A 116,003-nucleotide genomic window follows, 5' to 3' on the forward strand; every position below is an offset into this window, starting at 1 on the left:
CTTGTGGTTTCTAAGACTGTAACCCTTGATGGGAGTGGAAGCCTCATCTTTCTCCCCAAGAAGGGCCTGGCGGTTTTGAACTGCTGACCTCATGGTTAACAGGCCAGTGCATAACCACTATACCACCAGGGCTCCAGCTAAACTGGCATCCATATCACTGGGTCCTTTCTGCATTGGACATGGGAAGCCAATTGTCTTCAAACAGGAGTTGCCTTGTTTAGCCAGCAGGAGACTTATGTACACTGGTACACCAAATACCTTGGAGAGATTCAGTGGTGAGGACATGCCATGGCCTCATAAAACAACTTAGCAGTAAAGTCACCCCGAAACTTTCAGGATTCTCCCTGCTTCTCCAGTGGCCCTGCAGAGAGAGATAAGAAGGGGGGAAAGTCCCCCAAATTCAAAAGTTGAAGTCTCAATACTGCGTTTAGGGGATTTCCAAATACCAGCAGGCATGATCTACTCTACACCACACCCCACTGCAGATGTAGGTACCCACGGGGGACCAAACGGGCAGTGTTCACACCATGCCACCCCACACTGTCAGGGCTCCTGGGTGATGCACCTCAGAATAAAGGCCCAGAGATCTGTTTCTAGAAGCGCACAGTCATGAGAAGCCTACAGTGCACTGTTCTAGTCTCTACCCCACGTCCTAAGTCACTGGGGGCCACACCCAATACTGGTAGTCATTCTGAGCCACTCTTTGGGGAGTGGGGGGGGGGGAATATTCCCATTTAAGTAATATTTCCAATATTCAGAGACTTACAAAAAGGGTAATGAGATATAACACGATGAGTGGTTCTTACTTGAGAAAGGATAGTAACGTATAACATGATGTATCTGTGTGTATTTATTAAGGGCTCAGGACAAATTCAGAAAACATTGGGTTTGAAGCTTGCTTGAGCGTCCAGTTAACTAGTTATAAATATATCTTATTTTGAAATAATAAAAAAATGGGGCAAAAACACCCGGCGGGCTGGATAAATGTCCTCCCCACAGGCCATAGTTTGAGGACCGCTGGTCAATAGTCTTCGTCCGAGACATTGATCCGTGGTTCTCCTTTTTCTGTCTGGCTTTCCCCGACCTATGAGGGAACTGAAATTACTGTCCCTTGGGCCAGGGCACATTACTTCTCCAGGTGACATCTTTCCTTTAAACACGTTAACAGAGGTCTGTGATGACAGACTAGCCCAGTGCAATATGCCGTGTGAGTCCTTGACTGCGCTTCTGGGAGCGTTGGTGTGGATCCAGTCCAAATGAAATCCGTGACAATTTCATCCTTTCCTCCACTGATCACGGTGCTGCTTTGGGGTCCAGGTGTGATGACTTGGGATTTCTTGGTGGTGAGGTATAATACATACTGAGAGCTTATTGACCTTCATCAATAAGGGCTTGGACGTCCTCTTCACTTTCAGCAAGCAGGGCTATGTCATTTGTATCTCCCAGGCTGTTAATGATTATATCATTGATAACCTACACCTATGGGGGCAGGAGTACTCCCGTGGTGTCATTCTCATCTCCCATATAGGAGGCCCAGGCTCAATTTCCAGCCAGTACCCTTGATGCACGTCCATCACCGGTCTCTCCGTGGTTGTTTGCATGTTGCTAGGATGCTGAATGGTTTCAGTGGAACTTCCCGCCTAAGGCAGGAAGACTAGGAAGAAAATCTTGGAGACCTACTTCTGTAGATCACAAAAGCCTGGTCCCCTTGTACCTGAGGGGCCAGCAGGAGTCCAGAGCCAACCGAAAGGCAGGAACAACAAGAAAAGTAGCATCTGTTATAGATTACCTACAGGGTGGCTAGGAGTCAGAATTGACTCGGTGGCAGCGAGTGAGTGAGGGGCGCTATAGCATCTTTTTGTGGGATGAGTTGCAGACCACCATGTTGAAAATCAGAACCCACTGCCATCAAGTCAATGTTGACTCACAGTGACCCTATAAGACTGGTGGAAGTGCCCCTGTGAGTTTAAGAGACGAACTCTTCACAGAAATAGAAAGACCCGTCTTTCCCCTTCAGAGAAGCTGGTGGTTTCAAACTACTGACCATGCATTTAACAACCCAATGCCTGGCCATTAGATTCCCCAGGCTCTTACAGACCACCAATGTACCTGCAAATGGAGTCTCACAATAAGGTGAGTCACATGATTGTTTTGGCTTCCCAGGGCATATGAAAGTTATGTTTATACTTGCCTATGTAGTGAGCAATAGCGTACACAAAAGTTAGAGATACTTCAGGATTTCCCAGAAGGTGGCATACATGCTGCTGCAAAAATGGTATCGGTGGACCGCGATGCTCACTTGCTCAATGCAGGGTTGCCGCTGACTAACCTCCCATTTGTTAAAAAAAAAAAAAGCAATATTTGCAGAGCACAGGAAAGCAAGGCATAAGGTAATGAAGCATGCTTGTGGATGGTATGTTATATAAATAGGTTCATCTATAAACTACAATCTACATAAGTAGCTATTATTTTTATTAGCATAAATGGTCATTAGCCACGCGGGTTGCCTCTGAAATGCCAGTACTCAAAATCGGGTTGAGCTGCGTCGGCTTTTGAGAAGTGAGTTCACCAGGGAAATACATGTAAAAAGAAGCTTATAAGCGGTTAGCAGGGCCGGAGAGGAGGGAACTCGGCTGGATGGACTGACACAGCGGTTCCGTTCAACAATGGGCTCAGACAAAAGCATCATTGTGAGGATGGTGCAGGACCGAGCGGGATTTCATCCGGTTGTGCACCCGGTCACTGTGAGCTGGAATCTAACAACAACAGAAGCAAGGTGAGGAGGGACAAGGGGGAGCTTAAAGACAGCCAGAGATCAAGCTTCCTTTCCCTTCTTAGCCATTTCCAGCTTTGCACATCACTTCGGCCTCAAGTTATAGATTCATTTGAGACTTGATTCTTAGATCCAGTCGGGTGGCTATGCTTGGGCCACTAGCCACAAAGCCAGCAGTGCAAAACCACCAGCGGGCCCTCAGGAGAAAGGTGAAGCTTTCTATTGCTGTTACAGGCTCAGAAACGACAGGGGCAGTTCTCCCTGCCCTGCAGCGTCTCTGTGAGTCAGTATTGACTCCGTGGTAGCGGGTGCCTCACCATTCTGCCTTGTATACCTCCCTGTTTGACCTCAAGTTATAGATTTATTTTAGCCTTGGCTTTTATTTAATCCAGTTAAGGAAGCTTTGTTCCTGCTATATATGCCAGAGCTATGGAACAACAATTGCAGGATCATAAGCAGCCCTGGTGGTGTGGTGGTTACATGTTGGGCTGTGAGCCTCATGATCAGCAGTTCAAAACCACCAGCAGCTCCTCGGAAGATAAACTGGGCTTTCTAGTCCCATAACAGAGTTTCAGAACCCACAGGGGGTGGCCAGGAGTCAGTATGGACTTGATCGCCGTGAGTTTGGTTTGGGCTAGGAGCCCTGGTGGTGCTCACAGTTTAAGTGTGCTGTTAACTGCAAAACTGGGGGTTCAAACCCACCAGCTACTGCTTGGGAGAAGGATGAGGTTGTCTGTCTGCTCTCGTTAAGACTCACAGCCTCAGAAACCCTCTCTACCGTCACTGTGCTTTGGAATCCACTGTTGTCAGTGGAGTTCTGTTTCTTCCCCCTGTGGGACACCTAAAAGCTCTAGTGACATGTGGGTTACACATGGGACTACAACCTGCAAGATCTAACCTTCAGTCACTCCAGGGAGAAAGGCCAGGCTTTCAGCTCTCATAGAGATTTAGTCTAAAAAATCCCAAAGGGGCCATTCGATTCTGTCCTATGGGCTCACTCTCAGCTGGCATTGACATGTGGCAGTAAGTTTGGCTTTGGGTTCAAGGACATCTGGACTCCTAAGCAGACGTCTATTGAAATGGGCTAACCTTCACCAGGTGAGGCCCTGGTCACCAAGGTCATGAAGAGAGCTCAGTTACATCATGTGGGCAGGGTCCCGGTGGGAAGGCAGGGAGAAAGATGGGTTTTCTACTCTGCTACATCAGTGGTTCTCAACCTTCCTCATGTCGCGACGCTTTCTTACAGTTCCACATGTTGTGGTAACACCCCAACCATAAAATTATTTTTGTCACTATTTCATCGCTGTCATTGTGCTACTGTTATGAAAGGGTCATTCGACCCCCAAAGGGATCTAGACCCCAAAGGGGTCAAGACTCAGGTTGAGAACCACTGTTCTACAGGGTTTTCGAAACTGTAAATCTCTAGTGAATCAGAAACCCTTACCTTGAGTTTGAGGAGCAGCTGGTGTGTTTGAACCATTGACCTCTGGTTACCCCCGCCACACTGCCTAGGTCAAGCCTAAGGACGGTCAGTTGTTTCTGGTCTCACCCCTGACCGGATCATTTTGACCGCAACTTGTCCAACCTTGCCCTGCAAAGTCTCTTGGCAACTGACGGTGGGTTTGGGGCTGCTGTTTTGTTTTTGGCTGGTGTCAGAAGGTTTTTCAAATGACTTATTTCCTTATGTTGTGGTGGGAAGGGACAGATGGGACCACTCACCTGGTAGAGCTGCTTCTACTAGTACAATCCACTGACAGGCTGACAGGCTTCAAGCTGTGCTTTGCTCCCACCCTTCTTTCAGTTATCCCTTCCCTGTGAGCAGGAATGAATTCTCACTGCCCGTGTGAATTTTCACCCTGCTCTCTGCAGCTGTCCACTTGATGCCGCACACCCAGAGCCCAAATGTGATTGAGCCCATTGCAACCATAGTGACCCCTGAGTGCACAGTAGAACTGCCCCCAAGACTTCCAAGGCTGTCACCTTTATGGGATGGTGGCTTTGAAAAGGGCAGCCTGGCCGATGGAGGCCACCCACTTCACCACGGGGCCACCAGGGCTCTTTGGTCCCATAAAGACAGCTCGTAAGAGAGCACAATAGCTAAGGAAGGCATTCTTGTGATGAGAGGTCGGTAGTTCAAAACCAGCAGGCTCTCTGAAGGAGAGAGAAGGGGGTTTCTAGTCTCGTAAACAGTTACTTTAAAGCCATGGACAACGTTGCCAACATGCCTTCCTGAATGAGCAAGAGAGGGCTGCTCCTGGCAGGTTAGACGACTCCAGCTGTGTGTGTGTGCGTGTGCGTACACATGAGTGTCGCACGATGGAGAATACACACACACACACACACACACATTTGAAGAGCACCCTCAAAGAAGACATGGTAGGCAGTGGGGTGATGCGGGGGGTGGGGTGGGGGTGGGGGGTTGTGGTGTGAAGCTGCCACCATCTAGCATCCTATTCTGGGAGTCGGTGTGCCTAAGAGGGAGGGCTGGTAAACAGAGGGGCGGTTGCCAACCGTAAGCAATCGCTGCCACACTACTCACACTCTCACCCCATTGTAACTACTGCGGAGGTTACTATGAAACGGTCTCGGGAGCCGCCGCAGGGGCAGTTCTACTCTGCCGCCGTACAGGGTTGCAGCGAGTCCGAATCAACTCCCTGGAAGTGCGTGAGTTTGGAGACCGTATCATTCATTTCATCTTCAGAGGAGCCGTTCCACAAACGCCAGCGGCCCTTCTTGCCCAGGTTAAAACATGAAGTTGCAATCACGTCTCAAATCCGCCGCACCTGGGGGCGTGCGGGCGGCGCACCTTCCTCCGCTCGGTCAGCGCAGGATGCGAAGAGCCCGCTCCCGGGGAGGCGCGGGCCCCGGCGCGCAGGCAAACCTTTCCCGGGCGCACTCGGAGACCTCGCCACCCTGCGGCCGATTGTGCAAGCGCCCGGCTGCGCCGTCGCCACCGCCAGCTCCTGCCGCCGCGGAGGGCGGGGCGTCCCGGCTCACACTCGGTGAACCCGCGGCGGCCTCCCCGGGGGTTATCTCCGGGGTGGAGCCGCGCGCTCCTGCCCCGCTGCAGCGCACCAGTCACCCAAGGCGCTAATGCCCTCGTTCACCTCGCTGACTCCATCCCTTTCCACCCCGTCACCCCCCCCCTCCGCCCGTCCCGCGTCCCCGGTGGCCTGGCCAGCCCGGGCCCACTCCGCGCCCTTATTGGTCACCCCGGGCCTGCCCCGTTTCCATAAATAATGGTCCCCAGCCACCGGCACTTGGAGAGCCCGAGGAACCAAGAGCAGACCAGTAGCATCTCTGCTGTCCCCCGTGACGACTCCAGCCCCCGGCTCCAGACCAGAGCAACCAACGTGCAGACGGACTGCCGGCCAGCATCCCACCTCGCCGCTTCCAGCGCGCCGCTCCGAGTCCAGCGCGCCACAGCCCCGGTGCTACCGAGAAGCTTCCAGCATCCGAGTCCGCCTCGGTGCTCCTCAGTCGCCTGCTCCATCCCACCGGCGGGCTCTTTCCGTTTCTTCGGGCCACAATCAAAAGCCCCTCCGTCACTCCCCCCCAACCCCAATCCTGCAGGCACCTCTTTAGCACCCTCGTCTGGTCCAGCCCTCGCACCTCCCCACGTGCCCGGTCTCCCCTGACGCCATGAAGTCCCCCATCTGCAAGAGCCGCTCCCTGACCGCCTTCCTGCAGCAGTTCGGGAAGCCCCCCAGGCCCGGGACAGAGAAGGCGTGCGCGCCCCCTCGGCCGCGGGAGGTGCCCCTCTGCCCGCTGGTGGCTCACGGCGAGGCGCAGAACGCAGCAGCCCTGCCGGGCCCCACCAACTGGCCACTGCTGGGCAGCCTGCTGGAGATACTCTGGAAAGGGGGGCTCAAGAAACAGCATGACACGCTGGTAAATGCCCCGTTGCGCCCCAATTCCCTCTCCCCGCCCCTCCCTGCCCAGCCCTCCCAGCCGCCCCCCAGCTCTCCCCTTGACTGGCGGCCAGGGCGCACTGAGCGCTCCAGGGTCTGAGAGGCTGTGGTCTGGGCGGGGGCAGCCCTCCTGCGGCGCTGGGCGGAGGGGCTGACGCGGTGCCGGTCTGCCTCCCCCCAGGCACAGTACCACCAGAAGTATGGCAAGATTTTCCGCATGAAGCTGGGTTCCTTCGACTCGGTGCACCTGGGCTCGCCTAGCCTGCTGGAGGCTCTGTACCGCACGGAGAGCGCATACCCGCAGCGGCTGGAGATCAAACCCTGGAAGGCGTATCGGGACTATCGCCAGGAGGGCTACGGGCTGCTCATCCTGTGAGTCCTTGCAGTGGTGGCGTGGGGACCCGCATGGCCTTATGCACCCGGAAACAGAGGAGATGGGAAGCAGGGGGTTCCCTGGCGTCCAACCGAATAGAACTGTCCCTGTGGGTTTCCTAGTGTGTACATCGATATGGGGTCAGGAAGCGGAGAGGTTGTAGTGTTCGTACTGCCGACCTATGGCTAGCAGCCCAAAGCATAACCTACCACCCACCAGCCAAGAAAAGCCAAACTCACTGCTATCACTGGATCCCAATCCTGGGGCAGTAACTGGTTACTAGAGTGCTTCAGTAAAAAGCCCGCCCGGACCCCACCCCACGGCTGGATGCCGACCCAACCGGTAACTTCTACAGCACCGCTGCTGCCACCACCGGGGCTCCTTAGGGTACAAAGGAATAGCAAAGTCCCTCTCCTGTGTCGTGAGCAGTGCTGCCAGGGCTTCAGTGGATTGAGGGGACCCCTGTGTTCTCCAGGGTTTCTGAGCATGACCACGCCCTTCCAACAAAAGCATGCCCCAGGGGGTCAGGCTCTTGGGCGGGACAAGGTTCTGAAGACAAACCTGCCTAAACTGCTGCAAACTCCAGAACCTGGGCTCTAGAATGTGCTCTAAAGGCGGAATCAATTACTTCTGCGTTTGAAGGTGTCTTATCCAGGTGGGATGGAGGGGGCAGAGGGAAGCGGCTAATTATTCTTGAGTGTAACGGGAAAGTGGGGTGTAGGAGAGGAGCCAAGGTGGCATTTTAGAAAGAGAAAGGGCGCAGTGGGATTCTCATTCTCGGCTTTGACTCCTCAGCATTGACCAAGTTAACGTTTCTTTACCAAGAGTTGTCCTACCTAATGGCTGTGTCTTTCACATTATAAACACTGGGGTTTAAGAACAAGGATGCTTGGTGCCTCTGTGCCTGTGTGGTCAGCCATAGGCAACCCCCCCTGCCACACACACACACACACACACACACACACACACACACACCACTATGGAGTGGATTCCAACTCCTGAGACTGTCGATGTTTACCAGAGCGGACAGCCTCAGCGCTCTCCCACAGAGCCGCCTGTAGAAACCTTAGAAACCCAGTGCTTACCCGGCAACACCACCCGGATGGGGCATACGTTATAAGGGTGCTTGATGGGAACACGCTTCTTACAACTCTACAAATCTTTTTATGTGGTTATTTGGAGGCAATGAGCAAATTTCAAGGTTTGAGCTCAAAACAGAGAGGGGTTGCTGGTAAAGGCGGTGCTCCCACGCCCACTTTGGGAGCTTTGACTCACAGCCCCCAGCCTATCAGGCCCCCCTCTGCCGAGGCACCTCACCCTGAGCCCCCGGGAATGACTTAACCTTTAGGGTAAGGGAGAAGAGAGGTGCTCTTCCCTCCTCTCCCTCTTCCCTCTTCCCTCCTCCTCCTCCCCCTCCCCTTTTCCTCCTCCTTCTCTTTCTCCTCCTCCTCCTCCTCTTCCTTCTCCTGGTCCAGCCAACCCCAGTCAGTTGGCCCATTTCCAACACTGATGCCCTTGCAGAACTGGGGGGTTGGGGGCGTATATCTCTGCGGCTCCTGCAGCTTGTTCCAACCATCCTCCTGCTTCTTTCCCCAGGGAAGGCGAAGACTGGCAGCGGGTGCGGAGCGCCTTTCAAAAGAAACTAATGAAACCAGTGGAAATTATGAAGCTGGACAAGAAAATCAATGAGGTTTGCAGGCTGGGGCCAGCTAGCCAGGGTCTCTTGGGGATATCAAGGGCAGGGGGTGAGCTTATGGAACTTTGAGCGACAAGTACAACTTGTGGAGGAAAAGCGGGCAAGAGAATCCCGCCAGCATTTTCTCTCCTCTTTCCTCTTCATATCCACCCTTTCCCCACAAGCCCTTACTTCTCCCCCTTCCCTCCTTCCTCGCCCATGTTTAAGTAATACCTCAGCGAGGGCATAGATATGAACACTGACATTGGTATTCCAGTCTTGGATCGGAGCCTGCGGCTTTCACCCACTAGCTGTGTGATCCAGCTTAACCTCTCTAAGCCTCAATTTCCCAGTCTGCAAAATGGGGTTTCCAATCCCACCATCACCACCACCATCAACAAGACATAAGGTTTCCATGAAGTAATGCTTGTAAAAATTTAGGTGATGGCTTTTGACTGGGTTTTGTGGGATGAGTAGGAGTCTGCAAGCCAGAGAAGATGGAAAACGGGATGTTAGGCAGAGATTCCCCCCAGGCAGATCAAATCATGAGGGCCTGAGATGGCATGGTTTGTTCACAGACTAGTAGTACTTGTAGATGACGCTGCACAGAGAAGAGGCTTGGACACTATTTCTGGTGCCACGCCATGGGATTAGGTCCAGCATATCCCCCATAGCCCACAAGGGGAGTGGTTAAGCATCTATTAATCTGTCTTTACTCCTTCCCGCTTTGGATGTTTATTTTAAACAAGAATTATACCCAAATGGAATGATGTGGGTCAGAAGTTTGGGGGAGGGGGCACAAGTAATTACTACAAATGAATAAGGCAGCCCTAAGGCCAGCAGATCAAACCCACCAGCCTCTCCAAGAGAGAGCGATGAGGCTGTCTGCTCCTGTGCAGGTTTCAGCCTCACAAACACTTTATAGGGTGGCTACGAGTTGGAATCGACTTGATGGCAGTGGGTTCGGCTGCACTTTTTGGAGGGGTGTCAGCAAACAGAATAGTGCTTGCCTTTCCTGGAGGGGACAGTGGCCGCCATCCTGTTTCTCTGTCCCATTGCGGTCACATGAGAGGGCAGATCCAGGGTGCACAGATCTCCTGGTTGCTTTTTGTTTTTAAGAGGAGTGGAAATTCCTTAGGTTTGATCTCTGTATTTTTTAATGATAATGAATTCTAAGTACTCAAAGATATTTAAATAGGCTTTACTGTCACACCAGTTTTAGGTTGATAGAAAAACTACTCCGATTAGAGTTCCCATGTAGCCCCATCCCTCCTGCACAGTTTCTCTGCTGCAATGTCTTGCATGAATGTGTGCACCCACTCACTGTCATCGAGCCCATTCTGATGCATGGTAACCCCATCTCGGACCTCCCAGGCAGTCCGGCTTTATGGGAGCAGACAGCCTCATCTTTCTCCTGGCGAGCAATGGGTGGGTTTGGATCAATGACCTTGCAGTTCGCTGCCCAACGCTTACCCTCCAGCGCCACCAGGTCTCTTAAATATGCCTTCTGTGTGCTACATGTGTGGGCTTAGGATTCACGCACACATACCTGGGTTCAAGCCCCAGCTTGCCCACTTAGCAGCTGTGTATCAGAAGCCGAGTGAGTTAGCCTCTCTGTGCTGCCTCAGTTTACTTGTGTGTCACATAGGAATTGAGGATAATATTAGAATCAAAGAGAGTGCCCATAAAACATGTTGTACGGTGCTTCAGGCTAGACTGAAACCCAGACCCACTGCTGTCAAGTCCCTTATGATGAAATGACTATAGATGCAGTAGACCTGCCCTGACCCATAGGGCGTCCCAGCCTGTGGATTCTTATGGAAGCAGACATGGTCATCCTTCTCCCAAGGAGCTGCTGGTACATTTGAATCGCTGACTTTTCGGTTAGCAGCTCACTGCTTAACCCGCAGCACCACCAGGGCTCCCTTAGTACTAAACAAGCCTCTTTAGGCGAGGGGTGTGGCTGTCTCACCCCACTGATTTTGGAAATTGGCACCTGCAGGCTTTATGAGGCTTGTCCGGCCCAGGTAGAAAAGCCTGTCTGCTTTTAGAACTGCCCTGCCAGGAGCATCACAAGGGGTGGCTCTGCCAGAGCAAAGTTTACTTGTTCACAGGTTAGGAGGCTAGGGGTCTGAAAGCCGGGGTCAGCTCCAGGGGAAGGCTATGTCTTGTGTTGGCTCTGGGGGAGGCTCCTTGTCTCTTTTCTGTCCCTGCAGACCCCATGAGCCTCGGCCCTTTGGTGATCCCCAGGCACCCCTTAATGTCATCTCTGCTCACTTGCTGGTTTCATCTCTTTAATGTCTCAGAAGAGATTGATTTAAGACCCACCCCGCACAACTACTATATAATCCCAGATGAGATTATAACCATAGGTATGGGGTGAGGGTTTATAACTCCCCTATTCTGGAGGGATGTGGTTTAGTCTGTAACAAAGCTAGTGGCAGGCTGCATCCAGAATAGACAGCTCTTCTGCCTCTGTGTCCAACCTGCTCTGCGCAGCACCGCCAGTGAGGAGCTGTGTGCTGGCCCCAGCAGGGTCATGGCAACCCCAAGGCTAGCTGAAACATCCCTCTTAGGGGTTTCTTCCCTATTGGGATGAGAAGATACCAGTGCATTCTTTTCCATTCATTCCTGCTCGGCCCCTGCTGAGAATTCATCTCTCCATGCTAGCTCCATGCTGTGGACTCAGATGGCCCAGTTTAACAAGATCCACAGATGATTCTTAGGCTGAATCGGAATCTATAGTTTAACACGATCCTGGAAGGCTTACCCAGGAGCATAGCAAACTCCAGATTCTGATTCTCTGTCTAGCTGGGTGGATATGCAAACTTGCACCAAGGGGGTCAGGCGTGAAGGAACTGGTTTGCAGCCCTGTGGGGAAGCTGCCAGCGTCATTGGTCTATAGTGAGAGCTGACACTTAAGCTTCTGGCGACTGCAGGAAAGGCTCCGGAAAGCGCCTAGGACAGGGGATCAGGGGGTGGGGGCCTGTAAAATGCATGAGTGCCGTGACTCCCGGGGGAAATGATATTACGGGGAGGGACTAAACAACACAGCGAAACCTGAAATTAGATGACCGCGTCTTTTTTCTCTTTCTCTAATGGTTTTGAAATGCCTTTTGTGGCTGCTTGCCTTCCAGGTGTTGGCGGATTTTGTGTGTAGACTCGATGAACTCTGCGACGCACAAGGCCATGTGCCAGACTTATACAGCGAGCTGAACAAATGGTCATTCGAGAGTAAGTTGTGTTTCCAGTCTGGGCGGGGCAGGCTTCCAAGTGGTCATGCAGATTAAGCCCGGTCCTTGGAGAATGTCTCTGGGCTCAGATCCCTCACATCCAAGTCGTGATTCTTCAGCGCACTCGAGTTTTGCCTTGCACTTTGGGACGGCCACGCGGACACTAGGTCGACACCTGTTGTGGGTCAGGCACCGTACTAGGTCCAAGGGGCACAGCAGTGAATGGAACAGGTTGGTGTCCTGCCCATGGGGAGCATAGACCCCAGGCGGGTGACAGTCAACAGCTTGATGTGTTTTAATACAGACTCTTTTGAGGGGTAAGGAAAAAGAGCGTGGGAGCCCAGAAAGAGATGCTGAAGTAAGGCCAGTCCCCTTGGGCCAGGTGACTTCGGAGGGGAGGCATAGAGGAAGGGGTGGGGGGGTGGGGGTGGTGAATCTCTGGACGTGTGGCAGGCAGAGCACACGGGAAGTGTGAACAGCCAAGGCCTAAGGAGGAATGGTGTGCTTCACGACCTTAAGGGATGCTGGTGTGAGTGGTTGTTGGCAAGCAATGGAAGAGTGTGAAAAGGAGCCAAGGTCAAAAAGGACACAGATCAGGGAGGGCCTGTAGGTTCTTGTGAGAACGTGGGCTCTTCCTAGGCCTTGCTCCCTTTTGCGTCTCCATCCTCAGCCTGGTGGCCTGCCGTGAGGGGCCTGTTGCCGCAAGCTGGCTGCTGCACCTCTTTCTAGAAAAATACAGAGAAGGAAGAGTTAAGCCCATCCCTGGGCCCTCTCTACCAAGAAAGCAAGGGTTTCCTCTGAAGCCTCATTGGCTGGAACTGGGTCATGTGACACTCCACCTTACAGGGCAGGCTGGGAACTCAGGCAACAAAATGAGCAGTCCTGCAGATGCTAAACCCACCCTGTTTTACTGCCCCAGGACGGATGTCTGGCCATTCTCTGAGAGCCTGGCAGAGGGCAGAGACCAATGAGAATGGATATTGAAATGCTGATAAAAGCAAGACCGTGCGGGAGGCTCACTCACTGCATAAAGAACGGCTGCATTGGTTCCCCCGTAACACTCACTGCCGAGTCGGTGCTGACTCACAGTGACCCTCTAGGAAAGGGTAGAATTTCCCATGTGAGTTTTTGAGACTAACTCTTGATGGAAGTCCTGTCTTTCTCCCTCAGAGCAGCTGGTGGATTTGAACTTCTGACCTTGCAGTTAGCTGCCCGATTCATAACCACTATGCCACCAGGGGTCCTCTGCATTGGCCGAGCGGTGACACTTTGTGAATTCCAAATGAATGCTGCATAAATAGGAAATCGCGACCCACACATGCATGGGTCACGCTGGCCCAACCGAGTGTCTTAGGAATAGCGAGCCATCTTCATTGATGGGTCAGTTCCGATACTCCTTGATATCACTACCCCCCAGTTTGCACTGTTGGGCATGTTTTTTCCAAGCAGGTGGCTTGACTATTACAGACCCCTTAAAAAAACAGAAAACCCACCAAACTCACTGAAATGAAAGTATGGAAGTGTATAATATGTGAGCCATCTTGTCAATGAAACTATAGAGAAAAAGAACAGGTGAAAGCGTGAAACATGCCAGCTCAGCTCCCGACAGGTAGCAGGTGTGGTGGCTGTAAGGTGTGGTGGCCTGTTTCCATGGGGACTGACCCTGTGAGGGGAGTAGACCTAGCTCGCCAGCTCTTTCTCCCATGGAGCCATCTGAGGGTGGGTTTGCTCTACGACCTTTCGGCTCCCAGCACATAACTGCTCCTTCTGTACTGAAAGGTCCATATATAACTATTTTCTTCCAGCAATGACTTCCCTCCCAATCATAATTAAAGCAAGAGAAACCAGGCAGATGTAGCAGAGCCCCGAGCCAAGGATGCCTTTGCTCCATCCCCCATCCTCCAGCTCACTGAAAGAAACAAGGATGTCCTTCTCAGACCAGAGGGCATGCGTCACATCACCAGGAGGCCATTTCTACAGAGGGAGGACCAACCAGGCCCCTTCTCCCAGGCTCTTTCTCTAGGATCTTGGACACCTGTGATTTCTTTTTTTGGTGTTGTTTCTTCTCAGAAATAACCACTCTTTCAGGAGAGACAGGATTGAGCCTTTCATAGCTAGCTCATGTTGGACTCTCTGTGTGACAGTAGTGATTATTTTTAAATAACAGGTATCTGCCTTGTGTTGTATGAGAAGAGGTTTGGACTCCTTCAGAAGAATACAGAGGAAGACGCTCTGAACTTCATCATGGCCATCAAAACAGTAAGTAGTGCCTTTGGGAGGCTAGTCGTCTTGGTGGTCAACCTAGAGGGGAGGCCTGCAAAAATGATGCCATCCTGTATCCCCTCGGGTGGCATGCTCACACACACACACACACACACTCACACACACACACACGCATACAGTGTCTCCACAGCAAACTGTTAATATGAAGGTGGATTGTATAATTCAATGTGTATCTGTGCCTCTATGCCTAAATGGAAAAAAAGAATAATAAACTCATTATTCTTGCACAAGCCAGGTCAAAGTAGGAATTCAGCTCAGGGCTGGCAGGTTAGACCGTGGTTTTCAGAGTCTGAATTTTCTCAGATTAAAATTTCAGATTACATTTTTTTCAGATTAAAATTTCTGGAGATGTCAGACCCTGTGAAATTAGTATAGAAATGACTGTAGTTTAGGAATTCGTGGGAATTGATGTGTGTGTGTGTGTGTGTGTGTGTGTGTGTGTGTGTGTGTGTAGGTTAATAGTCTATTAGTATGATTTGACTTTTAGGTCATAAGGTTTTTGATGAGAGAACTCCAGTGGGAAATCATTTCCCGTCTTTCATGGACGGGGTGTGCAGGTGGGGAGTTGGCATTGCTTCCAGGAAAAGTGCAGCGAAGTTAGGAGAGGGTTGGGTGTCTGGCCATGTGGGGTGCAGAGGGCGCCGCTGCCTGGGGTGCCCCCTTGGGGGAGTGGTCTCTGGGGGAAGGGGCCCTGGAGTGAAGGCATCCATGTTCCTGGCAGATGATGAGCACATTTGGGAGGATGATGGTGACGCCGGTGGAGCTGCACAAGCGCCTCAACACCAAGGTCTGGCAGGACCACACGCAGGCCTGGGACACCATCTTCAGATCAGGTGAGAAGGGTCATGCCTCTGTCCACACCACGCCCAGCAGCCCTGCCCCCTGCCCTCAGCAGGAGGGATGGGGTGACCTTTCTGGACTGACTACTTTGGTCTAGAGAGCTGCTTTCTCCGGCCACTGGTTCCAGGGTGGGCAGTGCCTTCCCCAGGGGGTGCTGGAACGCACCAGGGGTCTGCCGAAGCAAATCCTACTCCTGACCTTGGATTCAGGGCTGGAGTACAATGCTTTCAATTGCCAGGCAGGCACTGAGTCAGGGGGTTTGTTTGTCTGAAAAGGGTGGCAGTGGGCTAAATAAGTTTGGGAACCTACGCCTTAGGCTTGGCCAACCTAACGCAGGCATTTGCGGGTGGCTCCCATGTAGAGGGAATCTAGGGGAAAGGCAGGGAGTGGCTTTCCGCCATCTTCCTTCGGTGCTCACACCTGAACATCTAACTCGCTGCCGTGGGGCTGGCACTCAGAGCCACCCTACCGGACAGGGGAGAATCGCCCCGGGGGTTTTCTGGGCCCGGAACTCTTTATTGGAGCAAAGCGTCTGGCCTTTTAGAGCCTCTGACCTCCCTTGAGGTTAGCACCCTAAAGTTCCCCCAATGACACCCGCCAGGCTCCTGGCCTCTGTGTTTTAAGCTCTTCGCTCTCGGACCGCCCTGCATCAGGGCATCATCTGGGAGCTACTTAGAGATGCAAACTTCCAGCACTGCAAACCGCTCCAGCCCCTCCCTCCAGAATTGATTGGCACTGCCCCCACCCCAAGTCATCCACTGAAGCAGAACCCTCATTTTTCACAAAAGCTCCCTGAGACCCCTGAGCGCCTCTTATGCACGTGTATATCCAGGGAGGAAATGCATCCTCTCAGAGTGAGCCTGATGGAGACCCCTCCCTCCACCCTGAGACCCAGTCTGCCTTCGCCCAGATGCCAGGGGCCCTCTGTGCACTGCGGCTGCGGGTGGGCGCTCTCAAGGCACGTAGTGAACCCACTGCCAGTAGTGTCCCTAGAGAGAGGTTCTCTTTTGGTGCTTTGCCTCCTCTTAATCCCGGCTGACACCCTCCCCGCTTCCTCTTCCAATAGTCAAGTCATGTATGGACAGACAGTTGGACACTCCGTCTGGGACGCCCCACGCGGCCTTCCTCGCCGAGGTCTATCAGCACAGCCGGCTCTCCAAGAAGGAACTGTACGCGGCCGTCACCGAGCTGCAGCTGGCGGCGGTGGAAACGGTAAGGCGAGAGGAGCCCATTTTGCTGCCTGCGCAGTGGTTTCGCCAGGCGTCCGCAGGCCAGAGCACCCCCTTTCCATGAGCATTCCCTTTGAGCATGGTCCTTGCACCTGATCATGTGGTGCTCAGAGAATTAGGGCCCTCTCCTGACACAGGGAGCCCTGGTGGCCTATTGTTGGGGTTCCAACTCCTAGCGACCTGATATCTAACAGGATGACACCTTGCACCATCCCCACAATGGTTTGAGCTCATCACTGCAGTCCCTGGGTCTCTTCCTCTTGCCCAATGTCTTCCTCTGTGTGGGGACCCACATGGTGTCCTTCTCCAGCGGCTGGTCATGCCTGACACTATGTCCGAGGTTTGTGAGCCGGACTCTCAGCATCCTTCCTCAAGGGAACCTTCTGGCATCGGGCGTTACATCTCGGACCGCTCACTGTGCAAGGTCAATGGTTGTAGGCCACGAGCTGCTCCAGGGGGGAAAATATGAGGCTTGTTGCTCCTGTGAGATTTACAGCCTTGGACTCCGCCCTGGAGCGTCACCGTGAATCGGAACTGATTTTGTGGCAGTGAGCTTGCTTGTTTGTTTGTTTGTTTGTTTGTTTTGCACTGACTGGGAGTCCTGGTGGCATTGTGGTTGAAGCATGGGCTTGCTAACCACCAAGTGGGCAGGTTGGCAGTTCAAACTCAACTGTGGCTCGACGGGAAAAAGATACAGCTGTCTGCTCCTGTAGAGATTTATCATCTCTGAAAAAACTAGGGAGTGTCCAGTTCTAGTATCCAGAGTTCTCAGTGGCTGGTTTTTGCAAACAAGATCGCCAGACCTTTCCTTCTTGGTACATGGGGTTGAACTCCTCCCTCCAACCTTTTAGTTAGCAAGCCAGCATCTACACACTACCTGGGGACCCGGAAATGCGGGCTTGGAGATGATGCGTGCCCGGAGAAGCATGGGAACAGCTGTGGGGATTCTGAGTCAGGAAAGTTGCATTCCTACAAGGATAGTTATTCTCAATTTTTAAAAAACAGGACATGTTTCAGGTGATTGCACGTTCCCACAAAGTGCCTAACCTGGTCTACTATTGACGGTGAAAATATTGAAACACTTTCTATTCTAAGCTGATGCTTGCCCCCTCCCTCGCTTAAGATTGTATGAGAGAGCATTTGGAAAAGTTTAAGGGAGCTGTTTAGTTTTAAATATCAAGAGCCCACCTCCAATGTGGTTGAAAGTCCTCCTAGCTACTTAATGTAGCCCAAACCCCAAACCCCAAGACTGATGTCAGGTTCTGCATGGATTGGACTCTCTTTGGCCTGGTTTCCATCAGAGTTCTCACTGGAGGGATGCCTACTAATATTCCCCATAAGCCTGACATTTCATACAGTTCCAAACTCCAGAAAACCACGTTCGCTGACATCGAGGTGATGCCGACTCCCAGGGACCCTGCAGGACGGGTAGAACTGCCCCTGTGGGTTTCTGAGACGTAACTGTTTACAGGAGCGGCACATCCTGTCCTTCCTTATAGACCAGCCGTTGCTTTCCTCTCTCTTTTCCAGAGTCTCTTGTTTGGAGAAAAAGTCGTAGACTAGTAAGGATCTTATTTTTTCCTCTTGCTCCAGAAAGCTGTCAAAGGGGTGGATTCATTGTAGAGCACCTTCTTGTTGGGTCTCTTAATCCCGAGAGACCCTTGTTGCTCGGGTCCTTCAGTCGGCCCGACCCATAGCGACCGCATGTACAGCAGAAGGAAACGCCGCCGGCCCTGCGCCCTCTTCACAAGGGTAGTTGTGTTTGAGCCCGTCGTGCACCCACCATGTTGGCCCACCTTGTCGAGAATCCTCCTCTCTCTTCTTGCTGTCCTTCCACTCTACCAGGCGAGAGGTCCTTCTCCAGGGACCAGTCTCTCCTGACAACCTGTCCAAAGCACCTGAGACAAAGTCTCGCCATCCCACTTCTAAGCATTCTGGCCGCACTTCTTCCAAGAGGCTCTTAGATTGATCAAGGGACAGTTTCTCGCTTCCTCCTTTTCCTCCCCCTCCATCCCTCCTTTTTTCCTTGTTCCTGACTGGGCCATGGACCCCTTGAAAGCAGTGGATTCTTAGTGTTGGTCACTGATTCATCCCCAAACCTGGAACAAGGCTTGTCATGTCGTAACCCAAACCCACTGCCCTCAAGTCCATTCTAACTCAGCAACCTTGGGGGCAGAGGAGAACTTCCCCTTTGGAGTTCTAAGAATGTCAACCTTACGGGAGCAGAAAGCCTCTCCTTTCTCCTGAGGAGCAGCTGGTGGGTTCTAACCACTTCATGTGTAGTCCACTACCCTACCGGGGCTCCTCTGCATACCATCAGTGATCCATAAATATTTGTGGAGTAGGTTAGAGAATTCAGCAACTATTGAGTGCCTACTATCTTCCAGGTATATATACATGTATAGATGTGCATGTCTATAGACACACATGAAGGTATATATGTACATATACAAGTCCCACCATGAACCAGAAATGTAGGTCCTTCCTCACCCTCGGGGAACGTGCACAATCGTGGAGAAGAGAGAAGCAGTCAGACATACAAACCACTGTGGTCATCACAGAGAGTGGGGCTGGCCCTGGAGGTGACGCAAGAGGTAGGAATGCGAATGGAAGGGAGCGTCTCCCTCTGAGGGAGGCACGATGGAGCTGACCTGGAATGAAGAGCAGCAGCCAGGTCGAGGAGAGAACACCAGCAGAGGCACGGAGCAGGACCAGGGCCAGGTGTGTTAGGAGCTGAGATGGGAGAAGCTGAGGCATTCATGAGGGCTGTGAGGGCCTTGGGAACACATCTGGTTTCTATTGCACCTGCAAGGGAGGCTCCCAGAGGGATTTAAGCAGAGGCGTGACCTGATGGCATTTATGGGTGGAGAAAGGACTGGTGGTGGCAGCAGCAGGGCAGTTACAAGATCTGCTACCTCCTCTGGGGTCAAGTCAGGACAGCTTATGCTCCTGAGGTTTCCCAGGCCACTCTCCTCTGTAGCCACTCCCACCCTCAACCCCCACGATCCTAACAGGGCCCAGAAGGTCTTCCATGGCTGTGGTGAAGGCTTCAGTTATCTGCGTTCAAGAAATGCGATTTGGTACTTGTGGTGAAGGACCCCTTGATAGAGGGAAATGTGTTTCTTTTTAAGTCCTGGCTCTTCTTGGAAGGCGCATTTGGCAAATCAGAGGCATGGAGAAGTGAATCTAATTTGTTGGCCTGTGCCCACTTCCTGTTTTGTCAATGAGACGCATGTCATCATGGTGTCCGTCCGGGGTTTATTTGCAGCCCAGGCCGCCGGCTCCCCGACACAGAGAAGCCTGCCTCTCAGGCATCTTCTTCCAACAGTAATGCGTCTCACTGGGCCTGCTCCTCCCGGGCTCTGCTGGGTGGCCTTCAGTGGCACTGTCTTTGTGTCTGCACATTGGCTACTTCCAGGGGAAGAGCTGGCTCCCACGAGCTAAAACAGGACCAAACAAACGATTGTGCTTGATGAGCAGTGAGACATAGCATCACAGAGCTACCAGAGACGCGGCCGCTTCCACCGCCTTTGCTTTCCTTTGCCCTTGGAGAGGAACATCGAGAATGCCACTGAGAAGGACATAGGTCCATTGTCCGAAATTAGGGCTGGTTCCTTGGAACCCTCAACTGGATGCTGGAATGTCTGATCCGGGCTAGTCAGCCTCCTTCTGCCAGGTTTCTTTGCATGTGGCTGGGACCCCACGTGGCGAGGAGACCTTTTGATTCTCCTGCTAATTTGGGAGGATGGGGCAAAAAGTTCTTTCTTTTAAACGTGAGTGATGCCGTTTCTGGCCCTTGGTCAACTAACTGTAAGGTCAAAGGAACGTGTTGGCCCCACTCCTTCTCGGTCCTTCTCTGCCCACTCCATTTTTTCCATCAAAATATGTTTGCATCAAACCACACATGCTTTTGCACATTTTTATTTCTCAGATGAGTGTAGGTTTCCATGCAGTTCCAAGAAATGATAGTGGTGCAGGGAGTTCCGTGTGCCCTCCCCCTGGCCCCTCCCCACCCGGCCCCAGGAGAGTATCTTGATGTTTAGAAACCAGAAGAATTCCAGATTATTTGTTGTCTCTGTTGGGGTTGTTTGTTGCCTTTGGGTCAATTGGTACCCATGGTGACCTCAGGCTCATCAGAGAACAACTGTTCCCGAGGGCCCCCACCCATTGACATCGCCCCCGTAGATGCATAAGATGCATTTATCAAACTGCACGGTCCGGAGCCAACCAATCAACATTTCAAAAGCAGATCTCTACACCAGACTTGCAAAGCATGTCTGGCTGGGTTTGAACCGCCAACCTATTGGATCATAGTCCAGTGCTCAACGGTGTGGGCCATCCAGGGATCCTCCCCAGTGGGAATATCTTGGTGACTACAGTACAGTACCAAAGTTCATGGGAAAAGGGAATGACAAGAGATGGGATTTTCTCCACCCACTTTTTGAAGGCTTTGTCATAGCGTAGCGGAGATATCGACGTTGGCAACAAGCCGCCTGTCATATCCAAATTTCACCAGTTACCCATTTATGCTCAAACCAGTGTCATTTCGAACTGTATTCTCCACGCCCCCGTGTGGCTGGTTATCTAAAAAAGACAGTTTGCTTCCCTCAAAAAATGCCTTACCCTTAATCCACCCGAGGCTGTCAATCTTCACAGGAGCAGAAAACCTCTCCTTCCTCCCAAGAAGCAGCTGGGGAGTTCTCCCAACAATAATGAGATCTGGTTTCTTCCAGGCGCGGAGAATGAGGGCCACTGGGAAAGTGTCCCATAGAGTCGCAGAGGGAGGGGCTAGCCACTTGCTTCTGCTCTGCTGAGAACTGCTTTAAGGCAGCCTTCCGGCAGAAGTGCCACTTTCCACCTGTTTGGTTTGCAGACTGCAAACAGCCTGATGTGGATGCTCTACAATTTATCCCGAAACCCCCAAGTGCAACAGAAGCTTCGTGACGAAATTCAAAGTGTGCTTCCAGAGAACCGGGCGCCCCGAGCAGAGGACTTGAAAAATATGCCGTATTTAAAAGCTTGTCTGAAAGAGTCTATGAGGTGAGAACATGTCCCCCAATGGACAGGAATCTTTTAGAAAGAAAATTGTTCCCCAGGAGACACAATGCAATGCCCCCCGACTCCCGCCGCCTCATTGGCATCTCCCTTGGTAGATGCATAAGTATTTCTCAAACTGCACAAAGGAACCGGGCAGGGGCGGAGGGAGGCGTGTTTGTTTTCCATCACTTGGAAAGTCGCTGTTAAGTAGTAATAATAAGATGGACGGACACAGTGGCTGCAGCAGGGGCTCACACATAGTAACAATCGTGATGTTGGCGCAGGACCGGGCAGTGTTGTACATTTGGTCGCTATGGGTTGGACACGGACTCGAGACCACCACTACCAACAACAGTGGGTGCGCAGGTACCAGTGCAGGGAGGAAGCCTGATGGGAGGATTTGAGACACAAGGCCAGCTAGGGGACCATCATTTTAGGTAATAAGCCAAAGAGACTTCTGTGGTTTTTAGTATCTGAAATACATTCTTCTTTGGAAATTCTCCTCACACCATCCTAAAATTAGGAAGAAATAATGGCTTTAAGCTATGAAACACTTGTTGGTGTTAGGTGGTTCTGACTCATAGCCGCCCTTTGCACAGCAGAACGGGCAGTGCCCAGCCCTGCGGCACCATCCCCACAATTGGTATTTGAGCCCAGGGTTGCAGCCCCTGTGTCCATCCTTCTCAACAAGGGCCTCCCTCATTTTCCCTGCCCTTCTACTTGACCCCAGCCTGATGCCCTTCTCCATCTCTCCTGAGAACACGTCCTTGCTTCTGCGGCGCATCCTGGCTGTGCTTCTTCCAGAGTCCGTTACTCTTTTAGCAGATGCATGGCTAGTGCAGGAAGGGAGATAATGGAGCCAGAAAGAGGCTTAGGGGCAGCCCTTTAACCTCATGAAGAGCAGATAAACAAAGAAACCCTAGAACCAGCATCAGGCTTCAGGGTAAAAGGTGAAAGGTCTAGCAGGGACAAAGGAACATCATGGTTAGCCACCCATCAGCCCTGTAGTCGCGGTCTAGGTCATGGCGTCGTGAAATTAGGTTGGCTACTAACCTGAAGCTAAGCTTTGAACCCTCCCACCTGATTCTGAGAGATGGAGGCCTGGGGATCTGCTTCCATCCAGATTCCAGCCCTGTGGGGCAGTTCTACACTGCGCCACACGGGGTCGCCATGAGTTCGGATTGTGGAGCCTTAACCAAGGCAGTAAGATAAGAAGACGGAAGCGGCAGCATGTGTTTATGAAGAGCTGCCACCAGGATCCTTGGGGGCACAAATTTAAGCAGCAAGCATGTTTTTAACCAGCGTCTGCATTCAGAGCAACATAAATGCTAGACAGTGCTCTGTGCGTCTCTTTGCATCTTTGGCCTTTTCATGTTTGTTTATCTGTTTTTAATCTTTAGGCTTACCCCGAGTGTGCCTTTCACGACTCGGACCCTTGACAAAGCAACGGTTCTGGGCGAATACGCACTCCCCAAAGGGGTAAGTACAGTTGACTCTTCTGGAAAAGTACGGAGGAGCCCCGGTGGCAGTAGCTGGCTGTGCATTGGGCTGCTTGCTAACTGCAAGGTCAACTCTTTGAACCCACTCACTGCGCCTTGGTAGAAAGAAGAGGCTATCTGCTCCCGTAAAGACCTACAGCCTTGGAAGTGACCGATGGCTGTGGGTGGGTCTGGTGGGAAGGTCTGATGAAGGTTCTAGTCATCAGATCTTCCTGTACCACCACCTTCTTCTTCTTCTTCTTCTAACTGGGAGAGCATTTACATTGGAGATAGAGATTGTAGCACCCTTAGCTATTTAGCAGTACACTGGGAATCACTGATTATGGAGACAGAGGGACTGTGTGACAGGCCTCCTGTGAGCCTGGGCATTCTCATCTGTGAAATGGGAGTGGGAAGGGCTGTGTGGTGGGAAGTGATATGGAATCTTCTTCTTGTCTGTTACTTGCCCTCCATACGCCTTGACAGCCAGCACGGTTACGAATCTGTGGGGGACTTTTGTATTTGGTAAACGTTGCCATCCGGACGCTGCCTCTGGCTCATGTGAGCGCCTGTGTGTCTGTTTGTTTCTAGACTGTGTTGATGCTGAACACCCAGGTGCTGGGGTCCAATAAAGACAATTTTGAAGACTCCAGTCAGTTTAGACCCGAGCGCTGGCTTCAAGAGGAGAAGAAGAAAATCAACCCCTTTGCCCATCTGCCCTTTGGCATTGGGAAACGGATGTGCATCGGCCGCCGATTGGCCGAACTCCAGCTGCACTTGGCTCTGTGCTGGGTAAGACCGTCTGACGCCTGCCTTTCTGTGCTGCGTCAGAAGCAGGCCAGAGGATGGAGGGGTGACTGCTTGTGTGTGCACTGTGTTCCAGATCATCCGCAAATACGACCTGGTGGCCACCGACCAGGAGCCCGTGGAAATGCTGCACCTGGGCCTCCTGGTGCCCAGCCGAGAGCTCCCCATTGCCTTCTGCCGGCGGTCAGATGCCGCAGGTGAGCTCTGGTTGTTGGCTCCCTTCTATAAGGTACAGCCAATGCCCAAGGTGTGAAGGCAATGCAGGAACCTGCCTGATGCGCCCCATGCAGTGGGTGACCTGCAGCTGTTGGTTCACTTCCCTGCTCTGTTTTTCCCACCTGCAACATGGGGACAGGAAGTAGTGCCCATCGCAGAAAGTCAGTTCAGATGCCCTCAGCTTTGCCCGGAGGCTGGACTACGGTAAAACACTGGTGGCATGGAGGTGGCCTTGTTTTGAGGTGTTTTTTGACTGACAAGTGGAGTGCTTTAGAAAATCAAGAGTTAATAGATGAAGCTCCTGCATAAACTCCGAATGAATACTTCCTTATCCACCCCCGTACCCCCACAAGTGTCTGCCATCATGAGGAAAGATGTAACCATTGGAACCCCGTCCCAAGACAGAGTGGGCTGGGTAGGGTGGCGAGGGGATCCTAGCTCTTAGGGGAGATCAAGCATGCTCTGGGTGGTGTGGCTTTTTAGAAAACCCTTGACTTGAATCGGGGAAGACGGGGAGCCTCTGTGTCATGGTGAAGCACCCCTGTTTTGGTTTCAGTCCTTATTAGCGGGAACACTCATGGCTTGGGTCACCGTGACATTGCTTTGATGTCTAACCAGGGTATGCTTTATTTTCAGAGCTTTGAGGAGAGACCGTGAACAGTGAATTTTACTTTCTCACAAGAATGATGCTCCAGCCTCTACTGCAGAATTGAACACCGACTTCAACAGCCAGGGCATCTGCGGCGCCATCGAGCATACAGGCCCACCGCCTTATGTCTCCTTTGCATGTCATCTGTAAAGATACGGGAGTTTGTTAGGAATGAATCCAGCTCAGGGAGGCAGAGTGAGTGTTGGGTCCAGGGTTCGGACGGGGTGCACTGCACAAGGCCAAAGTCACACCTCCCTTCCCATTGACCTCGAGCTGCCCAGGATCTGGCTGTCTCTCGCATCTCCCAAGACCCCAGGAGGGAGGCTGGGCATTTATCCAGCCATTGGGAAAACGGGACTGATGTCTCTGCCCCTCGCCTCTCACATTCACTCAGGGGACACTTCATTCTGAAGAGCTAGTTTACACTTCGCAAAGGGAAGCTCTCCCATGGGACACAGGGTAACACTGACCATTCATTTATGTTCAAACGCAAACTCACTGCCGTCGAGTCGATGCTGACCGGCAGCCACCCTCCGGGAGAGGGAAGAACCACCCCCGTGGATTTCTTAGACTGTAACTCTTGACAGGCGTAGAGAGCCTCGTCTTTCTCCCTCAGAATGGCTGCTGGTTTCAAACTGTTGACCTTTCCGTTAGCAGCCCACCTGATAACCCACCACTCCTCCAGCACTCCTTGTGTCACGTAAAGGCTGCCAAAACCCTTTATTTTGCCTTTCCACCCCTCTTTGCCATTGGGATTTGGATCAACAGTTTTGAAACTGGGAGGGGGGTATTGTATTTTAAGGATAACCGCTTCAGTCATGTACACACACACAGTACTTGATTTAGAATTAGTGGGTTAGTGTGATGGTCTAAAGTCTGGTCACGGCTTTAAAAATATTCAGTGTGACTTTCAGAACGCATCTTCCTGTGCCTTACTTGTTCCATCTATGGAGTTGGCTGATAGTAAGATGTGCATACCTCAGAGATGAACCTGTACACCATGTCTTAGGTGCTTTGAACTTCTTGGGAAAGTATGTGCTAAATGCAAAATTCATTGAGATTTCAAGTGATAAGATTTTCTCCAGAAGTTGTGTTTACATATGTTTTGTTTGCATGTGCCTGTACTCACAAGTTGTCTTAAAAGCATCCTGTATAATTAACTCTGTATATTGGATAAAGACTGCCACTGTGTGTCTCTGTTTTTAAATTCATTTCAGAAGGACGAGTACGATATACATTTATATCTTTATATTTTATTAAATAAGTAGATGTTGCTGAAATAGGTATATGCTTCCACCTTGCTGTGAGGATGTTTTTCGAATTCTATGTCTACATGGAGTGTCTGATTTCATTTGTCGGTCTTCTTTAACTGCTCTGGAAATAAGAATAAAAATTTTTGAATACTTGAGATAGTCCTTCTCATGATTATATTTGCTTATAACAGAATTTAATATTTTTATAAAAAACAACACAAAAACACTTTGCCTTCCTAGTTAAAATACATTTTTTCCTCATGTGGTCACTGTATAAAATCTATCCCCATCATATAAAATCTATCCTTACCGATATTTAGATTTAGATAACAGCTTTCTTGAGAGATGCTTATTTGAATCCCACAGTCACTGTCCATCTCCTTGCCACTGCAGTCCACTTCAAGTCCATCACTTGGACCTGCCTCCCCGTCGCCCTGGTTGTGATCAACATCCCTGGTCTGTCCCATCAGCAGAGACACCCACCTGATTTCTTTGGCTCACTCTTTCTTCCTCCAAACTGTTCATAGTGGCCTTTTCAAGACCCAAGCCTGGTCATCACCTCGAACCCCTACTTCTAGAACTTCCTAGAAGAGATCCAGTTCCTCTTAGAAAGTCTAACATAGACCTACTGTGAGAACCAGCCATCCCAGGCAGGTGTGTCCCCTCCAAGGCGTGAAAACAGGGACCCAACAGAAACCTGTCTACCTGTGGTCATTGAAGCACTTTTCACAGTAGCCCCAGAGTAGAAACACCCCAAGTGTCCATCATTAGATGTGTGGGTAAGTAAACATGATAGATACCTGTAGCACACGGCCTTGAAGAAGAACGGAGTCCTGAGGCATGCCACAGGGCTCTGTATGGGGTTAGCCACCTACCCACAGGCCTAAGTCACAGTGTCCCTTTTCTGAAAGCTTCTGGCCTCCAGCCACACTCACTTCTGCCAGTCGTGCCTCCTCCTTCACTCTGCCCAGGAGGGTTTGCACCTGTGCTTCTTCCGCCTGCAGACTTCCGGCTGGCACACTATTCCTTGACCTATACTCCGACTCACTACCAGAACCCAGAATATTCTCTGGTGACACATGTCCCCCAGAGACTGACTCTGGGAAGGGATTTTGCACGGGAGTGATCTCTGAAGGCCGGGCTACCAGAAGAGACCCATGCTGTGTGGGGCAGTGAGACAGGTCGGAGGAGGGGAAGGGGCCAAGCCAGCAAGACAGGCTTACAGAGAAGGTCCATCCCCAGCCTGACCCCTGGGACACTGCACCACAAATTCACCACTGTTTGTCCTCCACATGACAAGGCATGGCGTGTCACTATGTATACGATTCCAAAAGTTCATGGGGAAAATTCCATTTTTTCCCCACAGACTTTCTGGAATGCCCCCATCATGTGTTTCTTTTTTCTCCCTGAACCCCACCATCACTCTCCTCAAATACTTTCAACCACTTAATCCCCATAAGAGCCCCAGGAAGGATGTGCTGATGCTGCCCTCCTGGCCGATGAGAAAGAAGCCAAGGCTGAGAGCTTAAACAACTCTTAATTGGGCTTTACACTTGGGGAGGGGGGCGAACTATGACTCCCTGGTTGTAGAAATAATAGCCTGAGCGCCAGGGTGCCCAGTAAGGCTAGCACACTCCCCAGTACCATCTCAGGTCAGTCATGGGCACCCTTCCCCTTCCCCTTGTGGCCCAAGTTCACATTCAGAACTGGCCACCACGAGGTAAGGATGTAAGTCTCATGGCTGCGACAAGGCTCATCAAGAGCATCCGTCACTCGCTGTCCCTTCCCAGTGCCCACTCTGCCTTCCCCCAAGGCTGACTCATTCCTGCCGCTTACGCAAAGAGCAAACCCAGGGGAACCCAGTTGCTGACTAATACAAAGGGCATGAAGTCCAGTTGACTTGTGTGATGTCCAGATAATTGTTCTGAGAGCGGGAAGGAGGAGGAAAGAGAAGGGAAAGCAGGAAGGCGGAAGGTTAGATTTGAAAGAGATCAAGGGACTTCCTCGGACGTGTGCGGTAAAGATTCCACAGGTCAGCACTGCTTCTGCAGCGAATCAAAAATCACATATGGGGCCAGGACTTGTCCACAGGTGACCGAGTGGAGCTGCACTGTGGGCACCCCTCGTCCGAGTGAGGGCAGCCGGCGTGTCACTCACAGACGGGTTGAGTAGGAGAGACAGTGAGCCGTGCAGGCCATGCAAACCAGTGGCTGGCACACGGGCACCCGGGTCTTGCCTCATTTCTCACGCACTTCTCAGCGAGACTGTCTCTTGCTGTCCGTTGGGCCATTCTGGGATTGAAAATGTGCATTTCTCACACAGCATAAACCCTACAATAAAGCACCTCTTTGGGTTATGCTTAGTCAAAAGGGCAGGGAATTGCCCCCCAATAGGGGATGCTGGCCCCGGGGAAGCACGCTGCGCTCTGTGGGTGATCTTAGGGTGTAGCGTTAGCCCCTTTCAAGCCACGTAGTTGACTCCAGAATCTCAATCCCGCAATGCATTCATTCTGTGGTGAAATATCAGTGGGCGCCAGGCTGCCGTGCCTGGGATTAAGATAGACTGTAGAGTTGGTCACTGGGCCTGGCCTTTAATCCGGAGGCAACCACTTCCTGGCTGTGTGGCTTAAAAAGAGATTCTTAACCTCTCTGGACCTCAGTTATGAAACAGAGGCTAACGTAACTGGTCAAAACTAGTTGTTTGTGAGGGGTGAAATTAAAACCAACAACAACTACTAGCCATTGAGTTGATTCCGCTTCGCCAGCACCCCTAGAGGACAGAGTGGAACTGCCCCTGTGGGCTTCTATGCCCGGAGCTCTTTAGAGGACTAGAAAGCCTCTCTTGCTCTCAAAGAGTGACTCACAGTTTTGAACCACTCACCTTGCGGTTAGCAGAAAGTTGGAAATGTACCTAGCTCAGTGCTTGGCTCGGGACAGGGGCGATGTGAAACACCATTTCCATATCAAAGGTGTAAAACTGGGAGCAGCGCACTTTATTAGGACAGAATGTCCAAGGGAAGGTCCAGGGTCCAACTGGGGAAAGTAGGAGACGGGAGAAAGCTCTCGAACTGCAAGTACAACCCGTAATGCTCACTTGTCACAGGTATCTTGGGAGATATGGTGACAAGGTGAAAGTCACTCTCCCCCCAGTTAGGGTGGTGGAGCATGCTCTTGGCCATTCACAGTGGAAAATCGGGGCAGAAGTAGCGTGAAGAAACACATCACGGCCCTCCGGAGCTTCTGACACACTCTGAGTCTCCAGCTGTTCTTGCTGGTAGGTGTGGTCCAGTGTGTTCCGACTCCCTGCAGTCCTACGCAGCACAGAAGGAAGCACTGCCAGGCCCTGCCCCGTCCTCACGCTTGCACTTCTGGTTAAACACATCCATGCAGCCGCTGTGTCCATCCATCTCGTCCACTTGCTTGGGAAGGACTTGGGCCTCAACTCCCAAGCCCCGACGGTGCCTGACTCAGCCATCCTCACCCTAGCAGGACCCGCCACCACCCCTCAGTGGCAACCTGGGTCTTGTGAATCGACACAAGGAACTCATTGGATTTCAACCACAAACTGCAGCGCAGTAGCCTCTGTCAGTCTGTCAGGCTCTGGTGGCTCGTGTGTTTCCAGGAGCTGCAGGCTACGCCACCTGTGTTCCAACACCAGCAGAGGGCCCCTCGGAGGACAGGTTTCCATGGAGCTTCCAGACGGAGACGGACTTCCAGACGGAGGCAGGAAGACCTGATGATCGACTCCTGAAAACCAGCCGAGGAGGACGGTCTGACTCACCGCACGATCCTGCCCGGTGGAGAGCTGTAAGGGGAGTCCCCCTGGACCGGAAGCCTTTCAAAGAGGCCACTACCATGGACTCAAGGTCATCAGTGATGATGGGTAATTCATCCCTCATTTGTTCTTCATGGGGTCACTCTGAGACAGAGCCCACTGAATGACAGCTACAATCAACCACATTTATGTATGTATGTATGTATTTATAATCATTTCATTAGGGGCTCATACAACTCTTATCACAATCCATACATACATCAATTGTGTAAGGCACACTTGCACATTCATTGCCAGCCACATGCATTAGATGTGTCCAGGTCCTTTCCCTAAACCTTGTCCCCACTATTGCTTCCAGAGCCAGGCCAAAGCCTTAGAAGTTATTCTGTTTTTTAAAAGCTGCGCTTCTTTCGTTGTGTGCCCTCAAGTCTGTTTTTGACTCGTGGCAACACCATGCCACAAGGTCAAACTTCCCCACAAGGTCTCCTCGGCCCTCCTCGTTATAGGCTACATCGTTATTCAGGGAAGCACAGAGGCAGAACACTGGGACTCAAAGCCCAGCCGGACTCCAGAGTCCTAGTTCCTTCCCCTCTGCTCCGTAGGGCTTGGCGAATCGACCCGTGGATCCGTGCAGTCAATCCATCAGCAGGTCGAATGACATTGGTCGAAAGCCACAGCTCCATTTATGATTGAGCCGAATTTATTGAGCCTTCTCTAATCTGGACCGGACACTGACCCAAAGGACGTATCGCATCTTGCCCCTCCTGTATTGTTCTCTCAACAGAACCTCGTAAATACTGGGGGCGCTCTCCGCCGCAGTAATGCTTCCAGAGCGTGGCTGTGCTCGGGTGCAGGATCCATCAGATTTTCAGAGCGGAGGCTGTTCCTGCCCCGTTTCTTGTGCTCCCCTGAGAAGGATTCTTTCTGTGCTTGTTGGAAGGTGGGGTGGTGGTGGAAATGATTCATTGCAGCCAGCCACTGGGTCGTAGCAGAAGCAGGAAGACAGTAACAATGAGCATGCCCGTGGTCTCCTAGAGGACACGGGGCTGGTTCAGAGGGAATCGCAGAGACATCAGAATCAAGTCAATAATAGTTTGCCATTTGGGTCATCCTGTGATTCTTGAGGTGAGGTCCATCCTTTTAATAAAAGTGTGTATTGCTTAATGCTTCCGGTAGGAAAATGTGCTGAGTCTCATTCTGGGTAAGCACGGAATCAATTTGCAAGGTTCACTAGTCAACGGCCTGGTCAACAGTCCACATTAAGGTTTTTAAAGTGTGCAAGTGGCCAGAGGGCTTAAAATAGTTCATCTAACAACTAACCCTGAATGGACTTAGGATAAGCTTATCTAGCAAGTTTCTCGTGGGGACCAGAATAATAGCAACCCCTCCCTGCCGCTCCCCCCACCCCAACCAAAAGAAAATCAGAAAACAACTTCATTTGAGAAAGGGCCATTTCCACTGTATCAGTTAATGTCAAACTTCTTAGGTAATGAGCGATGGCAGGATTGGTTCCTGGTGAGGCCCCTCAGATGGGACCATATGCTATCCCCAAATTTCTAAATGACTTTGATCAGGAGATCTTGGAAACTCTCAAAGTTACACTGTTCTTGTGAAAGAAACGGGCTATAGGACCTCTTTTCCTGTTTTCAAGAAAGCTTTGCTAACCTAGAGGGGATTCATATTGAAAAGGTAATTGTAAAATTCACCCATCACACTACATAGATATGGGCAGATCAGCTACATAGTTTATTAAAAAGAAGAATTTCAAAATGGAAGCAAGCCACACATTGGTCTCAATGTGAGACCTGTTACACTGGGTCTGTCACATACCCAGGAAGCCGGCTTTGCCTGCAGAATGAGGCTGTTTGATCACAAATTTTTAAAAATATCTATTGGTGTATGTAAATATTCTTGTATCAGATTAATTCATTTACATGTATGATATAGCTCATTTAGATTTATAAATTTATTAGTATTAGTATCATTTTACACTGTATTCTCTTATGATTTAAAAAATCTAATAATTATATAGGCATATATTTTATACTTGTATATTTGTACACTTTTTCTGTACTTTTTTAAAAATCACTATATTGGGTCTCGTACAACTCATCACAATCCACACACACATCCATGGTGTCAAGCACATTAGTACATTTGTTGCCATCATCATTCTCAAAACATTTACTTTCTATTTGAGCCCTTGGTATCAGTTCCTCATTTTTCCCCTCCCTCCTTGGTCCCCCTCCCACGCAAATCCTTGATAATGTATAAATTATTGTTATTTTGTCATGTCTTACACTGTCTGACCTCTGACTTCACCCACTTTTCTGTTGTCTTTCCCCCGGGAGGGGGTTGTATGAAGATCTTTGTGATCGGTTCCCACTTTCTACCCCACCTTATCCTTACCCTCCTGGTATAACTACCCTCATTGTTGGTCCTGAGGGGTGTATATGTCCTGGATTCCCTGTCTTTCCAGTTCCTAACTGTACAAGTGTACATCCTCTGGTCTAGCCAGATTTGTAAGGTAGAATTGAGATCATGATAGTGGCCGGGAGGAAGCATTTAAGAACTAGAGGAAAGTTGTATGTTTCATCGTGCTGCATTGCACCCTGACTGGCTCCTATCCTTCCTGCGACCCTTCTGTAAGGGGATGTCCAGTTGCCTACAGATGGGCTTTGGGTCCCCACTCTGCACTCCCCATTATCCACAATATGGTTTTTTGTTCTTTGATGCCCGATACCTAATCCCATCGACACCTCATGATCACACAAGCCAGTGTGCTTCTTCCATTTGGTCTTTGTTGCTTCTCAGCTAGATGGCTGCTTGTTTATCTTCAAGCCTTTAAGACCCCAGATGCTGTATCTATTGATAGCTGGGCACCATCAGCTTTCTTGACCATATTTACTTATGTACCCACTTTGTCTTCAGCGATTGTGTTGGGAAGGTGAGCATCATGGAATCCCAGTTTAATAGAACAAAGTGTTTTTGCATAGAGGGAGTACTTGAGTAGAGGCCCAATGTTCAGCTGCTACCTTAATCCTAAACCTATAAATATATGCACATAGATCTATCTCCCCATCCTCATATATAAATATTTGCATATGTGCATGCCTGTATTTAGACCTCTATAAATGCCCTTTTTCTCCGAGTTCTTTCTTCTATTTCCTTTTACTTTCCTCCTGTCCCACTATCATGCTCAGCCTTCATTTGGATTTCAGTAATTCCTCTCGATTACATTGCTCTTGATCAAGTCCTACCAGGCCTCCTACACCCTCCTTGCCATCGATTTTGGGTCACATATTGTTCCCTTGTCTGTGGGTTTGTTAACACCCACTTCCTTTCCCCCACCTCCCCCTCTCCCATGTCCCCCCAGAACCATTGGTCCCATTGTTTACTCCTCCAGCTTGTTTATCCGGCCTATCTTATCTAGATAGACCTCCAGAGATGATAATATGCACATAAAAAAACAAGACAAAGCAAAACAACAAAACAACAACAAAAAAACAATGAGGAAAAAAAGAGAATAGCCTGTAACTAGTTCAAGGTCTGTTTGTTGATTTTTAGGCATATTTTCCGGTCGAAGGTGATGGGGTGCCATGCTCTGGCCCCAAAGTCTATTTTTGGTATTCCCTGGGGACTTCCTTGCTCTGTTCCCATTGCTGTTCTGTTGCACGCCCTTAGTGTTTTGCCTCGATGTGGTGGAGTCAGATCAGGTGCAATTCCCACCCTGTGTCTCTAGTGTTGCTTCCTGTAGGACTAGGGGTCAGTGAGGGATGTCGTGTCTCACAGTGGGGCCGGCCCTATGGTTCTCTCTGTGCATTGGCTTCTCTGAGCAGGGATATCGTCCTCAAGGCTTGGTGGGCCAGGATGTGCTCCACTTTCTCTCCCTCTTCATTTGCTCCTGTGTCCTCTGATCAGACATGTCCCTTTCCCTGAGCTGTAGCTTCAGTGCTATCCTGTGAAGTAAATTCTTCTAGGGGAAGGAAGAGCTGTCCACGTAGCTGGGATTGGGGCTGACCCCTCAGACATCTCTACTGGTTCCCTGCTTCCCGCTTAGAGCACCTGGTTAAAGTCTGGTCCCTCTTTCCCTGCAAGTCTGGTCCGTCTTTCCCTGTGTCTCAGCACCTTTTCAAAGGCCATTTTTGTCTTTTCAATAACAGATTGTTGGTTTTTTGTTTCTCTATTCATTAACATGTGCTTCCATGTTATTTCTATCATTTTATTTACTCTTATTCTTTCCATCCTTTTATTCATATTCTTTTTCCCCTCCCACTTGTACAACCTTGAAAATTAAAATTTGGAATATCACCATTCAAAAGTCACAAGTGTAATAACCATAATCTTAGTTCTAGACATTTTGGTATAAATAGGTGGAAGTAGGAAGAATAAATGAAAGATGACAAATCAACAACCAAGATGTCATCTCAGACATGGCTTTTCATCTCAAACGGTCCCCAAATAAGGTTCCCTCAGTCTCATCCCAGCAAGTGCTAACCCTGTCCAGAACCACACATGCTGCCATTGAGTCAGTCTGGTTGATAATGACTCTGTAGAACAGGGTAGAACTGCCCCACTGGGTTTCCAAGACTGCAAATCTTGGCTGGAGCAGAAAGTCTTCGCTTGCTCCCAGGGAGCAGCTGTACTTCACTCAAGACAATTTTGCTGATTCTTCTAGCCGTCTGTAGCACGTTTAATAGCTTTTTACCTACACCATCGTTCAATAACATCCACCTTTCCTTCTGTTTTCTTGTTCATTGCCCAGCTTCCCCATGTGTGGGATGCAATTGAAAACATCATGGTGTTACTCAAGTGAACCTTAGTCATCAAATGATACCTTGGCTCTTAAAAGATCATTTACAACATGTCACCAATGCACTATATCCTTGGATTTCCTGGCTGTTCTTTCCGTAGGGGTTGATTGCAGATCCAAGTAAAATGAAACCTTTGGCAACTTCGATCATTTCTTTGCTGATCATGATGTTGTTATTTTCCCAGTGGTGAAGATTTCTGTTTTCTTTATGTTGAGGTGTAATTCATGTTGAAGGTTGTAGAACTCGATCTTCATCAGTAAGTGTTTCAAAGGTTTTCCACTTTCAGGAAGCAAGGTTGTGTCATCTGCATATCACAAGTTGTTAATGAGTCTTCCTCCACCCCGATGCTTTCTTCCTCTTTTGGCAGTCCAGATTCTATGATTATTTGCCCTGCATATAGATTGAGTAAATGTGGCAAAAGGATACAACCCTGACTCACACCCTCCCTGATTTTAAACCAAACGGCATCACCTTTTTTTCTGTACAAGTGATGTCTGAGTGCAATAGAGTGTTCTGGAAGTTTTATTCCTTGCAGTGTCACCCATAATCTGTCATGATCCACACATCTGGGTGTCCTAGCATAGTCACGAAAACAGCTGAATATATTTCTGCTATTCTCTGCTTTCAGATAAGATCCACCTGATATTAGCAATAATATGCCTTATTTCATATCCCTTCCTAAATTCCAATGGAATTCCTGGCAGGTCCCTGTCAACTATTTTTGGATTATCTTATCTTCAGAAGGTTAGGAGGTAAGGAGTTCAAATGTAGGGGCCTAGCTCCAGGGGAAGGCGTTCAATCTTTCTGGTTAGTACTCCGGGATTGAGTTGGTATTCAGCTCTTGAACATCAGGAGCTGTGGTCCCACCCATTTGAGACCCAGATGGACCTGTTTCTTGTGCCCCTTCCCAGGGTTCTGCTGATCTCTGAGCTGCTCAATGGATGGTCCTTTCCATTTTTCTTGGAGGACAACTGACAATTTTTTTTTACCTGTTCCTTATTTGTACAATTACAAGAGATAGACAGCATCTTTCCTTTCAGTTATTTTTTTGGGTCCATCCTTCTAAGCTGATGGGCTTTCTGCTGCAGTAGTTGGTTAGCTCCATCGCCACAAGCTGAATCTTTTTCAACAAAAGAGTGGTGTGTTAGTCTGGGTTGACTAGAGAAACAAATTCATAGACATTCATATGTGTATAGAATGAGCTTTATATAAAGAGTACTTGTATATTACGAAAACAACTCAGCCCAGTCCAGATCATGTCCGTATGTCTGATATTGGCCATATGTCTGATACCAGTCTATAAATTCCTTTTAAGATTCACTCAACACAAGCCATGATGTCGAATGCAGGAAGATCACAGGCCAGTGGGTGGAGAGTCTGTGGATCCAGTAGTGATAGAAGCATCTTAGTGCTGGCATGAGTCTCCATGTGGATCCTCCAGCTCCAGGGCTCCGGCTCCAACAGCATAGCTCCATGTGTCTTGTCAGCAGGAAGACTAAGCAGAGAGAGTGTGTATCTGGCCTTCAGTGAACTATTTATTTCTGTTGCACCTCCAAATGTGGTCAAGCTGCGACCAGACTGACAGGCTAGACTCCACCCCTTCACAAGTTGACAGGAGTCTATGTAACTGCCACAGTGGACAGCTACATTCTTCATGAACATTCTAGGACATGCATTCTTATATTCTAGGACAGGAAACTAGTTTGGACAACAGAATGTTCCAAACCTCCAAGATCTGCTGTCATGTTCAAGCTCAATTCTTTCCTATCACATTTTAGTATAAGAGGCAAGAAGAAAACCACACAGCCCATTTAGGAGCTTGCTTAGGAGTCACATCAGCCATATATCCAAGCCCATCACTGATAAGTTCTACCTTCTACCAAATATATAAACACAATTCAGAGAAGTTCTCTCCATGTCATAAAACACATGCCCTTTCCTCCACTGTCCAATCACACACTCATCGTGTTCTTTTGAAATTTTCCCAGAAGCCCCTTTAGCATCCGCATTTCTAGCAACATCTGCTTCTGGTGCCATGATGGATTCTTTAAGATGACGGTGGAGACTTTCTCTACAGCTCTCCCCATTTCCTCCTACGGCTTCCCCGGAATCATCTCTGGCATCTTTCATTCGAACAACAACCTCTTCAAGGTAATGTAGACTTTCACAATTCCGAAAGCACAAACTCGCTTGTCATTCTGACTCATGGGAATCCTATAGGACAGGGCAGAACTGCCCCCATGGGTCTATGAAACTGATGGGTCTTAAAAGAGCTCCATGCTCCAGGCAGGTGGTCTTTCCTAACTGTGTAGTTGTTGGGTTTTAAGAAGACTTCAGGGGAAAGGTTCCGTTTGGAGTGTAAAGATGATCTCCAGGCAATAGTTTCAGGGGTTGAAGGGCTGGGTCAGAAGAATCCCTAGTGGCACAGTGATGAAGCGCTCAATTGCTAATCAAGAGGTCAATGGTTCCAACCCATCCACTGCCTTCAGGAGAAAGATGAGTCAGTCAGCCTCCTCCTGTACAGAGTAAAGCCTTGGGGATGCTATGGAGCACTTCTACTTTGTCCTTCAGGGTCACTGTTGGAAACAACTTGCCCCCCATGGGGCTTTGGGGTTGGGTTTGGTTTAGGGGTGGATCGCTCTGTTTTGAAGGATATCAAGGTAAAGTATTGAGCAGCCTCCCTGACCTCTACCCAACTAGACACCACCAAGAGCCTCTCCTGATTGTGACAACCACCAACGCCTCCAGACATCCCCAAATGTCCCTTGAAGGGTGCAGTTGCTCTCCCGCCCTAGCTCCCGTTCCCCAACCCCCCTCCCCAACCCCCAACCCACCCCACACACACTGTGTGAGTCTGGGTCCTTTAGAGAAGCAAATCCACAGGAACTCATGTATAAGAGAGAGTTTTATATAAAGGTTAACTGTGCAGCAAGAAAACATCCCAACCCAGTGCCGCCCAAGCCCATAAGTCCAACATTAACCCATATGTTCAACACCAATCCACAAAGTCCTCCTCCATCTCACAAAGCAGATGCAATGATGCCCACTGCAGAAGGAAAGCCGAGTCAGGGAATGTGTAAGCATCTCAGTGCTGGCAGGGGTCTCCACACGGCTGCTCCAGCCCCCAGGGCTGCATTGGGGTAGGTCCACGTGGCTTCTCCTTGGGGATGTCTTGCAGGAAGCGAGCCTTGCCAGCTGAAGCTCGGAACTGCTAAAGCAGCTGCACCTTGGTCCGACCATCAGAAAGCAAGAGACCCGAGAACTAGAAAGGCGAGGCTCACCAAGCCATTTATCCCTCCGCCCTTCAATTAACCCCACATGTGTTTATCAGCCAGGTTGGCACAATAGACTAACTCACACACCTATAGAGCACTCTCTTACTGAGAAGCTCTCCCTGTTGGGGCATGATTAAAGCCCACCACATTTTCAGCGTTGGACGCAAGTTCTTTGCACTGCGATGAGAATGTAAACCAGTGCACACAGTCATGCCGTGAGTGTGCGCTGGCCTCCTGGCGGTGGCTGTGTGCCAGCGGGTGGATTCCTCCTCCTGGTGACCTCACTGTCTCCCTCCAGCCTTACCTGTCCACCTTCGCCGCTGCCTACCGCGCTGGCACTCCTGAACTTTCCAAGGTATGTGGACTGCGTTGTTAACTGTCGGAGAGGGATTAGCAATGGATCAAGGCCCTGACTTGCCAGACCAGATTAGGTTGAATGAATTATGACCCACAGGAGCAGTTGCATTCATTACAACAAAGGATGCAAACAATTGACAGAATGCATTCCATGTGCCTAATGTAGATGGAATTTCCAGCGAAGCTGAGAGAATGGATAACTTCCCGTGCCAGCGTTGACATTGCTCTGGGGATCTGTTCATTACTATGGGATTTACCTTACAACCCGCTCACGGGAGCCCTATATCAGCACTCAGAAATCCAGTTGAGAAAATTGATGATTATGTTATTGCTCATGCCACTTTGTGTGGGAATTCAGTTCTAAATGATGGCTTTGGGAAATACCTTTTTGTTTGTTTTTTAAACAAGTTAGTGCATTTCTCCACCGATCCTAGGTAGTTTATGATTACCTAGGTGTTATGAAGTGTTATGAAGGGGAAAAATAAAATTTTTAAATGGGGTTTATTTTCCTGCTTTCCATTAACCCTAGGAACTCTGGTGGCCTACTGGGTTAAGCATTGAACTGCTAGCGACAAGGTCAATCATTCGACTCCACCAGCCATTTTCAGGAGAAAGACTAGGCTCTCTACGACTGTAAAACTTTAAAGTCTCACAAACCCAGAGGTTTCTACTTTGACCCCTACAATCACTATGAATCAGAACTTCCTTGATGGCAATGAGCTTGATTTGGGAATCACTAATGTTACTCATTTGACTACATACATAGAAACCCTTCAAACTCCTAGTAACTTCTGGCCCCTTGTAGAAAATTATGGCATTAAACAGGGTAACAAGAACCACATGCTCAGGCTAGATGCTGGCTTACATCAGGAGCACCATGGGGCTAGGACTCAGGCAGAATTGTCTTACCTACCTGGTCAGAAGTTAGTTCAGGCCAGGCACATGGTAGATGCTCAAAAACTCAACTTTATGAATGAGCGACCCTTCAGAATCCATTAGTTCCATTTCCTAGAAGACGCTTAAGAAATGCAATTTGGGGATGATTTGAAATCCTGCTTCTGGCCCTCCAGCAGGTTCCAGGTCGTCTTTTAACACCTTGGGATATAAATACCGCAGCCATCAGCTCATCCTCTGACTTTGTTGAGTTGGTTGCATGGTTCACCTTTGGGATGAACTGAGATGCTCCTACTGAACTGGTCCCACGCTTGGCTGACTACTCACCGGAGGATGCATGGTGTGCCTGCCAATTTCTACCAAACCCAAGGGGAATTTTTCATGACAGGCCTGGGCATCGGGCATCCTGAAGCTGCAATACCCAGACTCATGGAGACCACCAAGTTCACAGCCCCTCTAGTCTGCACGGATTCTAGGTTTGGCCTCCCAGCAGTGTTAGCCTATAACCACACTCTAAGAAACAGGCCAAGGAGTAGCTGTGTTGAATCGTAAATAGTAACGGGATCGCAGCCAAGGCAATGCCTTGTAACATACGTTGAGAATCTGTGAGTCAGCCATCGGGACTATGTTTGTTGGGAGCTTGATCTCATGTTAATCTTCTAATCAATCTGGGGGCTGGGAGTGAGGATTAGCCCTGTTTTGCCATTCGGGAAACTAATGCTTAAAGAAGTTTAAGAATGTGCCCTTGGTCACAGAGCCAGGGCTGGTCTTTGGACCCAGTTCATATATGAGACCAGAACCTGCATTCACGGTCACTGAGACTTACATCCCCAAGGAATGATGTGAAAACAAACAAACAAACACATTCATTGATACATCAATAAAACCAAGGGTTCAAGCAGAAAGAAAATGTTTTGAAAATGGTGATGGCAACCTATGTACAAATGCATTTGATACAAGCCCCCAATAAAATGATTTAGTAAGAAAAAAAATACATCAATACAGAGAGCAGACACCAGGTCCCTTAGAGGAGTTCTGGTGATGCAGTGGTTAAGTGCTCAGTGTCTATCCGAAAGGTCAGCAGTTCAAGTCCATCAACCTCCCCATGTGAGAAAGATGTGCAGACTGCTTCTGTAAAGGTTACAGTCAAGGAAACCACATGAGGCAGGCCTACGCTATCCTGTAGGGTCTCTGTGGGTCACATTGACTCACTGGCACATAGCAACAACTGCAGCAGGTTAGTTTGAGCTCATGTCCAAAGGGAACTGGATGACAAGCTGCCTCAACTTATCAGCACACCCTCCCCTTGCGCAAGCCCGCAGAGGAGATCAGAACTCAATTTCCACGGAACTGTATAGTGCCAGTCAGCACAGGCTGAGTTACTGGATAAAGCAAGGACAGTCTGTACAAACTGCAGTGTTTCACGCAGGGGCACCCCTAGTTCAACCCCAAGTGGATGGGAGGGGTGCCACCAGCTCACAGTGAGCTCACACCAGCCCACCTGAGGTAGACTTGGGTCTCTGGAGTTGGATGCTCATGGTCCCTAGTTTTCTCCGACTCTGCAGAGAACCCCCTGAAAGCATTGCTACCCAAGGTCTAGACTGCCTACAAGTTCTTTGTGACTCCCATGTTATATAAATGTCTTGTTTGTTTAGTAAGGCAAGGGGGCTTCGAAAAGTTCATGGGAAAATGGAATTAAATGATAACGAAATTTGTCCACAAATTAGGTTTATGCTGAAGGTTTACACAGGAGTTGAGGTTCTCATTCAACAACTCCTCCACAGGTTGTTCAAAGACATCGGTAGTCTTCATGGTGCAGGAGCCTTCTTGATGCTGATCATCCCATTCCACTCATCTAGTTTCCCAGCCCTCTTCCATCCTCCTTTTTATTTTAAAGTTATTGGTGACCATTTAGTGTCACATAAGTTATTTTAAAAATATAGTTTTAAGGAGCACATACGTAAGGGTCCTATTCAGTATTTTGTGAGCTAATCTATCCTTTAGTTACAAGGAAACTTCAAGGGTGAGTTGCAGTTCAAGGTTTGAAGAGCCCTCTAGTCCCAGCTGGTCCCTTTGCTCTGGTTGATTGGTTCAGTGGGTGGGTGGTTGATTCGTTGGTTGACTGATTTCAGAATTTGCGGTTCTGTTCTTCTAGATTTTTCTATCAGGGTTTATTGATTGTGGTCCTGATTAGAACAGTAGTTAGTTATATTATGTTTTGTAAATAATTGTAGTGTCTACAGAGACCATTGTTTATAGCACAATACACAATAGCATAATAATTATGGCCATTCGTTTAAATACTGAGGTAGTTAAGGTTTATTGTGCCAACCTGGCCGATAGACACATGTGGGGTTAATTGAAGGGCAGAGAGAGAAATGGCTCGGTGAGCCTCGCCTTTCTAGTTCTCGGGTCTCTTGCTTTCTGATGATCAGACCAGGGTGCAGCTGCCTTAGCAGTTCCCTGCTTCAGCTGGCAATGCTCACTTACTGCAAGACATCCCTGAGGAGAAGCCACGTGGACCTATCCCGATGTAGCCCTGGGTGCTGGAGCAGCCGTGTGGAGATGCCTGTCAGCACTGAGATGCTTACATGCTCACTGATTTGGTTTACTTCCTGCGGTCGGCATCATAGTGTGTGTTTTGTGAGATGGAGGAGGACTTTGTTGCTCGGTGTTGGACATACGGGCTAATGTTGGACTTATGGGCTTGGGCAGCACTGGGTTGGGATGCTTTCTTAATGTATACTTACCCTTTATATAAAACTCTCTTATACATATGAGTTTCAGTGGATTTGTTTCTCTAATGTACCCAGACTAACACGAATACACATCTGAACACACGTTCAACTCCATATATTCACTTTTATTTGTGTGTTTGTTTGTTTGTTTTGCCATTGAAGCCCGACTTTCCTTACTCTGTTTTTTTTTCCTTTCCTTGTTCCCACGCACCTCACCTCCCTCTTCGCTGCTATGAATATAGAGTGCACCCACTCTATCTTAATATTTTCCTAAATCAGAGGTTTGAAATTACCAGCTGAATTTCCCTGCACTCATGTTTATTTCGGTCTTCACGGTGTTTGATTTATTTTCACTGGGATCATTAGAGAAATCCAGGTTTTATGTTTTTCTTTTAAAAATGAGAAGACTGGTGACCTTGCATCTGGAGCAAAGACTTGCCCCTCAGTAAGGGTTCCCTTTCAAGGCCGCCCAGGCCCCTCCCCTCTCAACATCTGTCATCGTTGCTCCTTGTTGTTGCTATTGGTGCTTCTCTCAATTAGGTTACTTGATCTCATCTGTGGACATTTGATTTTTAGAATACTGGGCTTAATATAGCCTCATTCAGAAGTATATTTTTAAAACAAAGTTCCAACTATTGAAAAAAAAAAGGGAGACAGTGGGGAGCTGTGAAGAAGTCAAAACTCAAGAGAGGAAACATTGGAATAATGTTTCATCTTCTTACTGTAAATTTATTAGAGAAATTTTAACCCATAGTAACTCATAAATGACATTACAAAATTAAATTATTTTCTGCCCTGGACATGAATAGGTTTTAGATTTTCCCTTTTACGTTTCCTGTTTGGAAATTCAATAATCTTAGAAACTCTAACTGAAACAATTCTGTACTATATTTATCTAGTTGTTCCTCTTAGGATACTCACCTTAAAATGTTAGCTGCATTCTTAATCTTGAAATGCAAATGATGTGCTTGTGATTGTGGTGTTTATACTAATTTTATAATCATTTTAAGGATTACGTTGAATGTTTTTCTTCCAAAATCTTTTTATTTATTTTTATAATGTTTTTCCCCAAAAGCCATTGTATTGAGAGCTAATAGAGCTATCATCTGATTCCGTGGTTCAATCACATGAAGCAGTATGGTACAATAACTACCAGTCAGTTTCAAAGCATTCTCTTACTTCTTGAAGTCCTTGATATCAGCTCCCCCTTATGCCCCTCCCCCCACTGTAACACCCCCAAACCCCAGGAATAAGAAACATTTTTCTAATAGGATCTGAGAATGAGGTGACCATGAAGGGGCATGAGTGGAATGTGAGAAGAAAGAGAAACATCAAAATGAAAAAGAAGAAAGGCAAGGTAAATAATCCCTTCAATATCTGAGCCAATATTTACTAGACACGTACTGTGCACAAGATTCCATCTCAGGGACCTGAGGGTTTACCAATAAGCAGAAAAGCTCCTGCCCTCATAAAGTGTATATTTGAGGGGTGAGAGGGTCGGTCACACGTAGAAGAGGATATAACGTGATACATGCTGGGGCTGGTACTGTCGAGCTGATTCTGACTTGCGTGTGACAGGGTGCTTTTAGGTTGTAATATTTCATAGAGCCGATGCCATGTCTTTCTCCCAGGGAGTCGCTGGATATGTTTGGAGAACCAACCTTTCAGTTAGTGGCTGAGCCCTTAACCATTGCACCATCAGACCTCCGTCATATCACATAATGTCAGATCAGATCATAATAGAGGTAGAGACGGATATAGACGCAGCTATCAATATAGATATAGCTCACGTGTCCAATCTTGGTAAGTGAAGCAAAAGAGAGGAGGGCGAGGGAATGGGGACTGTTGGACAGGAATGCACTACTGGACAGGATGACATCTGAACAGAGTCCTGAATGACATCAGAAAGTAAAAGTGTGGATTTCCAGGGGGAAGAGCATGCCAGATAAAAAAAAAAAACAGTGAGTGCAAAGGTCATGAACCAGAAAGCACCCATGCCATGATAACGAGGTGGGAGAATTGCCTGGGGAGAGCCAAGGAGATAACGGACCCAGTGAGATCAGGGAGCCCTTGGCTTGATTGACTGGCTGGCTTTGATGATGAGGGTTATTGGAGCGTGTTTCTGCAAAAACAGGAATGGTCAATAAAAGGAAAGAAGTGGATGGACCATTGGAAAAGGCACCTGAGCTGGCCGAACGGGTGGGAGTCAGAAACCAAAGGGAGAAACTGACATTGGTTGTAGAGAAGCACAAACCATCCCCCTGAGAGAGCAGGTGGAAAGGCAGAGTGGATGGGTGGAGCTAAGTTACTCGCGTGTTGATGGAAGTTGGTAGAACTGTTCTTATAGCTTCTGCCTTGTCGGAAACAAAGCCTTCAACTAAGAGCAGGGGGATGGAGCAGGTGTGGGAGAGATGAAGACATGCAAAGATCCCCTTGGGAAAAGGGTCACTTGATGAAGGAAACGAGGAAGGATGGTCGGACAGTAAAAAGGGGCCATTGGAATTTCGAATGGAACCAGTCAGCATGTACATGCTTTTCACCTGGTCGGGTGTAGCCCTTAAGCTCTGGCTGTCCCAAGGCTGAGGATGTGCAGGATTTGAAGAGCTGACCTCCACTGGTTCTTGCTTCTGGTGTTCTTGCTCTTGTGTGGCCCCTTCTCTTCTCACACTCAGCAGGGCTGCCTGTGTGGCCAATGGGATATCACCAACGCCTTGGGGTGTGACTTCTGAGGCTCTGTCATGATAGACATAGGGGTCTTCACCTTGTGCTCTCTTGGCTTGCTAACTCTGGGGAAAGCCAACCACTGTGTCATGAGGAGGCTCATAAAGTCCGCTGGAGTGGTGCAAGTCACAAGGAGCTGAAGCCTCCTGCCACCAGCCAAGACTAACTCCCTAGGCATGAGCATGAGCTAACCGGGAAGTGGATCCCACCGTCTTCCTCAGGCCCTTAGGTAACTGGCCAACCTCCTGACTGTAGCCTCTTACAGACCCACCCAGCTGAGCCATCCAAGGTTCCCAGGTTTCAGAAACAGTGAGACATAGCTCATGCTTCTTCTTTGATGCCATGGTAGTTCAATATCATTATCATGAACTAAAAGAAAGGCGTTTTCATTGGGGGTTATTATAATGAGGAACTGTGAGAACTAGAAGGGTAAGGAGAGGAGGGTGTGCACACAACACTTGGCTGGGAATAACTGGAGGGAGAAAAATCCAGTTTTGTCACTATGTTCTTCATAATTGAATAACTGAAAATAATCGGTTACACTTATCCTCATGCTGACTACACTAGCCACACTGAGCCAAGCTCATTCCCGCCTCAGGACATTTGACTTGTGAACCCTTTACCCAGAATCCCTCCCTCCAGACCATTACATCGCTGGATCCTTTCCATTCCTTCACTAACTAACTAGTTGCTGTCAATTTTAACTTCAGGCAACCCCTCCACACATGAGAGTATAGAACTGTGCTCCACAGAGCTCCCTGGCAGATTTTTGTGGGGGGAAAGGGAAGTAGCTAGCCAGGTTTTTCCTCCACGGTGCCTCTCGGTAAACTCAACCTTCTAGTTAGCAGTCAAGTAAGTGAACCGTTGTTGGCACCACCCAGGGTCAATCTATTCTTTAGATCTCAGCCTAAAAATCACACACTCCAACTGTCACACACGCCCCTGTCCTCTCTCCCTGACCCCCATGAAGCTGCTCCATTGCATCGCTTTACTAGGGATCTCTGCAGCCAAACTAGAAGCGACTGGGGATCTTGTCTACCTTCCCGCCACTGTTTCTCAGCATGGTAAGCCGCCTTCCCCATCTCGGGGTCATCCTAAAGACTGACTGGATAGACGTCTCGAAGAGAGCCAGCAGAAGCACTTGAGAGTCTCACTTGCACAACAGTGCAAAGTTCTGGCCCAAAGGGAAATGCCTGCTGGACAATGACTGAGGCCGGTGGGGAAGCAGCCTGGGAGAGGAGGAACAAGGACACCTTTAGCTGCTGAGGACTCCAAAGTGCCACTCATGACTCAAGTCTGGGAAGGAGGCCAAACCAGACCTTGGCTTCCGAGTGGAAAGAGCAGTCAACCGCACTACCAAGGGCTCGGCTGCGCTCAGGAAGCGGTGGACAGAGCCTCGGCTTGAGCCGCAATCCATTCCTAGGCTGTGTGCAACCTTTGCGGGAAGCTGGGCAGGCGCATCATGGCTCCTTTGTCCCAAGGTCATGGCTACCTGGTGAGATCAAAGCGATCAGGTGGACATTCCTCCAACTTCGCTTTATAGTTTCAAGAAAACTCCACCAAGCCATGAGTGATCTTCTTTAAAAACAAAAAATGTTAACAATATTCTATTTTTGGTAAAAGTTGCCACCACCCAACCGCTTCCCGTTCAACAATCTCTACACAGGGTGTTCAAGTGACAGCGGTTGTCTTCATATCTTATGTCAACATGCTCATGATTCTGCTCCACTCCTGTGCCCATCACTTCATCTCCCTGCCGCCCCCCTACACACACACACCTTGCCCGGGCTGTAGGGTAACCATTAGAAAGCAGGAAGTACTCCAGGGTGGCATTCTTGACTCTGAGTTAAATAGCTCTTTAGAAAAAAAGGTGACTTCGAAGGATAGAGTTGGGTCAAGGTTTAAAGGACATCTCCAGGCCATAGTGTCACGGATCTCTCCATTCCCAGTGGACTCAGTTAAGTCTGGATTCCTTGAAAACTGGGAGTTCCCCAAAACATGAGTGGTCTTGTATCCAGTTCTTGGCGCACGTGGCCTTATGTTCCACCCTAATGGGACACTGTGAATCTAATGCAAGCGTGTGATTGGTGGCAAAAGCCACAGGAGTTCGCCCCACTTAGGAAGTGACGGGGTGCATGCACTGCAGACAGGCATTTTTAATCATGAAAGGCAAATCGAGCTCAATTTGGGTTTTCTGCCCAACTGCACGTTGCCCAATGGATGCAACCGGGCATGTTCAAGGTGTCCATAGCTCTGAGCCCCTGGAAGCCCGTATCTGCATGAGTCACGGCCTTCTCTAGCAGGATCTCAGCACCTTGCCAGGCCAGGAGAACCCGGTGTGATGTCAGAGCCAGGAAGAGAGATGCCTGGTTCGAAAGGGAAGCTGTTGTCTCTCCTTCTGTTGAAAGGCAGAAGTTTTGTTTTGAAAGCAGTTGCCAAAATAAAAATGAATTCGCTTCCCTTTCGGGAGCCGGCATGTTAATGATGGGTTATTATCAATAAGGGATTGGTGCCGCCATTAGCTCGCAGTCCTCCGCGTGTAATGATTGGGACCGGGTCCTTCTGTGACCTAAAACGCAGCTCTTGGGGTGACTCCGAAAGCTCACACAAGCGATGGGCCTCATATCTTAGCACTGGAAACTGAAAGCAATCAACACAAACCTGTTGGTTGACGGAGATGAAGAAAGAGATCGGCGATCGATTTCTGCAACAACAATAAACATGTATTTGTTGTTCTCTCTTTTTCTTTGAAAGGTTACTTTTTCCTTTCACTAACTGCCTCTAGTAAGACTGGTTTCTGTAAAGAAATGCCCCCCAAAAGCTAGTCATTCAACCGCTCAACCCCTGCCTGCAAAATGGCTCTGAGGCTGAAAGAAGAGAATGTCGCGTTCCATCTCTTGCATCAGGGAAGATATTGACGTTGTCAGGGATGGCGTCCTATTCACAGTCAACCCACCGGGTCCAGAGACGCAGCAGTCAGGAGATGCCACCATGGGTTATGTTGGGCAAGTTAGTAGCATGAGACCTCTTTAAGATCTTAAAAAGCAAAGACACAACTTGTAGGACGAAGGTGTGCTTGGCCCGGACCGTGATCTTTTCAGTGGCCTCGTATACACGCAAAAGCTGAACAGTGGAAGAGAAAGGTCAAAGGATCGAAGCAGTTGATTCCTGGTGTTGGTGAGCATCTTGAATATATCGTGAGGGGGCGTCAGAAGAATAAGGAAATCATCCGTCTTAGAGAAAAACAGCGGGATAATCCCTTGAAGCAAGGATGAGGGCTCTGCCTCACACACTGTGGGCATGCTATCGGGGGGATTGATGTGTGGAGTATCAGGTCAGCAAAAGCAGCAAGACCCTCAAGGATAAGGGCTGACACGGTGAACTGGCACCGCAGGCTGACACACTTGCTATTGTAAGGAGGGCTCAGGACCAGGCAACAGCACTAGGAATCAGACCTGAGTCCACAGCACCTACAAACAGAAACTAAGTGGGTTTAAGGCAGGTTAGAGAGACAAAGCCGTCCCAGGAAAATTAGAGCATAGTCAGATTCCTCACCAGAGCTCCCAATCCCCACCCATTGCCTTCGAGTTGATTCCGTGTGGAGTGACCCTGCAGGGCACCGTTGTATCCTTCCAAGGCTGATTCCTTTACCATTCTGACGCCGTGCCCTGCCACGACACATTGAATACAGTATCCCTAACCCACACCATAACCAACAGAGTAGAGCTGCCCCCAGGGCGTTTCCAAAGCTGTGAATCTTCACAGAAGCAGGTGGTCACTTATCTCACCCACGGGGTGAGTGGTGGGTTTGGACCACCAACCTTCCCGTTCACAGTCGAGTGCTTTCACCACTGGGCCAAACTCACTGCCATCGAGTCGATGCCTGGAGTAAAACCTTCCCTGTGGGGCTCTGGGACTGGAACTTTTCATGGGAGTAGAAAGCCTCCTTTTTTTCGCTCAGAGCGGGTGTTGGTTTCAAACTGGTGACCTTACCATGAGCAGCCCAACGTGCACAGGGAACAGTACACAGGTTGAGATGAGTAACGTCAAGCACAGTGGTAAGAGCAACCTGTGTGTATTGAGCCCTTCTCCTTGAAGCTGCCCCTACTTTCTGCAGGCATGCCCCTGCTTCTCTGTCCTCCCAACTGGTCTTGGGGTCTCTGCAGCACAGGACGCTTGAGTATGATGTTCCCTCCTCTAGCCCTCACCCGGAGCGCAAGTCTTGTTGCCCAGAGATCTGCCGCGTGGCTGAGAGGGCACGTTTGTTTCTGAGGGCCAGAGGGAGTGCCTCTGCCATGTGCTCCCGACACGAACTCACTTCCTCCTTCTCCCAGAAGCAGAAAACAAAATCCAACCTAGGCAGATAAATGACATCAGGATAGCACTAGAGTGGCAAACTGCCACCTAGTTCCTTTTTTAAAAACAGGATTCTTTCCTTTCATTTTAAAATTTTTCGTATGCATGTTTGATTTCCCAGTCCGTTTTATTCAGAGCCAATCCAGACGTCATACCGTTCCATAGTTCAATCATATCAAGCCATTCTACCAAACAAAAGAAATCGAAACCTAAATACCAGTTCTAAAAAGGACATTAGGAAGAAAGACATGGCTTCTTAGGAAGAGAGAAACTACCCCCTTGGGAGCAAAGCAAAAAATGGAAACAGAAGCCCCAGCATAACAGCATCACCAAGATGCTCCGGTCCCCACTGCCCTCTCGGGAACCTCACAGACAGACCCCCACGCCAACCCCAGGGCTCAGGCCGAGACAGAAGAGACGGAGAAATAGAAACCAAGGCTGTGCTCCGGCTTGCCAAAGCACACAATCCAAAGGTCTCCAGGGTGCTGTGAGCTCTCCTCTCCCACACGTTTTGGTTCATGGCCCGCTTATCAACTGCCCAAGTTCAATCAGGAATCACCACACGCAACAGGAACTACGATGACATCGCTGGACCGGTGCGCCGGGAACATTTTGTTCAGCAGGATCCGCGACAACAAAAACACCATCCTGCAGGGGAGAGGGTTCAAAGCCTTCCTGGGGAACATTTCCTCACCAACGTACATACCCCACCTCCCATCAGCCACCCCCTCAACGGCTCCTGGGTGGGAGTCAGAGGTTTGGGAAGAGTTTACGTGCAGGTGTGTTCGTTTTGAGGAAGATGCATGGAAAAACGGCTATAACAATGGCCAAACCGCAGACACCACCCGGAGGGGAATCTGGTGACCATTTTGCCAAGATCGAGCACACTCTCTGGGCTGAAGACTTTGGCGTATTGGTCAGCATAAGTAGCTGAAGCCTACAAAAAATGCTGACTGGAGAGGCAGTAACATGATTCCAGCAAGCATTCACGATAGATGGTTGCGATGAGAATCGCCAAGGCTTATTGCCCAAGGCCAGTTAGAATCCGCCGGGCACTGAGACCTGGTCACAACAGCAACAACAAAAATAGCATCATGCCTCATGCAATTTCTTGAAGGACAGAGTGGGGTCATTACACGATGAGGGTCCCCGCTCAGTAAGAAAGCGCCTTGCCTGTAGGACCACCTCCTCCCAGGAGATCCATGCAAGTCCATTCGATCTGGTCCCTGAGCTGCCAAAATTCCTTTGCCTTCCCCTTCAGCACCACCGGGCCAACGCTCGCATTCCGTATGGGGAGAGGAATTCATCTTGACCTACAGAGGATCAGTTCACAAGATGAGCATCGCTGTGTTGCCTCCTCCTCTTAGCAATCAGCTTCGTAAACAGCCACAGGTGCTGTGGGCCTGCTTGGCCTGGTCCCAGAAGACTTACCTCCAAAGTTTCCAGTAGACGTCTTCCAGCGTGGGGCCATCCTAAAGGCAGTTTGCTATCTCAGACGTACCTTGAAAACACACACAATGGCCCTTTCGGGCAGCAGACGAATTAGAAGCTGTTTCTTTGAACTCCCGTATCCTCTTCTGCTCCCTCTTCCAATGTCCCCAATCTCCCCCTGGCTTCTCAAGAGAGTCCCAAGATGCATTTTTCCTTTTTCCAATAAAAGGGGACCTTGCTCTGTTTTGAAGTTTTGAAGTTTTTGATTTCTTCTTTTCCTTGACCCAAACTGATGGTCTCCTTCAAGTGAATTCCAACCCCTAGCCACCATACAGGACAAAGCAGGCCTGCCACGATGGGTTTCCGAGGCGGTGAATCTTTACAGACACAAAAAGCCTCATCTTTCTCCCTCAGGGAGGCTGAGAAGGTAAAGTTGCTGACCTTTCAGGTAGCCGTCCCAGGAGTGACCCATAATGTATGCCCCAGAAGCTCTTCTATAGCACGCCTTTACCCTGATGATGGGGGTACGCTCCATCTGTGACCAGGACACAAAAGAGGCAGTGGGCCTCCGGTGCACTTGCTAATGGCTTTGTTCCCATTAGTGGGGAGAGTCCTTGGTCACTCAGATGCAGGATATCCTCCTTTGAAGCACCCTTGGGAAAGAGGGTCTGCCGTGCTCCTTGGTTAGCTGCTGAGAATGCACGCGCGTCTCAGTTCAAAATGCCCACTTCAGGATCATGTGCGGAGCACACACAGCCACTCCCCTACTCCCCTGTGGTGTTTGGGACAGGAGAGACTGCCCCCCTCTTTTCACAACTCAGAAACAGCATCAGATCCAATCAGCCCCACTTCAAACCCCCAAAACTCACTGCCATCGAGTCGATTCAGACACATATTGACCCTATAGGACCAAGTAGAACATCCCCCTGTGGATTCTGAGACTGTGAGTCTTTACGGGGCTTAGAAAGCCTCCTGTTTTTCACTGGAATGCAGCACCGGCAGTGCCACCTGGGCACTGTACCTCAAAATCAAATCCAAAGCTGAGTCTAATCTCAAAGATATCCACCCCAAGCAGCTTGGGAATGGCTACGCCTCGGAAGGACCCCAATGATGAGTGCATTCACTGATTCAAATATTTCACATCCACTGCCACCAGCTCGGTTCCAACTCTAGGGCTGAGGACGTGGAGGGCAGGTCACCAGGTTGTGGGGGGACCAGGCTGGGTGGCATCATTGGGCTGGTTTTCCATGTCATCAAAAGAAGACCACCTCCTGCCCTGGCACCCACAGAGAGACCTGCAGGCAATGAGCTGACGTCCCTAAAGACACATTGACTTTAACCACTGATAAGAAGATTCGTCCCAAAATGTAACTCCGTGCCATCAAGCTGCTCCTGACACCTAGCCACCAGCCAGGACAGGTTAGAGCTGCCCCTGTGGGTTTGGAGACTAAATCTTTACTGGAACAGAAAGCCTCATCTTTCTCTGAACGTGTAATGACTACACCACCAGGGATGCCCAAACAGGATTAAACATTAAAACCAAACTCACTGCCATTGAGTCAATTCTGATGTAGAACTGCCCCTGTGGGTTTCTGAGTGTGTACCTCTGTGTGGGAATAGAAAGCCTCATCTTTCTCCCAAAGAGTGGCTGGTAGTTTTGAACTGCTGACCTCTCCGCAGCCCAATGCAAAGCCAATACACCCCCAGGGCTCCCCACAAAAGGATTCGACCCCATAAAATATCTATTTCCCAAAAAGCTATTCATTACAGCTATTACAGGACTTTGGATAAGGGTCGGGCTATCCCAGGCCTGATCCCAGGGCCCAGTTGGGGTCTGGTGTCAGAAGTGTATGGGAAAGGGAACCTCAAAATCACCCATATTGGACATTTACTTCAGTGCCTACAAAACATAAAGGCCATCAGTCTGTGTCCGTCAGGGCCGGGTGTGTGTGGACAATGCAGACTGAGACGTGGTTGAGCTTCCCCACGGTTGGGTGGGTGGTGGAACAGACCTGACATAGGGGAAGTGGGGTGTGTGAAATGCAGTGAGGTGCAGAAGGGTTAGCTGTACATTGGATGAAGTTTCCAAATCGCGCCCCCAAGCACTCCTTGCTCTTTGCTATGTGGTGTATTTTTCTCCCAGTATCTACTTCTTCTAATTAGTTGCCTGAACCGGGTGGCCCGATTCTCCTAGGAACGGGTCCCTTGAATTCACTCCCCAGGTATTTATGGCGCCTACGCTGCTGACGGAGACCCACATTCCTTGTGAAGGCTAAGTCTAATCAACGTCTTCAAAGCCCTCTGGTACCAAGGCCCAGAGGCAAGGAGACGCTGTTGATAACCACATTTGCTTACCGGACTGGCTTTGGCAAGAGGCAACATGATGCTACCTTCCCAGGGTGGAATGTTGTCTGCGCCCAAGAGAGAACCAGGCGTGGTGAACCCGTCAACCTCGCCGTAAGATGATTCAGAGAAACCTGTCTTGTTCCTTCTCCTAACGGGGAGTTTGTCCTTTGATGTATCTATAGCAGAGGTAACTCACTAAGTCCCTCCCAAGAACATCAGGGCAGGTGAGCTGTGGGGGTCAGGGGGGTGCAGAAACTGGGGGAGAAGGGGCCGTCTGAAGGCCTCTGCTGAGCAAAACAGGCTCAAAAAAATTCTGACTCGTGACGACCCTATAGGGCAGGTTAGAACTGCCCCTGTGGGTTTCCAGCACGGTGACTCTTTGCAGTTGTAGAAAGCCTCGTCTTTCTCCTGTGGAACAGATGGTGGCATCAAACTGCTGAGCCTGGGGTTCGTAGTCCAACTCGTACCCACGACCCCACCGCTGGGGATTAATGCTCCCCAGCTATTAATTGTCTTCCCGGAAGGCCCCAGATGGCGGATCCCCATTTGAAAACACCTGTTCTTCCTAACAAATGGAATAAAGTCCTCAAAGACCATTTTGGAAAACAACAACGACCCCAAACTCAGCAGTTCCACTCCCAGGCACGGACCCAAGTGTGCCAGTCTGGGTAGACTAGAGAAACAAATCCACGGACACACATATGTGTATAAGAAAGAGATTTATATACAAGAGCAATTGAACATTGAGAAAACATCCCAGCCCGGTCCAGATCAAGCCCATAAGTCCGATATTAGCCCATATGTCCGATACCAATCTATAAAGTCATCTTCAGACTCACAAAGCACATACAATGATGCTGAATGTAGATCTCAGCCAGGGGGTAGAAAGTCATAGGTGTATTTATTTTGCCACGATTCAGAAAAGATTTACGGTATCCTACCAATCATGACTAAGGACTGGTGGGTTACCGGGTGGGTTGCTAACTGCAAAGTCAGCAGTTCAAACCCACCAGCCACTCTGAGGGAGAAAGATGAGGCTTTGTGCTCATTTACAACATTGGAAAGAAATCTTCATGGTCACGATGACTCAATAACAGTGGGTTTGGTTTGGTTTTGAGACCCACAACTACTAGGGTAGCTGGGTGGTGCATATGCTTAAGTGCTTGGCTATTAGCCAACAGACTCCTAGTTTGAACCCTCCTGGTAGTGTAGTGGTTATAAGCTGGGCTGCGATCCACAGGTCAGCAGTTAGAGACCACCAGCTGCCCCATGGGCCAAAGATGAGGCTTTCTACTCCCATAAAGATTAACAGTCTCAGAAACCCACAGAGGCAATTGTACCCTGTTCTATTGGGTAGCCAGCAGTCAGAACCAACTCAATGACAGTGAGTTGGGTTTGGGGTTAATGTCACCTTGGAAGACAGACTTAATGATCTGCTTCCGAAAGGCCGCAGCCTTACACTGCCTGGGGAGCAGCCCTCCTCAGCCCACATGGTGTCAACCATGGGGAGGAATCACCGTGATGGGCGACCAACCGGTGGTGGTTTTGACCAGTGACTAATGTACTTTTCATAAACAAGCTTGCCGTTCCACGTAGGTGTTTGCTGTTGTTTCAAAATTGGGGTGCCTGTATGCACGAGAGCTTTGCGGGAGAGGCCCATAGCCGGGTAACTAAAGCTTAGGGTTTGATTGCTCTCCAAACGACTGAACTGGTACAGCTCAGATGTCTGAAATGTGTGCTTTCGGGCACCACTATTCTAAGCATTCATTTCATGTCCCAACCAAAGGATGACTGGTTGCCACTTCCTTTATTCTCCGCGTTCTATCAACCTTCAATTAAACAATCAGGAAAATGACATAACCAGGACCGACCCAGGCAATCTGGCTCCCGTTCCTGTGCTTCTAACCATTGCCCGGCACAGCCTCCTGAACAGAAAAAGGAAGAAGGGGATGACGTCTTTGTCCTCATTTCACCTATTAGGAGGCTGGAGACTGTAAATAATTTCAAGTATAGTAACTATTTCAGTACTTCTTTAAAAGTTGGTATCTGCGTAGTGGCTTTTTGAAGAAGTATTTTGAAGGAAACGAACTTGTTCACTACGTGGGGAGAGGTAGAGTCTCGGCGAATAACCTCATCTGGAAGGACTGAGGTTGCTGGGTTTCTCATTCGTTTCTGCCTACTCATGGTTTGCATGGTAATCCAGAGGAGAGGCTTGTAATTTTTATTTTTCAAATACAAATGTGTGTTGCTTTTCTCCTTCTGCTCACTGTTGAATTAAAAGGGCACAGATAAAATCCAGGAAGATTCAACAAACCCCCAAACCAAACGCGAAGCCTATTGAGTCAATTCCAACTCATAGTGACCCTATAGGACAGGGTAGAACTGCCCCTGTGGGGTTCTAACTCTTTATGGGAGTAGAAAGCCCTGTCTTTTCTCCCTCCAAGCTGCTGGAGCTTTGAATTGTGCACCTGGGGGTTAGCAGCCCAAGGCATAACCTCTACGCCACCAGGGTGCCTCAATAATGTACCAAACAAGATGTTGGTCTCCTGGCCAGTGTTTTGTTCCTTGTCGAAGGAAGAAGGGTTCCAGTGACTGGTTTCTCCTGGGGAAGGAGTAGCAGCGGGGCATTAAAGATTGACCAAATTGTTTTTCTGTGATTCTATTTTTGGGCTCTGCTGACCAAAGCTAGGAGGTGGGGTGGGCTTGTGGGTGAGTAATGCACCTGAAGAGCCTGGACCTTGAACATCCTCTCTGGTTTACTATATAAAGAAGATTCTTTAATAAAAGACAGGGTTGAGCTGAGAGTTTAAAATGTCTTTTCATTCTGACAGCCTTTCATGTGGTCTCTGGAATTTTGGCTGGAATGAGCACAAGTCAGTGAAGGGTTGGTCATAGCACGGAAGGTCCTTGCTGAGAAGGAAGGGTAGAGAAATGACCATGCTGAGAGTTAAGTAAACAGCGTGTCCTTCCCAGAGGGGCAAATGCTAGACAGGCAGTGAGGTGTGGATGCTGCAAGGACATTAGACACCAGTATTTCCCAAAATGGAAGATACACCCCCCAAACCCCTGCTGGGAGGCTCTGCCATGATCCAGAGGGGGCGCTGCAAAAGCAGATACCGGTGCCCTAACCCAAACCAAGGCAGTTTCAATCGCCTCATATGCAAGTAGCTGTTGGGCGCGGACTAAGGGAAGACTGAAGAAGAATCGATGCATTTGAACTACGGTGCTGGCGAAGAATATTGGCAGGCCCATAGAATGCCGGGAAAATCAACAAAGCTGTCTGCAGGAAGTACAGCCAGGATGCTTCTTAAGGCAAGGATGGCGAGACTTCGCCTCATGTCCTTTGGACATGTTGTCAAGCAAGAACAGTCCAAAGGACTGCATGCTTGGTGAAGCAGAGGGCCTTCACAAAAGAAAGCCCTGGACAAGAAGAATCAACAGTGTAGCAACAATGGACTCAAACCTGAGAACAATTGTGGAGATGACGCAGGACTGGCTTGTGTTTTGTTGTGTCGTACACAACTTGATTAGACCATGATTCCCAGAATCCTGTGGCTGTCTTCTACTCTGAGACCTGAAGTGACTGTCCTATATGTTGCCAATCTCTGCCAGTCCCCTGCAAACCAACCAAACCTGCTCCCGTGTAACTGATTCCTGTCAAGTTACGTTACAGAGGATTAGGTTATCTGCTATGTTAATTAGGCAAATCTGGTTTGGATGCAAGACCCTTGCTCAGTTCACAGGTAAGGGGATGGAAGGGGAGTTTCTCTGGGACATAATGGGTGTAATCTTTTATCTTACAACAGATAGAAGGAGAGAGACTGAGAGGGAGGAACCAACCTGCATACCACCAAGAAAGGAGAGTGTCCTTTGGACCTGGGGTCCCTGTGCTGAGAAGCTCCTAGACCCAGAGGAAGATTGGTGCCAAGATGTATGGAACTCACCAAAGAACACTGGACTCATAGCTTTTGGAAAAAAGCTAGGGCTCTAGTCTCAGCCAAGAGAGAAGAGAGACTTCTAAAGCCAGCACCCTGAATTCACATGTCTAGCCTCCTAAACTATGAGAAAATGAATGTCTACTTGGTCAAGTCACCCATGGGTGGCATTTCTGTTGTAGCGGCACTAGTTAACTAAAACAGTAGGTTTCATGAACAGAATCTGTGTTGGTCAACTTCCCTTCAAATTGACTTTGTCCACCGGGGATATTCTCGCTCATCCCAGTTGGCTGCAGCTGGGTACCAAAAAAAAAAAAAAAAAAACACTCTGCAGGCAGGATCTTTCCAGGTCTAGGGTTCGGCCCCAGTCTCCATCACTGCTTCTCGCCATACAAGTGGTCAGTCTCACTCACTGCACACCCTCACCTTGATGTCATTCATTTGGGTCGTGCATGTGACAGGCCCCAAGGGGTTTGTTCACTCCCTGTTTACTTAGAAAAAAAACAGCCAGAAGGTGGAGAAAAGGCAAAAGCCCCTCATTCCCTCAGCTTTGAAGTCTGATCAGATGAGTCTCATCCACATTCAAGAAAAGGCTCGTTAGGAAAGGCAGAAAGAGCGGCCTGGTGCTGCGTTCTTGGCGGTACATGGATGGGCTCAGGGACTTCTCTCTCTACAGTGCTGTGGTGGTGTGCCTGGATCGGCAGCTCTGTCATTCCACTCTCTCCTGCCCCATTCTGTTCTGTAGACCTCTGAGCATCTTCCGGTTTCCAGGCTGGACATTTCCAACCCAATTGGCCAAAAAGTTCCTCAAGTAATTGAAAAGTAATTTTGCTTGCATGATCTCTAGCACCAAACCCCACCGCTCACCTGTCACCACGTCGTACTGTGGTTGTATGATGCTGTAAGCTGTACCACCTGAATTAACTAACACCAACAGGCTCACCCACGGTGGGTAGGTTTCAGTGGAACTTCCAGACTAGGGAAAGAAACAGGACAGTCCACTTCCCAAAGTTAGCCAGCAGACCCCTCCTGGATCCCAAGATGCTGTCTGAGGTAGTGCTGGTGATGAGGCCACTGGGTGGGAAGGGGCTCAGACTACCGGTGGCCACAACAATGAACTCAAGGCATACATGTGATGGTGAAGATGGCTCATGACTGAACAGTACTGTGCGTGGGTTGCCATGAGTCAGAACCAACTCGGCAGTAGTTAACAGCAACACAAAATTAAACTTGCACCCTAGTAGAGGACAAGCAAGTCGGTGGAAGCCACCAGGTGCTAGATGTCAGCAGACCCTATCTGGACAATGGGGCAGGACCCAAATGACCTGGAAAGGCCATGCAAATATATTTCATTTTGTGTTTCTCTCTTTCCTCATCCTCTTCCTCCTCCATTTCTTTGCCTGTCCACATGCAAACATTTCAAATTAAATGAGGCATTCCATTTAAAATCCAGAATTCTGCAAGACAAATCAAATATGGGTCTACAATCACACATACCAACAATTGGCCAAGACCAGGCAACGGCTGCCACTCAGATGGGTCTGCCACAGGCCCATTGGGTTCCTTCACCCACTGGCATCTGACGAACAAGCTCTTCCTTGGATCTGATATGTTCTTATATTCAATGGACTAAAGTCCAATGCCAACACCCAACATCATAGCAATAGAAACACGTTCTAGCATTGCTATAGTTTATTGTGCCAGCCTGGCCGATAAACACAAGTAGGATTAACTGAAGGGCAGAGGGATAAATGGCTCGGTGAGCCTCACCTTGGTTGTTCTGTGCCTCAGTTTAAAGGGGTACACTACCTGTGGGATGCCTAGCCTGTGGGCTGTGTCGCTGTAAGTTGAGGTCCCTTTAAGCCCACACGATTGGAATGTTCATCTCTGGAGCTGGGGACTGACAGTTGATGACAGTTGGGGACCTGCCTTGCTGTTTGCTGCCTGGGTATATATAGCCCAGCTCTCTCTACAGAAGGGGACTGGCAACTGGAAGCTCTCAAAACTTGAAGGACTGCTAGTGTCTCACTGCTTTATAATTTAACTGTTAATTTCTTATATTATCTATCTGTATATTATTTAAGGTTTATTTCTTGAATTATATATCTATCTTTATAAATATATATATAATTACTAGCAATCTGGTTTGTCTCTCTAGAGAACCCTGTCCAATACAAGCATGATTCCCATTTTACACATATCAGAGGTATTTGTCTAGTAAGTATCCCAGTCACAGCTGGGAACCAAGTCATCTAATCTCAAAGGACATTTTCCCTAGCCATATGGACATCTTTGTCTGTTTGTTTGAGATGACCTCGTTTGTTCTTAAAAGTCCATTTCTACTTTACTCTTCCTCCTCTTTCTTTCTTTCTTTCTTTCTTTCTTTCTTTCTTTCTTTCTTTCTTTCTTTCTTTCTTTCTTTCTTTCTTTTAGCTACTCAGATCACTGTTTAAGTTTGAAGGAGAAAGAATCTGGGGTTTTTTTTTCCGATAGCCCATCTCAAGAAATGAAATCAACAACAATATCCGGTTAAACCTTCCCTTTCTCCCCCTCAATCCCTCCTCCCTCCCCACTCAATAACCTATTCCCCCCACTCTCCCTGATCCCACTCCCCATCTCTGGTCTCTTGGTGGTCATCAAAGTCTTGTCAATTGGTGTACTAAACACATTCCGTTTTCTTTGATTTCCCTTATATGTAATAATGGTTTAATTATGTACTGACCTTTGTGAGATAGACTAAGTTTGCAAAGCATAATATTTCCCAGCTTAGTCCATGACTTGTGGTATTTAAGAGAGATATCATTGGTTTTTATTGATGCATAATAGTCCATCGTATGAGTGTACCAGAGCTTGTGGATCCATTCCTCTATAATTGGAGCTTTTGATTGTTTCCATGTTTTTGCTGTTATGGACAGTGATTTTTGTTGTTAGTGGTTTGGCATAGTCTTTGTAAAAATGGTGAGTTTATTCAAAAACACAAAACCAAAAAAAAAAAAAGCCTCAAATTTCTGACTTCTTTTCCAAAATGGGAAAGGCCACTGTGCTAGTCTGGGTTGACTAGGGAAACAAATTAATAGACACTCATGTGTATAAGAAAGAGATTTATATAAAAGAATAATTGGATATTAAGAAAACATCCCAGCCCTGTCCAGATCAAGTCCATAAGTCTGATATTAGCCCATATGTCCAATACCAGTCTATAAATTCCTCTTCAGACTCACGCAACACATGCAATGATGCCAAATGCAGGAAGCTCACAGACCAGTGGATAGGAAGTCTTGTGGATCCAGTGGTGTTGTAAGCATCTCAGCGCTGGCAGCGGTCTCCATATGGCTTCTCTAGCTCCCAAGGCTGCATCAGGATAGATCCATGTGGCTTCTCCTCGGGGATGCCTTGCAGGGAGTCAGTCATGTCAGTAGAGTCTCACAGGGAGCGAGTCAAGAGAGAATGTGTCTCGTGCCTTCAAGGAGGAAAATACCAGAATTTCCAGAATTCTCCAGAGAAGGCCATGCCCACACAGAGACCTCATTGGCTATCACCTGATTGACAGGATAAACCCCTCCCCTTCACTCTTAATCCTCAGATTGACACCAGATTATGAAGCTATCACATAAGGCTGGTAATGATAAGAACTAATATCCACTGGACTCTGTGGACTGTTCTAGTTATACAGAGAATCTTAACCCTCACAACAGCGCAATGAGATGCTTAAGAAACAAAGACTCAGAGAGATGCTCAGCCATTTCCTCAGGACCGCACAGTGACAAGGAGCTGGGCCCAGGTTTCGAACCTCATCTTCGCCATCCCAACCATGTTGTTCATGAAATCAGCATGAAAACCTTAGCAAGCAGGTGCTATTCCTGGCCACATTTCGCAGCGGAAGAAAGTAAGTCACGGACACGTTTATCACCTTGTCTTGTGTTTCCCAGTTCATGGACATCAGTGTCAGAATGGACACTGCCCTGATCCACTGCCCTGGGTTCCAGGCACTGTGCTGAGATGACATGTAAGGCCCCGAAACACTGCGAGCCGGGGAGTGTAGACATCATTACAAATGAAGAGCCCAAGACTCAAAGATATACCATCAATTGCTTACAGTGACACAGCAAGTACACCGTGTCATTGAGGGTCCACTCCAGGTCCAGCTGGTCAGTTAAAGACCTCCCCTCCCGGACCTGAGGATCCAGATATTTTACTTGGCTTGTTTGTTTTTTACCCATTTTATTGGGATCTCTTATGGAGACTAGAACAATCTATAGTTCAATTAGATCAAGCGTGATCGTACAATTGCTGCCACCGTCATTTTCAAAACATCTTCTTTCCTCTTTGGTATCAGCTCCCTTTCACCCCCACCCTTTCCCTCCCTCCCCCCAGGAATCCTTGTTATTATATTAAAGATTCTAATTGATATTGTTATTCCCTTTTTTGCCATATCTTGCACCATCCAATGTATCCATTCACTTCCCATTCTGTTATTCATTGTTACTATCAGTTCTCCTTCCTCCTCCTCCCCACACCCCTCTCTTTCTGTACCCTCGGGGAACCCTCAGTTACTATTTCTGAAGGGTTTGTCTATCTTAGCTTTCATGCATTGAGCAATCTTAATTATACAAATGAATTATGAAGGTCTAACAGGATTAATGAGGTAAAACTAAGACCATTATCATCGGGGGAGGATCCGGATGTTCCGGGGCCCTTCCGTCTAGCCCTCTACAAAATCTCCTGTCTTCATAAATTTAAAAAAAAAATAAGAAGAATTTAAAAAATTTTTGTTAAAGACCTGGCCACAAACTAGGACTAATCTTTAACCCCAGGAACTCATGTAAAGGTCATGATTCCAACGGGGAAGAAGGACCTGCCAATGATTGCCAGCTGAACCGCTTCACCTCCTAGACTCCCTGCCAAGTCACTCAGTTCAAATTGATTGCAAAATCACACCGGGGACATCGTCTTGTCTCCATCTCAGGCAAACAACTCCACCCCAAACTACTTTCTCTCCAAGAGACTCCCAGCCTCTACAAGAGCCCCGGGGCAGCCACCTGAGAACACAACCATGGTGGACCTGGCCAGTACCAGAAGAGCTATTGGATGGGTCTCTGTACACAGTTAGCTAAAAGTCTCCCAGTGTCTTCTCCTTAAGCCGAATCCTATTGGAACAAAAAAAGTCATGAGTATTTTCAAACGCTTAGAAAAGGCCAAAAAGCTCCCCAAACATTGAGAAAGTCCCAAGTTCAGTGAGTCTGTCTCAGGGTTTGTCCAAGGAAACAGAAGCTTGCTGAGCAATAGAGAAAGGGGCTTTCTTGTGGGATTGGGCTTTGCATAATGCTGGATCCTGGTGACCTAGTGGGCTACCAACCATAAAGTCAGCAGTTCCAATCCCTGAGCTGCTCCCAGGGAGAAAGACGGGGCTGTCTGCTCCTGTAAAGACTTGGCGCCTCCGAAAACGTCCCTCCTTTTTTTTTTTTCTTGGACCCACTCAGACTATTATTTAGGTAAGTTTAAAGGTACATCTGGAGGGATTTTCTTTTTCTTTTTTTGTTTTATATTTTTTAAAGTCTGTGAACCTTCACTCCCTTTCTCTTCTTGTGAACAATATCCCGGTAAAGCGCCATGAATATGGTGATCTTCCTTTACTTTTCTTTTTCCTCTCCCTGTCCATCCTCCCTCTTGCCCCATTTCTTTCCCCTCCTTCCCCCTGTCCTGCCCCATCTCTGGCCTCCTTGTGGTCACCCAAGTCTTCTCTTTCGGTGAAAAACCACATTTCTTTGTCTTTGTTATTCCTCATAATCATGGTGTTAATCAACATTTATCGCTGTAAGATTGACTGACTCTGCTAAGCATAATGGTCTCCAGTTGTGCCCATGCCTTGCGGTGTTTGAGAGTTGTCATTGTTTTCTACTGATGCACAATATTCCATCCTACGAATGAGCCAGAGTTAGTTGATCCACTTCTCTCTAATTGGAGTTTGGGGCTGTTTCCTGGAAAATGGTGTGCTGTGTCGGCACTTAAGGTGGGGGGGGGGGCATGTGGTAAGTGCCCTGCTGCCCTCAGATTTGCACGAGGATTGGGGTACAGTCACCAGAGCAGTGGGGGGAAAGGCTCAGTCCCCCTTCTGTTCTGAACGCATGTTGTCCCTGATAAGATGGAATGCCACATCTGGAAAAGAGTCGTCACTTACTAAGGCTAGAGACACTGGCATTCAGAGACTGAGCTTCCTTTAGAAAATCGTGTCACCCCCCCCCCCCGACCCTTGGAAGAACCTTTTCAGTCCTCTGAGGGGGTTTAACCTATTGGGACAGGTTGACCTTATGCGACTACCTTGGCTGGCTGGTGCTGCTTTGGCTGGTGCTGCTTGGGGACTGTCTTGCGGTTGCTTAGAGAATGTTAAGCAAACATTGATCTCTGTAACATAAGTTCTCATCGGGCAACCCTTACAACCTGCTAGTTAACTTCTGATTCCCAGTGAAGGTCTGATTTTACTCCAGCCGTGTGTGAGTCAGCGAGGAGGGCGGAGGTCAGTTCATCTTGAAGATATTCCTTTGACCTTCAAAATATAAACACAACCTGGTGTCATCCAGTCAATGCTGACTCATAGTGACACAATAGGGCAGATCAGAACTGCCTCTGTGGTGTTCTGAAGCTATAAATCTTGAAGGAAGCAGAAAGCCTCCTCTTTCTCCCACAGAGCAGACGGTGGTTTCTAACTGTTGACCTTGAGGTGAGCAGACCAATGTAGAATCCACTCCACCACCAGGGCTCGTTTCTTTAATCTGAGGAACATTCACTTAGAGCCTGGGGTTTTTCCCCCACCTCCAGTAAAAAGCAGCCTGTTTTGAGTCTTCTTTAGGCTTGAGTCATTTGAAGCATATACTGTAGGAAAATTATTTAGTTTTTATTTGGATAATAAGAATTTCTAAACAAAAACATTTAGGAAAATATAATTTTTACTTCCAGGTGATCTTATTAACTAGGTAAAACATATGTATACTTTTTCCCTCAAGGAGCTCTGCTTTTATTTTCTGTCACCTTTAGGTTTATGAATGAGATTGTGTTAATATTATGCAGAATAACTGAAAGAATTCATTTGCCAGATTTGGGCATATATAATAGCCTTAGAATCAAGATCTATACAAGTGATTTGAATTGGGTATTGCAGAACACATTTCATTTAAATAACAAAATATATTTTAATGTAAAACTTATCTTTCCAGGAGCCTAGGAGCCTTGCTTTAAAAAAAAAAAAATCTGAGCCAGCTTAAAAACATGCAAACAACTAGTCCTAGTATTTACGTGAAAAGAAAATGTCAAAAGGCTGCCCAAGAAGTCCCAATGAAGCATTATTATGAAATATGCAAGTTCATTTCAAACATGGGGGGGGAGAAATATGCAAAGACCTGGAGTTAGATAAATAGAAAACAAATTACATTCAGCATATATCAAGCTGAAAGAACTGAAGAAAAACTTCAAACCTTGAGTTGCCAGATTGAAAGATTCTCTGGCCAAATTATTGGATATGCAGGTGGTGTAGGAAGCATCACAAGAAGGCGGATGAAATACACCGATTCACTGAACCAAAAAGAGCCGGATGACACTTAACTGTTTTAAGGCAGCATATGATCAAGAAACGATGACATTCAAGGAAGAAACCCAAGCTGTACTTAAGGTATTAGTGAAAAACAATGAACAAAAACCAAACTCACTGTCAAGTTGATACAGACTCATAGTGACCCTGTAGGGCAAGGTAGAACTGCCCCTGTGGGTTTCTGAGACTAATTTATAAGGTAATTTCTAACGGGAGTAGAAAGCCACCTCTTTATCCCAATGAGCTGCTGGTGGTTTTGAACTGCTGACCTTGAGGTTTGCAGCCCAACCCATAACGATTCCGCCACCAGGGCATTGCTAAGAATACAATATACGACCCTAAATCATCGTCAGTGGTCTTTGGGAAACAGTTAGGGAGATTTGCATGTAGACTCTACTGATAATAGTATTGAATCGGTTCTTTCTTTCCTGAATTGGATCATCATGCAGTGTGGATGTGAGAGAAGGGTTTGCTTTTAGGAGCTACCTGCTGGCTTGTTTGTTTGTTTGTGCTTTTTGTTTTGTTTCGGAAAACAAGGCATGAGATCTGCCATTTACTCTCCAATGATTTTGTGTGGTGAACTCCTACTTAGCCCTGGGAGCCCTTCCTTCAGGCAGCCCGCCTTATTTTCCCGTGGTCCTGTGTGCGTCAATCAAACTGAGGTCTTTAGGATAGCCAGTGCCAGAATCCCTCATCCGCCTACTAACAATGCAGCCTTGGGGCCCCAGCCCAGCTTTGCTTCATCTCCATCTGGTTCACTTCCACACCACCCAGCCCTGTGCCATCCTCAGGTTCCTTGAGACGAGGGAGCGCATTGTAGCATCGTAGCAGCCGCGGGTGTCAGTTCATCTCCTTGAAAGTCGTGTGTGTGTGTGTGTGTGTGTGTGTGTGTGTGTGTGTGTGTGTGACCTTCTCCTTTACCAAGCATGAGGCCCTTCTCCAGGGACGGGTCCCTCCTGGAAGCATGCCCTAACTATGTGAGACAAGGTCATCATCCTAAGGAACATCCTTGCTTCTAAGAAGCTTCCTCGTGGTTCTTGGTCCGGCTTCTGGCCGTGCGCGGTATACCCAAGATTCCTTGCCTGCAGCACAGTTCAAACGTGCCCATCCTTCTTCAGCCTCCCTTGTCCGTTGTCCAGCTCGGAGGAGTATCTAGCATGAAATCGCAGAGTTGGCGAGCGGAGGGTGATTGGACACCAAAACCCGCATGCTTGACTTCAGTCCACCCTAAGTAAGCAGCGGCCCAACCAGTGTCTCCACTCATCAGACCAACTGGCCCAAGAACAGAGAGGAGTGCACCAGTCCCACTGACCACACAGCGACTCCCAGATTCTGCCAGAAAGCACAGCAGCCCCAGGCTCCTCCTCAACTCGCCCCCATCCTAAATCAAAATGAAAAGGTCAAGGGGAAAAGAGGAGCATGCGGAATATGTTGAAAACAAACCAACTTACTACAAACCCAGCCGCAGCAAAGAGGCCTTCTTGTTTTGCTCTGCTCCCTTGGAAGTAAGTCCTTGAGGCCCATTGTCTGTGGGTGAACTCTGACTCCTGGGGACCCCAGGGACCAACAGAACTGCTCCCCAGGGCTTCCAAGGCTGACAATCTATACAGAAGCAGGTGTCCATGTTGTTCTCCCAAGGAGTGGCTTTCAAACCACCACCCCCACCACCACCACCAGCATTTTGGATAGCCGGCTACCACTGACCCATCACTCATCGATTCCAACTCAGGGTGATCCTATAGGACAGGGTAAACCTGTCAGTTTGGGAAAACTGTAACTTTACGGGAGTAGGAAGTCTCGTCTTTCTCCCAAGCTGTGGTTGGTGGGTTTGAACTGCTGGCCTTGTAGTTAGCAGCCCAATGTGTAACCACTGCGCCAACCCCTGCAAACGTCCAGCCTGTCTTTGGGGTGTCTTTGTACAGGGTGTTAGCTTGTGGTGAAACATCTTGCAGGGTGCAGTCTCGGGTGGGTATCTGATATTATTGCAACTCAACTCAGACTCCGGCTTCCACTTTCTGACCTGCCATCTGGACTCGGCAGAGAACACGCTCTAGAGGTCAGATGGGAAATCAGTGTGCCTCAGCGCTTCCGCAGAAGGTTTGTAACAGCAAGAAGGTTGTCTTGGAAAATGCACAGAGGCAGCCAGGAAAGGGGACAGAGAGGAGGGAAAGCGAGCAACAGAACAGGAATTTTTAGATGTAAAGCATTCCCAGCACACAGAGAACCCAGCTTGGTCAACTATGAACGTCGGTCACACGTGCCCCAATACCTTTATAAGAAGTAAAATCAGACCATCCTTGGGTTAAGAACATGCAACTTATGGACGGCCTTCAATGTTAGGTTGCTCTCTCCTCATTTTAATACATTACATTCACCCCTATCTGCAACAGATTCTTCCAAGGATCACCTTTGCTGGCGGCACAGGCAGCTTTAAATCGTCAAAAAGACTCTGGGCTTTTCCTTGCACGAGAAACTCAAACCGCCGAAAGCGCTGCCCTTGAGTCGACCCTGACTCCCCGTGGCCCTCTAGGACTGAGCAGAACTGGCTCTCAGGGAGTCCGAAGCTGTGCACCTTGGAGGAAGCAGAAACCTTTACCTTTCTCCTTCAGCGGGGCTGGTGGTTTCGAACTGCTGAATACAACCCGCGGTGTAACCCACTCCCCCACCAGGGAGGTTAGCTAAGAACTGTGTGCTCCTGTGCTCAGTCCTGACAACCAAGGCTTAAAGATGCAGGTAGGAGGGGGGCTCTGTGACCCGGGGCAGCTGTCCTACAGGCCCAGATCATGGCCCTGGTTCATTCTCAGCAAATCCACTCCCCTTTCTTCGGCCTCAAAGAGCACATCTCTCCTGAATTCCAGAATTGGATATTACTTCCAAGCTTATTTTATAGTATAGAAACACAAGCCTAGACGGGACAACAGTGAAGTGCTGGCAACTGGAAGGTTGGTGGTGTGAACCCACCAGCCCTTCTTTAGGAGGACGTCCTAGAAATCTGCATCTGTAAAGATTTTAACCTAGAAAAGGCGCTGGGGGATGTTCTCCCTGTCACTTGGACTGCCGTGAGTCATCACGCCTAACAGCCATTGATGGATGCTTATGTAGTCACTACAAAGCACTCTTGGTGGGCTTATTCACCATGATGCTTCTTGAGATGCCACCTTGATGGTGATACGGCACCAAGTCCTTCACCGGAGCCCCCAGAACAAAGCCATTCCAGGCCAAAGCTCTTCCATGCTTTGCATCCTGTCAATGTTCTTAAACGCTAGAGCCGCTCTGCAGAAAAGCAGCTGGGCTGGAGAGTTCCAGGGACCCCAGGTGCTGCCTGCTGTTCTGGCTGCTTCTCGTAGCTGGTGTCAGCCATTCCCGCCTCACGAGGTAGGTCCTATGCCTTCTGTGTACTCGGCGGGCAAGGAGACAGAAGTGATACAACTTGTGGGAGAAAGGGTGGTATCCTCCTTCCACCATTCCCTGACCGTGGCCATGTGGCTGTGGCCCCACTGCTTAGCTGCTTAAGTACAGTTGGCTCCTCTGCAGAGTTGGAACGATAAAAGTCATGGTGGTGTGGGACAAAGACGCAGCAGTCTGCTTCCATAAAGGTTACATAGGGCCTCGGGAGTCTACCTTGTCCTATAGGATCTCTATGGGATCATCAGAACTTAATGACATAGCAGTAGCATCCCAATAGTAGGGTGGATGGGAGGATTCGGTGATTTTTTCTTATTATTATTAACAAGATCCCCGCTGGTGCAATCGGTATGCGCTTGACTTTGAACCTGAATGTTAGTGTTTGGAGCCCACCATCTGGTTCTCCCACGGTTTCGTAACCATCACAGGAGGGGGCTCATTGTGAGAGAACCTTGGCTCAGGGACTTGAAATACCATGGCTAAAGAGAATCCCTTTGATTCTAAAGCCAAGAGCACCCACTGGAATCCACAGGAACAAGAAACCCAGTTCAAAAGAGGCAAAACTAGAAGACGCCCTTCAGCAAGGTGGACAGATACTGCAGCTGCCTTGATGGGCTCAAACTTCAGAACCATTGCCAGGATGGGACAAGGTTTCGTCCAGTTGTGCACAAGGTCACTCTGAACCTGAACTAACCCGATGGCATCTGACAACCACATGCGTAGGAATCTACGCACAATGGCAGTGGAGGGTGTTTGGGATTGGTTGGATACTTTTGCTCTAAACTACACAGCTGGTAAACCTTTCGGAGAGGCAGGTGGGCAGGTGATGGGCAGTTCTTCGGAAGAGCATTCAGTGTGTCCTCCATTTATCCCACACCAGGCCCTTCACGAAGACAGCACTGCCTGCCCCTCCCTCCTTCATCCTGGGAGACAGTCATGGCCCCCAGGTTCTCAGCATCCGGGGGAGGAAGTCAGCCTTCCCGTCCTTGTCTGCGACAACGAGGCCATGAGAGCCACCTTCTTTACCAACAACTGCCGAGTGGATTCAACAACGGGTCGAATCCTCACAATCCAGAGACCACGAACTTCCACGTTGGACACAAGGAGACTGAGTGGCATCAGGAAAGTAGCAGAGCAGGTGTCTGCTCCAGTGACCCTGATCCTTGTCTTCCTGGGAACAAACGCCACTAGCCTGTCCATTCACAATGGTAGCTGTTCCCGGCTGTATTGTTGGGGTGCCATCCAGGGGCTCTGGCTCATAGCGACCCTGTGCACCACAGAAGGAAACACTTCTGGGTCCTGCACCAGCATCTCAATAATTCTGTTTGGACCCATCCATGCTGCTCTGTGTCCATCCATCTTGTCAAGGGGCTTCCTCTGTGTTGCTGCCCCTCTACTTTATCCTTCTCCAGGGACTGGTCTCTCCTGCCAACTTCAAGACGAAGCCCAGCTCTCTGCGGTGGCTGCCCTCGGACGCGCCGTGCTGAGTCGTGCCTCTGAGAGAGGCAGAGACGAGATCGTCTCACTTCACAGGTGAGGGAAAGGCTCAGCGAGAGTTGGTCAGTTCCTTCAGCTTCGCAAACGTTAAAAACCCAGCCTGGCTCTTGCTCAAAATGCATTGTCCAACATGGCAGAAAAGGTTGAAGCCATAGTCCTGTCATCCGTTGCCTAGTGGGGGAACTTCATTTGGGCATTGGGCTATACTTGTGCCTCAGTACCTCCCGGTCCTAGTAATGTGTGTGTGTGCATGTGTGTGTGCATCTGCGGTCAGGTGCATAGTGAGACCTCTTTGAGACTCAGTTTCCTCATTTGCAGTACTGGCCACAGCACTTGGCTTCTACTTGGGTTTCTTCCATCCTCTGTGGTGGTTTGACTTGTCTGAACCCAGTGACCCTTCCCTTTGTAGCTCAGTCACCTGGCTTTGCACTCTGTGCCCTGGCAATGGGTGTTTCCACCCAGTTTGAGACTCAGGCCCCAGAAGGCTCTCCCATCCCTATCTCTCTGGTCCAGTGACTCCACCTACTCCGCCCTCCTTGACCACAGTGACCCAGAGAAAATGATTACCCAAAACCCTGGGTGACCCCGCACCAGAATGCACCTTCCTCCCGTGGGGGGGGGCCACATCCGTTCTCAGGAGGTCATCAGTGGCTTCCTCACAGCTCAGCACTTGCAGGAGGAAGACAGACCGTCAATTACCAGCCAAAGGTCAATGGAAAACGCAGCGGCCACCTTGCTGATCCTGTTCCCTGGGCAGCTAGCTGCCTGCCCGGGGCTTTCAGCATTTCTGCTTGCTCCTGCATCTCCTTTGCCCTGGATTTGCTCAGCTCAATGCTGCCCTCAGACAGGACCATGCTCACCCTGTCTGCATCGTGGGGTCATTTACTGAGATGTAGAATTGTAACTTCAACAACAAGAGCAGGGAGAGGAGAATGGGGACCCCGGAGACCCAGACTGGCCCCAGCGGGCCTTTGTGCGGGAGTGACTTACAGAATCGATCCCACACTGCCACACTGACAGTGCTGCCAGAGATCGAGTGAGGTGGAAGGTACCTGGGGGCCCAGATGATAAGAAGATATCGGGGATGCGGACCCCGGCCAGCATCTTTCACGCATGGCATCTCCCGCATCGCGAAGTCAATCATGGGTTGGATTCTTATGATCTAGGGTCGTGGCTCTTGACCCATGCGGTTCCACGGCCCAGAAGAGGGCTGTCACAGTACAAGAACGCAACCGTCTTCACCATGTCATCAATCATGATATCACTGATCGTAATGAATAGCAATGTTGATAGAACTCAGGATCCTTTGATCTCTCCGTCCCTGCAGCATTGCTGACCAATCCCCCTTTACGCTCCCCTGCACAACACCCACCTGACTCAGCCATTGCCCGGCCTCCTCTCCAAACTTTCCAGAACCCTCTGGTCCAATTTCTGGCAACTCTTGCTTCTTCTAGTGCCTCCCCTTTGAGAACAAAGCAAGCCAACCATGGCCGGAAGTCCATTTCTCCTCGTTGGTCAAGGCTGTCGGTCAGAGTCGCACTGCCCCTCAGGTTTCTGAAGCTGTGACTTTTATGGGAGCGAACGGCCTCCTGAGCGGCTGGTGGGCCCAAGACTTCTCCGTGAGCAGCTGAGCGGTGAGCCTCTGTGTCATCAGGGCTCCTCAAACCCAAACCAGCCACCCACCGCCATCGAGCCCATGCCACTCCCGGCCACACCAGCAGGCTTTCCGAGACCGTCCGTCTCTGTGGGGGCAGCCAGTCTCAGCTTCCTCCAAAGGAACGGCCGGGTTTGAACGGCCAGCGTTTCAGTCAGCAGCCCAAGGCCTAACCCATGGCACCACCACGGCTACTGCCCTCCCCCCGCCACCCCTCTCTCAATTCACTGCCATCAAGTCGATTCCCACTCACATGACCCTACAGGCAGAACCTCCCCTGTGGGTCCCAATGCTGTGACTCTTTGCGGGCCGCTTTAGCTTTGTCCTGCAGCTCTCAAATCCAGGGTCTCTGTGGGCAGCCTCTGGCCTTGCAGCCGGGGAGTCGAGAAGTCACTCTGGATTTGGCAATCTTGGGCAACGCCGACTGTGGCCGACCCAGCCGTCATTGCTGGGGGGTTGACACCTGACCTGCGCCTCTCAGAGTCTCATGTGCTTCCGGGTCCCTTGGAGGTTTGCTCAAACCAAGCCAAACCAGATTCATCGCCATGGGGGAAATTCTGACTCACAGCCGCCCGACAGAGGAAAGCGGAAGAGCCCAATGGAGCCTCCAAGTTCACGATCTCTGCGGAAGCAGATAGCTAAGGTGCTCGCCCAGGGAGCGGATGGTGCGTTCGAACCACCCACCTTTTGGTTTACAGCCAAGCACTTGTGCCAGCAAGGCTCCATGAGGACTTGTTGGGTGGAGGGAAAAAAACAACAAAAAACCATGCGTTTCTAACAAGTTCCTGGGCAAGGCTGATGGTGGTAGCTCTGCCCCCTTCAAAAACAAGGCTCTTCCCTGCAGTGTGCTCCAGAGCCTCGGCAGCGTCTGACCCAGTCCACCCGGGGGTGGGGGGCAGGTTCCAGGAGGACTTCCAGACGAGGAAGAAGGGTTAGGCGGTCCACTTCTGAGCTTTAGTTTCCACTGAAAACCAGCAACAGAACATTGTCTCATATAATGCCCAAGACGAGCCCCTGTGGCTGGCAAGCGCTCAGCTGACCTGACCGTGGCCGCAACAGTGGGTTCCAACAGAGCAGTGTGGGATGGCCGGTGGTTCCTTCTGTAGAAAGCAGGGTTGCCATGGGTCTGAGTTGCCTCTAAAACAAACAAACAAGCTCACTGCCATCAAGTTGGTTCCCGCTCACAGCAACCCCATAGGACAAGGTAGAATTGTCACTGTGGGCTTCCGGGACTGCAACTCTTTACAGGAGTAGACAATTCTGACTTTCTCCTGTGGAGCAGCTGGTGGTTTGAAGCTATCGACCTTTCACATTACAGCCCAACCCATAACCACTACGCCACCACGGCACCTCAGAGTTCCTCTAGCCGGTTGCCAGCTGCTATCCCTGGACCACACACTGGCTCAGAAGCCCTCCAAGGGAGAGGCTGAAGCATCCATCTGGTGACACTGGCCTGTGGGAAGCCACGGTCCACGGTGGAAAACAGTGACGCAGGGAAAGAACAGTGCTTGGGAGCAGGGGGTGGGGGAAGCCCATTCTAGAGCTTTCCAGATTTCTAGAGGTTGCTCACCTAGCCCCTATCTGTGACATGATTCCTCCCACCCCATGGGTCCTTCCTACCTCTTGTCACTTCCTCTACTGTCCTGTGAGGTGCCATTGCCTTGGCTTGGACGCATAACTGCCCCACACGCTACAGAACAAAACTGTGTCCCGTCCAGTGTCATCCTCAGTGGTTCTTTTTGGGGAGACCTCCTTTGACGCTACAAAGAGGCATGGTAGGAATGGGGACATGACAGAGAGCATGGCAAAGGAAAGGGGGGTCACGGAGAAGGAGGGAGATGGAAGGGGTATGAGAGAGAGAGAGAGAGAGCGAGAGACGGTGCCTAGACTTCTCCCAAGATCTTTTCAAAGTGGACACACATCCTGGCCCAGCAGTCTGGGGGACCTGACTTACCACCGTGTGGACTGGGAGCTGCTAGCCCCCGGGCCGCACCTAAACCCTCAGACTGGCCCAGCCTAATTACCTACTGACACTGGGACCACGGCTAATACCCCGACTCTGCTGGCCTTCGCTGCGCTCTGGTGACTCCATGGTGAAGCGCTCGGCTACCCACCAAAAAGCCAGCGGTTCAAACCCACCAGCCTCCCCTGGGCACCACCACCTCCTGATGATGTGCTCCCGCAAAGTCTTAACCCCAACCAGACCCACTTCCCCGTCATGGCCACCTGCTGGGGGAGAGGAGAACTGCCCACTTAGGGTTTCTGAGCTGGTTTAGGGGCTGTGTGTTGTGCAGCAGTGGGAAGCCAGCAACTGCTTCCGGGAAGACACGGTTCTAAACTCCCTTAAAGAATGCCAGTCTTGAAAACCCACCGGCAGTTCTGCGTGGTCCTATAGGGTCACGATCAGCCAGAATTGACCGGAAGGCAGCGAGGTGAGAGTCGTGCCTCTTTCTGTAGACTACAGGCCCCAGTGGTCCCCCAGGGGGGAAACTGGTAGATTCAAACCGCTGGCTTTTCCTGTTTAACCCATTGCACTACTAGGGCACCTCTCTCTGAAGAAGGAAAATCGTGGGGTCGCTCTGAGCCAGGAACCGATTCTCCCCTGTGTGTCTGCCCAAGTCAGGTGGCTCTCCAACCCTAGTGAACCTGGAATGCCCCATCGCCGGGCTCGCTTCCCCAGCCCCAGGACTGATGCAGGTTCCCATCCAGGTGATCTGCATCTCTAACCCGTCCCAGGTGAGGCGAGCGGCTAGCCTTTTGAAAGAGTACTAATTTGCAGGGCATTTTCTTTGCTATTTCTATGGCACTGGGTCGCAAGCAAAGCCTCTGTTTTATCCTAGAACCCAAAGATGACAAAACAATCATTTTTTTGAGTTGATTCACAAAACCCCGCCCCTCGCCCGCTGGAGCCTGGTCGTCTAAAATGTAATCCGACTCCGCCACCTTCTGGTTTCCTCGGGAATTACAAGCGGCGCACGGCTGCTCTGTCTGAAAAGTTGCTGCTTAGGACAAGCGAGTCTGACTCAGAACGAGCGTGCCCAGTGGGTTTCCAAGACTGTAGCCCTTCCCAGGCGCAGGAAGCCTCGTCTTTCTCCCGAGGAGCGCTGGTGTTTTCAAACCGCTGATCTTGAAGTTAGCAACCCAACGCATAACCCCTGTACCACCAGTGGATCCCAAAGTGAGGGGGCCGGAGGGGCAGGCTGAAAAAAGCAGATGCCTACACTCTATCCTTAATCCCAGGTTAGAGTACAAATGGTTTTCATTGCTGGGAGATGTGAGGGAGGGTGCTGGGGCCCACAACGTTTTGTGTACCCCCTCTCCTTCCCCACCCCCCATGCCCTTCTGGAGAGAGGCTGGAAGGCAAATTCGTTTGGGAACCTCTGCTTTGGAGGATACATATAATTTAGTTAGTTGAGATTTTCACCTAGGCCTGGGTTGGGCCATACTAGTCCAAGGACAGCTACAGTTTGCTAAGGTTTGAGCATGTGCCAAGGGTCTCCTCCAAGAGCTCTGGTGGCTACAGGGTTAAGCATTGGGCTGTTAACCACAAGGTCAGTGGTTTAAACCCGCCTCTGTAAAGAGTTAGTCTCGAACGCACCGGGGTTCTGTAAAGAGTTAGTCTCGAACGCACCGGGGTTCTTCCCTGTCCTATAGGATAGATAAGAGGCCTGGAGGTGCAGGAATTACCAGTTGGTCTATGATCCGCATGGTCAGCAGTTCAAAACCACCATCAGCTCCGAGGGAGAAAAACTAGGCTTTCTACTCCCGTGAACAGCTAGAGTCTCGGAAACCTGCAGGGGACGCTGTGAGTTGGCATCAACTCCATGGCAGTGGGTTTGAGTTTTGGGGGTGTGCAGTGGGTTCCCCATTGGGCTTCTCGCCTGTGGAGGTTTCAAGTCTTGGAGACCCTGCGGAGCTGTTCTGTCCTGTCCTTTGACGGGGTCGCAGGGAGTCAGAATCGACTCCGTCCCTGTGGGCTGAGTGTGGGGGTTTCTCGTAACGAGCTGTGTTGTTGTGTGCTGTCACGTCAAGTCTGATTCAGGGGGACCCTATGGGAAAGAGCAGGACTGCCCCACGGCGTCGCTCAGGTTTTTATCGGCACAGGAGCAGATTGTCACCACTCGTTCCCCATGAGCAGCTGGGAGAATCCAACCGCCAACTTTCCCTTCCATTAGCTGCAAGCCCTTAACCACGGTGGCCCCAGGCCTCCTATAATGAGCGACAGCGAGGCTGTGACGGGAGCCTGGTGGCGGAGTGGTTACATGTTGAACTGCTAGCCACAAGGTCAGCAGTTCGGAAACAACAGCAGCTCCTCAGGAGCGAGATGGGGCTCACAGTCTCGGAAACCCACAGGGACAGTTCTACCCCGTCCTATAGGGCTGAAACGAGTCCGAATGAACTTGAACGCAGAGAGGAAACAATGCTAGCTGCCACGAGGCCTCCACCTGTGTATCTTTAAATGAAGAACCGCATCTCCGAGCTCCTTAGTCATCAACTGCCTCCATTTGGCGTGCTTGGCACAATTTCTGTGGCAAAGGTCGACTTGCTTCTTTATCTTTGGAGCAAGGAAGCTTATTGCCTGCTTAGGAGCTGGACGGCCGGCAGCTATAGAAGGTCACTGCATCAAAGCCCCCGGCTCTGCACGAACGTGGCACTCTCAGCCCTAGACGTCAATTATCTTTTGTGCAGTGAGGGGGGTGGTTATGCTGATAAAGAGCTGAATATTGTTAGTGTATCCAGAAAGCAAGTAAGCAGTCCAGACTCCTTAAGTCTGCCCTTGGGATGGTAATGGAATGAGCCCAGCTGACCCTGCACTTGATGCCTGCACACGCGAAACAACTTAAAATGCATGAATTCCTCAACGGATTCTGGAGGAGGAAATTCCATCTTACTGTGTTCTTAGGGCTTCTTATTCCACAGAGATGGCCAGCAGGCAGCCTTCCAGTGTTGCAGTCGACTTCATGCCCCGGCTGCTGGAATAATTCGGCAGAGACTCTGGGACGATTCAGTTTAGTTCAGATACAAGCTGCACCCTCTCAATGGGACCATGGTTCTTCCCACCTCCAGGAAAGGGGGAGCGTCAGGGTATGGCCCCAGAGGCCACTGGAGAATGCCGCACTTCCTCCCCACTGCCAAGCTCAAGTTCTGCCCAGGCCTTACAGGCTCCCGGCCAGCTGGGGAGAGCCTGAAAGTGAATGGCAATTGAAGGAATGCTTTGTTTTGCACACATGCTTGCTTTAATAATAGGCTTTGTGTTTCTGTTTAATCGTCTTAATCTTCAACGGTTTAAAAAATATGTCCCAGCAAATGAGCTAGCCAACTTTGTCATCTCAGCCCCCCACCAACAGCCACAAGCATGAGGTGACCCCCCACCTGTTGGGATTCTGACAAAACACCCCTGCCCAGACCCCCACTTCAGACCTTAAATAGAAAGCGAACTAACTCACTCTCTCTCTCTCTCTCTCTCTCTCTCTTTCTCTCTCTCTCTCTCTCCTCTCTCTCTCCTCTCTGACAATCTGACTCATGAGAACCCAGCATGTGTGTGCCCTGTGGAGGGGCTCAGTTTGCTGGCTGATTTATTTTTGGGCAAATGGTTCACCAGGCCTTTCTTCCAAGATGCCTGGGTTGACATGCCCAACATGCTAACCATTGGTGCGGCAGGGACAAAGCCTACACCGGATGTCTAGAACCAGAGTGCCCAGCAGAGCGTCCTGGGTGATGCCAGGAGGCAGCCAGAGCTGAGAATCTGGGAGTCCCTGGGCTGGCAGGGGGGACTTCACAGCTGTTCTCCTTCCCGGAAGCAGCTGGGCTACAGGGGGATTTGAGCAAGTGCACAGTGGGAGGCAGCCCCTGGCCTGGTAGTGAGTGCTCTAGAGAAGAGCAGTCGGGAGTTCAAATCCTAGCTCTGACTCAGCTTGACTGTGTTCATTGAAGCCTGGGTTCTCCCTGTCAAACAGATCGGAAGAGCACGCACCAGCAAGAACTCATTGGCTCTGTGACTGACAGAAGCCTCTTTAGAAGGAAAGACTAGAGCAGAATTGGTTTGAAGATGAATGTATCACGTGGAGTAAATGTGTCTGCATCTGTATCAAAAGGGTCCTGACGAAGAGTATATTTCTTAATTACCAATGATCGTCAAAAGAGTTTGACCATGCCAAACATACTTGTACAATTTTTTTCACAATCATACATGTTTTCCAAAACATACTTTTCCTTCCTGGACTTCTTGACATCCTCTCCCTCTTATCTCCCCCACCCCTCCATCTGCCCCTTCCCCCAAACCCGTAATACACCTTCTTTCCCTGTAGGCGCAACATCCCTGGGTTTCATTTACAAAAAAAAAAATTAAGAAACAAATAACACAGCTTCCAGAGGGTGAGCCCCGACGGCGATGCCCCTCTGAGATACATCCTAATACAAACAAGCAGAAGCAGAACCTAGCAGAATGGCCGTCACGGGGCTGCCGGGATAATACATACCTTCATGCAGCACACAGGGCGCCGATGCAGAGGGCATGACGGGCAAAGCCAACAGTACCGAAGCCCGAGTGGGGGCACATCAACATGCCACAGATGCAGGTGGGACCGCAGAAGCGCAGAATGGGAAAATGCTGGGGACAGGAGTGTTATGTTAGATGCGCTTGCAGGATTGGTTCAGGGCCCTCCAGCCAAGGCTTTCGGGAAATGACTCATGACAGGCAATCCTAGCACCTCAATTTCTATTCAGGGCACACCCAGCCAGCCCATAGGGCCGCTTCTCCCTGGATGGCTAGGGGCGTGGCAGCAGTCCACTCTCTGACGAGAGACAGAGGACAGAGCTATCCATGCTGCTGGCTAACCGTCAGAGGGAATTCAATGGAGCGGAATCCATACTGAGACTCATAAGCAGGTCTAGGGCTTCCGCTGTGAACCGAAGCCTTTGCAAACATAGCGCACAGATACATAAGCACTAACAGAGTAGACGTGGAACCCTGGTGGTTTATGTACTGGGCTGCATCCGCATGGTCAGCGGTTCAAAACCACCAGCAGCTCCTTGGGAGAGTGACCGGGCTCCCTACTCCTGTAATCGGTCACAGGTTCAGAAACCCACAGGGGGTCTCTCTGAGTCAGCATGGACTCCATGGCAGCGAGGTTAGTTTTTGTTTTAACAGAGTAGACAGGACCAGCGCCTCCAATGCCGCAAGCCTGTGTGCTCATCAGCCTCCCGCTCCTGTTTGCCCTCCTATTTGAGCTCGCCCCTCCCTGCTCCTTGCCCCCCACCCAATCATTGTGGCCCCATGGCCTGCACTGCACCGCCCTTCTCTGGCCCCTCACAATCTATGCAGCCCATGGCGTGCATTGCCCAGGGCTTCCAGGGGGCTTGGCTGCTGGAGCAGGAAATCCCAGTCCTGGAGGAGAGTGAGGGGCCCTCCGCTGGCTGCATCTCTCAACCAAAGTTACTGCTATCAGCAAACCACGAGCTCCACCGTACTCTCTCCCCCCAGGCCCTCATGCTGCCTTGTGTTAGAGTTTATGGTCTATGCCTTCAGCTGGCAGAACACTGCAGTTTGCAGGAACCAAGCTCACTGCCATCCAGCCATCCAGTCGATGCCCACAAGGTAGAATTGCCCCTGGGAGTTCCGAGATGCTTGGCTCTTTATGGGAGCAGAAAGCCTCCTCTTTCTTCCGTAGAGCAGCTGATGGGTTTGACTTGCTGGCTGTGGCAGTCACTTACTCTCCTGTCAACTTGAGAAGGGGTGGGGTTTACCCTGTCAATCAGGCCATAGCCAATGAGGCTTCCAGGTAGGCATGGCCTTCTCCTGACAATTCTGGGAATTCCTGTCTTCCTCCCTGGAGGCGAGAGACACACTCTGCTCATCTTCCTGCTGACAAGCCACATGGAGACCCCTGATGGAACCAGAGCCCTGGAGCTGGAGGAGCCACGTGGAGACCCACGCCTGTGCTGAGATGCTTCTACTGCCACTCCATCCACAAGACTTTCCACCCAAGGCCTGTGATCTTCCTGTATTCAGCATCATTGCATGTGTTGTTTGGATCTGAAGAGGAATTTATAGACTGGTATCATGCGTATTGGCTAATATCAAACAATGGACTTGGTCTGGACTGGGCCGGATGTCTTCTTAATACACAATTACCCAGGTAGTATGACAGGGTCCAAACCAAATCCAGGAATAGATGTGGTAGCCAGCTAAAAAGGAGGGGGTGGGTGGAGTAGACATGGGTAGCAGGGCACAGGGCAGTAACCCACCCAAGGGGAGGGTATTGTTTATATCTCCACAGGGAAAGAGGGGCCAGACTTCAGCCTGGTGCTCCAAGAGGTGAATGCCACATGCCAGCATGAAGCAGGGAACCAATAGAGAGAGCTGAGAGGCCAATCCCAATCCCAACTACATGGACAGCTGCCCCTCCCACCAGAAGAATTTATTTCAGAGGATTGTACTGAAGTTGCAGCTCAGGAAAAGGGACATGTCTGATCAGAGCACACGGGAGCAAATGAAGGGGGAGGAAGGGAGAGTGGAGCACATCCTGGCCCACCAAGCCTGGAAAACAATATTCCCACTTAGAGCAGCCAAAGCACAGAGAGGACCATATGGCCGGCCCCACTATGAAACAGGACATCCCTCACTGACCCAAAGCCCTAAAGGGGACAACACGGGAGACACAGTGTAGGAATTGTGCCTGATCTGATCCCACCACACTGAGACAAAACACTAAGGGCGTGCAACAGAAGAGCAAGGGGAACAGAGCAACGAAGTCCCCAGGAAATACCAAATATAGACTTTCGGGCCAGGACTTGGCACCCCATCAGACTTAATGGGAAAACCCTCCTAAAGGCCAATCAAACAGTCCTTGAACTAACTACAAGCTTTTGTTTTTTGTTGTTGTGCTGTTTTATTTTGTTTTATCATTGACTTCTTGTTGTTGTTGTTTTCTTTTGTTGCTTGGTTTTGCTCTGTCTTGTTTTTGTGCATGTTATTATCTCTTCAAGTCTGACTAAATAAGATAGGCAGGATGAACAATCTGGAGGAGAAAACAAACGGGGGTGACAGTTCCAGGGGGACATGGGAGGGGGGGAGAAAGGAAGTGGTGTTAACAAACCTAGGGACAAAGGAACAAGTGATCCAAATCAGTGATGAGGAGGATGTAGGAGGCCTGGTAGCGCGTGATCAAGGGTTATGTAACTGAGAGGAATTACTGGAACTCAAATGAAGGCCGAGCATGATAGTGGGACAAGAGGAAAGTCAAAGGAAATAGAGGAAAGAGTTAGGAAGCAAAAGGCATTTATAGAGAGCTAAATATATGCATGTACATATGTAAATATATTTATGAGGATGGGGAAATAGATCTGTGTGCATATATGTATAGGTTTAGTATTGAGGTTGCACATGGATATTGAGCCTCCACTCAAGTACTCCCTCAATTCAAGAACACTCTGTTCTATTAAACTGGCATTCCATGATACTCACCTTCCCAACATGATCGCTGAAGACAAAGCAAGTGCATAAACAAATGTGGTGAAGAAAGCTGATGGTGCCCAGCTATCAAAAGTTATAGCATCTGGGGTCTTAAGGCTTGAAGATAAACAAATGGCCATCTAGCTCAGAAGCAACAAAGCCCACATGAAAGAAGCACACCAGCCTGTGTGATCACGAGGTGTCGAAGGGATCAGTATCAGGCATCAAAGAACAAAAAATCATGTCGTGAATGAGAGGGAGTGCAGAGCAGAGACCCAAAGCCCATCTGTAGGCAACTGGACATCCCCTTACAGAAGGGTTGCGGGGAGTAAATGAGCCAGTCAGGGTGCAGTGTAGCAACGATGAAACATACAACTTTCCTCTAGTTCTTTAATGCTCCCCCCACCCACCCACAAAAATCATGATCCCAATTCTACCTTACAAATCCGGCTAGACCAGAGGATGTACACTGGTACATATAAGAACTGGAAACACAGGGAATCCAGGACAGATAACCCCCTAAGGACCAATGAGAGTGGCCATACCAGGAGAGTAAGGGAAAGGTGGGGTAGAAAGGGGAAACTGATCACAAGGATCTACATATAACCCCCTCCCTGGGGGATGGACAACAGAAAAGCGGGTGAGGTGAGATATCAGTGTAAGACATGACAAAATAATAATAATTTATAAATTATCAAGGATGAGGTGAGGGAGGGGAAATAATGAGAAGCTGATACCAAGAGCTCCAATAGAAAATGCTTTGAAAATGATGATGGCAACAAATGTACAAATGTGCTTGACACAATGGATATGTGTGTGTGGATTGTGATAGGAGTTGTACGAGCCTCCAATAAATAAAAAGAAAGGAAAATATACAACATCACTAATTAAATTTTTTCTATAGGTGAATATATATTTAACTATATATACAATCATGTATTGTATGTATATATTTTATATGTACAATTCTATAGTGTCTATTATATAAAGTATATATGTATAATTACTCTTTGCTCTAAAGTTCTCTATTACACACAGTTGAGGGTGTATGAAATTGATTTTCTAGTCAGCCCAGACTAACACACTGGCCTTGCAGTTAGCAGCCCAGCACGGCACCCACCACCCAGCCGGACTCCTGTTCTGGGGAGTGGGAGGCGAGAAATGTAGACGAAACAAACACCTGCTGCAATTAGCACCTCCTGGACGTCTGCCCTGCTCACTGGGCTCCCTGCCTTCTTGATCTGCTCCCGCTGTTCCTGGAGCCCCGGGCAGGCCGTGGTGAAGACCACCGGCCGCTTGCCTCTGGGTTGCAGGTTGGTCTGGCCCCAGGTGTCTGGGCAGAACGGCCTGGAGATGAGTCTACTTCCCGAAGATCAGACACTGCTAGCCCCATGGAGGGAGCCCAGTTGTGCTCAGACACATGGAAGGAGGTCGTGGGCCGCCTGTTGGCCGCTGGCTATGCCTCACATCTTCCCGACAAGGAAGTAGCGGCTGAAGCAGGAGGAGAGCCTCGCCCTTGGGCACACTGCTGGTCGGTGCACACCAGCCTGCAAGCTACAGTCGGCCTGCCTCCACTCTGCCCGGGCGTGCCCAGGGAAGGGCAGGGAGACAGGGGCTCCAGTCCTGTCTTAGCCACTTCGCTGTTCAATCACAGTGCCCACATTTCCACATCTATGATGGGAGGCTGGTACGAGTTCATCTTATAAGCATCCCTCAGGATGCTGTGGAGGTGACCCGGGTCACCTGTCCCTGCAGAGGTCCCTGGCATGTGGGCAGGAGGAGGGCGGGGCGTGGGCGTGGGGGTGCTGCTCATCAGATTCTTCACGTCAGCTCAGTCAGGGGTCGGGTTAGGGGGGAGCAGCAACCTGCCTCCCTGTGACATCTTCCACCAGCACCGGGCCACGCATGTTGCACGTGACCTCATGTCCACCCCACACAGTCTTGCTGCCCTCACTGCCCTCCAGCCCATTCTGACTCATGGCGACCCCGTAGGGCAGGGTCGAACTGCCCCTGTGGGGTTTCCAGACTGTGAATCATTGCAAAAGCAGAAAGCCTCATCTCTCTCCCATGGAGTGACTGGTGGGTCTCAAGTCCTGAATATCCTGAATTATCAGAGAGGGTAAGCGACTGGTCCAAGGCCACCCTGCTAGGAGTCCCCAGATCTCGCACTAGAACCAGAACCCGCCTGGCTCCAGTGACCTAGCTCTTTACCACTGCCCGCTAGTAACCCTGCCCTGTGTACGTGCTATGTTTAATAAACATTCTTACCCTGGCCTCAGTAGTGAGCACATTCAATCTGCTCTAAAAAAAAAATCACTGCCATCAGATCCTTATCAACTATAGCATCCCTATAGGGCAGGGTAGAACGGCCTCTTGTGGCCTTCCAAGACTACAACTCTTTATGGGAGTAGAAAGCCTCATCTTTCTTCTGTCGAGCAACCGGAGATTCAAAGTGCTGACTTGGCGAACTAGCAGCCCAGCATGTCCTGGGCAACTAGGGTCCAGTATCCACCTGCTTAGACCTCATCCACACTCCACGGGGGTAGATCCCATGATCACACCACACCCCTCTCCCTTTGACCTATGGAGAAAATGAGTCCCAAAGAGTAATTTGCCCACACAGACTTCCTAATCCCACAGTCACCTCTTGTCTTTGCTTGACAGGACAAGAGGCAGGACAATATTTTGAGTGACAGCTTTGAATGGCCAGTGAACTTGTTGTTGCATGTGAAGCAGATGGCAAGTGATAAAGTTGCAACAACCGAGAAAAAAAAAGAGGGGGTAAGGAACAGATACCCCACCCCAACCCCCAGCTACATGGTAAAAAGATGGGAGGGGAGGGGCGGACTAGGAGGGTATGGCTGATGGCAGTGTGGGGTGTGTAGGTATGCCAAGAAAAATGACGGAGGCCAGCCCTCTGCTGGTATCACCTTAGATTCCACCGTGTCCATGCCATCTGCCCGCAGAGACACGAATCGTCTGCAAAGTCCTTGGGCCAGGAGCAAGGAGCTGGAGGCCAGCCCAGGCTCCCGTTGGACAGGATACTGTGGAGCCCTGCTGCATACTAAAGGTTAATTGCTCTGAGTAATCATGCGGCATTTAACCCCAGTGCCAAACCAGCTAGAATAATATTGACCAGGATTCCAGCAATGTGAGAACGCAAACACAGGACAAAAGCCAAGTCCTTATGCAGAGAGAGCCCCAGGGCAGGGGATTTCACTATTGAGCAGGAGAAGCTAGAGAGGGGTTGCCCCCGCAGCCAACATCCAGGCTCTCTATTCCAGGGCTGCTCTATCACAAGCCCGTGGGTGGGACCTTGACCCGTGTGATCCTCTGCACTGGAAGCAGGCTTCTCCATCCTGCCAGGCCTCTGGCTGTCCCTCAGTGGTGCCCCCTGTCTTCTCCAGGAAGTGCCCTCTTGGTTAACTGATGTGGTAGCATCTTTTACGTTTTTCTCGATGCCTTTCCTCCAGCAGGAACTATACCCTGTGGACCTTGGTGTCCTCTTGTAATCTTAGCACTTAGCACAGGACCTGGCATATGGCAAGTGCTTAATTAATAAATGTGGAAGAGAGAGAGGGAAGGGAGGGAGGGAGGAGGAAATGAGGGAAGGAGCGAGGAAAGGAGGTTGACTGGGTGCGGGGTTGGATGAACAGACAGTTGGGTACTTGATAGTTTCGAACTACAGACCTTGCAGATAGCAGCCACCGGGCTCTTTCCAGATACAATGGGCCCCCTAATTCTAGAAATCCACTACTAAGGAAGAAGGCCAAACCATGCTTCCCTTTCTCAGGATTTATATTGCCTCATTTAGGGACACTTGCTCTCACGATGTTCGTCTTAAAATTACAGCTCCCTTGGGTCACACCTATGACTAATCTTAAAAGTCTAGGACATGCCAAAGTCACCTTATTCCTAAGGTTCCTACGTTGTTCCTAAGAAACAATACTTCTACTCTCCTACATCTCTGTCTTACTAAAGAAGCAAAACCAGTAACATCTATCTATATAGTTATATACAATAAACATAATTTAATGTACATTTCTACAAGGAAATGGCTCACACAGTTGTGGAAGCAAGAAAGTCCAAGTCCAGGCAGAGCGCAAGCTGGTGGATCAGATATTAAGCTGGAGGCTTCTCCGGACTCACGTAGCTCTGGGGCTGGCTGATGATCTAGGATCAGTAGAAATGGCAAATTGGTGTTCTACAGAGGTGAATGCATCCAACGTTGGCAGGTCAGATGTCAGACCACTCACTGATGACTCCCAGGATCAGCAGACAAGATGGCAGGTGTTGGCTCAAGTTCAAAGAGCTGGAGGTGGGACAAGCCAGATGCAGGATCCAGGCCCAGCAAAAACAAGTAATTTTTTCCATTGTGTTCACTAATATTAGAAGCAGCCCCCACCTCCAAAGACATTTTCTTTAAATTGCATCAGAGCTGTGCCCTGACAAGGTGAATATATTCCATGCTAATCTTACAACTGATTGGTTACTCGTAGCAGATCCCATTGCAGAGATGATTCCATTGTGTTAAGTCACCTCATGGGGCCTACTGACTCTTAATTGCCAAACCACTGAGAATCCTGGCCCAGCCAAGTTGACACAAAACCTATCAATCAAACGGTCTAACAGCAAATCAACCAGGTTCCATTTGTTTCCTCGCCCATGGGGTGTACGTTGATGGACGGGGCCCTCGGGAAGAAAGGGTTGGATGAGCCCAGCTGTTATAAGCTATGCCAGATCTAGATTTGAATTTCAATTCTGCAGCCAACTGGCTATGGGAACTTGGCTATATTTCCCTGGGACAATACCCCAAGTAGAGATCATCCTTCCTGATTTAATTTGGGGAAACTTAGGGAAGGGGAGGGGGTCTGTGAGGCAGCATTCCTGGAGGATCAGGACATCTCATGATTGCTACTTGGAAACATACTTGGATATAATGGGTTCCAGGGTCAGCTCTGGCATGATGCCTTGAATATGAGGGGTCATTTAGAAGGAGAGGGTTCACGAACAGGGCATGTGCAGGGGCGGGGGTCATTATCCTACAGTTTCTGAATTATTCTAAGCCTTGATGTCCTCAGATGTAAAGCGAGGAGTACGACCAATTAGCAATGGGATGGACACATCGTTCCTAGGGCTGCACCAGGATTCAGTGTAGCCACCGCTGCCTCCACAGCAGGCGGACATAGCTGTGGGGAGTCAGAAGCAGACCAAGTATTTCAAGCCAATAGATGCAGGATGATCATGCACTGGGAGGCTTGGTTCCCAGAGAAGCCTATGGCAGGTCATCTTCCTTTGCCGGCAGTAAGCCTTGCAAAGACCTGAGAAACTGAGGAGCCCGCGATCGTCCTTAGATGATGAGCGAATGCTTCTGGTGCTTCCAGGTCTTGCCACGATGTTGGAATTTTGTTAATACCTTTGAGCAAAGAGAGTAGTACTCTGGCATCGATCTTGGACAGGTGGCGGAACTTAGTTAAAATGTAAGATGTTTATATTGGTTGCAGTTTATTATGCCTTATTAGTGGTTTATTTATCTACCTATTGTGTGTGTGTGTGTGTGTGTGTGTGTTGACTGTAATCTTTATGGGAGCACTTAGACAAGCCCTCTCTTCCTCTATGTGGATTCACATCCCTGAATTTTTCTGGTAGCAGTCAAACACAACTGGTTTCCAACACCCAGCTCCTGAGTTTGCTTTTTCATGTAATCTTTCCTCTGTGGGAAGTGATCCTGGTCTTCCATGTACAGCAGTGCAGTTCAGCTTCCTTTCTAAGTGAAGTAAAGTGTCAGCCAATTTAAAGAGAACACAAGTTTGTAAATATTAGTTTTGTTGGCATGGGGACCGTGACAAAATCGAGAGAAACAGAGAGAGAGAGCTCACTACTCACTACCATTGAGTTCGTTCCAGCTGACAGCAAACCTATGGGACAGAGGAGAGCTGCCCCTCTGGGTGGCTGAGGCTGTAAATCTTTCCTGGAGCAGACAGCCTCCTCTTTCTCCTGTGGACAGCTGATAACTGAATGGCTGGTGATCCGAACCCACCAGCAGTTACAAGAAAGATGTGGCAGGCTGCCTCTGTAATGATCACATGGAATCCTTCCAATGCTTTAGAAGGACTTTGGGGCAGTTCCACCCTGTCCTTAAGGATCACTCTGAGTCACACCTGACTTGACAGCAGGGGCTTTGATTGCTTTTATGAAACTCCTGCCCCCGTTTATACGTTTTGGTTATAATCCATCAGACAGGCATTCATCACTGCTCTCCAGAGAAGGAGTCTCTCTTTCTCAGCCTGTGTTAGACAGGGTTCTCTAGAGTGACAAAACCAGGACACTTATGATTACATATACCATATATACTTGAGTATAAGCCAACCTTATCAGTGAAGGCACCTAATTTTAACACAAAAACGGTATTTAAAATTGCTGAAAATCTCAGCTTATACAAGAGTACAGATAAATAGATAGGTTTGCACAGCAAGAAGGAATATAACAGCTAATTAGTCCACACAGCAGTACAGAGGGCTCAGTTCAACTCACTTTCGTGGAACAGTTAATATACTGGAAGTCCTTGGACTCACCTGGGCTGCTGTGTCCAAAGTCAAAGAAGCAGACAGCAGTCTTCCCTCAGGTAAGGCAGGAAATGTCTGCCCACAGGTAGCAGACAGCAGGGTGGGTCAGCAACAGTCGGTAGCTTGGAAGCTTAGCAAGGCAGGCCTTGATGGGATCTGGAACTGAAACATGGTGACAGAATCCACCAGCCTCAAGTGCAAGCAATATACGCACCAGCAGTGTGACAAAGCAGGTCTCAAAGGAACCTCAAGCTCTAAGGACAGGATCCATGGGTTGGCTTGGCCCACAGGTAGTGCAGCACACAGGTTGAGGCGGAGAACTAGCTAAAGCAGCAGCACCCTGGTCCGATCACCAGGGAGCAAGAGGGAGATGGAATGCCTCTGTTTTTATTTATTTCTGTCATCCTCCAATCAAGTTTCAACCTGATAAAACTCCACCCACATGTTCCTATTGGCCTAGTTGGCACAATAAACCTAATTATTACACAGCCCACTGTTTTAGAGACAGGAGGGTGAGGGAAGACAGTCCAGATGTCTAAAGATGATCATGGGGCAGCCGAGAAATCTCCTTCTCTGAAAAGAAGGACAAGCCTTCCCAAAGCCCTGTTGAAGACTTGTGCCCGTATCCAACTGTAGCTGAAGGGACATGCCTGACACATCAGGATTCTAAGCCTGAGGCGTGGGGTGGGCTCAGGAGCACCCAGAGGACACAGGAGATGCCTTGCTCAACCCTCTCCTTCTAAAATGCCCCTGATGTCGAGGTATTTTTTTCTGGATTTACATTTTTTAAACCCCGCTTGCTGTTTTTCATAGACACACTTTGCACAGCAAGGCTGCACCTCTACATGTACCGTAAACACTTCAAGAATTGCACTGCCTTAAATATCTAGGATGCATTAATACCAGGGAGCTTCAAAGAGTTCAAACTGGTTGTGGTGATAATTGGTGGAGATGAGAACTCTTCTTTTAGTGATCAAACTATTGAAGTGCATGATATGTGAATCATATGACAATAAAACCATTTGTAAAGGTTCATGGGAAAAATGCAATGAATGGATAATTGAATTTTTCCGTGAACTTTTTGGAGTTAGAACTCAAATTGTCATACCCTGATTATTACATGCCGGCCATTAACCCCTGCTTTAAGGAACATACTGTCCTGTAACAGAATCACGGGGCATGTTCTTTCCAAGAGCCTGCCTCCATGCCACTGATATTGATCCCCTTGACTTGTTCAAGTCACCCAAACTCATCAGTGGGCAGGCCCTGGAGGATGGCGGACTGGATGCCAAGGGGCAACTGCACTGGGCACTCGTGGCAGTGAAAAACAGATGTCTAATGAGCTGGGCACACAAGCTTTCAAGCTCATAATAATCAAGGAAGTGACAATAACAACACCCCCTTTCATTAAAGGAATATAAAATCATTTACCTGTTTGTGGTAGTTATATAATCTGTTGTCAATTTGAGTAGTAAGAGTGAAGGGGTGGACTTTAGCCTGTCGATCAGGTCACAGTTTGATGACTTCATTCGGAGACACTAAGGAGATAAATAGCTCACCCGAGGCGGGACACACGCTCAGTCCCTGTGAAACATTCTTGTTGACCAGCCACATGGAGAGAGACTGATGGCAGCCAGAGCCTCAGAGCTGGAGAAGCCACATGGAGACCCCTGCCAGCACTGAGATGCTCACACCACCACTGGATCCACAAGACTTTCCACCCACTGGCCTGTGATCGTCCTCATTTGGCATCATTGCATGTGTTTTATGAGTTTGAAGAGGACATTATAGATTGGTATCGGACATATGGACTACTTTCACACTTAATGGACTTGACCTGGACTGGGGTAGGATGCTTTCTCAATATGCAATTGCTCTTGTGTATAAAGCTCTTTTTTGTACACATATGAGCCTCCCTGGGTTTGTTTCTCTCATCTACCCAGACTACTGCACTGTTTTTGTTTGTTTGTTTAACTCTGTATTGTGGATTGGGTGAAGATTTATACAGGACACCGGTTTTCCATTTACCAGTTCATACACGTTTGTTGCACGTCATTGACCAGGAGCTCCTGAGGGTGCCATCCTCATCCCACTTCCTGCTCCGGTTTCCTGTTTCCATTCCTCCTTCCTTCCTAACCCTTCTGAACTCTGTCCTTGGGCAAATGCTGCCCGCTGATCGCAAATGATTGCTTATACCATCCTCCCTATTAATACCCAATTTTAATTTGGAAAAGGAAATTATCCTTTTCACACATGCATCCATCCTCCCATCCAGGCATCCATCTGTCCAACCATCTGCAAAATTTCAAACACACTATAGAAGATGGAGACACGGTCCCCAGCCTGAGAGAAGAAGCTCTTTGATTTGGAGAGGAGTTTGGCCATTTGCACCAAATGAGTTTAAAGCATGATTGCGCTTTGATCAAGAAGCTCTGGAGGGACAGACTTTCATGCTCAGCTCTGACCTAGAGGTCTAGGGCTGAGCTGACCAGCTACTCCGCAGAAGGAATCAACTCGTTTGCCCGTTAATCAAAGCGTCCTGGTGGCGCAGTGGTTAAGTGTTGGCATCGAAAGGTTGGTGGCTCAAACCCAAGAGGAGAAAGACCTGCTCCTGTAAAGATTACAGCCCAGAAAATGAAATGCGGCAGCTCTGCTCGGCCCCAAGGGGTCACGAGGGAGCACAAAACCACCACCCATGGGTCTGACACGTTGCCATTTGCTTCCAACAGAAAACGCAAGGCCATTCCTCCTGCAACTTTGCTGCAAAGATGTTCCCCTCTGTTCGTTTATGTAGCAGAAGACCTAAGTCAGTTAAATGCTCAGCTAGGGGATGCACCCGAGGACGAGATTTCCGAAGAAGTGTCTGGCTGCTGTTTTAAAGGACGCTGTGACATTGTGTAGAATGGCAAAGAAGGGCGGGGCTGGCTTCAAAATGAGTCATGCATGTGCGGCACTGATGTGGACGGGGATTCTGACTCGTGACCCTGTCAGGGGGAGTGGCACTGCCCTGTGGGCTTCAAAGACCGTGCGTCTTTGTAGGGGCAGATTGTGTCATCTATCTCTCAGACACAGGCTGGTGGGCTTGAACCACTGAACTCGTGGTTAGCAGCCCCGCCATCAGGGGCTCCTTGACTACAGCAGAGTAATACTTCTCAATGTCAGGATTGGAGATTACTTTAAAAAATGTTTTTGCTTCCTAATTTTAAAATGATAATTATCTAGTCCTTCTAAATGAGGAAAGATGAGTAGCAGTTTTCGAAGTTACTATTTTTCTTCTGGAAATTTTTGGGTTATTAAAAATTAGCGAGTGAGGACCCTCAAAGCTTGTTTATGTGAGTTAACAACAACAATAAGCAAAACCAAACAGACAAACGTTGGCTATTGACTATCTCAGAGACTGTCATTGTTAGGGAAGCAGACTGCCGCATCGTTCCCTCCCAGAGCAGCTCGTGGGCTAGACCGCTGCCCTTTGGGTTAGCAACCGGCCAACCGAGCAGCTGGACCGCCAGGGCTCCGTGACTGTGAGTGGTAGCTATGGACATTGACTACGTTCCAAATTAAAATAGATTTAGACCATATTTAAAGAGTCGTTTAAAAGGAAGCATGAACCCATTCCATGTTAAAAATGACACCTTGATGGAAACAGTAGCTATTTTCCAAGACACGACACATGGGCTAAAGAAAGGCATGGCTTTACATTGTCACCACTCTCTTTAATCAGTCTGAAGAGAATGCCGGCCTCCCAGCAACTGCTCTGCTTTCTCTCGGTCGATGAAGTTCACGTTCTCGGTGGAGTCACGCCAGGACAGAGCCAAGATTTGGTTAGTCGCTCTCCACCGAGCTCCGCCTGCAGAAAGCTGCGCTATTGAAGCTCCGTTCCATGCAGGGCTGCCCTCCGAGACACGGATCTACATGGAAACGAAACCACCTGGGTGACCCCAATTTCCAACCAGTGCTGAGCGCCGTTGACCTATGCCCAAAATAGCATACTATGTCCCGTGGGCCAAATGCCGAGGCCAACTATTTCTGTAAATAAAGTTTTATAGGCAGAGAGCCGCCTTCTCTGCTCACGGATGCATTTGTGCCAACATGCCAGAGGCGAGTGGGTGCGGTGCAGATAAGATCCCCCTCCCCAGAGCCTAAAAGGTCCCACCTATTTCTCCTCCAGGTTTGTGTCTGGTTCAAGCATATGTCAAGCTCTGTGGTCCAGGTTGCTACAAATGGATGACCAACTGCCCTGGCACCATTTGGTGAGAAGACAAGTCCTTTCTCCACTGACCTTTGAACTGCTTCAGAAAATGAATCAACCTTAAATAAGGGGACTTCAGAAAGTCCATGGAAAAATTCCATTTGCTTTTAATTCCATTTTTCCACAAGCTTTTTGAAGCCCCTTGCATAGGTGAGTTTATGTCTGCATTCTTTATCCCAAGTATTGGCAAATTATGGCTCGTGGGTCAAATCTGGTTGGTTTGTTGTTTTGTTTTTTTTTTCAGATCTGTTTGTTTTAATAAACTCCCCAATGGGGGAGGTCACTAAGGAGCCCTGGTGGCAATACTGGTTAGCGTTGGGTTGCTAACCACAAGGTCAGCTGTTCAAAACCAGCAGTCACACATAGGGAGAAAGATGAGGCCTTTGACCCCAGTATAGAGTTAGTCTCTAAAGCCCCAGAACCATTCCGTCCAGCTCAATTGGGTTGTTATGACCCAGAGTGGACTCAATGGCAGTGAGAGGTGAAGGCAGCAGGGACGTAAGAAAATCAAACATTGACCTTGTCTAGGATTTCCTTTCACTTGGGACCATAACCCACACCCATGGAAGCAGCAGTCAAGAGATGGAAGCACGTAGGCATTGTACAAGTCTGCACCAGACCTCCTTAGAATGTTAAAAGTAAAGAGGTCCCTTGAGGACTAAGGTGCACCTGACCCAAGACATGGTTAGTTTCAACGGGCGAGTGAAACCTGGCACCGGTGCCTTTGGATGATGGTACTGGAGAAGGATACTGAAATTCCTACGGAGTGCCGGAAGAACTAACAAATCTCTCTTGGAAGAAGTACTGCCTGAATGTTCCTTAGAAGCCAACTCATAACGGACAGAGTAGAACTGCCTCGCTGGGTTTCCAAGACTTTACATCTTTGTGGGTGTAGACAGCCTCCCGTGTGTCCTGCAGAGTGGCTGGTGGGTTTGAACCACAGACCTCAGGATTTTCAGCTCAGCATGTAGCCCACTATGCCGCCAGGCTCCGTGTCCAGGGCATAAAAACACAACAAACATCTCCCAGACATCTATCAACAGGGGATGCCAGCCTTGTTGAATCGGAAGGCAATCCAGGGGAGGAAACCAGGTGCTCACAGCCTCATGGCAAGACAGAGGCAGGAGCAGAAGCTACGTTTTACACGGTGCCCAAGCACACAGCGTGCTCCTCAGCCAGTGAGCCTGGCCGGCACTCAGCTAAAGGCTCCAAGTATATGTGTATCATACCTATAACCAAGGAGGCTGATTTCTGCAGTCAAGGAAGGCGGCTGGGTGTGGGACAGAGGCATAGTCTGCGTACGTGGCTGCGTCACAGTTGCCTCGATGAATGCCCAGGAGGAGCCAGGATGACAACAGACCACCCTGGTGGAGCCGGGCGTCGGAGTGTACGCTGCATCTCGTCATGCGTGTGCTCCCTGGGGAAGAAATTTCTGCTGACTGTTTCCGTTGACAGGGGTACAGGTAACGCGATCCATTTAGCCTCCGATTCTTGGATCCCTGCTCCTAACCACACAGCCGATCCTCGGCACCACCACCACCACCACCAAAAACTGGGATGGGCAGGGGCAGTGGCTGGTGGCCAGCCTGGCAATGTAGATGAAGCTTCGTAGGGCACAGCAATCTGTAGACTCTGTCTCCAGGGGACCGAGGACCAAAGTGAATCATCGAGGCTGTGTTCCGGGTCTAAATGTGATGCCCTGACCTGTCAACATGGAGACAGCATCTAACCAAGAGGTCTGGGGTGTTGAGTTCACCCAGAGGCACCTCAAAGGAAGACCGACTACTTCCCACACCTTAAGAACACCAAGCCCATGGCCATCAAGTTGATGGCGACCCAGGGCGACCTGTGGAGCAGCCACTGGGGGTTCTGAAACCGTTGACACCCATGAAAGTAGAAAGCTTCGAGCTTCAGGCTGTGGGTAGTGATGCGCTCACCCCCCGGGTCTCTGGGGAGATCCGATACCCTCTTTTCTGTTGCGCTGGGTGGTGGGTGGGGGTGAGTGGGATTCTTCTGGAAGAGGTGCCCCCTTGAAGGGACAGGAGCCTTGGCTGGGGTCCTACCTAGTCTTGGGGCCTTGTGTGGGGCCCAGGGGGTGGTCGCTGTGTTTACAGAGGCGAAACATTCCTCGGGGACTGGGGTGGGTGGGTGCGCAGGCCAGGGGGCGGAGCACAAGGGTGACATTTGGAAAGTTCTTCATTTGGTCATGGTTCGGTGTTTGGTGGCACTAGCCTGAAGGGATGTTGTTGGACCACGAGTGAATCACTTGAATCTTCATTTTGGAACTGTCATGTGAGAAGACATGTTTGTTGATTAGGAAATTGTTCACAGATTATGACGAATTTAGTTACAATATTGCGGATGTTGTTGGAGAGCCGGCGAGGGTGGCTGCTTCCCTTTGCAGTGTTGTTCTCTGAGTGAAGCATAGCCACGGTGGGGGGACGGGGGGGACTGGGCTGGAAATAAAAAATAATATAAAGAAAGAAAGCTTCGTCTCTCTCCCTTGGAGCCGATGGTCTCTAACTGTGGCCTGCGGTTAGCATCCCCATGCGGAACCAAGACATCACGCCGGCTCCTTCTTAGAGCAAGCCGAGCTGGTGACAGTCCTATGGGGTTCAGACCTGCTCTGAAACACGTGGAGTCGCCAGGGTTCAGAGTCACCTTGATGCCATCTGGAAAAAAAATAAGGCAAATTAAGGAGTGCTTTGAGCCTCCATGTCCTCCATTCTCAGAGGGCCCCTTTCCCTGATGCAGGGTCATAATGAGGAGCACACGAGCTAATGTTCCAGAAAGTGCCCGGAAATGCCAGGTAAGGGTGGACACAGAAAGACCAGGATGTGTGTCAGCGGGGAAATACACTCCCTGAGGTGGGGAGGGGACAGACACCCTGGCCAGGCAGAAGACTGTCATCCGGAGTGGTCTAGATGGCCAGGCTGTGTTGTCTGGGCCAGGCCGAAATTGGCTGAGACGGGGAAGGGTCTGGGTTTGTCCCTGCAGGGCTGGCTCAGGACCACACTGAGGCAATCAGCTGTCCCGTGGCCCACCGTGGTAGCTTAGGTGGCCAGCTGCAGGCTCCATGCTGAGGGCTGCAGTCTGGTGGGAGGGCGGAGAGCAACACAAGCGTGTCAATATTTGAAGAAGGGTGGAGATGTGAAGCGAGAAGATTAAGGGGCCAATCAAGTGGGGCTGGACACCAGCGAGGCATAAGGACACTCACAGGGACAGAGGAGAGGTGCCCCGGAACACACTGGGTGAACGCCCTGCTCTGCCAATATGAGGAGGGAAAGGCTTCCTCCAACAGCCTTTGAGAAGTCATGGCCACTGCCACTCGGGCCACCATCGCCCATGCTGGGGCTCATGCTCACCTGGGCCCATCGCCACCCAGGCCACCATCACCCGGGCCGGCCTCCTGGATGGAATCTGAGCAGTCACTCAGGGCTCCAGGCACAGGGCAGCCTGGCTGGAGTTAAGTGGCTCTGGGGACCGTCTTGAATTTCTGAACACTGCTATTGCGTTACAGGTTTTACTTTTTTTTTTTTTACATGTGTTTTGTAAGTAAAGTCAGATATGAGGATGGGACCGGCCCTGTGTGGAGTCCCGGGATCCGAACAGGCCAAGAGTGAGACGGGGATTGCACAAGATGTGCACGTGAAGCTGGAAGCTCTCTGGGCCTCAGGCGTGCATGCGCAGAGAGAGAGTCGGACAAGATGCGCATGGATGCGGGTGGGGAGGGGTGCGGGCAGGAGGGAGAGTGGTGGACAGTGAGCCCTGCTCCTCACTCATTCGTCTCCACCCTCTTTGTGGTATACAGCATCCAAGGTGCCCAGGAGGCCTGGCATCAGAGCCCCGCAAGGGCCCTCAGCCCAATGACCTGCAGAGTGGGCACCAGGTACATGCTCCATCTATAGCCACGACAACGTGGGCGGCTGACCCCATCAGGCAGCCACCAGGAAATGAAAGCAAGGGTACTGGAGCATCGGGGTGCATCGAGGAGTGAAATACTAGCAGCTGAGTTGGGTTTGCACAGTGTTTGCACCCTTACGATGAGAACGAATCACATCCGCGCGTACAAGCTGTGCCGTAGGAATTGTGTCATCCTGTGCTTCCACACACGAGGCCCAGCTCCTCCTGCCGTATTTAACGTTGATGCCGCACCCGAAGAGGGGACTTGTAGCGTCCATGCTGATAATTTCGCGTTTTCATTTCTCTTTCTGCAAAGTGGCTTGAATCATAAAGAAAGGGAAGGTTAGGAGGCTTTTCTTTTAGAATGTTTCACACCCGTCTCTGTTGCTGGTTGTCAAACTCAAATTCACTGCCTTCAAGTTGATTCCCACTCATCGCAACCCTATAGGACAGAGTGGACCTGCTCATGCAGGTTTCTGAAGCTTTAAATCTTTATGGGAGTAGAAAGCCTCCTCTTTGTCCTGTGGAGTGGCTGGTGGTTTCAAACTGCTAGCCCTGTGATTAAAAACCCAGCGGTATAATCATTAGGTACCGTCAAATCCATTTCTACTCAAAGGGGCTCTAGGTGAACCTGTACAGTTTTCTTACCATAGTTGTCCATAACAAAGTTGAAGACATTGAAGATTTTGACTAACTTCTGCAGTCTGAAATGGATCAGATGTGCTGTCAAGAGGCATTGATCATAACTGGTGATTGGAATTCAACGCTTGGAAACAAAGATGGGTCAGTAGTTGTAAAATACGGCCCTGGCGGGAGAACTGCCACCAGAGATTGTGTGATAGAATTTTGTAAGCCAAGGACTTACTCACTAGAAAACTTTTTTCATGAGCATCAATGGAGACTCTACACACAGACCTTACTAGATGGAAGGAAGGCACAGGGACCAAAGTGATGTACCACGTCTGTGCAAAGACGAGATGGAGAAACTCAACATCATCATCCTAAACAGGGCCAGGGGCCCGCTATGGAGCGATTGTCCATGACTCTTATGTAAATTCACATTAAAGCAGAATAAACTGAAAGCAAGTCCACAAAAGCCAACATACCGCCACGAGGAGAGCCCACCTGAATTTAGAGACCCTCTCAAGACCCGATTTGATGCACTGATCACTAATGACACTGATGACTAATGACCGGACAAGCTGTGGAATGATGTCAAGGACATCATGCGTGAAGAAGAAAAAATGTCATTGGATGGCATTAAAAAGATAAGGGGGTGGGGTTTGACCAAAGTGCGGGTCAGAAGAGGCTCAGAAAAGTGCTCTTGAATATAGTGCAGCTAAACCAAATGAAAGAAATGATCAAGTAAAAGGTCTGAACAGAAAATGCCAGAGGTCGGCTGAAGAAGACAAGGTGAAGTATTTAATGAAGTGCGCCAATACCCGGAGCTAGAAAAGCAAAGGGGAAGAGCATGCTTGGTGTTTCTTATGCTGAAAGAACTGAAGCCAAAAGCCAGAGTGGCATTGGAAGCATCAAAAGACCCTGGAAGGAATACGCCGCAGTCACCGTACCAAAAAGAACCGGTCGGCATTCCACCCTCTGTAGAGGTCACGTGATCAAGAGCCAATGGTCCAAGCTCCCGGAATGGATGGAATAGCAATGAAAATGTGTCAACAAACAGATAAACACTTGGCTCGCTCATCAATGCCAAGAAATTCGGAAGATAATTGTCTGGCCAACCAACTGGAAGAGACACATATTTGTGCCTATTCCAAAAACAGGAGCGCCAACAGAGTGTAGAAATGATAGGACAGCATCCGTCTCATCGTGTGAGAGTACAATTTTGTGGAGGCTCATCTGAAAGCGGTTGCCGCAGGACATCAGCAGAGAACTGCCGGAAGGTCACACCGGGTTCAGAAGAGGGTGTGGGGTAAGGGATACCATTCCTGCCATCAGATGGGTCTTGGCTGAGAGCAGAGTGTGCTTGTGCTTGATTGGCTTTGCAAAAGCATGTGACTGTGTAGCTCAAAACCTACTATGAATAACTCGCAAAGAGTGGAAATTCTGGAATGCTCCATTCTACTCCTGGGGAACCTTGTACATAGACTGAGAGGCAGTCATTTAAATAGAACATGGAGATATTTTGTGATATAAAATTAGGAAAGATGTGTGTTGGAAGTTTAGCCTTTCACCTCTTGTGTAGGTTTAATTCAACCTACACAAGAGGTGCATGGAAAATGAAATAAAAAAGGTAAAACTTTAAAAATATCAACTTCACTTCACAACATCCAAAGCCCATGGCCATTGAATCAACACTATAGGACACTTTAGTGTCCTACTTAAAGTGACACTATAGGACAAGGTAGAACAGCTGATGCTACTTTTCTGACACTGTAACTCTTTCTCCCATGGACCAACTGGGGGTTTCAAACTGCTGACCTTGCAGTTATTAGCCCAGTGGGGAACCACTCCACCACCAGGGCTCCTCACTTTACAGTATAAACCCCATCAAGTGCAAGGCACTTTTGTAAGCAACTCACAACCAGCCATTTAGTCCATCCCTAAAGAATCGAGGGTCCTGAAAAAGAAACCATGCCAAGGACAACTTGCTTACATTACTAATTGAAGGGAAAAGGGGGTATCAATATGTAATTTTTTTAAGATTAAGAAATAAAAAGAAGTCAGAAGCCTGTGAGGAGTGCACCGGGATGCCTAGTTTCCCATAGGAACTCTCACAGCAGGGCCCTTGTTTGATGAGAGGAGTGAGCAGGAGCTTTGTCACGGTGGAGAAGCATCACCATGCATTTTTCTGCTGAAGTATTGCCGGATTGCTCAGAGCACTCTCATAATAAGCAAATGTTATTCTTTGACACAATACTTGGAGCTTCCTTTAAAAAACTATTGCCATAACCTTGACTCTTAACCAATCCACTCTTGCTCTGACTGGGCCCCTTCCGGCACTTGGTAGACATTGTTTTGATTGTGTTTGTCGTGGGGTTGTACTAAAACAGCCATGTTTCATCTCCTGCTACAACCCTCTAAGAAATGCTTCAGGATCTTAATCCCTCTTATTTAAAATTTCCATGGAAAGCTCTGCTCTTGTCCACAGCTGATCTGCATGCAAGAGCTTTGGCATGCATCGAGCAGAGAGTTTGGTTAGTTTTAATTTTTCAGTCAGAATTTTCTGAGGTGAAGCAATTGAGTTATCCATGGCATTGCTATTCCTGCTTTTCTCATTTTTTATGTTTTTATGTTTGGAATGAACTTGTATGTCATTAAAGACTCCAAGTCCACTTCAGTATTAATTCTGGCAGTCAGACCAATATTTAGATCAGAGGCATGGGCTGTTGTTTCTGCTGTTAATTGTCAGTCCTCTTTAAGTAGGGGGTGAACATGGTTAATTGTTTCCTCACAAGTTCACATGGAGGGCTTGCTGCTACGGGCTTCCTCTTGAACCTTGGCTAGTCCCTCCAACCATCAGTGATTTCACCAATCTGCTACCCAAGCTTCACTATAAATATGATTGTTTTTGCTTCTATTTGATCAGAATTCGTGTTGATCTGACCGGGGCTATTCTAAACTGATGTTTTATCCTTCTTAGTGCCTCAAACTAGGTCCTGCTCAGACATAATTCATCAAGACAAAAAATTTATTTTGGTACCCAAAAAAATGGAAATCCATCCGGTTGTTAGGAAATACAAATTCTTCATGATTTTTTAAGGACACCCCCCCTCATATGCTTTTCAAACAAGGCAAGATTCATTAACCACCTGCAGTATGCAGATAGCACAGTCTTGCTTGCCGAGAACAAAGAGGACTTGAGACCTGTACTGATGGAGATCAAAGGCTACAGCCTTCACTGCAGGTGAAACATCAGCATAAAGAAAGCAAAACTCCTCACCCCTGGTCCAGTCAGCAGCATCATGATAAACAGAAAAGATTGAAGTTGTCAGGGATTTCCTGTTACTTGGATCCACAGTCAATGCCCCCCACCCCATGGATACAGCAGACAAGAAATCAAGCTACATATTGCATTGGGGAAATAGCTATAAAGGATCTCTTTAAAATGTTAAGAAGCAAAGATATCACTTTGAGGACTTTGATGGGTCTAACCCAAGCCATGCTATTTTCAGTTGCCTCACAAACATAGAAAGGCTGGACCATGAGTACAAAAGACTCCAGAATGGATGGAATTATGGTATTGGTAAGTAATATTGACAGTTCCTTGGACTACCAGAAAAACGCACATCTGTCTTTCACGTACAGCCAGAATGCTCCTTAGAAGCAAACAGCAAGACTTTATTTCAGGTTCTCTGGACAGGAAAGGTCAGTCACTAGAGAAGGCCATCGTGCTTGGCAAAAAAGAGGAAGATGGTGCAGGACATGTCTGCCTCACACGGGTCGCACACAGCGATGAGTGGAGAGAGGCACAGGAGCAGGGTGCGTAGGGTCACGGTGAGTTGGTACAAAATCGATGACCCTTTACAGCAAAGAACAATCTTTACGAGCGTGAGGCTCCAGGTCTCTCCTGCAGAGCGGCTGGGTGGTTTTGAACCACCTACTTTTGGGGTAGGTTAACCACTGTGTTGTCAGGGCTCCGTTTTGAACAAGGAGTCCCCCATTTTCATTTGACACCGTCTCTAAAATCCCACAGCCAGCTCCGCCTCTGTCACGGCTACTGATCACTGCAGGTGACATTTGAGGGCAGACACTGAGAGCACTGCTCCTCCTGACGGATACCCTTTAGTCCTCCGAACCAGCGGTTCTCAACCTTCCTAATGCCATGACCCTTTCATACAGTCCCTCATGTGGTGGTGATCCCCCAAACCATGACATTATTTTTGTTGCTACTTCATCACTGTCATTTTGCTACTGTGATGAATCGGGCAGGACAATCCCTGGGAAAGGGTCGTTTGACCCCCCAAAGGGGTCACGACCCACAGGGTGAGAACCGCTGCTCTCAACCTTACAGCGCCCCGCCCTAGCTTCTTCCTCAGTGAGATGGGTGCGATAAGCCGGCTGACAGTGGGTCATAAGAAAGGGTGAAACGCCTTCGCAGAGAGGGAAGCCCACTGCCATCGAGTCTGTACTGATTCATCCCGACCCTCTAGGACAGAGGAGGGCTGTCCCTCTAGAGCAGTGGTTCTCAGCCTGTGGGTCGAGACCCCTTTTGGGGTCAAACAACCCTTTCACAGGGGTCGCCTGATTCATCACAGTAGCAAAATGACAGTGATGAAGTAGCAACAAAAATAAATTCACGGTTGGGGGGGTCACCACCACATGAGGAAGTGTATGAAAGGGCCGCTGCCTGAGGAAGGTTGAGAATCACTGCTCTGCGTTTTCTAGGCTGACATGGTTCCAGGGGCCAAAGGCCAAGTCTGTTCCCCGATGGAGTGACTGGTGGGTGCTAACCGCTGATGTTTGGCTTAGCGCCTGAGCAGTGTGTCACCAGGCTCCCGTGAGGAGCCAGCCAAGCCCGGTGCCCTGGGGATGATGCTGACTGACAGCGGCCCGCGAGGACAGAGAAGAGCTGCTCCTTCAGTTTGGTTTGGTTTTTTTAATCATTTTATTGGGGCTCATACAACTCTTATCACAATCCATGCATACATCAGTTGTGTTGAGCACATTTGTACATTCGTTACTGTTATTCTCAGTTACGTCCCCTTGAGCCCCTGGCATCAGCTCCTCATCTTTCCCCCTCCCTCCCCGCTCCCGCTCCTGCTCCTTTGCTTTTCTGAAACTGTCGTCTTTGCAGGGGAGAGTAGTCCCCTCTTTCTCCCTCGGTGGGATGGTGGGTTTACCAGGCCTACTATGAGGGGTACGGGTTATGAAACGGCAGCTAGAGTCCGCCGTAACTTGCGAGTGTAGAAATCCCATGGGCCAGTACTTCTTCAATGGATGCTGCTCAGCGGTATAGTGATTGCCAGCCTGGTTGTGCAGTGTGTGGGGAGTCAGGGCAGAGATCTGGTGTCATCGAGTGTTATGCGCTGGTTTGCTAACCGGCAGGGTCAGCAGTTCGAAACCACCAGCTGTTCCCTGAGAGAAAGAGGAGACAGTCCTACTCCTGCAAAGAGTTATGGTCTTGGAACCCCCAGGGGCAGACCTGTCCAGGTCTGAGTTTTAGGAGTTGGGAGGAGCCCTTGGGTTCTTCTAATGGTTGATGTGCTCAGCTGCCAGCAGAGAGGTTGGCAGTTCAAGTCCACCCAGAGGTGCCTCTGAAGCAAGACCTGACATAGCATTGACTTCCAAAAACCCAGCCGCTGGAAACCCTCTGTAGCCCACAATCCCCTCTGACACACAGGGTCACTGGGAGTCGCCGTCAAGCAGAGACTGGAAACAGGCTACCTGTTAGGACTCAGACCCCGAGTTACAAATCAGACCCCCAGGAACACCCCATCAAGCTGGCCACAGGAGCTGCATCAGTCCAGTGGTCTCTTCACAGGCACATAGCTGACCAGCCTGAGTCAAGACTTGACCCCAGTCTGAGCCCAGGGAAGCCTGCCCTCTGCACCCCCAGGCCACACTGCCTCTTGGTATGTCCGAGGCCCAGTGCTCTGTGCTGGCGTGCGGAAGCTGCTCCATGATTGAGGTTTATGACGGCCAGGGTAGCTGGAATCTCTCCTTTACAGCGCCTCGTGGCAGCGGTGCTTCCTGCTTCAGACTCAGCATTTAGGCCTGGGGCAAGTGTTGTGGCTTCCCGGGAGGGCCCCACTGCCCCTGCCCATACCCGGGTCTGTCTTGGACTGTCCTGGCTGTCCTCCCAGAGCGTGGGCTGCCACGTTCACTGATTTCATGTCTATTTCAAGGCTCCTGCCTATAAGGATGGGTGCGGTGAGGGTGAGGAGGGGGCTTCTGTGCTCACCTCACAGTTGGCTGAGTATGCTAATAGAGAAAACCACTCTCATCGCCAAGTCGAGATCTCCTTTCTCGGAGTCTCTTCTCATCAGCTTGGCATGATCAAGTTTCCCCTTTTGCACCGGCCGTTCAGAAGCTCGGAGCCCAATCTGTGACCCCTACACAGCAAGTCTGCCAGTCAGGCAAGCAAACCCACTGCCGAGTCGATTCTGACTCATCAGGGTCCCACAGGACAGAGCCGAACAGCCCCGAGGGGTTCTGATCATGCAGGCTTTACAGAAGCAGACAGCCTCCTCTTTTGTTCATGGAGCAGCCAGTGGGTTTGAACCGTGACCTTGTGGTTAGCTGCATGACCAGCAGGGTGCCAGCAGGGTGCCTTCCGTGAATCAACGCCACCATGGTATTTCCATCTTCTTGTGCTGTATTTGAATGCATCCTGTCACATTATGAGATTCACGTCCTATGAAGAGACTGCAGTCAGTATTCCTGACAAAATTAAATCAGATGACCTGCCTTGAATTCCTGGCCTGCTGAAAAAGAGAGAGAGAGACAAGAGAGGGACTGCCCCTCCCGGTGCCCTGTGTCTGGAGCAGCAGGTGAGCCACACTAAGGTGGCCTGCTTCTTGTGTGCCAGCTTGGGGCGATGCAGTGGGTGAGAGGCCGCTTCCTTCAGTGACTGGTTAGGTGCCAAGGCGGCTTGTTCTGGACTAAATGAAGGTTAAAAGGCAGCCGCCCCACAGAACCCTACACAATGTGCTGCCCCACCCAGGGCCTCGAGCCACCGTGGCATGGAGGAAGGGGGAGGGCCGGACCTCGCCCCACCTGTTTGCTCTGTGTATCCAGCCGGCCAGCTCCCAGCCAGGAAGCAGAGGGCAGCGGGTCGGGCCGCTGACAGGCTGGTCCTGCACTGTGCCAGCGGACACGCAGGATCCGGGCAGGAGCAGCTCCAGGAGACCGGGCCATATCCAGCCAGGGGCCAGCAGGTAACCCCTTCCAGACCCTTCAGAGATGACCAGAGGGTTTGCTGCTTGGGGGAGACCTTGCAGGTCAGAAGCAGTTGAGTGTGACCCCAGCACTGCCATTTCTCCCCTGGGCGATCGTGGGAGGACGGTGTGGGTCTGCTGGTCACCCAGGAGATGGACCTAAAGATAGCACTTGCTTTAAAAAAAGGACTTGAGAAGGCTGAAGTCGGCAGAAGTCCAGGGGTGTGGTCTGTGTGTGGGTCCCCACTGTGGGACTCAGGATGCCATTGGCTGACCGGGGGGGGGGGGGGGGCATTGTCACAGCAAGAGTCGCCTGCAGTCCAGCTGGCCCTGGTCCAGGCTGACGGGTGCTGTCTAAGGAACCAGGGGGGACCAGCAGGCAGCCGTCCGAGTGCCTCGGGGGAATTGGGCGCTTACGGTAAATGCTGTACATGTAAATGTAGCAGTCAAACTGCCCCTCCAGGTGCAAACCGGAGCCAAGTCTCAGATGCCAGGCATCATGGTCTTCTCTGGACCTCCACTTCCAGCCTCCACGGCCTCATCCTGAAGGGAGGGTGGGTGCCCTTGCTGGCACACATGGTTAAGCACTTGGGAGTCGCCATAAATCAGGGTCTCAGGTCTTGTTTTCTGCTTTTCTGCTTGGAGGCTCGGTAGGCAGACCTCAGGGTTCAAGTCTCAGACCACCACAGACCCTGTGATGAACTGGGTGACCTGGGCCAAACTTCTTGCCCTGCCTGGGCCTCAGTCTCCTTATCTGTAAAATGGACTCAGGGTCAAAACAAGTCTCTTGAGGACACGGAGGACTCTCATGTGCACGTGAATGTTAACTGCTGTCCTGACAATAAGGTGCCCTGGTGGCCCAGTGGATTAAGCAGTTGGCTGCTCCCTGAAAGGTTGGTGGTTTGAACCTACCAGCCACTCCTGGTATCAGTTTCCCATAAAGATGGCAGGAAGCTCGCCCTCGGGGCAGGACCGGTGTGTCCCATGGAGTGGCGGGGCTGGAACCGACTCCAAGTGGGGTGGGGTTGTGGTAGCATCCCTCCTGTTTTACAGGGAGATGAAACTGGGGGCCGCTGTGTGGCTCTCACCTCGGGGGGACCCCCAGGTAAGTCATGGACTGGCTTGGGCAGGGCTGGAATGTGCTGCACCTGGCGCAGAATTTAAGGGCTGTCTGTTAATAGGCTCAGACACCAAGATAAGTTATATTTCCAAGCAATCTTTAAAAAAGCGTGCCGACCCCCACAGTGAACAACTTAGTAGTCCTCATAGCAGAGGCCCGGACCCGAGGGCAGGCGTTTTTAATCATTGACTTGAGGCTCTGAAACCAGAGTGCCCTCTCCTCAGTGAGTGCCTTGAGGGTCTCCCCCACCCCTCCCCAGCCTGGCCTGTTCCAAGGCCTGGGGCGTCTGGCATGCATCCCCCACCACCAGGTGAAAGATGGGTGGAGGCAGAGCATCCTGAAGCAGTGTTTCATTTGAGGGGGTACAGCAGGGATGGAGGCGGGCGGGCAAACCAAACTCTTCAATGGTCGAGGGTTTGTTCCTCCAAAAAGACCTGCAGCCGGGAGGGTGGGCTGCTCAGGACAAGGCCATGTGCTCGGGCCTGGCTGGTGCACAGTGGCCGGCGCTGCCCAGCGAGCTGTCGAGAGGGAGCTCCGGGTGTGGACACCTGTCCAGGTGCTGGGGTCTTGCTCAGAGCCTTGGTGCGAGGGCTTTGAGTGCTGGGGTCTCGCGGCCTTGACCCAGAGTTTTAAACAACAGATGTGACTTGAAACACTGTGTGTGAGCCCAGTGCTGCAGTGCCTGCCCAGGTGGGGCTTATATTCGAGGCGTGAAAGAAAGGGCACCTCTGTTTCTCTGTGTAGTGGGGGCATTAGGGTGAGGGGGGGTCACAAACTTCTGTAAAGATAGCAAAGGGGCCCTGGCAGTGCACCGGGTAAGCACTGGGCTGCTAACCCAAAGGCTCAAACCCACCAGCTGCGGTACCAGAGAAAGATGAGGCAGTCTGCTCCCGTGCAGATGGACAGCCTCAGAGACCCCGAGGAGCAGTTCTGCTCTGTCCTGCACCGTCGCTCTGGGACAGAACCAACTGGACAGCTGTACGTTGGCTTTGACTTTGGATAAGCCAGCAGGAGACAAAGCGTGGAAAGTACCTGGACAGCCACAGGGCCAGAGAGGAGCCTAAGAGACACACCTTAGTGAGGTGCTCACTGGGTGCCAACCTTGCCTGACCCTGGGAGTAGGCGTCCCTAACAGTCTCCATCTGAACCTCTTCTGCCTTACCCTGGTCCAGGCCCCGCCAGGCACACAGTAGGTCTTATCTAATGTCACTTCTGTCAGTGTCAGGGAGAGACAGCTGCTGCGACACTGAGAATAAGATGCTGCTGCTGATGGTGCTATGGGGTACCATGGAGCCCATTCCAGCTCACAGTGACCCTGGGGACAGAGGAGAACTGTCCCCAAGGTTTCCCGGGCCATTATCTTAATGGCTGCACGTCGCCAGAGCTTTTCTCCCATTTGGAGCCTAGTGGTTACATGTTGGGCTGTTAGCAACAGGGTCAGCAGTTCGAAACCACCAGCCACTCCATGGGAGAAAGAAGAAGCTGTCTATTCCCATAAAGAGTTCCTGTCTAGGAAACTCACCAGCTCCGTTCTCCCCTGTCCTACAGGGCCGCTGTGAGTCGGCATTACGTCACAGACTCCGTGGCAGTGAGTTGTGTGTTGTCCCCCCTGGGGAGTGGCTGGTGGCTTCAAACCTCCAACCTTTTTAGTTAGCAGCCCGACACTTAACCACTGAGCCCACACCCACTGCTACCCAGTCAATTCGGACTCAACCTCAAGGGTAATAAGACAGGGTGATCTGAGGTGCAGCTGGCCTCGGCCGTGGTATGTTCAGCCCCCTTATATCTGAGGGACAGAATGAATAAGGAAGACTGAAGAAGAATTGATGGATGGGAACTTGTGTGCCAGAGAAGAATATCAGTATCACAAACCGCCAAGAGAACAAACAGCTGTGTTGTGGAAGAAGCGCAGCCAGAATGCTCTTAGAAGCGAGGGCAGTGAGACTTGGCCTCACGTGCTTTGGACATGTTGTCAGGAGAGGCCAGTCCCTGAAGAAGGACACCATACTTGGTGGAGTAGACGGGCATCGTGAAAGAGGAGAAACCCCTCTATAAGATGGGTTGACACCGTGACTGTAACCGTGGGCTCCAACGTAGCAAACAGCCATGAGGATGGGGCGGGACCAGGCAGTGTTCCGTTCTGTTGTGTGTGGGTCGCTATGAGTCAGAACCCTCGGGCCGGCACATAACAACAACAAGTCTTCTGGGAACACCAACATTCCAGTTGTGAACATTCCTAAAACATCCTGCACCCCCTCCCCTGGGTGCATGCCCGGGTACAGGGCTTGGGGAGCCCACCGAGGCCCGGCTTCAGGCCCCAGGGTCCCCTTGCACAGCCAGCAGCCTGCACCCTGAATGGGCCACCTGGAGGACACCTGGCATGCTATCACCCTGTGCCTGGAGGAGAGGGAGGTGTCAATCGTGCGGCCTGGCCGAGGGTCCACTCTCCTGGGTCACGCATTTCACGCTGGCCATACCTTTGGGCGTGCCAACCTGGCTGTGCTGGCCTTGTGTCCACAGCTGGGCAGTGAGGTGGGCCCACGGCTGGCCTGCATTCCACTGCATTGATAGAAGGCGCGCCTTGTGTGCTCAGTGACTCATCTGTCAGGGGCCTGCCTCTACCATCTGACGGACATTTAACTGGCTGCGGGAGGAAGTCACAGACCAGGGCTGCAAACTGGTTCATTCTGGTTCCCTCCCTTGCTGAGAATTGGCCTGTCCACCCCAGAGAAACTGAGTCCCTTTCTCCTGGTAACAAGCGCCAAGGTGACTCTTTCAGGATGTACCACTTCACGTCCAGGTCACCTTCTGGAAACTAGGACTCTGTGTGACTGGGGCATGGAGTGAACCAATTGTAAAGCTGATTGTGTGAGGCCGGGCCAACTAGAGAAACAAATTCAGTGGCACTCAGAGACGGGTCAGAAAGAGCTTTATATCAAGACGCAATGATGCATCACTAAAGCATCCCAGCCCAGTCCAGATCAAGTCCATAAGTCTGATACCTAGTCTGTAAGTCCTTCTGCAGACTCACACAGTCACATGCAATGATACAGAATGCAGGGAGATCACAGGCTGGGGCGTGCAGAGTTGTGTGGCTCCAATGGTGGTGGCCGCAGGTTTCAGCGTGGCTCGTGGCTCGTCCACAGAAAGGTGAAGGCAGAGAGAGAGAGAGTTCAGGCAGTGTGCTAGTTCGACCACCAGAGAGAGAGCAAGCAGGGCCGGCCTCCAAAGAGCCAGTGATCTCAGTGGCACCTCCAAAGGAGTGTCTCAAGTTGCGACCTGACTGATAGGCTAAACTCCACCCATGTCTTCTTACAGGTGCCATGTTGGCACCCAAAATCCTAACTGCCACCCTGAGGGAGGCCCTCTTTTGACCATCTGCTTCTCTAGTGCTCCTGCTGCCCTCCCCCACCCCCAGTGCATGGGAGGGAGAGAGCGGGGAGGGGACTCCCCTCCCCACCATCCCCTTCCCACCAGCATTCTGCCTATCCCAGGAGCGGAAGCGGCCTACCTACCCACTGGACAAAGCCCTGAGAGCTGATGCCCAGAGCCAGGTGCTCCGCCTCACCTGCCTGTATCCCTCCCGCCTGTGGACCCATGATGAGAGAGTCAGGGTTTGGGGGTCTTGAAACCATTCTACAAACAAATCAAATTCCCTGCCGTTCAGCTGATTCCAGCTCTGAATGACCCTGTGGGGACAGAGAACATCTGCCCATAAAGTTCCTGAAATGAAACTTTCACAAAAGCAGACAGCCTCATTTTTTTGTCTCAGACAGGCTGGTGGATTCGAACCAGTACACTGGTTCTTAGCAGCCCACTACTTAACGCACTGTGGCACCAGAGCTCCCTTTAAACCATTACCCAAAACCCACTGCTACCAACTGGGTTCGGCCTCAGAATGGCCATGACACCAAAGCAAACCAAACTCGCCGCCACTGAGTCGATTCCAACGCCCAGCAAACCTGTAGGAGAACATGGGAGTGTCCTGTGGGTTCCCGAGCTGTACGCCTTTTTCCTACTGAGTAGCTGGTGATCTCAAACTGCTGGCCTGGCGGTTAACAGCACGCCGAGTAACCACTCCTCCACCAGCGCTCCAGAAGTAACCATGTTAGGGAAATACTTAGCATAAAAAGGGCTGACTTCCCTACAAAAAGAGAAGATTGCAAATGTATATGCTGCGGGACATTAAGCCACATCAGACCGTGTACATCAGGCTGACCCGAGCATCCATGAGAATCACCTATATATGCATCCAAATGTATACGCGAGAATTGCATGTATATACAGGACTTCCCTGGATCTATAAGGATGATCTGTGCATACACAAACCCATCCATATGTAAGAATTATATGTGTACTAAAGACTCACCTGGGACTGCTAAGAACCACCTAAGTATGCACAGAATGGAGACCACAGAGTTTCATGCTTACCTAAGACTCACCAGGGGATCCGTGAAGATGTACATTCTGGCTCACTGAATCTAGGATGGAAATGCAAATTCCTAGCAGGGGCTGAAGCACAAGAACCGGTTCAAAGTTCTGCTGCAGACCTCATCTTGCTGCTCCGCCAGCCTGCACTGTGCTTGCTGGTTGACCTTGTCCCTGGAGGAGGACTTAGAGTTAGTTCCTGCCGCTGAAGTGAGACTGCAGAGAGATCACACTGCTGTAAACTCCGTGGGTTGGAACTCCCTGGGGCCGGTCGGGTGTTAACTGGAGAACCGAACACCTCAACAGTCCCTGGCTTGTACCGACTCGAGTACGGCCAAGCCCTGTGATGGTTTGAGTGCGCCTTCCTGCTTTAAAACACGCCATGTTTCATGACAAGTGGGAGGCTGACAGGCTCCATGCTTAGCCTTCCGTATACCTGCCTCATCAGACCTTCCCCACAATACCAGGTGTACTCCACACTTGACCCAAGAGACAAACAGGATGTGCAGAGGGCTGGGGAACCTGTCCAAGGCCACACAGCCCATGAGATGTGTACTGGTCCCGGAGTCCCTGGGCGGTGGTTCCAGTCCACTGGGCTGACCTCGGAAGAAAGGCCTGTCCACTGCTAATAGAACACCACAAGCATTGAAAACCCTGCGGGAAATAGCTCTGGTCTGATCCCCATGGCTCATCGCCGTGAACCAGAGTCCGAGGAGAGCAACCGGGGAGCCAGGGGGTGGCCCTGAGCCGGAGGGGGCGGTAATTGGTCCTGACTCAAGCAGCCCTGCAGCCCCTCCTCCCCATGGAGCACCTGTGCATCCCTTCTCAGCCCACTGGAGAGGCTGGGATGTCCAGAGACCAGCAAGCCCTGGACACCCATCTGTGGGAGCAGAGCCAGAGACCCGAAGATGAGACCCTCTACCCCTGTAAAGAGTCACAGTCTCGGAAACCCATAGAGGCAGTTCTACCTCATCCTATGGGGTCCCGATGAGTTGACATTGACTCTGTGGCCGTGAGTTTTTTAGTTGACCGAGCTAATCCAATGCAAAGCAGCCTAGCAGACAGAGTATGCAAAGCAGCCCAGCAGACAGTATGCAAAGCAGCCCAGCAGGCAGAGTAGAACTGGCCCCTTGGGTCTTCAAGATTGTAAATCTTTACAGGAGTTCATAGCCTCATTTGTCCCCTGTGAGGTAGTTAGTGGGTTTGAACCACTGACCTTGCAGTTAGCAGCCCGGTGCCAAATCCACAACACCAATCGGGCTAGTCTAGATCTCTGGGGAATTTGCAAAGGAAACAAAGTCCCCACCAGCCACATGCGACTGGAGTTTAATGTCCAGGAGGGTCACGGAAATAAGAGAGCCACCACCATTTCATACTGGAAAGGACATTTCTGCATTGCACATTGGCGGTGTGTTTTAGCATGTGTGTCATGGGGGGGGCACAGGGGGGTCCTTTATCTCCCCCTAAAATGAAAGCTAGCACTTCGAATCGAAAGCATTCATCTGAGTGTAAAATTCTGTTTTAGTTGAACTTCTCATTTATGGTACTGGCACTAGCCTCTTCACAGAACCAACGTCCACTGCCCTGGAGTCAGTCCTGCCTCAGAGCAACCCTGTAGACAGAGCAGGGCTGTGCCCCAGACTGTGAGTCTTACAGGAGCAGACAGTCTCATCTTTCACCCGATGGGTGGTGGATGGGTTTGAACCATTGAACATGAAGGTAGAGGCTGAAATCTACAACCTGCACTACCAAGGTTCCAGCTTCTTCCTAGGCAGGAGCTATTGCTCTGATCCTCCTCGAGCCTCAGTTTCACCATCTGTAAATGGGGGGAACAGAGGCTTTCAGGGTGACCAGCTTGCTCAGGACTCACCCGGGTTTATCACTGAAAGTCCTGTGTCTTGGGGCCTCATTGTCCCCAGGAAAAGCTGGACAGTTGGTTGCCACCACCATGATGTTTGTCCAGCACGCCTCTGAGGGAGCATCTCCTGGGCGTGTGCTAGCAATGCTGGTTCCGGGGCCCCCGCCTGACCCAGGCTTCATCACGGGCATCGGCAGAGCTGCCTAGTTCCCCAGGCAAGGCTCACTGCTGGCCACCCCAGGAAAGTGGACGCAAGGCAACGGCCATAGCCGTGATGACCCCTGCCATACCTACACTCGCCTCATGCTCTCCGTGTGCCAGGCTCCGGGCACTGTGCGAGTCCCTTCTCACGTGATGGGTGGTGGCCTCAACAGCTGCACCACCGGGACTGCTCCTCTGCCGTCTGGTGCGCTGACTGGCTGGCTGTTCATACGGACCCTGGCCAATAGGTGGCAGTCACCTCTTGCTTTTGCTCCATGTAAAGCTCATCCTTTGAAAATTGGGGCCAGAGAAGTGGGCAGCGATCTCACCGGAGTTGCCTTTTAGCCACTAGTGGGAAAGCCGGAGTGCCTGAATCCAGGTTGTTTGGTCTCCCGAGGCTTGGGGCTGATTTTCCTTCTTCTAATCCATCGGGTTTTAAGGAGCGCTGGAAGCATAGTGAGCTGCGAACGGAGCCACTGAACACCAGGCCACGGCTCAAAGCAGCCAGTGAGTCCCGGGGAGAAAGACGAGGCTGTCTACTCCCGTGAAGATGTGCCATCTCAGAAACCCACAAGGGCAGCCCTACCCTGTCCAGGAGGGTCTCTGTGCGTTGAAATCGACGCGATGGCATTGAGTTTGGTTTTCTTGGTTTATTGCGAGAGCCTACGCGTCACACGTACTGCCCTGGGGTTAGGGAGCTCCAACCCTGACTCTCCCTTCCTGCCTGGTCACGGCATGCATCTTCCCTCCACAGTCGTCCAGCCTGGACACTGCTTTCAATAAAAATGTTCGAAGCAAGTTCGTGACCACGAGGATCTGCTACTGAAAGCAACTCTCAGAGTGGGGTGAATTTGAACTGAAAAAATTAGGGCCTCAAAAAGTTTGTAAATTCAAACCAAACTCACTGCCCTTGAGTTGATAGCAAAGGACAGGGTAGAATTGCCCCTGTGGGCAGTTCTACTTCAACCTTTAAGGGAGTTGAACGCCTTGTCTTTCTCCCTCGGGGTGGCTGGTGGTTTCAAACTGCTGACTGTGGCTAGCCACCCAAAGCATAACCACCAGGCATACTAAAGGCTGACTTTGGAGAGGCACCTCACCTGCATGTGTGCCTGTGCTGTGTTGTTTGTGGGAGCAGGTCAATGCACTCAGCCTCTGGCCTCTGTGATACTGTTGCCTTGCTGATTGGCTGCTGCAAGAAGTAATTTGATTTCGCCACAAGTAAAGCTCTTTAGGGCATTTTCTTGGCCTATGTGCTAGTTGTTAGGTGTAGAGTCGGTTCTGACTCAGCAATCCCATGTCCAGCAGAAGGAAACCCTGCCCAGTTCTGCGCCATCCTCACCACCCTTGCTGTGTGGGAGCCCCTTGCTGCAGCCACTGTGTCACTCCATCTCACTGAGGGCCCTCCTCTTTTCCACAGACCCTTGCTTGACCAAGCATGATGTCCTTTTCCAAGAACCAGTCCTTCCTGGCAGTGTGTCTAAAGTATGTGAGATCAAGTCTCGCCATCCTTGCTCCTAAGAAACACTCTGGCTGTACTTCTTCCAAGACAGACTTGTTCTCTCTCGTGAAACTCGGTGGTGTCTTCAGCATCCTCTCCAACATCATCATCCGAATGGGCTCATTCTTCTTGAGTCTTCCTCACTGACCATCAGGCTTTCACACGCACAGAATGCCTTTGACACGCCATGGCTTGGGTCAGCCGCACCTTGGTCCTCGAAGTGACAGCCGGTCTCTTTAACCTTTTAAAGAGGCCTTGTGCAGCAGATCTTTCGATTTCTTGGCTGCGGCGTCCTTGGGCAATGATTTTGAATCCAAATAAAATTCGATCCTTGACCGTGTCGTCTTTTTCTCTGTTCACCATGTTACTTGCCAGACCAGTTGTGAGGAGATTTGGTTTTCTCCACACGGAAGGCCTTTCAACTTTCCACGGGCAACGTTGTGTCGTCCGCATCGCAGAGGTGGTTCAGGAGACGTCCTCCAGTTCTACAGTCACATCCTTCCTCACAGAGCCTGGTTTTGTGGGGTTATTTGCTCCACGGACAGATTGAGGATGTAGGATGAAAGGAAGCGATGTTGGCGTCCAGCTTTCCTGACGTTAAAACAGGCCGTGTCCCTTTGTTCTGGTCAAGCACTGTCTCTCCTTGGTCTCTGTAAGGATTCTGCATGAGCACCTTCCTGTGCTGGCAACTTTCTACATCCATTACTGTGACCCACGTGATCAAGTGCCTCTGTATAAAGTTCACCAAACAAGTACACATCTTTCTGGTGATGTTGGTCTTCGGCCAGGGTCCATCTGACGTCAGCAGTGATGCCCCCAGTTCCACGTCCTCTTCTGGATCCAGTTGGAATTCTGGGCAGTCCCCATCCGTGCACTGCAGCACCTACTTTACAAATGATCTCCAGCGAAATTATACTCGCGGGTAATATTAATGAGCTCATTTGATGAATTCTGATGGATAACCTGCCTTCGGAATGGACACAAGTATGAACAAATAGCTCAGTCGATTGGCCAGGTAGCTCTCTCAAATTTCCTAACCCAGACCAGAGAGTGCTTCCAGAGAGGCATCTGTTTGTTACAATGTCCCACTTGGTATTTTGTTCGTTTCTGAAGCCTTGCTTATCACCAGTGCCCCAGTGCAGCTTGGATTTCTTCCTTTATTACCATCGGTTCTTAGTCATGGGCTATCTCCTGAACTGCTTGGCTCTCAACGAATTCTTGGTGGTACCCACTACCAATGGGATGATTTTGACTCATAGTGACCCCACAGGACAGAGTAGAACTTCCCCTCTGGTTTCTGAGCATTGCTGAGCGTGTTCGAGGGCATGGCCAACCAACCCGTCCAACTGGAAGATGACAAGTGTACCCCTGAAGAAGTTAGAGAGGCTGAGCATAGGGGACACGGTGGTGGTCCAGGGAGGCACAGCCCTGGCTTCATGGTGCTTACAATCAATGACTGGGAGAAAGAAAGATGAGATTCAGTAGCCTGTTTTGCCCTCTAAGTTCAACAGCACATTACCTGTGATCGTTAAGGTTGATTGTGCCAACCTGGCTGATAAACACATGTGGGGTTAATTAAAGGGCAGAGCTAAATGACTCGGTGAGCCTCGCCTTTCTAGTCCTCGGGGCTCTTGCTTTGTGATAGTCGGACCAGGGTGCAGCTGCCTTAGCCAGTTCCCTGCTTCAGCTGGCAAGGCTCACTTCCTGTGAGACATCCCTGAGGAGAAGCCAGGTGGACCCTGGTGCAGCCCTGGGTGCTGGAGAAGCCGAGTGGCGACCCCTGCCAGCGCTGAGATGCTTATGCACTCACTGATTCGGCTTTCCTCCTGCATTTGGCGTCATTGCGTGTGTTATGTGAGTTTGAGGCAGACTTTGTAGATCAGTGTTGGACATAGGGGCTAATGTTCGACTTATGGGCTTGGACTGGACTGGGTTGGGATGCTTTCTTAATGTCCACTTACCCTTTATATAAAACTCTCATAAAATATGAGCATCTATGAACTTTGTTTCCTTCATCTACCTAGACTAACACACTACCTCACATCAAAACTACCTTACCCAGAGCTACCACCCACCTCACCCCACCCCACATTACTTGTATTCACAGCGAAAACACCACATTTTTGTTTAACCTACACCTCTATGTCTGTTCCACGGGCCATACACATTTTGGACATGTCATCTGGAGAGACTAGTCCTGGAGAAGGACATCACGCTCATAGAGTAGAGGGTCAGTGAGACGAAGAAGACCATCGACCAGATCGATACACACAGCAGCAGCAACAATGGGGAGAGGAACATTGGGCGGCTGGTGTAGGACCAGGCCGGGTTTCCTGCTGCTGTGTGTGAGGTCGTGGTGAGTAGGAACTGGCTTACGGGCACCTCACAGGAGCATGAATCCTCCATTGTTCTAACCACTGTGTAAGCAGTGACCACTGGGTCCTCGTAGCAGTCCTGTGGCACACCAAGAGGTTAGCTAACTCATGCAGGGACTCCCGGCTATCAGAGGGCAACAGAGAGTCTGACTTGGGTGCTCTTGCTCCAGGGCTTACGCTGGAAACCACTGCCCCATGCGACTTTTGAGCGGTGTCAGGGTCTGGTTTGAGGACTTGTTGCTTATTTGTCTACTCGCTGAATTCTAGCTCTGTGGAAGCTTGAGACGCTGCTTGGTCATGCACAGCTGTGGCTTTAGTGCCTGGCAAAGTCGGTGCTCAATGTATATTTGTTGTGCTGAATGGATGGAGAAAATAGCCAATAAAACCTGGGAAAGCTGGAACCCGTAGAAGGAAGCTGTCAGAGAAGGAAAACGTCAAAGTCTCCCAGCAAAAAGAAGGGTATAGAAGTGAGGTGACCGCATCCTCTCAAAGGTGGAAGACTTTGGAGACCAGCACCCACGTGAAACACCGAGTCTCTGAGATTTAAGCAAGGAGACTTATTGAACTGTCATTGGGCAACCGTTTGTCAACCTACAAATTGCTCCCAGGACCGGTCATGAGAAGAGCTCTTGTACAGGAGAAATTGAGGAAAACAGTAAGGATTATTCATCTACCCATTTCTCTAAACCATACACCAGTTGATCTATAGATGCCGTGTCTTAGGCAAGCATTGTATGAAAGGGGTTTCACTGATCTGACCAGGACAGGGACAGCTTGTGAGAAAGCCCTCTTTCTGGGAGCAGCTGCAGTCTCATCTCCCTCCCCCCGCCCTCTCTCAGTCTGTGCAGATGAACCACCACTCTGGACTCAGCTGATGGAGCCCCAGTGGTGGGGTTGTTACATGTTGAGCTGAGATCCACATGGTCAGCAGTTCGAAACCACCAGCAGCTCCGAGGAAGAAAGACGGGGCTTTCTACTCCTGTAAACAGTTACAGTCCTGGAACCTCCCAGCAGGTGGCTCTGAGTCAGCATGGACTCAATGGCAGTGAGTTTGGTTTGGGTCTGGTGGAATCCACTTGGATCGGATGCTGCTTAGTGCTCAGGTCTGGTGGTCCCGTACAGATATGAGCTCAGTCTCCACTCTGATGTGAGGGTATGAAAGCGACCCTATCCCAAATATCATTTAAAGAGAAGATATATTAAGTCCAGAGAGCCAAAGACAACACAAAGGCAAAGACACATCATCAGGATGAAGGAGGCCATTAGCACGGGGTCACAGGAACGTCCAAGGGTCTGTTAAGGTACAAAGCTTTGAAAGGAGCGTGGGAGGGCCAAGGGCACAGTCACAAACACATTACTGGTGGCAGATCAATGCATCAGAGTGACAGATGGGACTACAGAAAGAAGGAGTCCATGATTGGGACACATACATTGTTGGATAGAAGAGCTTACAAGATTGGTCCAGGGCCCTCTGGCCAAGGCAGTGAGGGCAAGACTGAGTCATGAGTATGTGACCTGTCCTCAGGATGGTGACCTCTATCCAGAACACACCCAGGCCAGCCCCTAAAAGACTGCCCCTCCCTGGGGAGTGGAGGTAATCCACTTTCCAATGCACTCTGCCTGAGGGCAAGATGATCTACATCCTTGGTTAGTGCCCAGAAGAAAGTCCGTGGAGGCTTCATCGAGGTGGGGGCTCTGAAAATGGAATTTGGGGCTGCCACGGCCATCCATAGCCTTTTGTAAATGGGGCTGGGGGTGCTCAAAATGTAACCTCTGATGCAACACTGAGCTGAACCCTCCACTATGCCAAGCACTGGATTTGGGGGAGGGTCCTCCACCCCAAGTGAAACAGGGCAGCATCGCTCCGTTTCATCCATCACAGGCTTCCCTACACAGAACTGCAACCGGTGCTGTGATGGTGGGAAAATAGGAGTGCATGAAAGGCTTCCAAAGAGAGAACTAAGTCAGCGTTTCGCT

At 49.9% G+C, this 116,003-nt stretch overlaps 1 protein-coding gene across 1 annotated transcript; it reads left to right on the forward strand.

The window, feature by feature from the left end:
- The first annotated feature begins 6,415 nt into the window (after nt 1-6,415).
- On the forward strand, nt 6,416-107,040 carry CYP24A1 (cytochrome P450 family 24 subfamily A member 1). The gene is made up of 16 exons (XM_075527695.1): nt 6,416-6,664; nt 6,866-7,056; nt 8,654-8,747; nt 11,870-11,966; nt 14,133-14,224; nt 14,970-15,081; nt 16,155-16,300; nt 21,191-21,357; nt 22,755-22,833; nt 23,424-23,624; nt 23,716-23,836; nt 29,379-29,526; nt 36,334-36,496; nt 37,919-37,975; nt 103,600-103,651; nt 106,985-107,040. Exons 1-16 carry the CDS (start codon nt 6,416-6,418, stop codon nt 107,038-107,040), a joined length of 2,025 nt encoding a protein of 674 aa, XP_075383810.1.
- Nucleotides 107,041-116,003: the final 8,963 nt, after the last annotated feature.

The sequence above is a fragment of the Tenrec ecaudatus genome, chromosome 12 (genome assembly GCF_050624435.1).
Source record: "Tenrec ecaudatus isolate mTenEca1 chromosome 12, mTenEca1.hap1, whole genome shotgun sequence".
NCBI classification, from domain to species: domain Eukaryota; kingdom Metazoa; phylum Chordata; class Mammalia; order Afrosoricida; family Tenrecidae; genus Tenrec; species Tenrec ecaudatus.

Excerpts from the sequence above, each read along its gene's own strand:
- CYP24A1 (XM_075527695.1), top strand. The coding sequence starts at position 6,416 with ATGAAGTCCCCCATCTGCAAGAGCCGCTCCCTGACCGCCTTCCTGCAG. Across the intron at positions 14,225-14,969 it reads TCATCATGGCCATCAAAACA|ATGATGAGCACATTTGGGAG; the intron begins GTAAGTAGTGCC and ends TGTTCCTGGCAG. Across the intron at positions 36,497-37,918 it reads CGAACAACAACCTCTTCAAG|CCTTACCTGTCCACCTTCGC; the intron begins GTAATGTAGACT and ends GTCTCCCTCCAG.